Genomic DNA, 121,007 nt, shown 5'->3' with positions numbered 1-121,007 from the left:
ATGAAAATAGACGTTGCTTGCAGCCAGATAAACCAAAATTTGTTTCAGCAGACATTTGGCTTACTCTATTCTGAATTGTTGCTTTCTTACAGTAAATGTTTTTAATAAACACATTTGTAACTGCTGCACTTTTATCACTACTTTTTCTAGCTTGCATTTTTTGTTATTTGTAATGCCGTTAGCCCCCTCATATACTATAAAAAGAGAATACAAAGTATGAATAATTACTTAAAAGATCTGAGAACGTATCTTTTTCAGTTGGATGTACCATTAAACTATCATTCAGAACCAACTGAGAATCTAATATATGTACTACTGTACATATAATGGGAATCCAAGTAAGCTGCTAACACTAGTTCCACTTAGACCAGGGATCAGGCATGCTGCTCTTGGTAGGCTATCTACAAACCCTAGCTGGAACATTTTATTAAACCTTAGGAGACAATCAAGACTCGAAATAAATTCCAGTATACCCTGTGGGTCTTACTTGTAGACATGTATAGGGTTGAACAGTTGTTAGGACTTTTCTGGTTTGAAGAAAGATATAACCAACCCGGCAGTGGTATCCGCCATTTTTTAAAATCAGTTGTTCCATTTCCTTTTTTTAAAGGAAAGATTCATTCAGGTTTCATCAGTGCTATTTCAAGTCAGAAGACCTGAAAACTTAGATGAGGCTACCAGATTTGGGCTGCAAAATTCCAGTTAGTCACTAGATAAAAGTAAAGAACTACTGTTTTCTGTATTACTTTCCTGCCATTTAGTGGTATTGATATTTTTCAGTGAAGATTCATTAACTCTAGACATGCTCTGATACTGCTGTTTCCTCAGGCATATTAAAACAGTTTTGAAATTAAGTGAGAAGGAAGAATTTCCTGAGTGAAAACATTTCAAATATACTTTGTGCCAATTGTCAACAAAGTAATTGCCTGTCTTTGACTGTCTCCCAGCAACCATTCCAAGCATCAACAAAAGCTTCCCAGCTCCTGTGTTTCTAGAAGTATTTACTGTGGGGAAGGTAAAAATCTTCTGGTTTTAGAAAATGACTGGACAAAGAAAAGCTAGAAGGATGGCAAGCCAAGCCATTCTCAGAATTAAAAAAAAAAAGCATGAAAAAATGTTTCTTGATTATTTACAAGCATGGAGAATCTGTAGGTACTACATTTTAAAATAAGCTGCTTTTTACAGATTTAAATATACTTTTCAAGAACTATGTTGTCAGAAATACAGGCCAGATTATGAACCGATTGCTCTTTATAAAAATAAAGCTTGCTTGTTTGTAGTTGATATCTTTTGTTGTTCATACACGTACCCAAGTAGAAGTAATCAGTGGGCAAGCACTTTCTGCAACTGGTTTCAACCATTTTACTAAATATTTTGTAGATTTAGAAGCAGTCTTAGAAATTTTGGGGAAACCAAAAGACAAAGGAAACATTTCTAAAATGTATCTGACCTCACAGTGATATAAACAAGTACTGAGCTCGTCCTGAAATAATTTAATACTTGTCAAAAGTACAGAAGATCCTGATGCCACATGATCCTGTGTTCGTTTTCAGAAGAAGTGAGTTTACTGTAAATTTGTACAGTACACCAAACCAATCTGGAAAAAATCCTGCTGAAGAAACTTGTTCTGTCCTCCATCAAACTAAACCAAACATGATAAAGGACTGCTTTTCAAAATCCATCAATGGGAGTTCAGATAGTACAATATCAGAATATGCCAGTATGATATAGATTCTCGGGAGCATAAAGTATATTTGATCCTAGTTATTTTACATCTAACAATACACTGAATCATATGTATTCAAAAAGTAGTAAAACTAAATTGAAAGACCGCTAAGGTAAGCATTTAATTCTCCATCTTTGGGGATATTAAAACACATCTATCTCATTTCCTTGCAGGGGAATGATCTAGAAATGGAAAATGAAGTACAAATGGTAGCTTATTCCCTCTATTCATACTGACTTTCATAAAGATTAACAGCTCCATAGGATGGACTCTCTCCTCCCAAAGGCTAGATGGCATTTAAGAAGGATGGAATCAATTAAAATGAATTAAAATCAAGTAAGAGAAACCTCGCAGCACTTAAAGTGTTCAACTTGGATTGGAGGGACCTAAGTTCAAGTCCTTACTCAGCCACAGAGGTCGCTGGTTTACTTTCACCCAACATACCCAAGGAGATTGTTATTGGGTAGATAAAACTACTCAATTATCCATGGTATGGATAGTAAATCATTGGAAGCAACTACTTGCATGCCCTTCTATTCCCTGGCTTGTATTTCAGCGGCTTTTACAGTAGCTGACCAGTTGTCATTTGACTTTAAAAAAATTTTTAAATATAGGTGCACAAAAGTTAAGTTCCCTTCCCTCGGGATTTTTGCTTAATGCAAAATGGAACATTAAAAATTCCACTGGAAACCAGAAGATAGGGAGTTAGCCATTCATTAATTGTATGGCTCAGATGACATGCAGAGCCGTGGTTAAATATAATACACAAACCTGGACTGTTATCGTTACACTGATTGGAGTGACTATGTAAGGGAGATGGGAGCCCATGCATTGTTACGTTATCATAAGGAATCATACTGCCATTAGAACTATTTGCTCCTTTCCTAGTTAACTTTCTCAGTATGACCAAAACATACCTCAAATCAGATTATTATATAGAAGTGATACTAGTGTAGCCAACTTTTGTGCTAAAGCCATGGGATGGCTATGTTGATCTAAATTAAACTCTGTACTTTGTAGTTTAAATCAAAATTGATGTATTTCTGATCAATGATTGTAACAAATTCAGGATTCATTATGCTGTAATCCATACTAAACAATTTCCCCTAACCTAATACTTACCAGGTTTAGAGAATTAATAACAATAATTTATTAAACTTGTATGCCACCTGGCTCCCAATGACTCTGGGTGACTTGCAACAATCAAAACAAAGAAATTACAATAGAACTAATGAAAGGGAAAAAAGGATAAAAGGTAAAAGATGGCAAGAACGACAAACCGGATGGAATGAAGCGAAGGTCTCACTCTCCCTCGCTAAAGACCTGGTGAACAGCTAAGTCTTCACAGCTCCACCAAACAGCAGCAGAATGTGGGCCATCTGGATCTCTGGAAGAACCTCATTCCAGAGGGCAGGCGCTGTTATAGAGAAGGCATGCTTCTGGCGCACTGATAGATTATGTTGTTTAATCAAAGGAATTGCACCAACCCTGCAAGTTTGAATTGGTTGGGCAGATACTATGGGAGACAGTAACCAGGTCCTATTTGAGAACACTTCCTCTAATTTAGCTAGTACAACTAGTGACTAGGAATGATGTGACTTATGGTCTAAAACATTTGGAGGGCACCAAGTTTATAAAGGATAGTACAGAATATGCATTTAGAACTTCTGCTGGGGAGGCCATCTTTATGGAGGGTTAGTCGGAATGCAAGAGACAGAGCACTGTCTTAGGACCTTAGAAAGCTAGTTTAGAAGTGCTATTTTTATGTCCACAGCAAAAATTACAAGCTATCACTAGGAACTTAAACTCAGTTTTACAAGTTGTATAGTACACTGTATGTACTATAATTTCTCCAAACATATCTTGGGAAACATTTGATTAAGATGCCAAGAATTCTAACTAAAGTACACAGATAAAGTAGTGTAATCTAGATAGCACACTGCTATTGCTATCACATGAGCACAGTACTGTAAATTGTAGCATATAATTAATTTGATGTTTATGAATAAAATGATTGGATATTATACTGGACTCATTCTATTTCTTTTCCTCTGATACCTTGTCCTTTATTGACTACGTTTGACTGCAGGCTAAAATAAATGGGATCGCTGGAGAATTCTCTGATTAGGATGAACAGCAAATATACCCAAACTGAGTAGCTAATACATTTAAAAAACTGAAAACAATTTTGTACAGTGCAATATTTGAGCACTGAAATTTTATGTGAAGTTTTAACCTAAAGAGTAAGTCTTCCACACTGTGAAGAAAATTAGTAAACTGGATATAAATCATATTTGAAACCTGCACTTTTGCAGAAAAATTGCTGGTATTTTGATGACTAGGATAATAAATGCATTCAAATAAAATCTGTACAATAGTTCTTGTGTTTGGGGGTATTAAAGTCTACTATGCAGTAAGACAATGATAGTTATTATTACCTCTCTAGAATAACTTATTTTCTTCCCAAGAATTAGATTAATTGAATTCTCATAAAAATATCATAAGCCCAGAATCACGTGCAACATTAAAACTGGTATTCCAAAGGGAATCAGTTTTTAAAAAATACCACTAATGCTGTAGTCCTTAATTTTAATTATTTTTTTTATTCAAATGTGTCAGTATGACTGTACTCTTGATAACCACTTTAAATTGGATTTAAACATACCAGCATGGTTCGAGTTAAGAAATTTCAAAATCTCTTTGGAATACTAATTTCATATTTATAGATTACTTAAAAGTATTTTTTCTTGTAAAAAAAACCAACCTATTTCCCTGAATTGTTTCAAGACAGTTGATGATGTAAAGTTTAATATAAAATATTTAGTCACAAAATAGTATTGCTTTTTGTATGCACATTGTGGCAAGATTAATTTGCTCTTTTTCAATAAAAATTATACCATCTCCCATAAAATTCTAAACACATTAAGAAATGTGATGTAGAACAGAATTACACATGTGAAACAGGTACCAGCACAACAGTGAGATTATATTACATCAAAAAATTTTAATGGTCCCAAATATATACTCAACAACCAAGCATACACTCGGGGCAAAATAAAAATAAAATTATGACATAAAAGTGACATCTAGAATTCCATTCAATCTTTTAATTAAGGGATAGATATATCCCTCATCTCCAAACAAAAATCTGCAGTTTAAAGGGCAAAAGGGAACAGATTAAAAAAAGAGGAAACATGTTGAGCCCTCCCCGAAAGAGTTTTGTTTTTTTAAAACCTGTTGTAGTTTGACTAAAAGGTTCAGAATGTGTGGTTTTAAAGGCAGGTCTCTTTATAGAAAGAAACTGCTGGCATTCTTAGCTAATGAAGAATTATGGCAGAAAAGCCTGTTCTTCAAAGTCTTGTACGTGGTCCAAGAAATCATAATCTGATTGTAACAACTGAACAGCCAATCCAGAATTCCACTATCAAAACTCCTGCCCTGTTGGTGTTGTATTTTCCATTTCCTTCCCTGAGAAAAGGGCAATGCGTGGTCCAAGCTGGAGAGGTCAAAGGCATGTTTTTCCATAAAGCGTAGTATTTCCTCTTCTTCTGCTCTGCCAAATTGGCACTGATTAGCAGAAATCTATGTTTTAAAGTTGATCTGTGTTATACACAGTAATTCATTAGAGTTATTATTTTTATAATATGGACTTCCCCTTCTGGAAACCTAGTTTATAACATAATCCACACTGATCTTCATACTTGTCATTATGAAGACTCTAGCTTTGCTTTCTGGGTCAAAGGTAGATTTTCTTCATCCTCCTCCTCATCATCATCAGGATAGTCTACAAGCCCAACTAGTCCTCTCTGAAAAAACAAACAAAAATCATATGTAAACTGAACTGAGTTGCATTCTTCAATTTAATTTATCAATTAAAGTAGGTTTGAGATGGGTGGCTATATAAATTGAATAAATAAATAAATAAACGGTTTCATGTAAAGCTATAGTATTTTGATAAACTTGTAAAACACATTAATGAACAGTTTACAATATTTAAATGAGAAATTATGGATATACTGAATTGCTACTTAGTAATGTTAATACATGAAATATGTAAAAGTATTTTATCATTATTACAACTAAGAAAAGTTTAGGTGATTTGTAAGCAATTAAGATGCATGAAGTTTAAAGATTATGAAGTGCTACCCTACCGCATGCTCTATCTACTCTGAATTGACCCATATCTTAAAATATACAGTGATGTCTCTTTAGCACTCAGGTAAGGCAAACTGGGATTAAATGAATGCTGTTCATGATAAATACAATATGTTGTCCTAAAAAATAGAGTATGACAAATACACATAATTTTCCATATGCGATACAATCCCCTAATAGTATAATTATGCTACTAAGCACTTTAATGAGTTGAAATTCTCTGTAATAAAAACATACCACCTTTAATTTTGAATAGACAAAATTAATATGGGTAAGACCACTAAATCTGATTTATCTGCAAAGGCAATTAGGGTTTCTCCCCATGAACAACATAGTTGCGAAACCTATTCATAGCTTTTTCAAAGACTGGTTTCTTCTGGCGAGATGTAACTCTGATACATTGCAATCTCTTTGTTTATTTTATTCTACTAGAGTCCAACAAATCCTTAGAGATACAAATCATTATTTGGTAGGAAAAAGATCACAAGAAAACTGCTGCAAAAAACATCAATTTGCCTGTTGGTTCAGGAAAGAAAGATTTTTGATAGATGACACTGAACAAAGAATGTATATCTTCATTAGTGTTGAAATGTCTGGGATCATACATTATACATAATCAAGGTTTGCTGAATAAGCCACAATGGATGGATTCACTGAAGACACTAACCCTGACCCTAAACGAATCACATTGTTTAATGCTGACCGAACCATAAAATTTTGGTTCTTCACAACAGCGAACTGCAGAATGAAGGTTCTCATGACAAAAGTTCTAATCTTTTCCTAAATCAGTGGATCGAATACTGCAACCTATAGTTAAAGCTATTTCAAGAAAACTGGCAAAATAGTGCATGATAGATATGGCAAACTGAGAAGGTTTAATCTGTTGCATGTAGTTCCTGTCCAAACAAGCAAAGTAATAATAGTACCTTTCATTTATTTTTTCAAGTTACTCATATTGATTCATTCATCATCAAAAAACAAGAACAAGCAACTGACATCTGCATATTATAGAAGAACATATTGCTTATCTATAACTGTTATTCTTTGTGTGGTCATCTGTGCATTCATGTGGGAGATACACTAATGCAGAGCTCATGCTGGGAACCTTCTAGAGCTGAAGATTTTTGACAGGAGCTGCTCTCCAGTGTGCATGTACAATGTGTCTCCCACTTTCCCTATCTATAAGCACAGGCACCTGCAAAAGGGTAGATGGATGAATTGTATGAATGCACAGATGACTATTTGAACAACCACAATTACAGTTAAGCAATTAATTACTCATTGCGGACTCTGTGCATCACACATATTTGGTAATTGACAACTTGGAGAAGAAACAGCTGCACCATGGGAACAAAAAGAAAAGAAGTATCAGACTTCATATGGACATCTAAACAATAGCGCTGATGAAGGTAGAGATCGGGCCCAAGGGGCTACTTTACTATCTGCAATTTTTCTGGTAGAATATCCTCTGAAGCCTACTGGAGTGAGTTACTATACTATTTTATCAGAAAGCTTCATGGTACCTTTCCTCCATTATGGGGAAAAATTATTTATTTATTATTTAAAAGAATTGTATGACTGCCCATCTTAGAACCACAACTCTGGGCAGCTCACAACAGTTATATAAAACCAAACATCATACAAAAAATAAATAAAAGCATGAAACAATAAAAACAGAAACACAGAAACCTGACATCACTACCAATTTCTCTTGATGCAACCAACAATGCTGTGTTCCAACCCTGACTTCATCCTATCCTATTACTTGAGGAAAGAGTAAGCTCTTTATGACTTTCTAGAGGTTCAAGAGGATACAGGCTTGCTGGATCTCAAGGGGAAGGGTGTTCCAGAGGGGAGGGGCTGCCATGGAAAAGGTGTGCCTCCTAGGTTCCACAAGATGGCAACATTCAAGGGAAGGAACCTGGAATATGTCTACTCTATCCAATTTGGTTGGATGGCAGGTACACTCAGGTGAAATCTTTAGTCTTCAATAACAAATGAATAAATGCCAAAACCAATGGAGATGTACAGTCCAAACTACAAAGTAAGCCAGTGTATAGCAAATGCTGAGAGAATGGAGAGATTGCTCAAGTTCTGTTGAAGGGGATGGGAAAACTACATTGTACAATAGGCTCTAACATGAAAGAGTTTCATAATCTTCAATAGGAAAGCTACACTGCTCTTGTTGAACTACAAATAAGACTGATCCACCCAAAGGGTTAAGAAACCCTTGCTTTTTTCTTAGAGGTGATTGCTGTCAGGAAAGCAAGTTTCCATGAAAGAAGTTGGTATCAAGTGATATCAAGTGTCTGAACTGTTTTGTCAAACACTTGATATGAAAGGCGAATTTGAGTGCCCATGTACAGATGCCAATTTACTATTGCACCTGAGACATTTGTGGACTGGTTTAACATTGGGAAAGCTAATGATTTTCAGACTGATTTCAGGTTCCCCAATAAAAGTTCAAAATTCTTTGCGCGCTTTGTTGCAGATGAGGATATATGAGAAAGCTGAAGCAAAGATGATGCAGTTTACCTCAAGAGAAATATAGAACAGTCTCAATGCCTCTGATAATGTGGAGATCAAAAAAGAACTGAGGGGGAAGACAAACTAGAGGGTAGTTTTCACCTAAAATCCTCAGGTCTATAAGATTCTTAAAATTATGCATTTTAACCATCATGTTAATAAACTCTGAGCCCTGACCCCAATCTCTTTCTCATTACTAGATTAATTTCTATAAAATATTCTTTATATTTCCAACTGTGGATAGTGAAAAGCAATAAAGAAGGGCAACTAGATACAAAATCAATGATAATTATTTTAAATATCCCTTTATTAAACAGGTACATAACTAGAGGGAGAAAACACAAACTCTATTCAAACAAACAGCAAATTTCATTTGCACAATAGTAACTGTGTGGACTGATTGGCTAATACGGAAAATATACATAATACTGTAGCATGATTTGATTAAAGGGAAAAAGTACCTTTGTAGTTATAGCTGCCATCTGAGATGTGCTTTTAGAAACTGATCCAGGAGATCCTGGTGACCCAGGAGATCCTGGTGACCCAGGAGACCCAGGCAAATTACTTGCTGATGACTGGCTGGTGAGGTTAGTCTTTGTACCACTAGAGAAGGAAAGTTTAAAACTTGGACTTTGGCGACCTGAAATGTTCGTTTTCAGAAGGACCTCCTTTTCTTCACTTTCTTTAACTGCAATGTAAAACAAACACTGCTGTAACAAGTTGTACTGTTAAGCAAATAGGATAAAGATACCACTTGATCACACTACTGAAATACCTCTGCTTATTTCAGTGAACTTTTATTCCCGCCTTCCCCCCAAATGGAAAAGACATTAGTTGTTACCTATACCTACTCACAACTGCATAAAGATCTCTTCAAATCTACCAAGTAGGGAATAATATTCGTCAGTGGAAAGGCTTACCTAGCCACTTCTTTATACTATTTTCAGTACTACCAGCAGACTTTTAAAATTTTTCCCAAGCTTTTTAAATCTGTGAATTTTAATCTACTAAATTTTAGCTCTACTGTAAAGTTTTAATTATATCTATTTTTACTGCTTTATGCATTGATGCTGACTACTTTTATGATGTTTTGCATTACTTCCATTTATTACCGATTTATACTGTATTTGTTGTTGAAAGCAACCTACAGAAGAATTGTTGAATAGATACAATATATGCAATACAAACACAGGCAAGTAAATTTAACTCAGACAACTTTTCCTTGCTGACTTGCTTTTATGAGTTAACAGTTTGTTATAACCAGATTTCAAATTAATAAAAAACCCAAGTTGGCATTAGATTACAGCTACATCTTAACAAAAATAGAAGTTGTAATCACAGTAAATGGCAGCAGAGGAAAAGCAGGGAGAGATCTGTGCTAGAAAGATAATCCAGTAGTCCAGGGTTAATCATGATTCTAGTTATTATTAGGGCCATACTAGCCTTTCAAATAAAACCTAGTTGTGCATATTTTGAAAATACATGGATACAGTAAATAGCTTGTTTGTGCTATTTAGGGCAGGAAGTGAATTATGGTATGGATTTACCACTCTTTCTATTCAGGTACTGTTTTAGTCTTTCTGCTACAGAAAATATTTATTTATTTATTCAATCATTTAATACGGGTGCTCAAATTGCAATGTGACCCTGGGCAGGTAATACCAGGTTAAAAGCAACAAACCAACCAAAAATGCATTACGTCCAAGAACACTTACATCTACTTGGTAAATCCCTTAAAGCATGTCTCTTGGGTCCGCTCAGATGATGCTGCTTAATAGAAGGGACCTAGAGCAGTGTTTTTCAAATTTGGCAACTTTAAGATGTGCAGACTTCAACTCCCAGAATTCCCCAACCAGCATGCTGGCTGAGGAATTCTGGGAGTTGAAGTCCACACATCTTAAAGTTGCCAAGTTTGAAAAACACTGACCTAGAGCATGCTTACCCTGCCATATCTTGTGAGATGTGCTGAAATAACAGGAGACAGGTGGTCCTGCAAGTGATCCAAAGGCTTTTCTAACTACTGAAGCTCCTTTGTCTTTGCAGCTTACCTGCTCTTTTCTACCCCATGTTGGCCAGGGGGATTAGTGAACGGGACAAGGCTGGCAACTAGTAACATGTTCCCCTAAGTTACTTACATTTTTTTCTTTCCATAAATTTACTTATAGGATCCATAATATCTTCATCATTTTTACTTTTATCAGAGGGTGGCACCACTACCTCTCCATCTTCCATATCATCTTCATCAGTGTTGAACCACATTTCTTCCTCATCCTCCAAAGTCCTTGCGTCTCTTCTGTATCTATGGTTTCTTAAGATGGATCGCATGCTATAAAAGGATGTTTTTGCAATGAGGCTATAATATATGCACACTGCTAAAATGAGTATCATGCTGAATCCTAATCCTTTAATATTTCTGGAATGCACTTAATCAACTACTTTAACACATGTGTTTTCCTACTAAGCTAACTCCACATGTGCAGTATTAATGAGAGAAAAAGAGAAAGTGCTCATGTGTCAACACGTATTACCATTTCTGACCTAGTTACTTAGCCACTGTGCAAACATAAGGTTATGCAAAAATAAAGCAGTTCAACTGTATTTTGCATGGGTTAATTTGTAATATATATTTAAAATTTTGTAGATCAACCGTGAGGTATTTTCTTATACAACAAAGAGAAGCAAGATTCTCCTAAGTCAATGAGTCTAACTGTGATCAGGTTAACGTAATTCTGGTTTTCAGGCATTACATAAACTTCATTAATAAATACATAAAACAACTGCAGTTTTAAAATATATGCATAAACATATTACTCTCTTAGCTATTTTTTGCAACATTGTATACAGCTTTTGCAAGTGCAAGCACAATCTCTTAGCCAATTTTATCCAGCAAGCAAAATGGTGTCTTCTTCTTAACAACAATAATAAAATTTATATGCCACCTGACTCCCAGCAGTGTTAATGGATGTGTCTCCCTCTTCATAGATCTGGGAATTCAGAAGCATTCTTAAAAATACATTTCTTCATGCAAATTAAGTTAGCTAACAGGGCTGTGCTTAGATTTGGTAAATTTTTCACTTTCTAACAGATCTCTGCACTGCATTATCTCCATTATTTGGATGACTGAGGAGCATCTCCCAGGTGAGTGACATACATACAACTTATTCCTGCAAAGTGCAACTAGTATTATAAAACCATACTGGTAGTGAATTATAGATTTCAGGACCTTCTGTCATTCTTGGCATTGAATAATACAGATTTATGTTGCAACACTAATGTAGAAAATTTATCTTGTTCAATTGTATGATGTGTGTATTTTCTGTACAGTCCTGACATATTTTTTAAATTAAAACATCTCTCCGAAACAGTACATCTATTACATCCTTCCTTAGGCTCGTCATTTAAGAATAAATGATCATTCAACTGTCCACAGAAAAGACATTTCAATAACTGAACTACAAATCTTGTTCTGTTTTTCAGAAAATTTTCAATAGACAAAGATCTAATAATAATTTCAGAGTGCACTAACCTGTCAAGTTTGGGATTATCTTGTCTTTCCCTTTGCTGCTCATAACGTAATTTCAAACCTTTGAAAGTCTGCACGTAATCTACATCTTCTAGCGCCTTCCAATAATTCTCAATTACATGAGCTGTTAAGGATTTTATGTCTTCCTGGAAAACAAAGTTATTTTTCCCCATTTAAAATGTTAAAAATAGCACAGAAAAACTGTACAGTTTTACTCACAAAAGTACAAGACAACAAATCTGATCTATTCAAAAGTCAGGTAGACTTTCATGCATACAACTGATAAGCAACATAAACATGACAATTACTGCAAAAAACAGGTGGTCAACAGTGCTGAAATGGAACAGTTGTAAACTGTTTATTTACCTTGGTATGCTTTTACTATGTCATTTAATCTTAGCAAGTTGCAATGATTTCTTTCAGTGAGAACAGATTAAAAAAAGGAAATTTAAAACAAATTATTTGAAAGAATCCATCATGCTACATTTGGATGTCATGGTAACATAAAAATAAAGTCAAATAAACCAGCACTATTTGTGGAACAGGGAGGAGCCTATGGCCCCATTCATAGTAATAACACAGTGGACTAAAGAATGTCCATCAAAATATCTAGTAAGTGCTGCTCGTTCATTTGATTTTTGCTCAAAACACCTAGGCCTCAGAAGTGTCCCCTTTTAACACAAGTGATAATGGTGTTATTACAGCTATTTGAGTCAATCTTGACTCCTGGTGGCTACATAGACAGGTCTATACAGTTTTCTTGGTAACGTTTTTGAAAGTGATTTGCCAGTATCTTTTTCTGGGATGGTTTTCAACTTTGCAGGCTATGGCTGAGAGAAAATGACTGGTCCAACATCAGTCAACTGGCTTCTGTACTTAATTGAGGACTAGAACTCAGATCTCCCTACTTCTAACCCAGCACCTTCGACCACTACATCAAACTTGCTCTCCAGAATTGGTAAGCAAGTTTTTTTTTTAAAACATATAAGCTTCTACATTAAATAACAAGTTATCTCTTAGTACATGAGTGGTGATCAGAGGAGGGAATATTAGATCAGAGTTAAGTCCATTTCATTTACATTCTGCTTTTAGGGTAATTTCCAATTTGGCAAATTAAAAATTTATGGAACTACATGAAGATTTACCAGATTGGACCACTAGGCACAGAGGAATATGACTGTTTTATGAGCTCTGAGGTAGGCTTGAGATCAATTTGTTAAATACTTTAACATTTAAGTAACTTTGTAAGCTTATAGCACTGTCCTGTGGGCATTCCATAAAGCAATAAAAGAAAATGTATTTTTCAAAGACCTCAGTACCATTAGAATAGTGTAAGATTTAATTTAGAAAATATTTAAAAGGATGTATGGGCCACCATGTAAATAAGTGCAACCCCCTTCTTCTTGGACTTTTTTTTTTTTTTTTTTGTGGAAGGACAGAATATTAGCATTAGTATTAGCAGGAACTACAATTTGTTGTGAGTAGCACCCAACCCAAGTCCCTTGAAAGAGAATGATCCAAATTAATTTTAATCCCTAGCCCAACATACCATCTTTCTCTAGAGATCAGGAATGGTGATTTCCTGGTGTAGAGTCAAGCTAAGTTCTTCATCTTCTTTATTCCTGACCTGATTCCTTAATGTTCATGGGACTCTATTTTGTGGCAACAGACCGATCACAATCTTCCGATCCACCTAAGTTGCAGATTTCCATCTTTTCCATATTTGTGTATTCCTGAGCCACTGTCTTCATAACAATAATTAATGGACACTTTTTCCATAAGTCTTAATTTATATACTACTGAAACCCTTGTGTCTTTTTGATTGTTTGTAACCTTCAACTGGGCGAAACAGTGCATCATAGGGCAACAATTTTTTAAACAAGGTACTTCAAATGGGCAAATTTACAGAATGCATCCAAAATCCAGGACCAATTACTCCCATGGGATTGAAATTTGGAAAAGTTGCCACTTCAGCGCCGCTGCCGCACTCAGCTGCAGTCACGTGATCCTCCTTTCCAATGCTCCCTGACAGCTTCCCACAAGTCAATGGGGAAGTCGGCAGGAAGTCTAAACTTGATCAGGGAGGATGCATGGGTGGGGGAGACTTAGAAGGGAGGGAGGGAGGGAGGGAGGAAGATTTCTGATGCTCCCTGCCAGCTTTCCACAAGAAAAGTCAATGGGAAACCCAGCAGTAAGCCAGAAGTCGCTCCTGCTCCCACTGCTTTTTTGCCCGCCCGTGGTCATTCTGTTTCTCTGTTTAGGTAAGGAAATATCTCTGAAATGATGACCCAATGGGTCACGGGTTGTCTAGTTCTAAATAAAAGTGACTGTGAATGTTTTCCCCAAAGAATCCATATAATGTCTCATAATTCTATCACCACCAATATTATGGGAATATCCATTATTCTTAATCTCCAATGTTTCTGATTGTGTGAACTGCTCCTTCATGTCAACACATGCAAGAAAACTTTGCTTATTCCCAAGTATCAGATATTCATTCCTCTCTAAAAAGAAGTACTCACCACTCTAATAAATTCAAACATCTCTATAATAGCAGAATTCATCAGATTATAGCGGGATCCATTGTTGAGAAATGCTTTGACCACTGGTTCAAACAAAAAACTTTTCATTATATAGCGATTGTAAAATTCATCCTTCAATCCAATTATCTTCCTTTTAAAACGTAGGGCACCTAGTGAAGAAAATACATATTTTCAATAGTGAAAAACAGCTACTTTCACTCATCTTGTGCAAAACAGTCCAAGGATTAAATCAGATATGTAACACTGTATCTACAGACATCTTCCTACATGTTCACAGACATACTCCACTTGAGTTTAATATTTTAAGATTCTTTTAACTAAAAAACTAGCTATCATTTTTATTTACATAAAGGCCTATTTTAGCATTTTTAGAAAATAAGGCATGATTTTCTGCAGTCCAGTGCTTTTTGGAATTCTGTTCCCTATTCCGAATTTTTAAAAAAGGTAAAGAAAGTATACTGGGGATTCAACAGTGGTGATCATACTGGGGATTCAACAGTGGTGATCATGTACAACCTCATTTATTTGTGTTCCAGTAAATGTATGTTTTACAACTGCCCATGCCATTCTAATTTCCAGTTGTACCTACCACACTGACCAATAAAAACTGCCTACTCTTTGGTTAAGAAGTTTGTGATGGTTCTTGGGTTGCACAACTTATTGTCAAAAAGTGATAAATAGACATGTAATATTGCATAAATGGACTTCTAATTGTGCAATCAAAGTTCTCTTCTATCCGTAGCCCCTATGCACTGCCAAATTCTACACTGAAACGTCACCCAACTTTGCAAAGCGGATTTGAAAGGATACATGAAGGGGAAAGGGAATTAAATTTTTTTAAGAAGCCATTCTATCTGTAGATAGAGTTTTGTTTATACTATAGCAAAAAGCAAAGAAGCAAAGTCTGTTGAGACTGGAAATACATCAACAAGAGGAACAACAAAACTACACAGAACAAGGACAAGCTAACTTGGGCTTTCCAGTTATTTTTGCACATTTCCTATCAGTCTGACCACCATGGCCGATAGTAGGAATTTGGAAATTACATCCAAAACATCTCAAAGATATCAGTTTGCCTATCCTTCATATCACTCATAACATGTATTAAGCTGTTGTATAAAAAAAGAAAATATACTTCACCATTCACATTAAGAGCTCTATAGAAGTTCTTTAAGAATATGTAGGATAACAATCTAGGTAAATAACAGATCTGCTCTTTTGGATGTAAGATTCGATATTGTTTGCCTATACATTCCTGGAATTCTTATTGTATTTAAGCTTTTAAATATCAGATATTTTTGCAATATAACACTTTCCAGTGTATTATTTTGAGGTCCACCCATGATGATTTAAGATGTAAGTATTCTCCCTTCTTTGGGTGTTAATAAACCTATATCTAGAAATTGGGGGGGGGGGGATACGGCTATGCAGCATTTTGGAGTCAGTCTCCAAAAAGTACCTAAGATCATGTGGAAGCACTTGTCTACAACATCTGATAGCACCATGCCTGTCCCAGGTTAGAGCAGCAGCTGTAAGGGCAACCACACAGTTCTGAGAAAAGGTATGCCTGCTTCAAGGTATTGCAGACAGATGCTATATTTATGCTCAGGAGTATCTTTTGGAGATCAATTTCAGAATACTGCACAGTGCCATTAAAAAGACAGCTAACACAAATATATTTTCAATATTACTATTTCATGTTTTATGTTTTCATTAAAAATAACAACAGGCAAATGAAAATATCTAAAAAGACTGCTGATACATAAAGGAGGAGGCCTATATTACATCATACTTACATAGTGCCAAGAATGCATGCTTTGAGGCCATTAGAACTAGCACTCTTCGAAGAATATCCTTGTTAATTATGTAGTTCTTTATATGATATGTATGATGTTCTACACAGAAAGTTAGTAACTCTAATATCAAGGCCAATAACTGGGCAGTCTGAAAGTCATCTAAAAGTAAAACAAATAATGCATTTGCTGATATACATTTCCATGCTTTTCAAAAGATGTCCTTTACATAGCTCACATTTTACTACCTGCAAAAGCTAAACATAAAAACATAAACACAAACTAGATTGGACTGCTTAATTTCCCTCTCAATTGTTGTCAGGCATATAAAGCAAATACATTTTGGAATTTAACACCACCAAAAAAACAAAAAAAAGCATAGCAGACTTTCTTTTCCTCTCCAATATTTCTTTAGTTCTTTTAATACAGAATGTTTGCTTCTTTTAAACAGAGTATAAATATGAACAAAGAACAATAAAACTTCACGTATTTATAAGCAGGAAATATGGGCTTAAGTGAAATACATTCACACAAGGTGTAATGTCAAACTACTTTAGATTGGGAACACATTAGGATGAAATTGGACCCCCATGCCTAATAGAAATATAGTAGAATGAAGTACCACAACAATCCTTACAGTACAGTTCTTCCTCATATACAAGCATCACTTGTCAATTTTATGATTGAGAAACAATAGTGCAAGAACCTCCTGAAGGCTCACCTTTGCTAGGCTTTTCCTCTGTAGTATTGGCCAGTAACGGTGCAGTGAGAACATGCATACAGTGTTTATAAAAGAATCCCAAGAATTCTGTCTTTTCTGTTTTCTATGAAATAAAAAGAAACCAATTTCTACTTAATGCATGCTAATCCTAATGCTTTAACAGGAAAAAAAAAAAAGTAAGAATGGATTTTTTTGCTTACATTGGCAGTAGCTAGCATGTTTTCTGGATCTACCAAGGTACGCAATAGGCCCATCAACTGGACTGCTCCTCCAAGTTCTGGATCTGTATCACAAATCATGTGTTCTATGATGAGGTTAATGAGCAAGATATCCTAGTTTAAAAAAAATAAAACACCAGAAACATTAAGCACACAACTAAAAGATGAAATATACCAAAAAGCAATTCTAGTTAGAGGCTTGAACTTATGGATCAGATGGAACTGTGTTTCTGTATCAGCATCCACTTATCCTGTACTTTTTCAAAAAAGTAAATGTGTCCCAAAGTAGTTATATTGATATCAGACAAAGATTTTAAGATAGCATCAAAAAAGAGAGAAGATAAAGATCTCAGTAAGAGTTATAATTCTTTTTCTCCAGTGCTTGTTCTATGAAGGCAGCAAAAAACAAATAGGGACAGACGGTATTTATGTAATGTGACTGCCAATGATCCACAGATACTGAGTCAACTGTAGAACTTGACAAGTACAAAATTAAAAAATATTTATAATAGGAAATATGCAGCAAGGGACTGAAATAAAGACTTGGTATAGACAGCAGTGAACACATCTTTGAGAGAGAAGCATTTATATTTTACCTTGAAAAAAGTGATATTGCCCACCTCCTCAAGCCATCACTTGACCTGGTTATTTTAGACAACTACTGTCTTGTCTGCAAACTTCCCTTTTCAGCAAATATTGTTACAAAGAACTACAGAGAGTCCTGGATAAAACAATTTATCTGGAGTGCTATCAGCCAGGGTTCAGCCAAGGCATGGAACGAAAACCATATGATTGTTCTGCTGGATGATAATTTGTGGGACTGGGATGGGGGAGTACAGCCCTCCTGGTCCTACTGAATCTCTTGGTAGTTTTAGATACCATGGCCGTAATATTTTCTGAACATGATGTGAGGGTTGGGACTAGGGGCATTGTGTTGCAGTTGTTCTCCCTAAGTGGCTGCTTCCTATCAGTGATTGTGGAGGACGGAAGATTGAGCCCAAAGGTCTCTACTGTGTGATGCCACAAGGTTTGGCTTCTTCTCCCTTGCTATTTATCATCTACATGAAGCTGCTGGGTGAGACCACTTATACCATCAATATACAGACAAGAGCGTGGCAAAAAACATATTCAGACTGAAACCTAGCAAGTACAGTGGCTGTGGATTTCAAGGCCAAGTGAACTGGAATATAGTCAGTCCTTAACTCTAGACAAGGTTGCATTCCTCCAGACTGAGCTGATTTATAGTATGAGGGTCCTCCAGACTGAGCTGATTTATAGTATGAGGGTCCTCCTGGACTCTCAGCTCCTGCTCAAACAGTAGGCAGAACCATGGCTAAAAGGGCTTTTGCGCAAACCACAATTGGCTGGGTTCTCACAGTACATTAAGCTAAAACCAAAGAAGTCAAATTATAATTGTAACATATAGACCAGGTTAGTGTGTCTTATTGCTAAAAGTTTACATAAAAATGAGTACTTTGGTGAATGCACATTGTTGACCCAATTATATAGTATGTAGTATCACAGCAACACATCCATGGGAAAATTGCCCCCCCCCCATGCTAATACTAATTGAAATAATCTGAACTACATGTTCTGGAAAAATTGCATTTTATTTACTAAACAACTCACTAAATGCCACTGTGAATTAAAATGTATTTCAGGATCTAACAAATTATGTATTATAACCTCTCAATTCAAGCAGTACCACTTTATATCATCTAAATTGGATCTATAGCATTTAACAGAAATATTTTCTGCCCAACAGAATTCAACATAAATAACAAAACTATGCCATGTGAAGGAACAGTTTTATTAAAATAATATAGTATGTTGTTAGTCAACTGTTTTCAACTGAAAGGCCACTTCATTATAATTGTATATCTGTGCATGGTTACCATAAATAATGAGGATTTATACACATGTGAGAGTACAGATAACTAATGGAGAAGGGGAGGACTGCTCAGTCCCTCCCAGTGGCAGTTCTTTGCATTTTTTACTCTGTGATGTGAGACATTTGGCCTCCACACATCCAGCACAGAAACCAAGGGGAGGGTTTCTGGAGAGAGAAGTAATGGCTCACCTGTAGCCCCCTACTTTTCTGTGTTTGCAAGGAGGAGAGAAACTTTAATAGCCTAATTCTCACTCATAAGAGGATTAAATATGATTACCATTAGGGTTAATAATAAGTAGGATTCTCAAATAATAAGTTAAAGGAATTGATTTGCAAATGCCAGTTATATGAGGAAATCTCATCTGTAACAATAATGGTTAGTGCTGATTAAGTAATACTGAACCATAGTTCTAGGCCTGGGAAAAAACAAATATGTGCTAGGAAAATAAAGGGGGGATGATTGTGTATTCCTCAAGCTAGGCCCTAATCTGTAAACTCACTTGCAGGAAGTCAGTGACAGATTATTTAGATGAGGTTCTTTATCAAGTTTCTTCGAGTTAAATAAATATTACATAATTTATAATCCAACACATCCGAAGAAGTCTGAAGAGGTTTACTGTATGTTATGCAAAATTGAGAGCCACAAATTTATATAACCGTAAGCTATTTGTAAAGTTATACAAAATTAACTCTTTCAACAGTTCTGAAATAAATTTTTATTCATGTTCTTTATTAATGGAAGCATAACCAAAGATCACCTACTTACATCATCATTCTGCTGAGCTTCTTGCATGACAAATTCTCGTACCATAGATGGGTTATATTCAACCAAATATGAGAATATATCAGTAGCCGCACTTCGCACTTGGGCATCATCCATGCCCTGCAAACAAACAAAAACAGTCTGTGTACATACAGTGGAAAGGCACGACGAAAAAATTTATTTTTAATTATTTTAATTCACTTATTTATAATTTTTTAAATTTTATAATTTATAAAATTTATAATTTTATTCTATATTACTGCCCCAATCTTAAAATATTCTCCATTTTTCAGACATAAATGCAGTTCAGGCTTGTTTGTTTGGCTTTGTGTAAGACAAACAAAATGTGTTTTTCCTTGATTAAAAACTTTAGGATTTTTTTAGGCTTTTCCTCTTTTTCTGTTTGCCTGTGTTTTTGTTCTACTCCCTTTTATTTCTTGGCGACACCATGATAGGACAGAATGTAAATCACATATATACTGTAGTTGAATCCAAACATTAAATTGGAAATATTATGGAAATATTATGGAAATATTATGTTACACACATTAAGATACAGAGATTGAAAACTTACTAGTATGACTTCTAGTGCTGGAAGAATGCCCATATTTGACAATGTTTTGAAGAAAGCATCACGGTTTTGAGGTTGTAATGTTTGAGAAAATGCACAAAACTCTTTAAGGAAATTTACCTGAAACACAGAAAAAAGACCATATTTATCAATAAAAAGAAAGCAACAACTGTGTTTTTAAATAATTTTTTAAAATATTCCTACCAATTCTTGTCTTTTCTCTTCATCTGTAGCTTCATCTGTAAGTTGTGCAAATAGGTCTGTCAAAAACTTTTCATCTTCCTATCAAAATAAAACAGGAATCACCCAAATTATATTCAAGAATTTGAATTAATGCTAAATATCTATAATGTATCTTCTATCACCCTCCTCTAGGCGAACAAGCACCCTTTACAAATCTGGTAACTTGAATGGACAACTATGTACATCACTGGTATGTGCTCAATTTAACAATACTGTAGAAAATAAATTTGATTTTGCTCGAAGAACAAATTCACACTAATTTTAGAAGCCAGAGAGATTATCTACAATATCTATAAGTCATACATGCATATGGTACATATGCATTTTCTATATAGAGATCACTGAATATCAGAATTTAAGGCGTTTCAGCAGTCCTAAGATCTATCATTCAAGCACATCTAGATTACCTACTAGAATGTTCTTAAACATTCTTAAGTGACCAGGCTTAACTGCATTTCAAGCACCTAAGGTGTTATATAATATAACAAAGAGTCTTGCAGAGACCTGCATAGAAATCACATCATGCTAACCAATTACTCTTCAGTTTATTTCTTTTACTTTTCCTTGTTCAGTGGATGGCCTAGATACAATTTTCAGCACATAAAGTTGTACAACATATCCAATACGTTTTTTGCAGACAAAATGTTATTTAATTTTCAGTTTAATTGAAATCAAGTACTTATTTTAAAACATCCAAAGATAATGGTATTTGCACACTGGTTTGCACCTGTTCTAACTACTACCTCCCATTCTTAAGACTAAAAATGGATGAGTTTTAAAAAGTAGCAATAAAACTTTGTTTAATATTAAACTAAAACTACTACTATTTCAAAACTTAACACAGGCCATCAAAAGCCAAGCCCCAATAAATAAATGAATAAAGGTTTATTGCTCTAAACAAGGAAGAACAATGATCTTCACTTCTGTTTCATCATATTTCAGAATGTGATCTAACTTTTGTTCTTTGCAGGTGGTTTACTTTTAATAGTTCCTTGAAAGGTACATACAACATTTCTGTTTTCATTATTCCAAATGCATTTTTATTGCATCTAAAGGCATGAATATGAAGTTCCTATTAATACTATAGAAAGTATCTTTAGCCTTTTGATGCCATACCATCATAAACCAAGGTAGATGATATGAGGATTTAAAATAATTAATTAAAGTTGATGCTTAAAATGTAAATAGATTTGTTTAAAATATTTTAATACTTTCTTATACTGTATTATTAAAAAGGAGTCTATCTCAGAGATATCACAAACAGTAATCTTTACTCCAAACTACATTCTACAAACTTGCTTGTAACACCAGGATCTGGAGATAGGAGATAAAAGCGCAGGTGTCCTATTCTACAGGTGGTGTACATAGCTACACATCCAATCAAGCCCTTATCCTTTTCTCTAAAATGCAATGACAGACGTACAAGGAATATATGATTTGGAGCACAGATTAGATAATGAAACAAGTGACAAGAACATGTTCATGCAAGCCCAAGAAAACTTATGCTAAATGTCCACTATTGATCACAAACAGAAATGACTACCATTTTATTTGATTTATACAGCCACCCATCTCATTTTTATGTAACTCTAGGCAACTATACTAACCAATCAGAAAAGAGATCCAACTTGGAATATTTTAATGGAGTTGCTATAACTTAAAACATTTTAATATGAAGACACCTTGAACAGTAATCCTGAAATAATTGTTTCTGAGAAAAAATAGGAATTGGAAAAACTGGGAAACTAATGTTTCTTTTTTAGATTATAAACAATGCAAACATAAAGAAAAAGATAGCTGTATCATATGTGCTGAACTCGCTTTTTAAAAAAATTACATCTACAATAAACAATTCAGAAATACATTTTAATTAAAATTAATTTTTATTAAAACATTATTTTGATTAGTTTTTATTCCACAAACAATATAAACAAGGTTTTTAATACAATGTAAAAGCAGCTTAATAATGATGATAATTCTTCCCTAAGTTTATCATGAAAAAATATCCTCCAAACAGTCATAATTAATTATACTGGGAATGGAACTGGTTTACCTCCTAATGATTTCTCAACTCTGTTTCTGCTTTTGTATTAAATATCATCCAATTATTTTACAGCATTAACATTAATCAGAAAAAAAATTGCTTCATAATAAGTCATACTTAGAAAATAAACACATGCCTATCTTTGAGAAGAAATTAATATATACTAAGATTATGTCAAATAACAAGAATGTACTTCATTTATTGTCTCAATAGCAATTTAAGTAATTAAAACTGGGTTTTAATCTGAATAATTCCAATCTACCAGGTACTGACATATCTATTTAACATATTACCTTACTTTTTAAAATGTTCATTTTGTTTTGTATTATATTACCATTTCACATCCTTTCCTACACATTAATCTTTTTATATTAGACCTTCTTAAATTACAGCTGTATTATTTGATTAAGCCCTTATTCTGACTGTTTACTGTTATTAGAAAAATTTGTAGCATTTTATTTTGGTAAATCTAATCCATTTATCACCTTTAATGTTATTCAAGACAGTAACAAAGAAGGTAAATAAACCAGTTTTGTAAGAATCAGTTTCAAAGGAGATCTAGCATTATCATTTGACGACACTTAGCCTCCCTTAGCCAACATGCTTTTGAAATAATTTTTTGTTTTGAAAATGGATTATATGGCTTCTATTTAAATGATTTAAGAACCTTGGCCTTTTATAAAATTACTTTAAAAACAACAAAACAGCAAATATCTTGAAGTAGCAAATACCTTGAAATAATAAAAAAAAACTACTGTATTTTAATAAAGCCTTATTTATATTCATCTCAAAATAACAAATGCTTTGAAAAGGAATGACAATTTTTCACCATATAGTACAGCAGTCAAATTCATGTTATCTCCATATAAAGCCTCACAGTAGTTGTTAGTTCTAATTCATTTATCAAACTTTTACACTACTGTATTTCATAATAATTTTCCAGTGATTAACAATATAAATATAAAATTAAAGTAAAATAACACAATAAATACCCATAATAATAAATAACCTAATCCAATCCTAGAGTGCCTATGTCCTTTAAACCCTGAAGGTTCTCTGATAACATCCCTAGCACTAATGATGTTACCTAGTTGGGTAATGAAACATCTGCAAACAACCAACCAAGCTCAGAGAGCACCAAGGATTCTAGAGTTAAACCCTGAGCTACATATATTCTCTTCTGTTGGTTCTCTGATACAACTTGTCTTAACTAGCATCAATAAAGCCATCAAGGTTGATGTCTGGCTTCAGGAGACTACTTCTGGGCCTTTGTTTCCCTCACCTCCTGAAAACAAGGGATTCTCAGTAGCTTTGAAAAGTGTACTTTAGGTCAATTCCATTTGAAAAGGTGGTCCTGAAAGTATCTGCAAGCCAAGTTGATGATGAATGCCTTACAATATTCTGCTAACTGTGGTCTCCTCTATTTTTTTTAATGCATTAGAAAGATTTGGGCTATTAGTTAGGGCCACAAGAAACCAATACTAATTTGTTTTTACTCAAAGGCTGGGATTTAAAGTATCCCTGTGCATTACTGCTTCTTTTTATTCATATTAGAGCAACCAAAGGGGAAGCCAAAACATTTTGCTTTAAAATGATCTTGTTGCTCTAATAAATATATAATTTAACACATCTGTCTTAATAGTGTTTATTGCTTTAGAATTGTCTATATGTAAATATAGTGTGTAAGTACATACCTATGCACACAATCACGCTGTGTCAAATATTTTGGTAACACAAATGTATATTGGAATCCAAGACAATTTTTATGTTTTTCCCCCTTTATCTTTATCTATAGAACCAATGGTTTCTGTTACATTCTCCAGGCATTTTACTAGGAATTGCCTAGTAAATTCCTACCAAACAATGAACATGAGGAATGATTCCACATAATGTGGAAATTGGACGGGAGTGGATCCTGAAGGAAAATTCTGTATCATAAAAACTCCAAACAGTACTATTTTATGTGCTGCTTACATGTTTTGTAAATGTATAAAAATATTTTTCTGAATAATTTTGTCTCATCAAAGCTTCAACACTTCCACTGATGCTACAGCTCTTGTGCCACATTAACTAAGATCACACTAGGTATTCTGATAACAGTAACATCTGAAAAATAATATCCACCACTATATTATTTTAACAAACAAGGTTGAAATATTTACAACCTTTTCTAAAAGCTCCTTTTTAGGACTGTTCTTCCCAAAGGGATACACGGTGGGATATGCAAAACACATTAAAAAAGATCACATCTATAGAAAACTCATTCATCAAGTTGCTCTGCTAACATGTTACAGTAACAGATACATTCTGAAAGAGAAACAAGAATGAAAAGTACTGGATTTATTAGAAGGGAATTTAAAACATCTGGGCCATTGACAAGGCGGCCTATTCTTAGTTCATGCCTACTTTATTGATATTAGCAGCAAATGCTAAGGTAAACCCCAAAATAGCATTCGGGCAGAATTGTACAGGTGAAGGCAGTTATTTGGCTAACCTGGACTATGCTATTAAAGTTTTAAAGTATGGCTTTATTCTTTAACAGAATAACATAGCCAAGCAAATGATGTAATATTGGAGTTATGTATTTACATTTTCTGGCCCACACCAGCATTTGCGAGGTTCTACTTTTTATCAACTGAAACTTCCACACATATTCAGAGGCAGCTCTTGATAAAGCACATTACACTTGGAAATAGCTCAGATCCAATCACTCAAGATAGGCCCCGACTGGAATATAACAAGACCATAGAAAGCACTCCTGGTTACTGCTGCCACCTCCCAGACAGCGACAAATGGAAGAGGCCATTGTCTCAAATGGTATTCTTGGGTGTAAAAGAGCAGCAGAGCTATATGTCAACAGACTGATCATCTCAAACTGTCATGGGGTGAATAAGAAAAGATCAGAAGTCTCCCAATTTATCTTCTATAATAGAACATCTAGGAAGAAACACTAGCAATGTGACATTTAAGGTCTACATGCTCTAAGAGGATTCTATGGACAATGTGATCATATGCCACCTAAGATCAAGTAGGACCAAGACATTGGTACTTCCATTGCCATGCAGTCTATGTAAGTCATCTACCACTTTCCATCCAGCACTCAAGATATCTGAAGGGCTGTCACACAGAAGCAAGAATGGACTTATTTTCTATTGCCTCAGAGGAAAGGATCAGAACCAATGGATTAAAACCACAAGAGTTTCAGGCTAAACATCAGATGAAATTTCCTGTCTGTATGAGCTGTCAGGCAGTGGAATAGGCTGCTGCATGAAACTGAATTCTTCTTCAAACAGAGGCTGAATGGTCATGTCAGATAACGGATCCTACACTGAACAGAGTATTGGACTATAAAACATCTAAAGTCCCTTTCAGCTATATGAATCCATTGATTCTCTATCATTTCCAGCCCTGGTTAGCAACCTTCAAAATCTCCTGAAGCTTAAATACACCCCTTCCCACCCAAATCTTATTCAGAAACAGCATGCTAGAATCAGTAGTATTTGCACAAAATGTTTCTTTAACAAGAGCAAAACCCATGCCATTAAAAAACAAAACAAAACACTAGTTTGGATGATTCTACTAATATCTGGTACAACTGTAAGAAGCATTCTCAAAGCACATCTCTAAACCAGCTGCTCAAGGAACCGTATTCTTGAGAAAACTGAGTGTAGCCCCTACATCAATTGAACATGTGTGCCCAGGCACAGATGTTTTCACCAGGACTCCCCTTGCTATGCCAAGTGTAAAAATATCTGTCCTTGCTTTGTTGACAGCTTTTGCATTCTTTATTAAGAAAAGCCCAAAAATGTTATATAGTAAAAATTCTCTATTCATTCTAAGGAATTTTTTTTTTAGCATTTTAAGCCTTATAATTGTAACAACCTCTAATGCTGCATAGGGAGGCATAAACATTTCAAATTCAAACTGTTCTGAGTTCCTGATTCCAATGCAAACTGGGTTGTCTTTATCATTTGGGAAGTGTTTCAAATTAGAAGCCAAGAGTTTCAAGGATGAAACACTTCCAAGATTATTAGAATGTAAAATTGGCCTGTCAAAAAGCAGTTTCACACTCCAAGCAAAACATTTCAAAGTGGTTCAAATTCAAAATACTTTCCTCACCCCATCTCGTACTTACGGCACTTGTTTGTTGTGAAGGATGTATTGTCAACATGAAATGCAGTACTATCTTTAACAGTAAGGCTGTGCAAGATCCAATCTATAGATAGGAAAAAAACCCCAATTTTTTAAAAAAATCCAGACTTACCTGTAACATACCAACTATTTCTACTTTATTAAAAAATATGAATGAATGAAGAGTAGACAACATGTTTTCCTCAAATACCGAAGGAGTAGGTAGAACCATATCTTGAATATACTGTACTCTGTATGTCTGATGTATTTTTTGTTTCAGCTCCGGATCAGATATTGGAATAACTTCTTTAAATTTTGCAGTTTTTGTCAGAAATTCCCTGTGTTTCCGTGACTGTGATAAAGAAGGATCATATTCTAGACATCCAATTACATCCATTATACATTCTTCAGAAAACATGACTTCAAAAAGTGCAGTTCTATTCAAGAGGAAGATTCCCTTAATAATTTCATACAAATGGTGTAGTCCTTCAGTATTTTCCAAGTCCTCACACACATGAAAAATTTCTAAGAGTTTTTTTATGTAGCCCTCATTTTCAAGTGCTAGAGCGAGTTTTTCACGCCGCAGTGGGGAAGGCAGTGAAGATGCCACAAGTTCTGCAATCTCTTCTAATCGATTTAATTCACAGGATGGTAACTCTAGACCTGGAGATGACATATCATCAAAGCGTTCCTCTTCAGATTCATCCACAAGATCCTGAGTAATGTCCACCGAAGGGTCTTTTCCCTGAACCTGTTAAAGTGAAAGAAAACTAGAAGGTACACCATTTCAACTGCTGAATGCCTACAAGTATGTACCGATATTTTACTATAAAGTTATTTTTATAGTAAAATATATATCTGCATCAATTAATGCAAAATGAAAAGCACTAAAAAAATTAAATATGCTACCAAGCATCAGAAATCAAAGTCATGAAGCAAAGAGTTCAATTACATAAAAGGCTATGCTACTAGAGCTAGTATTTCAAATGAAGATGTATATAAATTAAAAATTAAAGGTAGCATTTCTGGTGCAAAATCCTTAAAGCAACTTCTTTGATGCAGCCACTAATACTATGTAATGAGTGCACACTGCTGACAAACATCTGTATGTTTATCACCCTTTCCTAGTGGCATCAGAATATTATGTAGCCATGCACTTTTATATTCTGTTTGACTAGTAATATTTCTAGTTCAACATATTCATTTTATTTTTTGTAAATCATGTTGAATCTATCCACATTCAAGATGGCACGTCAATAATTTATAGTTTTCCAGATGGTGATGAAGCCTATTATAAATTGAACTGTGCCATCTAGATATTCTCCAGTTTCCTGATCTATATATGCAAAGCTAAAAATAATATCACTAGCCTAAATTAGAATATAAATATTTGCTCCTGGTATCTTAGCACTACTTGCTTTGTGAGTTAAGGATCTGCTTACATCCCAATAATATAGAACAATGGAGCCATTTTTTTTTGTACTAGTCCATAATCAATAAGTCTTGCTGTTTTATTTACTAAGGCTGTTTAGTGCTTTGAATTTGTACGGAGAAATGTGTTTCAGAGCAAAAAGGAGTGTAAACCTAACACACGTCTGGAATTTCTTAAAACAGCTGCAAATAATCCCAGGAAAAGACATATTTGGTTTAAGGAGCTGTAGACCTATGCTATTTTCTTCCCCTGGCATTCCCTAAAGCACCTTTTTGCATTCAAATCAGAAGCGTTATACAGCCGTATTATTTAGTCTATTTACAATATACAACTTTAGTCTACTTACAACTCCTTTAGTCTATTTACAACTACAACTCTAAAAACACAGTGTACAAATTTCAACAGCTGAAACTTCTGAGAGAAACGAGAATAACTATTTAGTATTGTTAATAGCATTAATTATGGCAGATAAACATTCAGGGGAGACATCTTACCTGACATATTTTTTCCCATATTTCATCACAACCAGCTTTTTCTTGAAAGCTAAGAGCCAGGTCATAGTTCTCTGCTTCAGACCACACAATCAGCGTGTCCTACAAAATTATAAATACACACACACACACATTTATTTATTTATTTATTTATTTAGTAGAGCTATAGTCAGTCAGGACATGCAACACTTCCAGTCCAAAGCAGAAGAGGTGCTATAGCGGCACTTTGGGCACAAATGCTATACACCTGTTGGCACCTCCTTAAAGAAGTGGTCTCTTTTCCTGGGCTCACATGATACCCATGCAATCCTAGGAACATATGCATTTGAGGTAAGAAGGTCAACAAGGTGCTTCAGAGGAGAGACAGCTACAGAGCAAGCCTCTTCTCACCTCAGTGGTATTTATTGGGACTGTACATCTTCAAATATATCTAAGCATATAAAAGATTATCTAAGTATTACTGTAATTGTTACTTTCCTAACAACACTGCAAAGAAACGCATATATGTAGCACAATGGCAATATCCACACAATATACATTTAGCAAGTGAAATACAGTTGCCTGGCTCATTTATTTAAAATTGATTTTATATCAATATCATAATGTTCTGTGGCAGCTGATTAATTATACAGGATAATTTTATGTTAAAATATGCTTTATCTGATTCTGCACATCCATTCTGAAAAAGGGCCAAGTTTTCACAGTATTTTATTCTCTTTTCCATATCATGAACACATTCTTAACTACTATCACCCTAATTTATCCATTCTTAATTAAATAAGACATCCCTTAATTATTTTAATTGATTTTTTGTACTACTTCACACTCCCTGATTTGGGTGTGTGTTGCATTCAAACTGCACTGTAGTAATTCTACCTATTTTATCAATTAGTCTCCATGTGGCCATAATACTAAAAAATACCTTTGACTTTTAGTTTTGTTTCATTCTGTCCATTCACAATTAATTTATCAATTTGTACCCATTCTTTATTTTTAGTAGAATATCAAATGACTGTAATGTTTGTTACACATTTTTATAAGACTCTTGTTGAAATTTTTTGTTTAGGTATGCATTTATAATATTAGCAGATTGATGTAGTATGATCACCAGAAACTTGGTGAATCTTTTACAAGAAGGTGTACTTGCCTACATGAGAAAATGTAATCACTAATTTGACTGATCAATCATAATTTGTTGGTATTTAAGGTGATATAAAAACTGTTGTTTTAATAAAATTCATGAGATCCCAGACTTGTAAAAATACTGAACAAACTAGTTTAAGGATGACAGAAACTCATTTCAAACCACAGCTGTAGTATGCTCTTTGTCCTGATCTTTACTGAAGCATGGATGGAAAATTTAGAAGTTTTCCCCCAAATCCCTAAGTAAATCTAGTTTAAAAACGGCTGTGCTAATCAGACAGAAAGACTGGATATATAATGGCATATTTCCCTGCACTCCAAGTTAATTAGATAGACAATTTCATTACTCCAAACCTTTTTTAGGGTTCATTTCAGTAGCAGAGTTAATATAAAAGCTAGATTGAGCACAACACCACGATTTGTATAACTAGGATGTGTCTTCATGTGGAAGGGAAGAAGTTGCAAGCTTTCAATCACAGTTTGGAACAAGCTATACTTTTACTTTATGTGTGAATACAAGAAACTATTTTGATCAAGCTATAATCAGATTAATCTTAGATGCAGAAAAATACTACTGTCTGTTTAAACTATAATGGAAAGTTATAAACTATCTCTGCTTGCAAAAGTGAAAAAAAAAAGAGAAAGAGAGAAGGGAAATGCATGGAGCCAGAGCTCATGCCTTCTCATTACAATACATCATTAAGAAGATTTTTTAGGATATATGGGTATGTATGTGTGTGTGTGCACAGAACAAGAATAATCACTAAATATAACAACTTTCCCATTCCTCTGATATAAAGTGGGGGAGGGAAAATTGACTGAATTCCTCCTATAAGTATCTGGTAACACTAACAAATCACATCCATCTAACTTACAAGCCTATATTCCAAAGTTTGAGATAAGAGTTTTAAAAATCTTCATAGAACAAAAGATTCTGCAATTACCAAACCATTAATGAGCAACTGCATTTGCTGTTGCAAATCAAACATAAGGAAATATATTTTTAATATCATAGTAGAAGTTCACAGCATAGGTGAGTACATTTTCATCAATCAACTTGAAGCTTATGAATTTGAAATTAATTTGTAGGACTTTCATATTAACTTTTGTTTAGTATTCTATTTTAACTTTAATAAATTGCTGTAATTTTGTTTTACCAATTCTTTGTCTTTATCATCATGACAGTTCCAAAAGAAGCACGTTTTACTTAATTATAAAGAAATATAACTGACTAATCTGTTACCTGTTGCTTCTGATATGCAGTATTGGGGTTGATTTTGGACTCCAGAAGAAGAGAACCTGAAGAGCAGGGGAAAAAATAGTAATATTTTGAGCTAATAAAATATTTTTTTAAATGTATATACTATACCACATTTTAAAGGTATACTTTAAAATTAAAAGACCTATCTACTAGGTAGATAACACTTGCCTATTTGAAGAGCAATTTATTCACTATTTATCCTGTAGAGAGTTATTCTTGGGTCTGTCAATGATTAAAATCTTATAATATTTAAAAACAAAGCAAGAGTTAGACTGGGCAAGCAACTGTTTTCAAGTTAACATTCTGGACATGTTTTCCCTCTAATAAAATATTCAAGATGAAAAAAACTATGGGAAAAAATCCAGATGGAAGAATCAACAAATCATACCTTTCCTAAGCTTTTGGAAGGGATAAACAGAAAGCCTGTCACTATTTTGTACAATCAGAAATGTAGTACAGAGGCAGTCAATGATACAGAGAGAAGCCAGAAAAGCTACTACAAATTTCATAAAAAGAGCACCACATATGAAACTGTGCTTTTTTAGCCATGTTTAATAGCCCAGTCATGCTATCGAACCTTGAATCATTTAAAATATTAGGTGGCAATATGAACCTTCCAGGCTTGAACTGAAACAAGTCTCTAAAGATTATTTCCCAGATCACTGAAACTACTGATTTGAGCTCACTGTCCCAGTTAGAAAGAAGCAACATGCTGTATGCAAAACAAAAGATTTTCTCCTACCTTCAGCTATAGTTCTGTAATTTATCAAATCAGTGGATCAAAAGAACTAGGCTTTTTTCAACCTGATATCATCCAGATATGTGGACATACAATCATGAAATCTGGGAACTGTAGTCTACAACATCTCCAACCACCAGATTTTATTTATTTATTTATTTGAATTTGTAAGCCACCCAACTCCAATGGACACTGGGCAGCCTACAAAACTAGAAAAAAACATAAAAACAGATAAAACTTATTGATAAGGCTGAATTAGAGCTGAGAAATTAGGGTGGTGGTGGTGGTGAAGAGGTATTTATGTCAAATAGAGAGAATATGTAATTGTTCCTGAAACTGATTCCCAGTGTACATTGTCACACAGAACTATGCTAACACCTCTTTTACAATAAGATTGTGTAAAGCATTCTGAAAATAACTGAAAAATTCTTAAGAAAATAGAAACATCTTTCAGTTAAATCACAGAACAAAGCTGCTCTTAAAGTTATTTCCTCAAAGCTCAGCTAGAAGGAAGTTTTGCACTGCTAAAATGTCACAAAGTTCATGGTTAAATTATTAACACCCTCACTAAAGATGGTGTGTTTAGTTATGATTGTTGCCTTAGAGCATAAAGATAAGCAAAGTTTACTGAAACCGATAAAGGAAATTGAAACATTTTCACAAAATATCAAAAACACACTATTTACATATTTTAATATAAAAGTGGAGCAAATACTTCGAAATTATAAAAGAAGTATGTCCTTTCCCCCAAAATCTGTTTCAAATAATACTGAATAAACCTGAAATAAGACTAGAGTGAAATTTCTTATTACGATGCGTTAAATGTTGTATTGGTTTTATTGCTTTACAACGTGTCACCCTAAGAACCTCAGCCTTAAGAAAATGCACTTTTGACAGCAAGCCTTTATCTACTTTCCTAGGTACAAGCTCCACTGAATTCACAGAGTTCATTCTGGAGTGCAGCTGCATTGGTTTGTACTATAAACAGTTCACTATAGGTGAAGTATCACAGTAAAATCCTCATTTTATTTAAGCTTTGCATCATTATATCAGCACTATATCTGATTTTGGTGAATCCCATGCCACTGAAACATGCTGGACTTTTCTAATCATATGACTGAGGCTATTTGAGTAGGTCTTTGTGGCTTGCCACAAAGATGCTAATTAGATGAAGAGGACACAGAAGATTTTCATCCACATGGCTCATTTGTACCCAACACATTGCTCAATAATGAGGAATGACAACAGTGGTGCATGTTTACATCCATGCAAAAGAGAGAGAGAGAGAGAGTTCTTTAAACATTACAGGACTATCGCAAACTATTTTAAAGGTTTTAATATATCATATCTGTACCTTTTTTTTTTTTTAACAGTAACAGCAATTGATTTCACAACTGTTCGCTCCTTAACGGTAAGGACAAAAAATGACTGCCTAAACTGAATGTGAATGCCTATAGAATAAAAAGCATGAAAATGTGTACAAGCAGAGGTAGTCCCCAGTTTAAGAATGAGTTCCGTTCCCAAGGTCTGTCCTTAAGATGAATTTGTATGTAAGCCGGAACAGTGTTATTGTATAATACTGTATAAGTAGTATTGTGTAGTGAACTTGAACCATTATGTATTTAACTTGAATCACTGTGCATTTAACTCAAATTTTGCTACAATAGGCTTCATTCTTATCTATGGGTCATCTGTAACCCAGGCATTCTTAGCCCAGAGACTAGTGCTCATAATAATAATAAAGCAGACTATATTAATGTCTGTTAAGTATCAATGTTAAAGAATACTTCTATCACACTTTCAACAGAACTGATCTAATTTACAGACCAAAACCACACTATGTGGATTAGAATATAGTTATATTTTAGATTTCTAATTTCTCTCAATTTTTCAATTGTTTTCAACTTAAAACTATGCATCAAAATACATCTATTGGGGCAAGAAGTATACAAGGATTTTCTTGTAGATCTGTTTATAGTTTATAGAATGATGTGGAAGTATGATAGAATGGTCATAGCTGAATGTAAAGAAACATAAACAAACATCCGAACTTGAACAACTCATTTGGAAAGTTGGTCATATTGTCTGATATTACATTTCCTTTGCTTAATCTACAGTAGTTGCCCATAGACCTGTTATAGCACAATAATGTCTAGAGTTCAATTTGTACCTCAACCACCAAACTCATCTCCTGAGGCCCACATACTTCTCAGACTATGACAGTTTCCCTAATACTCCTGTTAGGATGGGAGGGACCATACAACTTAGAGTTGGCTGGGGGAGGATCAAAGGCATCTTCCCATCCAAGATGTCAGATGGTCTATATTCCATTTGATGGGCAATACTGACTTATTTACAATCAATATTTACAATGTCAGGTACTTCACATAAATATTATATTATACTAATACACCCAAATGACCTAATAAAAAAAAATCAGAGGGATTTCACATCTTTTAGTATGACAAACATACGGTACATTTCTGATCATCAGTTGCAAATTTCGGAAATAAAATATATTTACGATGATGTCACAACGTTCTAACTTAAATATATCCCATAGTTAGGGGGGTATCTAACTTAAATATATCCCATAGTTAGGATCAGACTGTAAGGAATCTTATGCACATATTAGAAACAAGTTTCACTGAAGGGAATGTGACTTTCTTTCAAATAACGGCATACTGAAACTGGTGGCAAATGGATTCCACTTTTATTTTTCCCCAATCTATTAGCTTCCATTCATACTTATTTTTAGAAAAAAAACCCTTAAACTTGTTATGAGAAAACTGCAGTTTCACCCATATGATTAAAGACACACGAATGACACTGACAAATAACTGATACTACTAGGAGTACTAGTATACTGAGACAAGATGGGATGAAATTTAATTGGGAATAATTAAAACAAGCCACCAATTTCATTTCTGCTTCACAAAAAGATTTACATGAGAGTAGAGACATACTTCAAAACTGGTAATTTTGGAAACTATGTTCAACATTCTTGTTCAACATGCTTAAATTATGGATTCCACTTATTCTAAGAGAAGATAATGCATAAAAATAGACAGTGTTTATGTTTATTAAAAAGTAAGCAAATTTTGCTATTGTCTTCCACAAGATATGGAAGGCATGACAAATTATTTTAAATGGTCTATAAAGTTTCTAAGCTAACACACAGAAGATCTGGATACCTTGTTAAATATTTATTTGGCCCTGTAACTTGCATTTTAATGGTCTACATGTGAGTTAAAGAAGAATACTATAAGCTTAGTCAATTAGGTCATTTAAGTAAGTTTCATAGGAAAAGTCCTCAATGTCTAGGTGAAAAACATGATTAACACTTTAAATAATTAACTCTATAGTCTGCCACCTAGAAGAGTTTAAAGCTGCATACTGAGATGACTGTTAGGCAATTAACATGAACTCATGTGGAGAATTATCTTTTATGACAGTCATCATATAGAAAATAATCCTTACCTGATTCTCAACCTCTCAAACTATTCAGTACAGAAATTCACTGCCCCACATCGAATTACTGACATGTGCCAAAATTCATGATCACAAGTATTAGTACATTTGATGTATACTTGTTCAGCTATACTTACCATCACTCTCTGCCCTGACAAGCAGGGACATGCCCTTCAGCCTTTCCACATAGCCAGAGGACACATGTCCAGTGCCACGATCATCCCATTGTCTGTCTTCATTTAATGTATAAACCTTCACCCTCCTCCGGGTATCGGTCATTCTGCCTTTTTCCAAACCACAAGGGTCTATGACAGTCTATCAAGCTGAGCTGTGATGGGGGGCTTTGCCCCCCTCAATGAAGGGGAGCAGAAAAGGGAGCAAGAGTCCCACACAATACCCCAAACAGGTCTTTTTATTGGTGCTGTTAAAGTAACTGCCTCATCACCCCAAAAGGGGGACAGCTTAAAACAGCAGTTAACACTACTGTGAGAGCACAGAACTTTTTCAGTGAAACGACAGCTTTGCAGAATAGGAGAAAACAGGAAATAACAGTGCTAAGACTTCAAGGGAAGAAACAGAAGAACACCAGAAAAGAATAAAAAGACGACGATGAAAATGGAAAGTCAGTTGAAGAGGAATCTACATTACATAGGTGATTCAAAGCAAAAACAAATAAGAGAATTCACCACTGCAGACGACTAACGCTAGTTAGGGGGCAGATGAGGTGAACCGAAAAGCAGCAAGTGGAAAACAAACCAGTGACAGGAAAAGTAGGAAGGATTAGCCGGTCATACTAAAAGCCCTCAAAAGGAGAGGTAAAAACGCCAAGGGAACGGGAAGGAAAATCCGTGGACACTGCTGGAGCATCATTAGGAGAAGGGGTGAAGAGGCCAGCGGAAGGGAAAGCGGGAAGCACGGGAAGAGGGGATCGGTTCACCCTCGGCCAGGCCCTATTGTGCAAGGCGCTGCTAGGCCCGAAGCCCCTTTCCTCGCACTCCGTTAGCCAGGCTAAGGGACCGAGACGGAACCGCCCCTTCTTCCCAGGGAAGGCCGCGACCTAAGCTGGGGGCGGGGGACGCCGCGCCTTGCTGGGATGGGGGCGGGGAGAGGAAGCTGGCCGTGTGGGCCGGGCTCGCAGGCGGTGTCGGTGCCCTGTCTCCTCCGGCAGGATCTCCCCTCACGAGCAGCGACGACTGCACTCTCAACGCGATGCCGCCGTCGCCGCCATGTTCTTCCTGCGCCCGCTCCTCCGGATGCTGCTGGCAGTCCCACCAAGCTCCCTCGTCCCTTCTACGCTGCCTGGGCCTTTCCGTGCACCCGGCAAAGAAGCGAATCCCCTCCGCGGGTGGGTAGGATGACTGAAGCGGTGGCCGTTCGTGTCTTTCTGTCTCAGCCTCAGTCACTGTGCAGCCGCCATCTTGGTTTCACCTCTCACTGGAGACACGGGGTCTCCCAGCCAAAGGCGGCACGGGCCGGCCGCGAACATTTAAAGGGCCCGCAGCCTTCTGGAAGCTTGGGACTGTGGCTCTTTTGAAAGGCGCGCTTCGCACCTGACTCCTCGGCCAAGTGGAAAGCATTGAACACTTTCCTGTGAAAAACTGCCACCCCGTGTCTGCAGCAACCTTTGAAGAATTTATGATGTTCGCTCCGATTTTGTTTTGGTTTGGTTTGGTTTTTTTGCTGCAACCAAGACCATTTTCTAAAAGACATTTGTCGCACGGCGGAGTAGCGAAAAAATGCAAACGTGTCTACCTTATTCGCCCAAACGCTGGGGACGGTTCCTCATACGTCCCTAAAACTTATTCCCGGAAAACCCTCCTTCGGGTGGACTATCCAAGCAGGCTGAAGTATGAACAAACCACGTGCTCCTTCAGTAAAGATGACCCTCGCAGGCAGGACTTAGTCACAACAAATAAAAGCGGCAGCAGCTTTGTAGCTTAGAGTGCTTACAACCAGCAACTAACTAACTAACCAACCAACCAACTTCTTCCTTCCTTCCTTCCTTCCTTCCTTCCTTCCTCATGGCCACCCATCTTATGAGCCATAATTGGTCCACTCACTGCATCAGAGATAAAAATATGTTTAAAAAAACAATAAAAACCAACATCCAACCTTGCAACTCCCAGCACCCTAAACCAACATTCCCCAATACATTAAAAAAAACAACCCCACAATCAGTGGGCTCCAATCACCCTATCCCAATGCCTGGGGGGAAAGCCAGCTTTTTATTCATCTCATTTCATTACTTTTGTTTTCTCCCTTTTTTTTTTTTAATTCTTCAGAGGTGATATCAATTAAGATGCTTAAAAAGTTCTTCAAGTTTTGCTGTGATGGAATATTGCAGAAAATATGTTGATGCAATCATAGATAGTTGGACTGGTACCTCTTGGCTAAGTTAAAGATGTGTGCAGTGCCTGTGGAAAGAGATCAAAACAGATGGCCTTGTGTTTTCTGTGCCCATTGCATGACCCAATCTCTTCTGCAGGGCCCTTGTGAAGATCATGCTAGGCATCTGTTAGATAAAATTGCTAGGATTTGCTCAGTTAGACTTTAGCTGTACTGGAGGTACCTATGGAGGTACCTGAGGTGTCTTTCTTGTTTATATGAGAAGAGTTTGAACCTGTTACTCAGGATGAAGTGGACAGACTCCTTGAAGCGGTGAGTCTGTCAATCTGTGCTTTAGATTGATGCCCTCATGGTTGGTTAAGGCCTCCTGGGAAGTGTCATATGGCTGAGTCAGCAGTTAATGCTTCTCTGCAGGGTGCTGCCACCTGTTTTGAAAGACAGTTATATGCTCACACCTCAAGAAACCATCACTGGACCCAGCAGAACAGGACAATTTTCATCCAGGTTTCAACCTACCTTTTTGAAGATAATCAGCTTGAACTTCTAGAGCATCCTGGAGGAAGTGGATTATCTGGAACCTTTTCAATCAGATTTCAGACCTGGTTACAGTACTGAGACAGCACTGATCACACTTGTACATGACTTTGGCAGGAACGAGATAAGGGATAGTGCATCCATCTTGACCTCTCAGTGGCTTTGATACCATCGATTATGGAATCTTTCTGGACCAGCTCTAGTTGGTATTGGTTGGTGAGGAGACATAGAAGCTGAGGACCCTGCTTTGCAGGGTTCCTCAGGACTCTACTTTCTCCCCACTTTTCTTTAACATATATATGAAGCTGCTTGGGGAGGTCATCCATCAACATGAGCCTATGGGGGTCTGGACAGGGAAGAAACTCAACCCTGGTAGGATTGAGCAACTGTAGGTTTTGAGGCCGTCCAGGTCCAGTGACTTTCCATCTTTATCTCTGAATGAGGGAGCACTACTCATAGAACTGGCGGCAGCTGTGTTTAGAAGGGCCTTTGCATAGGTTCCTGTTGTATGTATGTATGTATGTATGTATGCATGCATGCATGTATGTATGTATATTTAAACATTTAAACCTGACCAGTAAAGTCAATTGGATTCTCACTATGTTGGCCTTGAAGCAGGTCCTTGGAGGTGACTGGGGCAAGGTCTGGCTTGGTTATCTGGGAAGATGATCCTTTTGGGACTGAGGAAATGGACAGGGTTCCGATGGTTGTTAGCTCAGCCAGTATTAGTTCCATGTCCCTCCTGATTGGCTAAGGCCTCCCAGGAGGTGATGTGCAGTTGGATCTTGGCAGTGGTTAATTCCTCTTTGAGACAGGGGATAGTTCCGCTGTGTCTTAAGGAAGCAGTGGTACACTTCCTCCACAAGAGGCCATTGCTGGACCCAAAGGTACTGGGCAATTTTCATCCAGTTTCCAACCTTCCCTTTTTGGGGAAGGTTGTGGAGAAGATAATTGTGCAGCGGCTTCAAAGAACTTTGGAAGAAGCAGATTATCTGGACCCCATTCAGTCAGGATTCAGGCCTGGGTATGGGACCAAGATGGCATTGATTGCACTCTTAGGTGATCCCTGGCGAGAGTGAAATGGGATAGTGCATCCATCTTTACTCTTCTTGATCTCTTGGTGGTTTTTGATACCATCAATCATGGTATCCTTTTGGATTGGCTTCAGGGGTTGGGGGTGAGTGGCATGGTATTGTGCTGCTTCTCCTCCTTCCTGCAGGGCTGGTTCCAATCAGTGTTGAAAGGGGAAGAGGGGTTCAACCTGTGGCCCCTGTTATGTGGGTTATGGTAGGGCTTGGTGCTCTCCCCTCTCCTGTTTAACATCTACATGAAGCCGCTGGGTGAGGCTATCTGTTGGTTTGGGGTGAGGTATCATCAGTATGCTGATGATACCCAGCTATATATCTCCACCCCAGGCTGTCCTTATGATGTCATGGAGGTCCTATTCAGTGTCTGGAGGCAGTGAGGGTCTGGATGGGGAACAACAGGCTTTGACTGCACTATAGTAAGACCAAGTGGATTTGGGTTTTAGGACCATCTGGTTCTATGCTATGGATTTTCCACTTCTTGTTCAGGATGGGGTTGCACTACCCCGGACAGAACTTATGTGCAATTTGGAGGTCCTACTGGACTTGCAGCTCTTGCTCAAAGAGCAAGTGGCAGCTGTGACCAGGAGGGCCTTTGCACAGCTTCATGTTGTGCACCAGTTGCACCCATTCCTAGACTGGGAAGCCCTGCCCATAGTCATGCATGCTTTGGTCACCTCCTATTTGGATTACTGCAATGCTCTGCACATGGGGTTGCCTGTGAAGGAATGGTTGAATGAAGGTTGCACTCGAGGAGATAAGCATTCCTTTAGCCCTCAACAGGAGCGTGGGAAGTTTAAGAAGATGAGACTGGCACCACCCTAAGGAATTCACGGTGTTGTGGCTTGCTGGCTTGGGAAGTTAGATTCAGTCTGGAGAGATTGATGTCAGGTTCAGCCCAAACTCCCCGAAACAGCGCAGTTACAGTCTGTTGCGTTTATTAGCTTTCACCTCAAGACAGAATCTCTCCAGACTAATCTAACTTCCCAAGCCAGCAAGCCACAACACCGTGAATTCCTTAGGGTGGTGCCAGTCTCATCTTCTTAAACTTCCCATGCTCCTGTTGAGGGCTAAGGGAATGCTTATCTCCTTGAGTGCAGCCTTCATCCAACCATTCCTTCACATTGCCCTTGAAGAGTATTTAGAAGCTTCAGCCGGTGCAAAATACTTCAGTTAGTCATTCAGCATATGTGACACCTCTGCTCTGTGAGCCACATTGGTTACTGGTGTACTTCCAGATACAATTCAAGGAGCTAGTGGTTACCTTGAAAGCCCTTCACGGCTTGTGGCTTTAGACTGCCTCTCCTCAGTGTTGTCTACCCATTCTGTTAGATCCAGCAGAAGAAGCATGCAGAAGAGGTCCTGTCTGCAAGAGAGTGCCATCTGGTGGGGCCCAGGAAGAGAGTCTTTTTTCCTATAGCATCTGGCCTCTGGAACATCATTCCTTCAGGTGCAAATCAAGGTGCCAGTTATTACCTATAAAGCCCTACATGCCATGGGCCAGGATACTTGTGGAACTACCTGTCTCTGGTCATTTCTGCTCACCCACCAGAACTGGCAGAGTTGGCATGCTCTGGGTCCTCTCCATTAGGAAATGTCATCTTCTGGGACCTAGGGGCTGTGCCTTTTCTGTCACAGTGCCCACTCTATAGAAAAGCACCCTTCCCCCAAGATGAGGATGGCACCAACCATTCTAGCCTTTAGTAAGGCATTAAAGTTCTGGATTATTCCCCAGCCATTGGGGCTTGAAGATTAAACCAGCCCTGTTGGTGGGTTTGTGGTTTGGCCTGTATGGATTAATGTTAGATTTTTAGATCTGGGCATATATTATGGGTGATGATGATTTAAGGTTTCCATTGTATTCTGTGGTTTTTTATCCTCTTTCTGCCACCCAGAATCAATTTTTTGAGATGGTGGCTATATAAATTATCTAAATAAATAAATAAACAGTCTTAGTAAGACTAAAGCAGAGAAAAGAACCTGTTGCCTACATTCGAAAGAGTACTGTCATCCCAACACAGAGAAAGAAAGATGTAAAATGCAAACAAACAAGATGTAGAGGGAGAACTCAGAGAAAAAGCCTCATTTTTTTCAATTGAAAGACAGAATTCATATAGATAATCTTACAGAATAAGAAGTGTGCCTTTAGATAAATGTTTGTCAAATTAACTCTTGGCAATTTGTGCAGCCTTCTTTCAGCAGGCAGAGGGTTAGTAAATCCCTGAGTAAAAGAAAGAGTGTAAATTTAACCACTCAGGATACATGTACTGTATGTCCCCGATTTGGGATCTAGTCTGCTCTCAGGAAGGTATATGGTAGAAAAAGAATGTGAAGTAAGTTTAAAGATAACTATTGCTATATAACTCAAAATGAAGAGTTACTTATAAATAATAACATGGAGTGTTTGAAGAAAATAAAACCAAAGCAGTGAAAGCATGCAGACACAGGAACTGTTTAATCTATTGCACAGAAGGATGGGACGTAGGGATCCAGATGGTTTTACTAATTAGAGATTTTAGCAGAAGGGTTTAGAATGCAGCAGTGCCCCTGCTGTATAAAGGACCAGATCTTCACTTCTAAAGAGAAAATTCAAGGAATGTGTGGCTTGGTAAGGAACAAACCTGAAGAAAGCCCCAAATTCTACAGACAGATAATGGGGCTGAATATGTGGCAGGTACTTGAAAGAAGAACATATAGTACATCAAATCATAGTGGCTTATATCCCAGAACAGTATGGTATAGCAAAGGAAAAAAATGGCTCTGTATCAGAAATAATGAGGTACATGCTGCATAGGAAAAAAAGAAAAAAGGTCATTGGAAGAATATCTGAAGGACAGTGAAGAAGATGCACTCAAGCTAGTACACCATGAAGGCTTACTGAATACCAAAGAGACCAAACTGGCCTATAAGAAAGACCAAATGAAGAATAGAAAAGAGACATGGCAAGGCAAAGTATTACATGGCCAGTCCACAAACAAACTAGCAGGCAAAGCAGATAACAAGAAGTCCTGGCAGAGGCTAAGAGCAGGAAAGATGAAGAAAGAAACAGAGGGGCTAATTCTGGTTGCACAAGACCAAGCCTTAAGAATAAATGCATATAAAGCCAGAACTGAGAAGGAAGCAACAGACAGCAAATGCCGCCTCTGCAAAGAAGCTGAAGAAACAGTGGACCACCTAGTTAGCTGCTGCAAGAAGATCACACAGACTGACTACAAACAACGGCATTGGAATATCTGCAAGAAATACCATTTTCCTGCAGGCAAGAACTGGTGGGACCACAAAACAGACAAAGTAATAGAAAATGAAGGAGCTAAAGTGCGCTAGGACTTTAGAATTCAGACAAGCACCTGCCACACAACACCCCAGTCTTAAGAATTGTTGATAAGAAAGACAAAAAAGTCTGCATAGTGGACATTGCAATACCTGGAGACAGCAGAATAGAAGAGAAAGAACCAGAGAAAACCACAAAATATAAAGACCTGCAAATAGAAGTAGAATGACTATGGCAAAGAAAGCAAAGATAGTACCAATAATTATAGGCCACTTAGGTGCAATCCCAAAACATCTGGAACACCACTTGAAGACCAGCGGCATTGACAAAATCACCATCAGTTAATTGCAAAAAGGCAGCATTACTGGGAACAGCTTATGTTCTGCGATGATACCTTTAACACCATCAAACAACAACACCTGCCTATCCCAGGTCCTTGGGAAGGACTCGATAGGTGGATAAAAATGCCAAATCCAGTCTAAAGCTATATACACCTTCTGCAACTGACATATTAGGGCAATTCTCCTGTTCATAGGAAATGTAGCACCACAAAAATTGTACCAGCAGAATGTTAGTTTTCTCTGCCCATTTGATGAGATGATGACAAATGTATATGAATATTCAGCAAATGGAAGAGGGCTTTCCAGAAATTGGGTGTAAATTTAGAGCTCCAATCTGAGATTACATGATTGGCTAAACTCCAGAACTGAAAAACATAGTCTAGGAAGAATTTTGCAGTCTCTAGAGCAGTTGATACTCTCTTGTATGAAATAAAACGAGCCATCTTGATAAACAGGTCTACTATCACAAAATGGTTGTATAAACTTGCATATCTGAAAAGTCAATAATCCAGGGAAATTGTGTCCCATCATCCTGTGAGAGAGGGGAGTGACTGGAGCAAACCAGCCAGCTTAGCAGTGATGGCCTAGGTCTGGCGATAGACATGACAAGATGATGCATAGTTTTTAGCATCTGCTTTTACTCTTGGCCACCAGAACTCCCTGTTCAAAAAATGTAACATTTTGAACACTTCTCCATATCCTGCAATTTTCTTGTCATGGCAAAGTTGCAATATTTCTTTTTGGAGCAAGAGGAACATATAAACAACCACTGCAAAACAACTGTCCTTCAGTCATAGAAAAAGGAAAATAACGTCTGTGGGTCTTCCTGGAGACCATCCATCTGAATCTTGATATATGGATCCTGTTGTTGTAAACAAATCTGATCCAACAGATCTACTGCCTGGCTTCCCACCCCTAGCTTCTCTGGAGAGTTCTCCTTGTGGGAGAGGCAAAATTGTCAGGTTTCAAGATTGCGTGTAAGGGAGGAAACAGACAGGAAATGTTAAATACAGGCTTGCATGATAGGGAATATTACAGTTTAATCTGTGAGCTACAAACATAGGTGATACATAAATTGAAGCAAGAGAAAAATTGTGCACACTCAATCTAATGTTGAGTGAGGGTTTGGGCTTTCTGTGGGGGCTCCATATTCTTGGGATCTGTCCACACCTGTACTGGATGGGTCAGCCCCTCTAAGAAATGTTTCCATAGTTGGAATGCTGCTTTTCTTGCCAGAAATTCTTTGTTGAAGACATCATAGTTCTGTTCAGGCAGGAGAAGGAGTCTCAGGTAAAAAGCACAAGTCATTTTCCACAAAAAAGGCGAGGCTGCAGCAACTGGGATAAAAAGACAGTTTTCAAATCCTAAAAAGTGGCTTGTTCTTGAGTAGGCCATTTAAATTCACATCCTTTTTTCAGAAGTTAAGTTAATAGCCTTGGGCACTCTGCAAAATCCGTGAAAAATCTTCAGTAAAAGTTGGCAAAGCCTAGAAAATCTTGGAGCTCCTGGTGCCTGCCATAAAAGTATGGACTGAACTTTTGCAGGATGCATCTGCATGCCTTCTCTAGAGATCTGATACCTGAAATAGTCTTTGAGGAAAATCAAACACATTTCCCTAACTTAGTGGAGTAGGTTTTGCATAGGAACTGAAACACATTCCTGACATGAATAGAATGGATGGCTTTTTCTGAAAAAAAAATCAAAATGTAATCCAGATAAACTATTACATATTTGCACAAAATATCTAAAAATATCTCATTCATGCATCTGAAAAATACAGCTGGATAGTTAATTAGACTATAGGGCATTACTGTGTACTGTATTCATATTTGCCATATCAAGTGTTAAAAGTTGTTAAGTACTCATGTCCCTCTTTCATCGAAATCAAACTGTAAGCTCTCCTCAAGCTTATCAAGTTTATTAGAGGCAGTGGGTAGTGATCTGTAATGGCCACATAATTTAGAAGCTTATAATCATGAGCAGGCCTTGAAGAATTATCTTTCTTTTTTATAAAAACAGGCACAGATGTGAGCAGGAAGGGTAGATAAATCCCTTTTTTCAGATTATTGTCCAGAAAGTTTTTTAAATCAGTTAATTCTTGAGTAGACATGGTGTACTGCCAATTAGCTGGGATCTGGGGTCCAGGTTCTAAGTTGATAGCCCAATGTGGAGACAAAGTCATGGTTTCATCTTCCCCCCAAATATGGGAAAATCTGCATCCTTTTCTATCAATGAAGGAGATGCAGGCAGAAGTGAGAAGGAGAGGGTGAAAAAGAGTCCAAATCTGCATTTGGTGGTGTTGACATTGTTGTGAAGAGAAAGAAGTAGTCCCTTGTTCCCAGTGAATATCAGGATTAAGTGTTTCAGTAAGCTGAACTGTGGCACAGTAGCCTCATCTATGAAACTGGTAGTTGCCCTAGAGTCCAAAAGAGCTCTGAGCTGGATTTCTAACCAATGGAGCTGCAAAGGCTGACGGGTTACAAAATGCAATCGCATAATGTCGGATGTTGGACCTAGTGCACCACAGTAAAAACACAATCTAAGGTTTCACTTTTATTATTCCTCTTTTGTGGGGAGTGACCTCTTCCTCACTCCTATTTGCATGGGCTTCATATCATTGGAGTCGGAGCACGCAGCAGGGAAAAGGATTACTAAGATGGCATCATTGGTCTCAATTAGTGGAACTGCCCATATGGCTGCTCCCTTTTTCAGCAGGCTAAGAACAAAGGCAACCTTGGTCTAATGTGTAGGAAATTCCACTGTTGTGCCCACTACAAACAATTTACACTGTGTTGTTAAAGTCAGGAATTGACCTTGAGCCTTCCAGAACGTCTCGGGCAGACTTTCAGAAGAATGGAAGAACATTGGTTGTGCAGCAACTTTGGGGGCTGTTCCCAGCTGAAATAAGCTGTATCCCGAATTCTGTGCTAGCTGTATCATTGCAACATACAGGTTTATTTGGGTATCTACTTGCTGCTGATGTTGCCACAATGCTTCAGCCATTTGTTTTGCAGAGAATGGGGTACCTCAAGGATCTATCCCATGTTCAGATCTAGAAATCAAAGTCCAATGTTTCTCTAATGAGATATTGCCTTTATGCAAAGACTGCATTCCTGCAAGAAGAAATCAACAAAGCCATCTACCTGCAGCAGCCAACCAGTTTGGGGAACCTGGCAAAGAAGATCTGGGGTGCAAGTTCAGAAGAGCATCTACAGCCTGAAGCAAGCTGCTAGAGCCTGGAATGAAAAGCTGAACCATGTACTTGTCAAGAAAGAGTTCATACAAGGTAAAACTGACCCTGTCATCATTCCAACATATGGACAACATATGGAAAAAATGACATATATCCTTAGATATGTGGATTTTTTAGTCATTTGCTACCAAAAAGAAAGTGATAGCCAAGAGATTGCAATAACCTCAACAATGAAATTGATATGAAAGAGCTGGGAAGCAGCTCTTACTACCTTGGCATCCAGACAGAAGAAGAGTAGGATTGAAGTTAACTCTTTAGCCAGAAACAGAAGACAGGATCTTCTTCAGTGTCTGGGGCTGACTGAAGCAAATGAGATCAGTGTACTAATGGAAACTCAATACTTAAAGCAGACTTCAAACAAGGAGCTCCTGCTTGAGACTACAGGATGGCAGTCGGAAAGTGAAAAGACCAGACATTGCCAAAGCAGTCAGTTCCTGTGTAGGAAGGCATTAGCCAAAGAAGACTGGATTCCAGTCAAGAGACTTAAAGGAACTATACTCCTAACTCTCAAACTACCAGCCTGTACAACTAACACTCTGTACTGGTGTTGCAAGCTGGTAAGCTATATGGATGCCAACAGGGCAAAATACAAGACAGATTGAAAATCCTGTATGGGAATGAGCCAATCAGCTGGGCAAGCAAAAAACAGCCAGGTGTTGCTCTATTGTCTACCAAAGCAGAGTCTTATCTGCAGCCCAAGGATGCCAAAGACTGTGTGTCTGCATGAGCAATTAACAGACTTTAGGACACAATATGAGCACAAAACCCAATAGCGTCGTTCAAAGACAAACAGGAATGGGTATCTTTAATAGTTCTCAGTGCTTTCTTTCTTTAGCATGCGGTTTTTGTGTCTTATCATGACATTTATTTTTTTCTGTCTGAAAAGTAATATTCTGTGCCTGCAAGTTTAATTTCAAGTTCTTTTTTTTCCAAGCTGATTTTTAAGCCAAATTTAGATCTAAAGCACACCATTTCTACAAATTGCAGTTTGTATATACACCACTAGATGGTAATGTTTATCTTTATTCTAAACTTTTGAGCATTGTCTTCTGCCCTGTCTGGTTTTATAGGATGAAAAAATTAGAAATCTACTCCATTCTTGGCAATATATTCACCTTACATATTTGTTATTTGGTTTATTTTGTCCAGATGTGTTTGCAGCTTCTGATACTTCACAGAAGTTAGAGGTGTCAGAGAATAATAAGCCAGCAACCTTTTCGTATAGGCACCTGAATAAATTGATATCATTCATGTGACCTTTAGAATAACAAGCTTGAATGATCTTTCTTGGTAAATCAATGTCAGGCTACATTAAACAATGTGAAATTAGTTTCTTATGATCTTAAAATGAGGTAACAACAACATCTTACTGTATCCTAGAGTATGGTCAATAAGGGTTGGGTGTAATCACTTTATTATTGGACATGAAAGACAGAAATTGGATCAGTAACCAATATGGTTAGATTTTATTCTATGATGTTACATTTGGGGCTGACATCAACAGCATTGTTAACATCTGGGTCAATTTCAGTATATCAAAAATACATATGTTCTTTTTGGACTATATCCTCAGATTTGAAATCTACCATCTATCAAAGCAGTGCATTTTTCAGTTATGGGAGATGGCTAAAACAATAATTATACAATACTGGGATGAGAAATCTGCGCCTGATTTTGCAGTGCAGGGTTTTTGATATGTGTTGTAAACATTTGAATTGGTCTTCTTCTAGCAAAGCAGCAAGGAGAACAACCTCTCAGCATTCCATGGTCTATGTTTTTTGGAGCTATATAGCAAACTATAATGTTTCCTTTTCCCAAAGCAGACAAATGACCATGTTCATGATCCATAGATAGTGTGCAAATCACTTTGGGGTGGGGGGAGAGAAAGGGGAAGAGAGGAGAATAGAATATTGTGATTGGATCCTTGAGCAGGAATGTTTCTGTTATACTATATACCACAAAATTTTATTTCAGGTCCTACTTTATATCATGCATTTTTTTTCTCTTAGGCATTCTCATTTTGTATGTCAGTGAACTAGCACTATTGATATGTAGAGACATAATTTTTAAAAAATACTATTTTGAATGTTTGCCTCCTGTTTCAGATTCCTGGATGTATAAAGCACATGTGTAATTGTAGTTGTATTTTTTATTTTATTTTATTTGCTATCTGCACTTTTATGTTCCTTTGAAATTATCTCTGAATAATTTTTTTAAAATCCCAAAATGTTCCTCTTTATTTTATTTAGTTTTTTGAGGGGAGGGGGAGAGTTCTCAGCATAATGTATATTTTAACCTGTAATTTATCAGGCTCACAATCAGGGAATTTCTCCCTATAATAAAATACATAATGTTTGTTTGTAACTTTGTTTAGAGGACTTTCTTTTTTTGCATTAACATAAATGCCAAATGCTTGCAATTATTGCTGCATTTGCTCTACAGAACCTTTAATCAAGAAATAACTGGTACCTAATAAATGCAGAGGTAGAATAGGTGTATATTTAATAATATTTTTTATTTTACATTTTAATTATGTTATTGTATATTGTTGGATGACTTCTTCTGAACATGAGTTCATACTTCTGTAAAAATAAATGCATAGATAACCGACTTCCCCACACAAAAACTAAGAAAATTCATGACAACAGTGACTAGAATAATGTCATGCTAAGAAATAAAGGAACATTCTTTATGTTATCTAACGAGAAAAAAGAACTGTAACAAAAGCCAACAATTCTTGTGGGCCAAATAAGGAAGAAAAAAAAAAAGCCACATATTAGCATGGAAGTGAGAACATTGTTGCAGCAATTGACAATTATGATTCAGTGCTAGTACTAGATGTTTCTGAAGCTGTGGCAGTTGAAGTTTTTGATTCTACTTTGTTTCTCTTTGATTTCCTCTTAAAAAAATTTCCTATCTGGATTTCATAGATATGCAGAAGAAAGGCTACAAAGAGAATGCCTCCTATTAACACAGCCACAATTGTACTGATGAGATGCCGTCCTGGAAAAGCCAGTGGTGAATCATCAACATAAATCTGCAATAAAAAAATATTCTGGTAATTTGAAAAGTCATACTCCTTTAAAAGTTGGTACTTGGGATAGATAACTCATGTTTACGGTAGTAAGTATACCTCTGAAAGCAAGGCTAGCATTGCAAGATTAAATACACATTTGAAACTATCTAATAGCAAAGAAGTAGAAAGAGTTCTTTTAGCTGAGTTTTCATTTCAGGGGTGTTTAAAGATTCAAATACAGAATAAAAATTGAATGAATTCATGAATATTAATCAACCAGTCAATCAATCCCTGCCAAATTCTTATAATGTAATATCTGAGTTCCCTAATAATCTATGGTATATTCGCTTGACTTGCTTAATTTCTAGAAAGGGACAAGCAGGGGCTCAGACTTGTGGGAGAACAAAAGTATCAGTCTTTATTTCTGTGGAAAGAGGCAGGATAGGTTCCACTTGCTAAGAAGAAAGGAATAGAGAGTCCATCTGTGACCAGGGCCTCTTTTATTATGTTGGGGGCTATCAAGACTGGATGCAATGTTTGCATTTTTGCCAATGCTCTGTTTCTAGAAATTTTATCACACTGACTTTCTTGGGGGGGACATTACAGACAATGTCGCTTAAATTTGTGGAACATGGGGTTACTACTCGTTATATCTGTACCAAATACAGCTAATATAAATAATTCTTGCTGAAGTAACTAACTATATCTTTAGGATTGTTTCACATTCTTGTGTTCTATTTTATGGATGATATGTAATACTATATTTTGACACTAATAAAAAATATATATACCTGAAATTCATCAAATAAATTACAAAAGGAGACTCCAGGAATAGTGGATACTCTAAAATGGAAAAGCTCAGATCCCTATTAAAAAGAAACATTATTTTTATTAGTCATAATACTATTTCTTATGCTACAAATACATTTTCTAACATTGCTTAATCTTTTAAAATTGTTATTGATTAAACTGTATGTTTTGAATGACATGAATGGAAATGATTTGTTTTCTCTATTACTATTTTATTTTATTTCCAAATTGGGAATTGCTGCTCTGAATAACTTGATTGGTTTTAGATATGTGTCTTTATTTAGGCAGATGGATAGGGATTTAAGTGTGTGCTACATCTATCATCTATCATCTGTCTGTTGTCTAGGCTAATTCTGCCTCCCCCTAATTTAGAATATTAATGAACATAAATATCGTGGTGCAGTTTGCTTTTTCTTTGTACTGAGAAACTACTAAAAATGGAGAACAATTTATCCTGAATTATTTAATACAATGTGTGAACCACTAGCTAAGTGTAGTTTATTCAGCAAATCATAGATAGCAAAATCACATGATTTAAGCAAATATGATTTAAGATTTAAGATTTTTGACTAAAGTTGTGATACACCTACACAGTTTAAGATGTACCAGTAGGGTGGTGATTAACATTAGGAAAGGAAAACTCTCCCACTGGTGCCAAAACAAAGATTTTCCCTACAGTTAAAATTGCCACTTCTTTGGTTGGTCATTTTGACCGAGATCATGACCAAGGAAAAAAAGTTTAACCTGTCTGTGCCTTGTGATGACAATCACATTCACATTTTCCCCAGACTGTCAGTAGTAAAGAATCTATTCAACCTGCTTGCCTTGTCAGACTTTCTTTGTGTAAGAAGAGTTCTTTTAGTTCCATGGGGGTTGCAAATGTAGTTTCTCTTTGGGCTGCAAAAACCTGGATGATGGCTAGTTGGCACATAACCCTTTTTGCCTTCTAATAGTCATCCAGGTTTTTGCAGCCTAGATATGGTAGCCCTACAACAGGATGAAGTGGGATTCAAAATAAAAATACTTCATTCTTTATTTCTGCACTGGTTTATATTAGCATAATGCATTCCAAAGTAAACAGCTTGGATCTCATCACCCTTGATTAAAGGGGAAGATTGGTGCCATTTGTTTAAAGGCCTAGTCCTGAGGAAGGGGGACATCCTGCTCTGCCCCACCCAGAGTCTAGGTAAATTGGGGGCATCTCTCTCGTCAAGAAAACTTAATTATAGCTTAACTGCCTGCCCCATGAGGAACAGATTTTCCTAGGGGAATAGCTACATCCAGACACCCTGGAACTCAAGTAGTGGGTAGAAAAGTGGAGATCCTACTGTTATGTTTTTGTGCCAGACATTCTACTCAGTGGTATCTGCAGAGGCGTCAAGCTGGTGGCCCTGATTAGGTGATCAAAGCCTTGCCACTTTTTAATATTTTAGCAGTTTTACTGGAAGATATGTCAGATTGTTGCAATCTAGTAGTAGATTTTGGCTTTTTTATTCAAAATACGTATTTGATCAGAAACTTACAGTTATTGATAAAGTTAGCCCATCTGGATTATACAACCTCATTTTGTTGGTTTTTTGGAAGTATATCCTTAATTTTTCCATACTTGATGTTCTGTCGGTACCTGAAAAAAATAGTTAAAATAGTCTCTGAGTGATAGTTCCATGCATTGTCTGGTTACAAGTTTCAGTGGAAAATTAATCCTATATAAAGAAAGATGAATTAGCCAATGCTTTGCAAAAAGGTATCCTTTTGTAAAAACTAAAACTAAAAATGTGGAAGCTACTAAAAATAAAATGGAGAGCTATATGCAATGGGTTTTTTGTTATGATGATAACTTATAATGAAAGGGCAAACTTAAAACTTGGTAAAACAGTATCATCATAACTCTTTATCGTGGTTGCTGTTTGAGTGGAAAGAACTTGGGCGAAACTTTTCAAGAAGAATGAAAGTAAAAATGAAAATGAAAGTAAATAGATCTGGAAAACAATATTTTTCATTTTTAGTTATTATATGGTATGGCAAGGAAGAGGAACATTAAAGAACACAGCAACATAAATATTTTGAATAGAATTTCTCAGAAAGGATCCTTCTGAACCCCAGTATTCTGCTTCTTACCTGAAACTTTCCAGTTCATTCTGTTGTTTATTTCTTCTATGCTGACAAAATAAGGAGCTGTCAGGTTTATAGAATAACCCTCATCCTCCACAACAAAATAGAGAGGAAGCTTTACTACTGGAAATTTCATTCGTAGAGCCTAAAGACAAATGAGCCATAGGGACAGGAGATGTTAAAATCATTACGTTTTTTACCGATGTAACTGCAACTGTGCATGAATTTAAATGGGATAGCACGCAGACAACACAGGGTCCCACAAAAACTTATTTTAAAGTCACCTAATTCTATTACAAGTCAGGGATCAGTGGGTCAATCTGTTTCAGAACATTCTTCCTTTTGAGAGATAGGAGGTTAGAGAAACTGGACTTAAGAAGCGATACTTTATGTACTATTTTCCAGTCTCCCTCTCCCACCCACAAATGTCTTACAGGGAACTTTAGAGGCCAGTAGTCACTCCACAAGCAGATCCTCAGACAGGAATCTCTGCACCCCACTGCCTTCAGATGTATATTTTCAGTTAACCCCAGGAAGAAATTCTGCAATAAAAATAAGTATTTTGGTGTTCTGCCACAAGGCAAAGCCTAGTCTGCTGGGAGTGATCAAGCAGGCTGAAAAACTGGTATAAAATTTGTGAGAAGGCAGGGAGAAGTGAGGGCCTCAAACGAACCATGTTTGCTAGGGGAGAGCGCTGTGCACCATGGGGCAGCCTTGGGGGGGACGGCAGGAGGGAGGATGGGCAGAAGGCACATTCGCACCAGAGTGAAGAGGGATGGCAGGAGGGAGGAAATACTGTAGGCAGAAGGCATGTTCGCACCAGAGTGGAGAGAAACGGCAGGGGGCGGCTGTTGGGTCAAGTGGGTATTGCAATGTGTATTGCGCTGATTGGATTAGGAAGTGGAATGTCTGCGGTTTTGCGGTTAATTAGCGGTGCTCCGGGGCGGTAAAAAAAGGTGAGATTGTGAGCCAAGCCCTCGTAGGAGGGGGAGGACAGATAGGGGGTATAAAAAACCTGTCAGACCTTGTTTCGGGGTTCCTCCATTGCTGCGGGAGGGACCCACCTTTGCAAACGTGCCCAATAAAAACTTCTGTCTACTGGACAACTGAACCCATGTCTGTCGTTTTCTGACAAATTCAATTTGAATATACAGGTGGAAGCTCACAATCACACCCAATCTGTGATTATGGTGAAGAAACAATACTTCCAGCAGAGTTTTCATAGACTATTTCAGCTTGAAAGTGGGTGATCATCAAGAGCTTTGGGACTGTGACATATTAAGTAGGCATTTTGAAGATAAAATGGCTCATTCACAAGCTGTATATTTTATTTTAATTTTATTTATTAGATTTATATGGCCATCCATATAAATTTATGAATGACTTACAATTTGAAGAAAAAAAGAATTAAAAATAAAATAATTAACTATCAGAACATAAAAAGCAACAGAATAATGAAATAACAGAAATAATACTATGACAGAGCAACCAAGGCCAACCAACACATAATTAATAATAATACATTAAATTTATATGCTGCCTGATTTCAAGGATCTTACATTTTACATGGGCTCAACCCATGGGTCTGGCTGAATGTCAGGGGAAGAACCAGGTCTTCTGGGTTTTGTGGAAGGATAAAACCTCAGGGAGAATATTTCATAGAGCAGGCACTGCAAGAGAGAAGGTGTGTCCCCTGGGTCCCACTAGGTGACATTGTTTCATGGAAAGAACCTGAAGCATGTTCACTCTGCTGGATCTCATTGGATGAGTACAGACAGTTGGAGACAGGTAATATACAAGTAACTCAGCCTGGGTCATGAAGGGCTTTATAGGTGATAATCAGCACCTTGAACTGCATCTGGAAATTTATACAGAGCCAATGCAGCTTGTGAAGCTGTGGTGTTATATGGTTACACTGAGGAGATATGTCAATAACACTGAGGAGATATGCTGATAGAGAAATGTACTAAGCTGTTGTAGGCAAATGTTGCAATTGACAACAGCTTAGTCCAATTGTCTTGTTGATAAGAGGCATAGCGCTTTAAATATGTAATATTTGGTTCAACCTCTCAGATTCTCCATTTGATGACGAATGAATGTTAATGTTTAATAATTGGGCCTTCCAAAACTTGGAGGTAAATTGCAATCTGTAATCCAAAATCATGTGATTGACTAGGTCTCCACTGTATATCTAAAAATGTAGTCTAAAAAAGCCATGCTGTTTCCTAAACTGTTGGGAGGCCCTTGCAAGGAATGAAGTGGCCCAGTTCTGTAAAATCCCTGTACAGGGGGAAGAGTAAGTAATAAAATCCAGTGATACCGTGTCCAGGGTTGCAAAGGATTGCAGCAAGCTAGCTGGCTTTCCAGGAACAGATTTTGCTCAGTAGCACCTAAGACAAGATGAAACATAATCCCTGACATCTGCCCTCACTCTTAGCCACCAGAAGTCCCTAAGCTGAGTTTTAAATACCCCTCATGTCCAGCCATCCTATTTTCATGGCACAGTTGGCAAAACAGGCTGGCAGTGCTTTTCATTCTTTAATAGTAATTTTATTAAAAACTACAATTACAAAGATAAAAACTAATACCAACTAAACAAATAAAAGAATAGAAAGAAAAAATAGAAAGAAAAATAGAAGAGAAAGAAAAATAATAAAAATATAGTATAGAAAAAGAAAAGAAATATATAAAGAAATGACGTTCCCCTTGTACAAGTATAAAGAATTTTAGTAACTTATTGCCTTCTCTTAAAATACAACAAATGATCTTTTCTTCCCATATCCCATCTCTTATCTATAAACAAATCCTTAAAGCCTCGTTATTTCAGTCCTGAGCAGCAAAAGTCCATTAAGGTTTACCAGAGATAACATCGTATCTATTTAACTTTGATCAAATAAACCAACTTTAAATTCCTTCCTTTTACTTTTAACAATCTTGATCTTTACTCCCTTCAAATAATGTCCCAGAACTTGATTTCTTTTCATTTTTTCTTTGTCCCTTCTCACAAATTCTTTGAAGCTTTAAAAAGCCTCTTTTGTAAATCCAATATAGGAAAATTATCCAGGTCACTCTTTTGATTTGTTATTTGTACAGTATATTCCTTTTAATTATTAAGACATCAACTGGTTTCTTTTGTATGTCCAGTGTAGCATCTTTTTCCATATCATTCTTATAGCCTGTCATTTTTAAATCCACTTTCAGATCAGTCTCAATCTTGTCCGGTAAAACTTGTTCCTCTTTCATAACATCTTTAAACCCAGGCTATCTATATAGGCAGATGCTCTTAAAATTAACTTCTGGGTCCATTGTTCAAAAATATCCTTCAATAAGTCCAATGTTAAAAAATTTGCTTCATTCTATGAATTTGCTTCTTTCATCTAGTAAATGAAATTGAAATATTCTTCTGCTTTAGTTGTAATCTTTAGTTCCTTCTGGTTCTCTCTAGTGTCTAACATCCTCATCCTATCATGCTTTTTAAAAAGAGAATTCAAAACAAAAGCATTTTACCATGAGAAGGATTCTTATAATTAATTCCAAAATCTTATTTCAAATCCACCTGGACCCTTAGTCCATTTGTAACTTTCCAAAATCAAAGTTCTAATCACCCTTTTGCTGTTTGTTCCAATATATATATATATATATATATATATATATATATATATATTTAAGTCCTTAAACTTGTATTTAAAACTTCTTTTGCTAAGGGTTGAAGAAACTCACCTGGTGTTTTCAGACTTGTCAACCCAAAGGTTCCTAATAGCTGAAAAGCAGTTAACAAGCAATTTCTGAAAGGGATTAGGAAAGGAAGTATGTGAACCCAGTGTCTTTAAAGGCGCCAATCTTGGTTTGAGCCAGATGGCTATTCCCTCATCTCCTACAGCTCTGTCTTATGGTCTCCTCATGAGGAGCAACTATATGGAGCACTTGTGGGTGATCTCAAGTCTCTCCTTGTCCAGAATGGAATTACAAACAGCCTGTCTACTCACCGGCTCTTCATTCCGCTGCAGTTATCAGCTCCGCTTTTAGTGGAGTCATCTTCAGTTCACCATTTCTTCCTCGGAAGTCAGCATTGCTTTTCATTCTGAGCAGTATTTATTCAAGATGTTGGCACAGGGAGGTGAAGCTGGAATAGTCACTGGCTTGCTATAAGAAATTTGGATTGCCCACTGTGATGCAAGTCAAACTACCATGATTCTTATTCAAGTGTTGGGGCAGGTCACAGGGATATCATCTTTATAACTATTTCTTCTGTTATTTTAGATTATTTTCAGCTTGGAGATCTCAAGGATGCAGACATGGCATGTGAAAGAACAAGGGTTACAACCAGCTTGCTCAATCCTGGCCCCTTTTGGCATGAAAGAAACTTAAGAATGATTGGAATGTTTACAATTGTTGATTAATCTTATTTAATCATCTTAATTGGCTATTTTTAGCCATAATAAATATTTTAATATAAAATACAATTATAAATAATGGACAAAAATGCAACATTTTGACAATAAACTAATTGTCATCAGGCAAAAACAAAGAATGGTCAGTTAAATGAAGGTGGGTGTCAGAATCCTCGCAAGATTTAATAGTAGATTGTTATGTTGGCTAGTTTAGCAATTGCTGTTTACATGCTCCGGTTCTGCCATTGTAAAAGGGGTGGGGGAGAAGGAATGGGAAACCGTTAGAAGCAGATGGCTCCTTATCACAGGCTCTGGCATGCTCAAGGTCGTATCAGCAAGGGAATCAGGAGACCAGGAGGTAAGGGGGCTGAAGGAGGGAAAAGTAAGAAAAACAACTTTTGGTGCGCTCAAGCTCAGTCTTAGCAATGCTTTGGAACTGTACACTTGTTCTCAATAAATGAACTTTCTTTTGAATCAATACTGGTTGCAAGGAAAGTTACTGGATTTGGGATCAGCGGGTGGCAGATCGTTACATTTTGCTAAGACTCCCAGTGAAGACTTCCACCGGGGAGATTGTCCTGTGGGGAGTCCGAAGCATCACGTTGACCGGGACCTACCAAGCAATGGGATGGCTGACGATCTCATTGAGGAAGTGGAAGAGAGGCTGCATCCTCCTCCGTTGGAAGTTAAGGTGATAACCCAGGAGGAGCTAGTGGAATCATTGCGCCAAACCCGAGCGGAGGCGAGGGCAACGATAATGAAGGGATGAGGCTCTCCGATGAAAGGTTGCATGGGAAAACTGGAAGGGCAGATGGGGTCCCTATCCGATGATGTGAGAACGTTAAAGACCGCGGTGGATAAACTGCTCATAGGGGGATTTACGCTCCCTACACGAGAGTCAGCAGCTACACCGGGAGGAACAGAGACAGTGGAGCAATCAGCTGAGGGAGAGACCTCCAGCGAGGAGGAGGAGGATCTCCCACCTAGCAGAGCCAAAAAGAGCCCGATGCAGCAGTGGGGCATCTCCATGAAATTCGGGGGAGATGCTGAGCAGCTTGCCTGCTTTATCACCCAGGTTCGGATCTACATGGAGGGCTATGGCAGATTGTTCCACAGCGAGGAGGAGAAGGTCTCCTATGTGTCCAGTTTTTTTGAAGGCGTGGCAGCTGAATGGGTGGTTGGCCTGCACCAGGCGAAGGATCGGGCTTTAAGGAAATTAGAGGATTTCATGGCGGCTCTCTGCATGTACTTTGAAGACCCGTGCATGGTGCTAAAAGCACGACACGTCCTGGAAAGGATTAAGCAAGGGTCCAAGACAGTATCCGAGTTCACTTACGAATTTCAAGGTTTGGCACAGAGGCTGCCTGACGTGCCTGAGGAGCTCCTAATCGAGTTCTTCCAGAGAGGCTTGTAACCCAATTTACTGCAGTGCGTGATGTGCCAGGGTTACCCCAAAACCTTTAATGGATGGGTCGCTATGGCCGGTGAGGTGGAGGAGCAATGGCGCACTGTAGAAGCAAGAACCCAACTTCCGCCTTTACCCAGAACAAAGAAGATGGCGCCCAAGGCGAAGACCAGCACGCCGGAAAGTAGCCAGAGCCATCACATCTGTTTCAACTGCAGGGAGCCGGGGCACTTTGTTGTGGTGTGCCCTAAAGTGAAGCCGGAACCAGGAGGTAAGAAGATGGAGCAGAAGGGGCTGAAGTCTTGCAAGCCCGGCAAGAAAGAGTCGGCGGCTGTCGGCAGCGAGGCAGGCGCTGGAGCAGCCACGCACGGTGGCAGTAAAACCCGGAGGTTGTTAGCTCCACTCTCTGACAGGTGGCCACTCTTCCAGAGAAAGAAAGTAGTTCACGGGAGGACTCGGAGAGTGAAGAAATGGGTGTGAGTCCCATTAAAGTTTGGGTGGAACTAAGAGTGGTGAGGATGAACCAGAGGGTGGAGATACAAGCACTGACAGACTCTGGCTGCTCTTGTAACTTGATTAATCCCGCCCTCGCTTGGGGTTTGAGTCTCTTTAAAGAGACTCAAAACCCCTGTGATTTTTACCCAGCTGGACGGATCTCCAGTGGGGGGAGGTCCGGTGGAATATCATACTGAAGAGCTCAAGCTGATTATGGGAGACCATAGAGAGACTATTAAATTCCTAGTAACTTCCATGGCATCCAACCCAGTGCTTCTGGGCATGAATTGGTTAAAAAGGAAGAACCCAGAAGTAAACTGGGAAGAAAAGATTTTGCATTTCCCGAAGGAGGGAGGAGTGGAAGTTGAAGGAATTAACGAGACGTTGTCAGAGGGGGAGATGGGCGCTGTGAGGGGGGAAAAGGCAGTGGAGGCTGCAACTCAGATTCCCAAGCAGTACCGTGACCTGCAGGAGGTGTTTAGCGAACGGGAGTCAGATCAGCTACCCCCCCATTGCGCCAGTGACTGTGCTATAGCGATTAAACCTGGGGCTAAATTCCCAAGGAAGAAAATGTATGCTATGACACCCAAAGAGTTGGAAGCCTTGCAGGAGTTCATTGATAAGAATCTAAAGAGGGGCTTTATTGTACCTATGCATTCTCAGATTGCTGCACCAGTGCTTTTCAGGGAAAAGAAGGATGGCTCTTTAACAGATTATCGGGGCCTAAATGCCATTTCTATAGACAACCGGTATCCACTACCCCTAATGAAAGACCTGTTAGCCCATTTATCCAAAGGGAAAATTTTCATGAAGCTGGATTTAAGGGATGCTTACTTCAGGGTGCGAATCCGTGAAGGAGATCAATGGAAAACCTGTTATGCAGAGTGCAGCTATAACCACAGTTCATGCCAAAAATACACACCAGCATTAGAGAGATTTAAAGAATGCAATGTCCTTATCTTTTTCTCCAAAGAAATCCAGCCAGAAGTTATAAAACATAACTGGTTGTTTATTGAGAAAAATAAAAACTACATAAAATACAAGTTTCATGCAAAACATAGAAAAAAATCACTTCTTCTCATATATGTGGCATCCAAGACTTATCCAACACACAAGTTTAACAAAGTCTCTAGCCAAAAAACTCTCAGAGAAGAGGTACACTACTTAGTTATTAGTTACTACTACATAACCTATAAAACTGATTACATGATGACTAAAATCCTACTAAGACAGTGAGGCATACAATCACCCACAATTTATTGACACTATGCACCTCCCCTTAGGTAACTAGCATACAGACGCCAATAGGTGGCAGTAAATAGCAGTATACGTGCAAACTAGAAAAATAAATGCAGATGCCCTGACTTTTGTAGTCAAAACAATTGTTTGGAGATAAGCAATTTGCATTTCTTCCCATGAGAATATCCTAATAAAATCGCCTTCAATTTCCCCCTGGGGTGCTTCCGTTATGAAATAATGCCGTTCGGATTAAAAGGAGCAGTGGGGGTGTTTATGCAACTCATAAATGAGGTGTTACAAGAGGATTTGTACCAGGGGGTGTTGGTTTATCTGGATGATATCTTGATTTACACTGAAACCATGGAGCAGCATGTACAATTAGTCAGGAAGGTACTAAAAAAGCTACTGGAGGCGCAATTGTATGCCAAGCTCTCTAAATGTGAATTTCAGCAAATTGACTATTTGGGGTATAGAATTTCGCATCATGGAATTGAAATGGACCCGGTCAAGGTGAGGGACGTCACGGGTTGGTAAGCTCCCCAAACCAGGAGACAGCTTCAAAGTTTCCTGGGCTTTGCTAACTTCTATCGGCAGTTCATACCCAACTTTGCACAAGTAGCACTCCCACTCACAGACTTGTTGAAAACCAAGGGCAAGGACAAGGCAAAGGCCTCAAAATCTGGAGCCCCCTTGGCCTGGACTAAGGAGTGCCAGGAAAAATTTCAAGGTTTAAAGCAACTGGTTATGGCTGAACTGATCTTAAAGCACCCTGATCTAGAACAGCCATTTGTCATCCAGGCAGATGCTTCGGATATGGCAGTGGGAGCTGTGCTGTTGCAGAAAGGAGGGGTGGGGGAGATATTTCCATGTGCGTACATATCCCAGAAATTTTCAGAAACAGAAAGACACTGGTTGGTGTGGGAAAAGGAGGTGTTCGTGGTGCACTGGGCTGGAGACACTTGTTGGAGGGATCACCCCATCCCTTTGAAATTTGGACTGATCACAAAAATCTAGAGGCCTTGACTGCACCGAGGAAACTGTCTCCCAAGCAAATGAGATGGGCACGATATTTTCATCAGTTTAACTTCTCCCTGAAGTACATTCCTGGGGGAAGAAATTTCCTGGTGGATGCCCTGTCTCGACTGCCTCAACACAACAGCAAGTGAGAGGAAGTGGTCGCCCCTGTAATTTCATGTGCCCAAGCAGCTTTAACAGTGGTCACTAGAGCTCAGAGAAAAAGGGGTGAAGAACAACCAGAAGGAGAATTATTGAAAAAATTAAATGCCCAGATTGCCCAGGATGACTGGTTTAAAAACAATAACCAATCCCTGGTAAACAAACAGGGGACATGGTGGCAGCAAGATAAGCTGTATGTCCCTGCAGACGCTAGGAAGTGGGTGTTGCAAAGAGGCCATGATAGCAAAACGGCTGGGCACTTTGGCTTTGTGAAAACTTTACATCTTCTCAGACGTCAATTTTGGTGGCCAACTATGAGAAAAGATGTAGGGGAATATGTGGGTACATGCCCCACGTGTGCAATGGCCAAGAGGAGGGGGGGCAAACCAATGGGGCTTCTACAAACAGTGGCAAACCCAGAGACTCCTTGGAAGCAAATTTCCATGGACTTTATTATAGACTTGCCAGAAAGTAACAAAAAGACAGTCATCTGGGTAGTAACAGACCTTTTTTCCAAACAAGCCCATTTTGTGGCATGCCACTCCCTTCCATCAGCCCCCAAACTGGCTAAGCTATTTATACAACATGTCTACTGAGCTCATGGTGTCCCAGAATGAGTAATTTCGGATCGTGGGGTCCAGTTCACCGCCAAGTTCTGGAGGGCGTTCCTAAAACTACTGGGGGCATCGCAGGGCTTGAGTTTGGGGTACCACCCCCAGACGTCAGGATCCTGTGAACATCTGAACTCAGTACTAGAACAATATTTGAGATGTTTCATTAACTACTAGCAAGACAACTGGGATGAGCTGTTACCTTTTGCTGAAGTAGCCTATAATAATGCAGTGCACCAAAACACTGGCCTCACCCCTTTTAAAATAGCTACAGGACAGGACTTTGTACCCATCCTGGAACTACCTAAAGAGTCCACTCAAGTCACTTCAGTTGATGACTGGGTCCAACAAATGATGCAAGTGTGGCCTCAGATTGCTGCATCATTGAAGGAGGCCAGGGCAACGTACAAAAAATTTGCAGATGCTAAGAGAACCCCAGAGAAAGACTGGAAAGTAGGCGACAAGGTTCTTTTGTCTACCAAGCATCTTAAATCATTACAACCTTCGAAAAAACTTGCTCCAAAATTCGTAGGTCCTTTTGTTATTGATAAAGTGATTAATCCAATCTCAGTACGATTGCAGATGCCTGCTACATTTAAAAGAATCCATCCAGTCTTCCACTGTGATCTACTTAAACCCTACAAAGAGTCGTCTCAATGGCATCCCTCCCCATCGCCACCTAAGCCCATTATGGTTGAAGGAGAACAACATTGTGAAGTTAAAGAAATACTGGACAGTAGAAAACATAGAGGGGGGATTTAGTTTGTAATTCAGTGGAAACATTTTCCTAAATCATTGGCTGAATGGGTTGACAAGAAACATGTAAAGGCTCCAGGTTTAGTTTAAAAATTCTATAATGCTTATCCTACAAAGCCTTAACAGTTGGAATTGTTGTTATGCCATGTTTTTTCTCTCTCTCTCTTTTTACAGAGTGAAGAATATGAGTCATCTGACTGACATCCTCACTTGTGGAGGGGCGGCATGTCAGAATCCTCGCAAGATTTAATAGTAGATTGTTATGTTGGCTAGTTTAGCAATTGCTTTTTACATGCTGTGGTTCTGCCATTGTAAAAGGGGTGGGGTGGGGAGAAGGAATGGCAAACCGTTAGAAGCAGATGGCTCCTTATCACAGGCGTTGGCATGCTCAAGGTCATACCAGCAAGGGAATCAGGAGACCAGGAGGTAAGGGGGGTGAAGGAGGGAAAAGTAAGAAAAACAACTTTTGGCGTGCTCAGGCTCAGTCTTAGCAATGCTTTGGAACTGTACACTTGTTCTCAATAAATGAACTTTCTTTTGAATCAATACTGGTTGCAAGGAAAGTTACTGGATTTGGGATCAGCGGGCGGCAGATCGTTACATGTGATCATATGTCATATGATCATTCCTTCGCTGAGATGTCACATGATTTGTTTTGTGGTTCATCTAAGGAATTCTGCATTCCATGTTCTTCCAAGTTCAATGCTCTTTTCTCCAAAGTTTTTAGGCTTGCTATTTCCATTTTAATTACCTTTTTTGCAGGGTAGCATGGGGAATGAAAAATGGCACCTTGTTGCACTTCTTTCAGTCTTTGGGGTGCTATTTTGTTCTAGCATTTTGTACTGTATCTTGATTCATTGTTACTTTCAGCAAATTCTCCTGATCTTTTTCATTTATATCCCCTTGTATGGTATAATGATTGTTGTAATGTATTCTTGTTTGTTATTTTTTAATTTCAGTGTTTTGATGCCCTGTCAGATTATTTGACAGTTGGTTGGGTCAATGAATCAATCAGGATGAAACTGGCCCCATTATAAAGGATGTTCTAGAGAGTATCTGGAAAGGAGAGATGGCCTGGGTGTAGAAATAATGAAAGTTCTAATGGAGTGATAGAAGTCCTGCAAAACAGTAGGATCTTTTTTCCTATCTATCCTTCCTTGAGTGGGATCTTGCCACTATGACATGACTTTACACTGCATCCTTTGAGAGATAACCCCCCCACATGTTATTCATTTTAATCTCATGAACCGTTTAAACTAGCCTTCCACTCTGCAAAAATTTGTACCAGCAACAAGTCTGAAATTGACCAGCTTGTTCCTTTCAGGTGAGAAACACAGAGCCTTGGCCTTTTGGAACAGGGGTCAGCAGCTACAGCTTCACCTGGGAAAAGCAGGAAAATGTTATCTAGTCTACTGAGACTTGTCTTACTAGGACTGCCAAAGCTTTCATGAAAGCTGTAGGTTGGGGTTTCTCTCTTACAGTCTTTCTAGATTGTATTTGGAAAGATGATGGAAAATGGACAACATTTGAGGCACTGTGATATTTCTTTATGTTTGGCTAGAAAGTAGGTAACAAATGGTTGGTCCTGAAGGATCACCATTGTATGTATGTATGTATGTATGTATGTATGTATGTATGTATGTATGTAATTAATTAATTAATTAATTAATTTAAACCAATTGCTCATTCTTTCAATTTATATCAGTTATGATTCTCAGCCCAGACAGAATCATTATGTAAATATGAATCAGATGTCCCCAATTCTCAAGGGCCAGTAAAAACCACATTGATTCATGGTACATAGTATCATGTACCATGTACAGTATTTGCATTTGATAGAGAGCACTCACTGGAATTCTTTCTTAAGAGCTTCATCAACTTTTCTACAATAAATCTATTTATCGGACCTCTTTGCCCTTGAATGCTTGTAGTCCAGCTTGTCAACAGAAACCTGACACAAGGATTCGGGGTGATATTAATGACATCTAGCTCTATTACTTTCTCAGTGGATGAGGAAGTAGAAGTGCCACAGCAGTGCATGAAATCTGTAATGGGCATGATGAATGAAATACACAGAAACTTATTAGGACACAATCCTATTTTGGATAAAGCTGCAGTTTAGGCCCATTCTAGAGATACCCTTGCTACAAGACACCCAAGCAGTACCCATGCCATGTATGTTACTGCTGTACAAAGATTACTATAGTACCAATATGTTTTCAAGTACAAGGTGAAGTATCAATGTTTTTCTTTAAATTGCAGGACTTGGGTATTTAAAGACATTTCAAGGAAGGTGTGTTTACATACTAACCCTCCTGTGTACTTTGAAGTCTTCTTGATCCATCTGTATCCACCATCTGAAATAAGGTAGGTGGTAAAAAACCTATTGGCTGTGACAGTCCATTTTTAGAATTCTTTTCTTAGAGAACTGTGCCTCTCACACTTTTTAAAAAAATGTATTCTAATTAAATATGATGCAATGTATTATAGTTGGTCCTGAATGTTGCTGTGTCTTTGTAAACCCAGCCCCCATCTTCCAAAAAATTGCCTCTCGAATCTAGCCCTTTTCAATCCCATTAGTCTGATTAGGGGGCCCTGAATTCTTACCTTCTCTTTACAGTCTGAAAAGGCAACTGAAAACGACAGCTTCATATTATCCTCACAGTTACACTCGGCTCGGCTGGGCTTGTTAGCACACTGTTTGAACTTTCCAGTATTCTGTGGAAAAGATATCTGTTGATCTGAGGTTGTGAGATCAAAGAATGAATAAACAGTGATCTGGTTTCTGAGTCAGTGAGACTTTTTGACTGTCATTTGTTCCACACATAAGCTCCTAAATGGTAGAGTAGGGATGAAAAGGGATTTGCAACTGCTTTTCATTGTTACAAGTGGCTTGTAATTTATGAATGCACTTGCATATTGACATAATGATAATGCATAAGAGCAAGGCATATAACATTTGTATATTTTTTTAAAAAATCATGGCATTCAAAGGACTTAAAAAAACAGTAACCAAAGCTTACCTGTGATTCTTTAAAATAATTTCTCATTTTAGATTTGCCTGGGTGTACATTATAAAAATTATCTGTGAGTGGAACAGCGATTCCCATTCTAGATGGTGGTCTATAGTTCACCTGTATTAACAGCAACAAAACTGTTGGAGAATATGGTAAGTGTTTCAGCATCCTTTTCCTAATCCCAAATCTAACTTCCTAATTACTAGTATCATTGATTCCCAGGAAAATACCCTGATTCCACTGAAACTGGTCTTTGAAAATTGTGCTAGAAATTCCAGGTCCTGGATATAATTTACTTAATCAAATATGTATACCCAAGAGATTTTTAAAAAATAAATTAGCAACCTAGTTGATGGGTACATCTGTAATTATGAAGAAGTGTTGTAAGCCCTGGAGAGAAAAACACAAGAATTTAGCAACTTCTTAAAAACCAAACTGGTGAGGTTGACAAACAAACCAACCCCAAATGTACAACAGGCGAACAAAACCTCTAGCTATGTATAAGGGAGAGACAGTCTTGGTGCTGCTGCAAAACCCATAGTTTTCTACTTACCAGACTATTGAGACATTCTATTTCACAGAAGGCAAATGGATTACCCTCAGGAAATACTTACACAAAATATCCACCCAACTCACACACAGAAGAAAGAGAGAACACATGAGCATATACAAGCCAAATAAATTACAGATGAGAGAAAGAACTTCACCCAAAGCTTAAGTATAGCATATCCCTTTGTTCCCAGCCACCTCTGGCCTCTCACTCCATTTCCCCCCAAGGACCCAGGAACTGCTCTTCTGGGATTCCAGGCAGCAGAAGCTGCTTCAGCTTCATGCTGGAGTCCTGAAGCTTAGCTGTGATTCTGTGACCTACAATCAGTGGGATCACTGGGCTTTTCTAGACTCCTGGAGTTTGGAGGAGCATGGGAAATTAGAGGTGCACAGTTGTTTCTGATGGATCCAAAAGCCAGAAACAAAACAAGTCAGGGCTAGACCTAAGTTGTTGTCCTCCAAGAAGGGGATGAAAAGTATGGTTGCGCATGCAGCACTTCCCATTCAGTCTTCAAAAGATGCATCAAAACATGCAGGAGCAAAAATATAACACTGGGAATAGGCACAACTGCTTTAAGGCTTCACAGTTAGGTCCTACATTCATGCTGCTATGTGCCGGAGACTGAATCCAAACACTGCCCAGTCCTAATGTTTTGTGACAAATAGCTTTGACTAAGAACTTTGCAGGACCTGGACCTCTGCTTTCACTATATATTATGATTGTATGGTTAGAGCAACAGAGACATCAGCAGAGATCAGGGCATCTAAAAGTGGTTTGCAAGAAAACACAAAATGGGAGATGTTCAGAATTTCTTTCAATGGTATTTCTGAACATACTTTATCATTGTCAGATGGCCACTGTACTTGTTCTTTTTTTTTTTTTAAGATGTGTCCTGTGCTCTGCATTTTTTTTTGCTGTCTATGCTTCTTGCATTGGTAACATGTCATAGAAGGACTTATCAGCCAATGGTGTCCTCAACATATGGTAAAAAAGTCAAGATGGCAGCTATGACAGTATGATTGAAGCTCTGTCTATTTTTTATGTGCATTGCACATGCAGCACACATAAAAATATGAGCAGAGCTTCAATAACACTGTTGTGGCTGCCATATTCATCTTTTTGATCACACCTTGTGGATATCACTGTAGAGTTTTGCCTGACTTCTAGTTTCTGTATAGAGAGTCAGGAAGACTAGATACTACTGGAGGAGTGATTGTTCAGTGAAGACTGACAAATTCTCTCATGTTATTTACCTCATAATTATACTTGAAGATAGGTTGCTATACAATGCTATCTCACAAATAAGCAAAGTACAATAACTTATATTTTACCCATGACAATTTTGCTATAGTATTCTTGTCCTTTAAAAGTTTTTTTTTTAATAATTCATTTTCTATTTAAAAGAATGGTTAAAATGAAATTCAGTGCCATACTGCCATCCCAGGTAGCATGATTCTATTATCTTATGGGTAGCTCCATCTTTGAAATAGTGTAATCTGTGGCCAGAGAGCATATTGCTACATTTTTGTTTTTCTCCTGTCTAGAGCATTTAGGAAATTCTTTAGGATCCTTACCGGCAGAACTTTCAAATATTTACTAATCAGTGAATTATTGTACTCGAAGCTATTCTCCTTAGACAGCCAGTCTGATGTAGACAGTTTATAAGGCAGAACATAGTGCATTACTTTAAGGTAGGAGCAGGAATTCTTCAAGGTTAATATAATACATACAACATCGCATAAGAGGCTGGCATATGGCATAATCACAGCTATGGTGGTTTTACCCTAGAGACGATAATTTAAAAAACATAATATTAATTTGCCTCCAACATAAAATAAATAATAATTATTATCCCATCATAAGGCCTTCTCTATGAAAGCCCAACCATTAAAATAATGCTTCAATATTTGTGCTGTCTTTAACTGGAATCGTTCAAGAATTTTAATTTGACAAATATGTCTTCAGTGGTTACATTCTTAATTAATCCAGTACATTGAAATACAGCAGACATATCTATTTCAAGTGAATGGTCCCAGTCAGCTAAAATGAGAAACAATAAAAGTTATTCATAAAAGAATTATATTCAGTTGCTTTCAAGAATCTTGCAGTGCAGTCCCAAAAATACTTGAAATTCTAATTGGGCACAAGATAGTAGGTGTCACAACTTTATATACAGTAGTTGGACTGGGGCAGATGCATTCTCATCTTCATACAACCTGCTTCAGGCATTCTCCTGAGGGGCAGTGGCTTATGGTATGGAGCATGGTGGGGTTATGCACACTGGTCATGCATCCTTACATCCCTACCTGTACTTCTTCCTCCTTGACAGAGCAAGAGGAGTTCTACTGGCAGCTTGCTTGGATATGAGTAAAAGTCAGTATTGAATTGTGGATCCTGCTTTATCAGCATATGTAACCTCATGCAAAATTATATCATGTTTAAGTGCATATGAGTACAATTTCCATTTAGGCTGCCTCATTTCCACCTAAGAAAATCTGAAGGGACTGAAGAAAGGGAAAGGCCAGTTTGCACGGTGCTATATTATACATTTTGAGCCTTCATACAATTCTGGTTTGTTTTTCAAAGTTGCCTCAAAGTGCAACTTTGTCAGGACCTGGATAGGAATTGTGTACCTCTCTGGGTCCTCATAGCCTCTCAACCACTTCTGATAGTATTGACCATAGCATCTTCTGGACTGCCTGCAGAGCTTGGGGATTTGGGGCATTGTTTTGCAGAGGTTCTGTTCTTTCCTTTGTGAATGGTTTCACTCTGTTGTGCTGGGGAAGAAGAGGTTGGCCCGTGGCCCCTCATTAAGGAGTACTGTCAGGATCAGTCCTCACCGCCCAGCTTTTTAACATTTATATGAAACCACTGGGGAAGGTCATCCAATAATTCATAACTGTGCTGATGACATCCAACTATACATTACTACCCTGGCCCATGAGGGAGATGCTGTTGTTGTTCTTCTTGGCACTGGAGGCTGACAGGATCTGGACAGGAGAGAACAGGCTCAGACTGAATCTAAGCAAGAAGGAGTTGCTGTTTATACATCATGGTTCTTCTTTAGTATCAGTGTTATCCCTGGACAGACAGACATTACCTGTCCAGGAGAAGGGTCATGATTTGGGGGGTTCTTCTGGACTTGCAAACCACTTCATGGATCACTGCCTTGTCGTGGCGAAGGGGCTTGCGTAACTCAGTGAAGCCATGAGCTATACCATGCAGGGCCACCCAAGACGGACAGGTCATGACAGAGAGTTCTGACAAAACGTAGTCCACTGGAGAAGGAAATGGCAACCCACTCCAGTATCTTGCCAAGAAAACCCCATGGACAATGTTAAAAGGTTAAAAGATATGACACCGGAAGATGAGCCCCTCAGGTCGGAAGGTGTCCAATATGCTACTGGGGAAGAGCGGAGGGCAATTCCAAGTAGCTCCAGAAAGAGTGAAGCGGCTGGGCCAAAGCCGAAAGGACGTTCAGCTGTGGATGTATCTGGAAGCGAAAAGAAGGTCCGATGCTGTAAAGAACAATATTGTATAGGTACCTGGAATGTAAGATCTATGAACCAAGGCAAGCTGGATGTGGTCAAACATGAGATGACAAGATTGAACGTCGACATCTTGGGAATCAGCGAATTGAAATGGACGGGAATGGGTGAATTTAATTCAGGTGACCATTATATCTACTACTGTGGCCAAGAAACCCTTAGAAGAAATGGAGTTGCCTTCATAGTCAATAAGAGAGTGGGAAAGGCAGTAATGGGGTACAACCTCAAAAACGACAGAATGATCTCAGTGCGTATCCAAGGCAAACCATTCGACATCACAGTAATCCAAGTCTATGCCCCAACCACTGATGCCGAAGAAGCTGAAGTTGACCGCTTCTATGAAGACCTACAACACCTTCTAGAACTAGCACCAAAAAAAGATGTCCTTTTCATCATAGGGGATTGGAATGCTAAAGTAGGAAGTCAAGGAGTAATCGGAATAACAGGCAAGTTTGGCCTTGGAGTACAAAATGAAGCAGGGCAAAGGCTAATAGAATTCTGTCAAGAGAACAAGCTAGTCATAGCAAACACTCTTTTCCAACAACACAAGAGACGACTCTACGCATGGACATCACCAGATGGTCAATACCGAAACCAGATTGATTATATACTTTGCAGCAAAAGATGGAGAAGCTCTATACAGACAGCAAAAACAAGACCCGGAGCTGACTGTGGCTCAGATCATGAGCTTCTTACTGCAAAATTTAGGCTTAAATTGAAGAATGTAGGGAAAACCACTAGACCATTCAGGTATGATTTAGATCATATTCCTTGTGAGTACACAGTGAAGGTGATGAATAGATTTAGAGGATTAGGTTTGGTAGACAGAGTGCCTGAAGAACTATGGACGGAGGTCTGTAACATTGTACAAGAGGCAGCAACTAAAGACATCCCAAAGATAAAGAAATGCAAGAAAGCAAAATGGCTGTCTGATGAGGCTTTACAAATAGCTGTGGAAAGAAGGAATGCGAAAAGCAAGGGTGAAAGGGAAAGAGATAAGCAACTGAATGGAGATTTCCAGAGAATAGCAAGGAGAGATAAGAAGGCCTTCTTAAATGAACAATGCAAAGAAATCGAGGAAAACAATAGAATGGGGAAGACTAGAGATCTCTTCAAGAAAATTGGAGATATCAAAGGAACGTTTAGGGCAAAGATGGGCATGATAAAGGACAAAAAAGGCAGGGACCTAACAGAAGCAGAAGAGACTAAGAAGAGGTGGCAAGAATACACAGAAGAAGTCTACAAGAAAGATCTTAATGTCCCTGATGTCCATGCTGGTGTGGTCACTGACCTTGAGCCAGACATCCTAGAGAGTGAAGTCAAGTGGGCCTCAATAGTTTGAGCATTCTTTGGCATTGCCCTTCTTTGGAATTGGAATGTAAACTGACCTTTTCCAATCCCATGGCCACTATTGCATTTTCCAAACTTGCTGGCATATTGAGTGCAGCACTTTAACAGCATCGTCTTTTAGTATTTTAAATAACTCAACTGGAATACTGTCATCTCCACTAGCTTTGGTTAGCACTCCATTGCTAACAACAAAGCTAGTGGAGATGACAGTATTCCAGTTGAGTTATTTAAAATACTAAAAGATGATGCTGTTAAAGTGCTGCACTCAATATGCCAGCAAGTTTGGAAAATGCAATAGTGGCCACGGGATTGGAAAAGGTCAGTTTACGTTCCAATTCCAAAGAAGGGCAATGCCAAAGAATGCTCAAACTATCGCACAATTGCACTCATTTCACATGCTAGCAAGGTTATGCTCAAAATCCTACAAGCTAGGGTTCGGCAATACGTGAATCAAGAACTACCAGATGTATAAGTTGGGTTTCGAAGAGGCAGAGGAACTAGAGATCAAATTGTCAACATTCGCTGGATCATGGAGAAAGCACAAGAATTCCAGAAAAACATCTACTTCTGCTTCATTGACTATGCAAAAGCCTTTGATTGTGTGGATCACAATAAACTGTGGCAAATTCTTAAAGAGATGGGGGTCCCAGACCATCTTACCTGTCTCCTGAGAAATCTGTATGCGGGCCAAGAAGCAACAGTTAGAACCGGTCATGGAACAACCGATTGGTTCAAAATAGGGAAAGGAGTACGACAAGGCTGTATACTGTCACCCTGCTTATTTAACCTATATGCAAAGTACATCATGAGAAATGCCAGGCTGGAAGAATCACAAGCCAGAATTAAGATTGCAGGGAGAAACATCAACAACCTCAGATATGCAGACGATACCACCCTAATGGCAGAAAGTGAAGAAGAACTAAAGAGCCTCTTGATGAGGGCGAAAGAGGAGAGTGCGAAAGCTGTCTTGAAACTCAACATTAAAAAAACTAAGATCATGGCAGCTGGCCCCATCAATTCCTGGCAAATAGAAGGGGTAGAAATGGAAGCAGTAACAGACTTCATTTATTTGGGCTCCAAGATCACTGCAGACGGAGACTGCAGCCATGAAATTAAAAGACACTTGCTCCTTGGGGGGAAATCTATGGCAAACCTAGATAGCATATTAAAAAGCAGAGACGTCACCTTGCCAACAAAGATCCGCATAGTCAAAGCTATGGTTTTTCCAGTAGTAATGTATGGCTGTGAAAGCTGGACCATAAAGAAGGCTGAGCGCCGAAGAATTGATACCTTTGAACTGTGATGCTGGAGAAGACTCTTAAGAGTCCCCTGGACTGCTAAGAGGTCAAATCAGTCAATCTTAAAGGAAATCAACCCTGATTGCTCATTGGAAGGATTGATAATGAAGCTCAAGCTCAGATACTTTGGTCACCTAATGCGAAGAGAGGACTCTTTGGAAAAGACCCTGATGCTGGGAAAGATTGAAGGCAAAAGGAGAAGGGGACGGCAGAGGATGAGATGGTTAGATAGCATCACTGAAGCAATGAGCATGAAACTGAGCAAACTCAGGGAGGCAGTGAAGGACAGGAAGGCCTGGCACAATATGGTTCATGGGGTCACGAAGAGTCGGACATGACTTAACGACTGAACAACAACAACAACTGGACTTGCAAACGGAGGCTGTGGCTAAGTGGGTCTTTGCCCAGCTTCAGCTATTACATCAACTGCATCCTTACCTAGTGCAGGAGGTTTTCTGGCATGGACTATTGATTACTGCAATGTGCTTTACATGGTCTGCCTTTAAAGACTATCCAGAAATTAAAATTAGTCTAGAATGCAGCAACCCTTGTCTTAAGTGGCTCCTGATGTTGGGAACATACTATGCCAATATGGTGGGCCCAGCACTGGTTACTGATTCAGCTCTGAGTACAATTTAAAATGCTGGTGTTAACTTATAAAGTCCTTCATGGCTAGGCATCTGGGTACCTGTGGGACCATATCTTCCACATTTGTTTTGTCCTGCATATTAGTCCATACTGAACGTATCTCTGTTGTATATAGTTAATATTCCTTTAATATTCATTCCCTAGACTTGGAGTTCCTAGAAAAGATTTTTAGTATAAGCAGATCAAAACCAAAACAAATTTATTGTGCAATATGTATTCGATAGAAAGCACTGGCATAAACATTCAATATCTAGATACACAGTAAACCTTATCAAGTATCTTGAGCAAAGCTGTCTGTGTATTACCTGTTCAAAAAATTTACTTTGAACACTGATATTGACTATATAATTTTGATTGTCATCCCAGTAATCTTCTGTCACCACATCCAGTAGGGAAGGCCTTCCAACTATTAGTCTCATCAAATACCTATGAAATATTAGGTAAGCTGTGGGTTGAAACAACCATGAAAATTATATTCATGTTTACTATTTGCTTTCTGCAGAATAATCCCAATAAAAGGAAGAGGAACACTTAGGATATTACAGATCAGTTAGGTAGATTATAAGTTCTAAAAAACAAATAAAGCTGAATAAGGTATTAACTGGAGCTAGTCATTACACATTGTTCCGCATAAAACCAGATTTAGGGTTTTGCATCTTATTGTAAAGAAAGAAACAGGTGTATGATAAATCTTACTACCATTTTCTGGCCCTATGCAGACATTTAGTCTGCACAATCAGTGAGAGATTGGGACCATGGTAGTTTGTCCCATCCAACTTGGTATAAGGTTGAATGAATGAGATTTCACAGTTGCATAAGGGCTATCATGTGAGGAAACCAACACACACAGGTACAATATGAATCGGAAGTGTGAGTTTCCAAATAGTAATACAGCAAAGAAAAAAATTAATTCATTTTTCCCAGGATTTACTACTTGGCATCATATACTGTACCTAATCCCTGAATTCCAGGGTGTGTAAGACCCCTGAGAACCCAGTGAGCTTTCAATGGCCACCCTTGCAGTGCCCTTATGCCAGTTAGAATGTGCCAATGATTACTTTATAAATGACAGGGGCTTGAACTCAGAAGGGAGCCTTGATCCTCCAGACTAGCTTTACCAGTTTGCTTTTCTTGCTTTTAGATGCAGGACCTCTGTGGGTCTTGAACCTTTTGTTTCATGTATCAAACCTTATGTGTTCATATCCAGAATCCTGATCATATTTGGGTAGTTCTGAGCATGCTTCCTACCACCTTGTTTGGTTTTCCTAATCCACCTGTTTTCCCTAATTTCCATTTGCAAAGGCTGTTCCTTCTCCAGTGACATCAGTGCCATACTGTATATCCTATAACTCTCAGGGACCAAAACAATGTTTTATAGTGGGAGGAACTACCCTGCTATACTTGAAACTCCAACCCGCAATCACCTTGTTTATAATTATTTAGTACTGAGTTCCCTGTGAATGTGTGTTGTGCCTTGGGTAAGAGACAGTTAGGTTGGTGGCTATTTTTCAATTGATTGAAATAAGGGAGCAAAACACTTAAAAAAAAAACAAAAACATAGCCCTCACATAGAAAATAAAATTGCCTGTTCCTGTTTCATTTAACTGAAACGATTGGAGAGATGAATTGTGCTTGATAGGGATCTACCATAGCTAGATAGGGGTTTAATGACTTCTGTGGAAGCTACAATGCCAGCCCATCTTTTTCGCTCGTCTCTTTAAATGCTACAGGTAGTCCTCGTTTAGTGACTACCTTGTTTAGCAACTGTTTGCAGTTACGATGGTGATGAAAAAGTAACTTTACGACCAATCCTTGCATTTACAACCTTCACAGGCCTATAAAGCAAAGGAAAGCTGAAGTAAGATCATAAGCACTGTCATTGTTATACTTAGTGACTGCTTTGCTTAACGATCGAGTTGCTGGTCCCAATTGTGGTTGCTAAACAAGGACTACCGGTATTGCCTTACTTAAGTGCTATTGCTTCTAGTCACCTATGCTAATAGCTCTATTCATGATAATCTTTAATTTTATTCTCAATAATCTTGCATTAAAAATGATAAGGGCTTGAAAGGCAATTAATTATTAATTAGGCAAGGATAGGCAATTTTTTTCTAGCATGGAATCAATCATCATCTAAGAAATTTTGCTTTAGAAGCTTAAATTAGTGGTCAAGGCTGAATTTTTTCAGCCTTCTGATTTTTAACCTCTGGGGCACAAATTGAAAGATTCAGATAAATGAGTTGAGCATTTCAGAGACCTGATATTCCTATTCTGAACTTTTTAAAGATAAAAATGGCCAGAGCTGTATATGCCCATGGGCTCAGGTTGCCTACCAATGAATAGCAGTGAATATTTGCACTGAAATTACTGAAAACATACATTTAACTGAAATTAATAGTTTCATACCTTTAAAAACCTATTGTATATACGTTTATAATGCATTAAGAGTTTACAAAAATAGATATATATATATATGATTCCAAAGGTCTTACCAGTATTAACTGGAGTTACTTTGAATGAAAAATGCAGTTTTGATCTAAGATCCAGGTATTTAATGGCATGGAGTGGTAGATCATCAAACTGTCGTATTATGTATCTACACGTGTCAACTACAATTTTCCATTTCCTACCATTCGTTGTGCCAAAGTCATATAAAAACCACTGGTTAGGTGGAAGGGGTTTGTTTAGAAGCACTCTCTCAGGCATAGTGGCAATTCCTAAAGCGTTATGATCATCCAACACCTGAGTAATGAATAAACTGCTGGAGCCTGGAATCACAACTGTCTTCTCAACATCAGATGTCCTGAATACATGAGTACCTAAAAAATCACACACACAAACCTGTCAGGACATTAAAAATGTGTTGACCTGATTATGAATAAGGTTAATTTACTCAAAAGTAACTACATGACCTGATGCCAGATTCACTTAGTATAAGGAATCTTAGATTTCATATCATAGTTAACAATATAGGGCAAATTTTCACCATCATAGTCTACTAGCCATGTATGGTAGCCCACTCAGATTCATTAAGCTTCCCATTCTGCTTTAAAATGAGGAAAACCTATGGGCTTTCTGGGAGCTGAGGATGAAAGCCTTCTGCCTCAGGTGATTCAGAAAATGGTAAATATGTGCACTTATAAAAGAAAGCCTAGGAGAAAACTACCTAGTCCATTTTTAGGAGAAGGGGAAGGAGAAGAATGAGTAGTTTCTAGTTTTAGATATCACAGTAATACACTTAATGCATTAAAAAAAGTATAGCCTTTCAGATTTTAGAAAATGCTGATATTTAAGAGAAATATTCAGGAGTACAGAAACATGGCTCACATAAGGAAATTCATCCAAAAGTTCTTCGTTATCAAATGATTGACATACCTGCAGTAGTAAGTTGAAGGCGATAGAATGTAGTGCCAGGTGAAGGAGGCCGAATGGTTAATGTATTTGCTGTACAAGGGCTGTCAGTTTCAGATTCAACAGGAAAATGATCCAGAACATTTACCATGATAGATGATACAATTCCTGTAGGATTCATCCTTCTGAGCACTTCAGTAATTATCCCTGATCCTCCTGGCCTTTTTTAAAAAAAGTAAATATTTATTATTATCTTGATAGGTTTGTCAAATTGCATTTTATATGCAGCATAATTACAGCTTGTCATATGCCATTCTTCTCTCTCAGAAGCCCTCTAGGTCTGGTTCTGCTTCCTGCTTTGGGGTAGCAACTTAGTAGTTTCTGCTGCTAACATCTGTCTTCTAAGGAGTGTCCCCTGGTTCAAAATAATCCCTCCTTGATTCAGTATGGCTTAAGAGGGGGCAGAGGAAAACGTTGGCAGGCTTTCAAGTTTTGGTCATACCTTCCAATAATAAAGTAGAGTTCCAATTGTTCCTTGAGGGGTCATTTCTTGGCCTGCCTTGAAGGGTTGACAATTGGCCAATATTGAAGTGAATATTCTAGCATCTTCAACAATATATACTGTAGGTCTATAGTTTGAAATCTCTATGTGACCCTTCCCATCTTTTGAGAGGACTCTATTGTAGATTTAAATCAAGTCTGGAATTAAACCCTCTTGTGGGATAGAATTATAAAAGTGGCATAAATATGGCATTGCTCCTTAAATTCCTCATAAAGAACTGGTGAACTTGGAGCTGTATTTACTGAATAAATAAAATAAATAAGCTTTATTTACTTAATAAATAAAATTTTGATAATTTTGATAATAAATTTTATTTACTTAATAAATAAAATAAATTTTGATGAATTTAACTTTAGTTACTTAAAAGGCTTAATTATATCCTTAGATTCCATTGAATACATTGCCTAAATCAGTTGATTCCTAGTTGCTTTGTAATAGGTTGGACTGAGATTTCTTTCAAATAATTATCCATGTCTATTTCTTTATGCTAAGTACTAATACGCAACTGTTGATAGAATCTCTGAAAATGTCTGTACACACCCTAGAGTGGAGGCTCCCGACTTACACCAGCTCCCCTTCCAGGGGTCTCTTAAAATGCCAAGTTTTGTATGGCTCTCCTAAAATTCAGTAGTGTGGGAGCTAGTTTAGGGCTAAAGAGGGTCTACAACTGTAAAGGGTCAAATCCTTGGGACCTACAGGTGACAGTCTCTAAGATAAGTCAATACTTTTATTTATTACTATCATCACCTGTCAGCCTTGTGAGGTAGTCCAGACAAGGAGTACACCCAAAAGTACTAGCTCTACTTTATTGTAAAGTTACATTAACAGCATCTTGCAAGTCTGACAGTACATCTCTCCCCCCTCACCTTTACAGTCCAAGAAACTAGGGAGGGACCCTTCTGAGACACTGCCATGTCCCCATTCCTTCTGCGGGCTCAGCTGCCTCTCATCTGACCATTGCCTATTCTGTGGCTCTTCCTCCTGTCTCCCAAGGTCATTCCCGCATACCATTATATCACCCCTCTAGATTTACCATTGTTTAATGGCATAATATTGGTCAAATTATTTGTTAAAAAACCTACTGTTGTTCTTTAGTTTTGGTGTGTATTTTTTTAAGAAACAAAAGATAGGCTTTATTTTTAAATGTAAGGATCTAATTTAGCTTTTCCATTGAGCTAAAATAATGATGTAAGATTTAAATAATATTTAATGTTCAATATACAGGAATGATAATCTGTTTGTGTATTTTCCAGTTGCTCTTCCCCTTCTTTCAGCCCATGGTATATATCTGCGTCAATTTGTTAGATAGCGTGTTCCCTTTTCAGCTCAATGTTCTGTTAACTGTGTTCAATTTTCTTTCAGTGTAACTGGGATATAATATCTTGAACCCATTACCATGTCCTTTGGGTTGATATCCTGTGGAAACTCACATGTTTGATTGCTTGAAGTCTCCAACTTCTTATTATTAATTTGGCAGTTCTGTTGAAGCCTAAACTTGCTAGGCAATAGGCCAAATTAAATGAGAAATTTTCCCCAGCCAGTTTGAAACTGGCATTTCTTTTTGAGCCATAACATTCAGATTAAAAACTTTTGGACAAGCTCCATGACAAATAAAATCATCCTTTGGTAATTTGGGTTTAGTGGAGTTCAGCATGATGTCAACTTTAAGGGCACCTCCATACTTTTCACTCCTGCTGAACCCTGATAGGATTTCTTTGGGCTTGTTTTCCCTCCTGGATTCTACTGAGCATAAGACAAGAGATAAAGCCTGAGGCAGAGGAAGAGAGGTTTGAAATTATCTGTCACTGACATGTCACAAGGGAATGTTTTATCAGTAAGTTTTAAGAATTGAGGGGGGAGTTGTATCTAAGAATTCTGTGTCTTGGGTATTAGAAGTAGGTAGAACTTCTAGAGAAACTATGTCAGTGTGAAGCTCTAACAGGGCTTGCTTTAAATCTTCCAGTGCCCAAAAAATATCAGCTTGTTCTTCCTCTGGAAATTTTCTGAAAGAGGTTTGAATTAAAGTTTCCTCTAGAAATTCTTCAGATGATGACCTTATTAAGGACTCACTCACATTTGCTTTGCTGTTTATTTGCTTCACAACTTATCAGTAAAGTTTGCAACCACCTCTCTGTGTGTTTGTGCATGTGTGGCCTGAGACAGGACAGTTTGTTGCCAACCCATTAATTCCCAGTTGCCCCAGGGGTAAAATTCTGCTACTGGCCATGCTGCAGCCAGAAGACAAATAAACAAGCATGGATCAACTTGCTGCTGAAAATGCCCAGCTGACTCAGCAGGTTGCATTACTCACAGCTCAGCTGCAAGCACTTCAAGCTCAGCTATTGCAATCTTCCCAGATGAAAATGTCCCATAGCATGCCCAAAAAAGTTTGATGGCACACTGTCTCAATTTCCTACCTTTTGGGCACAATGCAATCTTTATATGAACCTGCATCCTGAAGACTTTCCATCTGACCCATTTTGTATGGGCTTTGTGATTAGTCTATTGTCTGGAGCAGTATTTCTCAATCAAATCCCATGGAGAGAGCAGAATATCAATCATAGTGGTGCCATCTAAGAATGTCTTCAGTTCCCAAAGACCCCCAGGCCTGATGATATAACCAGGACTTGAGGGATTTCCTAAACAATAGCAGAGAAGAAGAAAGCCTAGGGAGGAGGGAGAATGTTCTACAAGGAGGGAGTCATGGCAGAGAAGGCCTGCGTCCTGGCACCCACCAAATGCAAGTCCCTGGCTGATGGAACCTGTAGCATACCTTCCCTGCCGGATCTAATGAGATGGGCTGATGTAATTGGGGAGAGGTGGTCCCTCAGATAACTTGGCCCCATGCCATGAAGGACTTTAAAGGTCAAAACTAGCACCTTGAATTGGACCCGGGACCAAACTGGCAGCCAATGCAGCTCGCAAAGCAGAGGTGTAACATGTGCTCTTCTAGGAGCACACATTACTGCTGCGCTGCTGCATTCTGCACCAATTGAAGCTTCCAGATACTCTTCAAGGGCAGTCCCTTGTAGAGTGTATTATAGTAGTCCAATCTGGAGGTGACTAGGGCATGAGTGACTGAGAGCGGAGCCTCCTGATCCAGGAAAGGGCACAATTGGTGCACAATACGGACTTGTGCAGAGGCCCTCCTAGCCACAACTGCCACCTGCTCTTCAAACAGGAGTTTCGAGTCTAGGAGGACCCCCAAATTATGCACTGGATCTGTCTGGGGCAATGCCACCCCATCCAGCACCAAAATTGGTATAATCCCAGAACTGGCAGGACCCAAAACCCAAAGCCACTCCGTCTTGCCAGGGTTCAGTTGAAGCGTGTTGTTCCCCATCCAGACCCTCCAGGCACTGGGATACAGCATTCACAGCATCACTTAATTTGCCAGGGGCAGAGATATAAAGTTGGGTATCATCAGCATACTGATGATATCTCACCCTGTGGCAACAGATGAGCTCGCCCAGTGACCTCATGTAGATATTAAATAGAAGAGGGGAGAACACCTAGTAGGAGACGAGGGCGGGCCTCTCCTTCCCAACCATCATTGGCTGGAATTGACCCTGGAGAAAGGAGGCAAACCAGCACAGCACTGTGCTGCCCATCCCCAGACCCCTGAGCTGATCCAGAAGGATACCATGGTCGATGGTATTGAAAGCTGCTGAGGTCAAGTAGGGCAAGGATGGATGCACAATCCCTATCCCTCCCACGCCAGAGATCATCCAAAAGTGCGACCAATGCTGTTTTGGTCCCATATCTGGGTCTGAATCCTGACTGAAAAGGGTCGAGAGAATCTGCTTCATCCAAGGCCCTCTGAAGCTGTTGCACAACCACCTTCTCAGTCACTTTTCCCAAAAAAGGGAGGTTAGACACTGGATAAAAGTTGTACAATATGGTGGGATCCAGTGATGGCTTCTTGAGGAGGGGGTGCACCAAGTCTTCTTTAAAAGGTAAAGGAACAACCCCCTCCCTCAAAGAATTAACCGCCACTAGAGCCCACTCACATGACACCCCCTGGGCTGCTTTCACAAGCCAAGAGGGGCATGGATCTAGAGAGCAGGTGGCTGAGCTCACAGTTCGAAGGACCCTGTCCACTTCCTTGGGTTCAACAGGTTCAAACTGTTCCCAGATAACCGGGCAAGACTCCACCCCAGGCATCTCCTCTGGACTTGCAACAAGACCAGTGTCTAACTGTGAGTGAATCCAAGCAATTTTATCTGACAGATGCCGAGCAAATTCCTCCGCATGCCCCTACAAAAGTTCTCTGGGCCCCTTTACCCAAGAGGGCTTGCGTCACCCGAAACAGGGCTGCAGGGTGGCAATCTGCGGATGCAATAAGGCAGAGAAGTACTGTTGCCTCACCACCCTTACCTTACGCCACAAGATAGGCCTTAATAGCAGCTTTAACCCATGTCTGGTTGAGCTCATCCTTGACTGAGCACCAGCAATGCTCTAGACATCTCTTCTCTCGTTTCATCTGTGCCTTAAATTTGTATTTTAAGAATGAGCACTACTTATTTTTCCAAGGAAACAGACAAATGTTTTAAAATTAATAAGACCAGAATAATTAAAAAAAGAAAAAATAATACCTGAATAATTTATTTTTAACAGATGGTTCTTAAAATGTATACTATTGGTATTTACCGATATTCTATGCGTTTTCTTCTTTGTATGCCGGAGAATGTTGGTTTAGTACCTTTTGACCCATGGTGAAAAAACAGCATTTGTTCTTCAGTAATATACTGTGCAGATAAAGGACCATCAAAACCTAAGTCAACCTCCTGAAACAATGTGAGGAAGTAATTATTTAATTTCTCAGTTGTTTTATGTCATAGATGTACAACTTGTTTAACCATCTTAGGAAAAAATCTGAAAGGTTCTCAGCCAACAACATGGTACAGTGTACACACAAAAATGCATGTGCATACATGTCCCCAGTCAGCATACTGACCTCTCAGTCTTGTATTCAATCGATATTCAATCCATATTTATTCATAACCCACTGATCCTTGACCCTGTCTCTTCTTGTTTTGCCATGCACATACTACTTAAGTAATTCATTTCCACTTCATTCAATTTACTTTTATGTATCTCCTGACACATTATTGATAGTATAAAAATATCCATCATCAGAACATGGATAAAAGCAGCAGCAGTTAAGATTGTAGACCAATATCTATTTTAAAAAATGGATGAGATTTGACTACAAGGAAGAGTAAAATACACATTCTGCAAGACAGAGTTCCATAGCGATACAGCCAACTCTGTAAAAGCCATTTTTTTGTACCATCTCTTCGATATATTTAATAGCAGGACAATCTATGCAGCTGATATCAGGGGCCTGACAATCTCATATGAATACGAATGACTGTGGCAAAGTCAACTTTTTAAACATAGGGATCACAGCTTATGAACCAGCTAAAACTGATGGAAAGCATTCCTGCTAAGTGGCCATACTTGTGTCATCATAGGTAGCTCCAAAACCAGAATAACCACAAATGTTCACCTGGTCCTTTAATGGAAGAGTATCCTGGTCTGACACTAGGCATGTGTCTTTACTTGCATGAGCAGGTCTGCCCACCCATGGTACTTCTATAGACTATAATAAAAGGACAAAAGTAGCCTTGGTTCAGAGAAATTCCATCTCTCTTTTGGATAACTGTCCAAAAGAGTGCCAGTGTCATGCTTGCATCTGGTGAAGGAAAAATGGTAGTTAGGTCCCTCTGTGCTAATTATAGTCATTTGTCTTATTTTCCATTTCCCAGTACAGTTCTGGAGCAAGTTGTAACATCTCAAATCCAAGTATTTATATATGATACTGATGTCCCTGATTACTTTCAAATGGCCAATGTAATGGGATGGGATGGGTGGGGTGGGGTACAGAGATACTAGAAATCCACGTCAATAGTGAAAATAGTGAAAATATTATTAAACAGTAAATAATAACTTGGATAAAAGAATTAGGCTGCTGAAAAAGAAGCAACATAGCTTCCATAAAGTTAAACCTTGTTTCACTTGTTTTTTAAATTTTCTTGAGGGAGTCAGCAAGCATGATGGTAGGGGTAGTCCATCAGACATTAATACTTGAACTTTCAAACAGTCTTTGACAAAAATCTCTCCCTAAAGATCCCTGAACAAATTGACAGTTTTTACATTGGAGAAATGTACAAGGGGCAAGTGCTTTCTACTTTGTTAATGCATGACTTAGATTTAGGAGTGAGGACAAGATGGCCAAGTTTTCTGATGGGATCAAACTGTCCAGGGCAATAAAATAAAACATGAATTGCAAAAAGTTCAATGAGGATTTCTCTGACCTGGCTCTGAACTTCAATGTAAACAAATGTAAAGTGATGCATGTTGGTGCAAAACCCTCTGATTTCACATATACAGTAATCCAGAGCTGATAATAAAATCAGGAAATGGATATTAGATCCTTGGTTAATAGTTCAGTGAAAATGTCAAGTTACTGTGCAATGGCAACAGAAAAGCCAAATTCCACACTTGGAATTATTAGAAGATATATATATAAATAAACTGCTAGTACAGTAATTTATAAATCTAGAGTGTGATGGCTTTTGAGATACTGTATACATTTTTAGACACTGCATCTCAAAAAGGATATTGTAGGACTGGAAAAGCTGCATAAAGTGACAATCATAATTATTTCAGGGTAGAGCAATTTTCTATGAAGAAAGGTTACTAGAGTACTGGAGGTATTCTAATTCACAGTAAAGTAGGGATAAATCATGATATAAAATCATACATGGTGTAGAAAATATAGTCAGAAAGACATTTCTCTCTTTGCAATTGGAGCGAAAACTCAGAACCAAATATGCAGTCAAGGTTAGAGCCAAGAAAATAGAACATACAGGGAGAAACAGGAAATGAGGTTGGGCACTCAGAGTTTTGTAGGATGCTACAACAGAGACACCACCAGGTGATACTCAGAACCTCAGATGTTTGTACACCAATGCACAGAGTATAGGAAATAAATAGAGAGAAATAGAGATTCTACCATGGAAGACAAATATGTTGTGGTAAGCATCACTGACATTTGTGGAGATGATTGACCCATAGCATAAAATGGCTAAAAGTTATTAAAAAAAGAACCAACCCAATAGAAATGGTGGGGTGTTGCATTATATGTAAAGGAAAAAAAAATACATACTTGCACAGAAATTCAGGAATCAGAGCATGGAAAGGCTGTTGAAAGTATTTGTTAAGAAAAAAAGAAACCCATTGTGAGACTACCTGGACAGCAGAAAATACAGGTGAATTCTTTTTGTGTCAATTGGCCAGTCTTTCAAAGAGGCGTGCAATAGTAATAAGAGAGATTTGGGGAATCTAACTCTGCCAAGAGTCAGAGGTTCAACAAATTTTTGCCCTCTCTTGATTACAATTTTATTTGCCAAAAGGTAGCAAAAAGAACCTGAGGATCTGCTATCCTGAACTTCATCCTCACCAACAGGGAGCAATTGGTTGAAGAAGTGAAGGTGATTGGCACCTTGGGGAAGACAACTATGTTGCCTTTGAATTTGTAATATCCAGAAGATATAGCTAAGAAGAGGTAGACCTTCATACTGGATTTCAGAAGAGTAGAACTCTGAGGGAAGGTGGATGGATCCAATGGCTTCATATCCTTAGGAAGAAAAAGATCTGGTAAGGATGGGGAATTCTATGAAATTGAAGGCGCAATTGCAAACACATTGCAATTGCACGTTCATTAAAAAAAAAAGGGGGGCATGTATAAGAAAATGGAAGGAAGGGAATTTAACCAAAGTATACCAGGTAGACTCCAGAAATTAGCAATATTGTCAGAAAGTTCAGCATGAGCTGAGATTAATAATAGCAAAAATATATTTTATAAGTAACCTTCATCAGCATATTAAATAAACAATAAATGTCAAACCTTCAATAAAGAGTTTACATCCACCACAGAAACTGACAAACCATCTTCAGATGTTCTATTTAGAGTTATATGACTCAAAATTCCCAGGTGATCAAAGTACATGCTGAAAACACCAAGTGGCATTGTTGTAAGCCGGGCATATTCTGTTGCTCCTACAGAGAAAAAAATATAAACAATGTGTGTGTACCTCATTTTACTATCATAAACTGTATGACTTCACATAGAAATGTTTTCACTTAAAAGAGAACATTTCTTCTAATCAAACTGAGTTTACTCTATGTAATCAGGAAACAAGATTTTTTAATTAGAAAGAAGTGAATATAACTGTTTCACTCCATAGATCCATGTCACTTGAGACAATAGTTTCTAAAACAAATACAGCAGTGAACAAATCTACATGTACAAGGTGCTTTCATGTACAAACAGAGATTGGCAGTCTGGATGGCTTCCTTTTTGGAGTGATTATTTGCATTTTATAGACTGCAGTTTTGAATGGTCCTTTGATTTTTGATAGAAACTGTATAAGAAATTGATGGTTGAAAAACAGTCAAGAGCCCATGGAAGATTGCACTGAGCTTTTTGTTTTCCAGCCAATACAGTAACTTCAATGTGGGAAATCAACAAGTGAGATGAATGCAAAGACACTGTAATTTCCAGGAAAAAAAATGGGTGACAGAGAAAATGTTACTAAATCACAGCTTTTAACATTTGTTGTCCCAGTGCTTGCTTGCTTGCTTTATTTATGTATTTATGTATTTATGTATTTATGTATTTATGTATTTATGTATTTATGTATTTATTTATTACACATGCTTCTATGTCACTTCAGTCATACAACTCTAAACAGCTTACAGCATAGCAGAATATATACAGTAGCTTAAATTTTATCCAGATTATATAACAATCATCTCAACAACATAAATTTAACAACAACAACAACAACAACATACGCGCCTTGGGTGCAATCCCAAAACATCTGGGGCACCACTTGTAGACCATTGGCATTGCCAAAATCACCATCAGTCAATTGCAAAAGGCAGCTTTACTTGGAACAGTTTACATCCTGCAATGATACCTTTAACGCCATCAAACAACATCTGCCTATCCCAAGTCCTTGGGAAGGACTCAATAGGTGAATAAAAATGCCAAATCCAGTCTAAACATTTGGCTGATTGTGCGACCAACAATAACAACATAATCACGCCATATGATAGCACCACCTAGCCAGATTCATCTCAGTTCAGGTAGATCTCTCATCCTTGCCTCAATTCCTGAATGTACATTTAAAAGGTTACATTTTTAAAAGCTTCTAAATACTAAGAGTGAGGATCTGGTTTGAGGACAGGATGTTGGCCTCCAAGGCCCCCCCTTCACGTCTCTGGTGGGGTGGGGATTCTGAGAAAGTGCTGTCCAGAGGCACACCTTGGGTGAGCAGAGTCTATTTGGAGTAGTTTCAAAGATAGCTAGATCCCAAGTCATGAATGACTTTAAAGATGATCACTGGCACCTTGACACATCATCATCTCTGATGTCTCTAGTTTTAATAGTTCTATCTGAAATCTTTAGAGAAGGCTAGGAATCTCTGGTCCAACTTAGCAGATGGCAGATTCCCTAGAAGCAGTAATTAATTTTATGTATTTCTCCATAGTTTATATAAGCCACACACTGGGCTTCTTTCACATTAGTGTAAGTTCTGCATCTCTTTCAGCCCAGCTTTGTTTGCCTCTGAAAAATAAGTTGCATCTGGTACACCTGTTTGATCATCAGAGTCTCATTCTCTATTATGGAAGAACTCTTCCTTCTTGACAGGAGCTTATATGCTATGATTTACAATAGGATTTCTAACTCCCCCAAAGCAATGTGCAAATTTCTGAATTCTTGTGTATTTTGATATTAAGGAGCACGAGCAGAGGTTGTGCAGAGGTCCAGAAGGGCAAATGCGATTTGGAGGGCATGATGATGCCCATGCAACACCATAAACAGCCGCACCTTTTCCCAGGATTGAGCAGCTGCTGCCGCACAGTTGCAAAAAAAGCACATTTGAGAAGTTCCCCAGATAATAACTTGGTTTTTTTCTCTTGTGAGGCAGAAAGAAATTTAAGCATCCTAATTATAAATTAAGCATCCTAATTATAGGAGCAATACATCCTAGAGCAGGAATGCATGTCCCAATGATACCTTTTCATAGCCATGAATTTTCATCAACAAGTATTGAAAAAATCAGAAAAATCACATAACTGTCTTTGCTGGGAATTCTGCTGCTGGTTTGGTTTTTTTCTTTTTTAAAGCATAGATATGGTGCTGCCTAAGGAATGGATTCAAAGTCACTTTGTACAGTATGTCATCACTGGAAAATTACCATAAAATACTTTTTTATTGTTGCTTTTGGATCAGTATTACTGAATTTCTTTGGGAAAAATGTATAGCAACAGCAAAGAGCTTTGAAGAATGTTACAAGTAAATTCATTCATTTTGGGTCAAGATTTCTTAGTCATATTAATAAAGCTTTCCTAAAGATTACCCTCATCTATAGAAATGTAATCATGGGAAGAAATGAAGCATAAATCTTTTCTTTTTGTTTTTGTTTTAGCACTTTTATTTCTCTTTTTAAACAGTACTTTAAGCTATTATCCTAATGTTTTGTTTACCAAAAAGCAATGAAAAGTAATAAGTGATCATGTCTATTTTTATTGGAGTAAAATAATATTTAGTTTAATATAATTTATTTAATAAAGCACCCTGGCATTGCAGCCAGGCTGTTAGTTCTGAAGCTCTGGTATGGATATCTAATATCTTTTGAGATTTTCATTGAAAGGGCCTGGACTTGGGTTTTTCTTTGGTGCTTAATGATTGATGATGTCTTTTATTTTCTTTGCTGCCCAAAGTTTCACTGGATAAATGGGCAGCCATACAAATTTAACAAAAATAAAATAAAATAACTAAAATAAAATAAAATAAAGAGTTTAATTAAAAGCAAAAACTAAGCATGAGGAAGGGAGCAAAGGAGATTTACCATTTTTTTCAACTCTGAGGCTAATGAAAATCAGTAATTCTGACTCTAACTCTGATCCCCTTCCTTGCAAGTTGCTATAAAATTTAGGAAAGGGAAAAAATACTGGGTACCAACTGAATTTCTGTTTCTGGCCTCAGAATGATGTATTCAAATACGGTGAAACAGAGAGATTTTGCATTGGCTAGATACCTAACTTGGTGACAGCATTTAGCCAACCTAGACTGATCTTCAAAAGCTAAGCAGGTTGAGTAGGAGATCACCAGATAACAGCAGGTTTATAAGCTAGACTGTAAGTAAAGAAAAACATCCTGGAGGAAAGCATTGTCAAACCAATTCTATATTGTTGACAAGAATACTGCATGGTTGTGTCCATGAAATCACCAGAGATCAAGCTCAACTTAAAGGAGACCTTACTTACTTTACTCTAATTTTGGTTTGAAAGAGAAAGAAAGAAAAAAATGTTAATACGATATTTTATGTGTCTCTTGCACAGAGAGATTAAGTGTATGGGTCCTGGAGGTACTCAAGCCTAATTACACCTGATTTTCTCCTTAAGATGGTGATCTATGTGCATAAACTTTCCTTAGAAATGTCACATCTTGTGATTTATGGTCTTTTGGCCCCTATCATTTATCCACATTATCACAGCTGCACTATTAACATTGATTATCTATCAAATAACATTTGATGTATCAGTTCAATTGTTCTTTAGAGAGCTTAAGCTCATAATAAACTTCTCAGATTTCAAACTGCCATTAAGTGCTTTATCGCAACAGTTATCCCTTTTTACAATAAATACATTCTAACCCTTTTTTGCTATTCTTGATATTTCAATATTTGATGTTTTATTGTTCTGCATGCTAATGGGGAAAGACAGCAATCTGAATCTTGTCACATTTTAGAAGCTTCACAATTTAAGAGTAATTTTAATTTTAAAAGAATTTCTTACCTGCTTTAATGTAATAAATATTTGCCTTGTCAGTAACAAGTACAATTCCCTGAGTGTAAACACATGTGTCTGTGCTTACAATAGTCTCATTAATTAGTCTAACCAAGGGTATAAATGTATTGCCTCCATCAATAGAAGCCCACATCTAAAAAGAAGACAAAATTGAATATAAGGAAAGCCATCATGATAGCTTAAAACAGTAGCATCACAACACCTTAAACAAACTGACCACTATTTACATATGCCCACCAAAGTATCCACTGAAGTATAGTTATTTTAAAACATTAATGAAATTCTTCCTCAGCCATGGAGTTACTTAAAAAATAGACACAACAGTTATAAAATTCCATCATCACAATAAAACCTGTTGATATGTTCTTCCTTACAGTGGAGCGATAATGAATGTGCAGCAGGATAATGTCTTCCTTCTTATCATTTCTGCTCCTATTCTTGAAACATATCATCAGAAAATTAATAGCTGTCAATGATTCTTAGCCAAATCTTGCAGTGAGTGACCAGTCATATAGATTGTACCAGAAAGGTGTCTGGGTTCCTCGTTTCAAAGCTTTGAGAGATATGAATCTATCAGACTCCACACCACAATTGCTAGTATCATTCCCAAGTAAACCTCAGTTACAACAAAAAAGAAAAAAAAATACACCATACCATGCCCACGATTCTTGGCATAGTCATGGAGTTGGTATTATTATCAGATAGAATTTTACCAGATGAATAATATTGTAGTGTTTAGTAAGTGTATTTATCAAAGGGGATCAAGCATTGCTTTTCAAATAATAAGCTGCAATAGTTCAAATGTAGTTAGATTATATATGTTTGACTACCATTCCTATTACTTAGGGGAGGAACACCTTAGAATGTAAGCTCTTAATGGCCATTTTCCTCAGATTGATTTCTCCACACATCATTCTTCTGCTTTCAGCTCCCAGAGAGATTCAATTTCTAAGTGTCTTTGCTAAAGTTCCCTCCAGGCTGCTTGGAACTTTCTGGTCCTGAGCCCTGATCCTTGCTTAAAATATCACCTCTCTGTGCCATTCTGTTGTCTCTGGTTTTGGTCCTTAGTTCTTTTCCCTATAGGTTCCTCAGATTGATAAGTTTTCTCTTCTTCCAGCTCTGAACCTTGTTCTCTCAACTACAAGTCAACTCATCCAATTCAACTTTCAATGATCATCTGAACAGTCATTTACCCAACTGTCACCTGGTCTTTTTTAGTTGTGCTAAAATATTGGCCAGAACCTTCAGTCAGTCATGCTTCTTTTCAGGCTTCTAATCAACAATCCAACTTTGACTGGCCTCTTAATCAATCCAGAGTTTACTTTATTACCTTGTTGGGGCTCAGAAGGAAAGTATGGTTAGACGTGCTTAGAAATTAGGACCTTTTAGCTAAGCTAAGAAATTAAAAAATGTCCCAGAAGGTGGCAGTGCCAAGCTATTTCCATACTGTTGTGAAGAAAATGGCAAGATTGTGTCCAATTAGTCACCAGGAGTTTGCCTGACTCAAAAGCACTTTTAGATTTATTTTTACCATATTTTATCCAAAAGGAAGATGATCCTGAATTTAAGGTCAAGAAGATTTGTTTCACAATAAAGCTCTAGGATTATGGATGCAGACAAACAAGTTCAAAGTAGGATTATTGAATGTAATTTAGAATGTGACCTAAAGACAAATGTATGGTTATAAAGGGTCCTGCTTGCCTGAGGAAAATAACCAAGCAAATATATTAAAACAGCCACAGCTCATTAGAAGAGCTATAAATTAAGCTCTCAGCTACACGTAGAGTTGGCCTTGCTTTTATCTGTCTCCTCCAGGAGCAGAAGGGAGAGATGACAGACTAATCTTTGTTCTTTGTAAGGCACCAGGCAGGCACTAGTTTAAAGTATTTCTTGAAGCTTAAGCAACATCTTCTTTTAAAAGTGGTATTGGCTATATGACCATGATCTAGTCTCATTAGACCTCCATAATAAGGAAGAAGATCAGGAGAAAGTTTGCCAGGCCTCAGCAAGGAGACAGAGACAGCAACCACTGTGACTCAGAGCTACCTGAGGAGGGAGCAACAGAAAGCAGAACAACTGAGGAATGCTCAGGTACACTGAGGTGCACTAATCTTGGACCCAGCAAGATTAATTTGTGAGAAAAACAGAGCAGGTTGGAGGCTGTTGCTGTTTAGGAAATAGCTCAGCTCAGTAAGGGCCACTGGAACTACAGGGCTGTTGTGGTCTTGCAGCAATTTCTGTGGAGAAATTCCCTTGGGGTAGAGCTGTTATCAGAAATTCTGAGCTGGTTTGTATTTTGCACTGTGCTTTCATTGTTTGCCCTTGAACACTGTCTGTCTAGTAAGAAAACCTTGATCTGTATGAATTTGGAACGCTTTATGACCATTAACCTGATACTTAATTGCTGCTAAAGATAGATAAGCACTGCTGATTGGGCTGCCAGACATAAAGTTTCCTATTTAGAAAGTCTACATTATTCTGTGAAGTTCCTATAAAGCAACAAAATTAACTAAATATTTTCTTGTAAAGTAACAAAACGCAAGGTCTTAGTCAATCATCTGATAATTAATTCAAACTCCTGAGCCCAAGGAATGGATTATTAATCAGAGCTAATGGAAACAGAGAAGATTAAATTATTTTAACACTTTGTGTATGTTTATAAATGATAAGCATACCCAAAAATCTTGTACACTGTCCAGCTTCTCCATCTGGTCAACTAAAATTTCAAACTGTTAAAAATGTAGACAGCTTACACTCATAGCCATTTTATGTGCATTATAACTTATTATAGCATTGAACTATAAGCAGCCATTAGCGATATCCACAGGGAGGGTAAGGGATGTCACACTGACAAAAGTGGTGTTATGCTGTAAGTCCCACCCTTTTTCTACATGCATTTCAATGCCGCATGCACAACAAAAAGGATGGTGTTTGCACTGCAACAGCACAACACTGTTTTTGTCATTCTGATGAAATGACTGAGAGCCTATGGACACCACCGGCAGCCATCTTTGGGTGTGCATGAAGAAAGAATGGAAGCTTTCAAAAATGGCTGAAGCAAATTAGATCTTCTTAGGAACACCTGCACAGCAGATGTGATTAACAAAAATGAAATGAAGCCTACTTAGAAACCAGGTAAATTCCTAGGTTGGAAAAAGAGATGTCCTTATAGATGGAAGTAATACTGAACATATTCACAGCCAAATTGTGGCAAATTAGCACTTCCTGGATGTTGGCATGGTTGTAGTAGTAAGGAAGTTAGCAAGGTTCTCACAACAAGGACACATTTCAGATGATGTAAATTTATGATACACCTATATCCATCTACATCAGCACCAAATTCTTGGAAATTTGCTGACCTACTCAAACCAGCAAAAGGAACTAATTAGAAATTAAAGGGCTGGCAAGATTTTCTTGCCAAGAAGCTGGCATGCAGGCTGGAAGATATAAAAGGGAGGTGAATCAATTAGGGAGGGTGAATCAATACCCCAACTAGTCCTGGCAAGCTGATACCAGTCTTCTTGGAAGAAAGAAATAATGGATGACCTGGATCATTGTTGGCTCAACCCCCAGTCTCTATCCATGCTAGGCTTACAGTAGATGAAGCCTGAAGAGTGCTCAAGCAGAGAATTTTAGATTTTCATTTACAAAGAGACAGAACCAGTCCTTCTAATCTCTGGTACAAGGGCTCACATACTTCCCTTTTACAATTCCCCTATACACTATCTGTATCATTTATTTATTTATTTTTATATTTATTTATAAATAAATAATTTGTCACCACCCATCTCATTAAAAAGTGACTCTGGGTGGTTTATAGAAAATTTTTATGAGTCCCATCACACAGAAGGGCCTTCATATTGACACGACTAGATGCTGTCCCCTCAATGTTACTGTTGGGCAGGTATTCCTTACCTAGAGTGTCTGTGTATCTGCTCAGAGTCTGAAATAGAGTCAGTAGCACATGTGCTTCTGAAATGCCTTATCTTACCACTTTTGGAGGGCAGAGTTAATTTCCCCTCTAATTACAAACTATTCAAGCTGCTCTCATATGGCAATTGTGCACTACCAACTAAACAACCAGGTTTGGGAAGTCTCCAGAATTAAAGCCAATTTTTGTACCATTGCTATGTCAATCAGAAGTTTTTGGACCTGATTGTGTATCTTGTGCAGGCATTTTATACTCTTCAAGTATACCCACTGCCAAAAAAACCAACAAAAGAATAGCTCAAGAAAGATTGAAGGACTTATAGTCCATCCCAAACTAAATGCTCTAAATAATATCATTATGGACTTCTAATTGTCAGTTTTAACATCTCTTCCATTTTACACACCTGGTTTCCATAAACATACAAGAAATGACTGTTTGGATGAAAAAAGAATCCAGATGGCACAAAGTTTGGATCTGGAAACCAGAAGGCAGGAAATTTGGTTTTTTTATTCAATGCACCTGTTGTTAACTTATGCACAGATACAATTTTTTTGTTCTGGGAAGAAAAGGAAAAAAAAATTAACTACAGAATTTTGTACATTTTCAAGGGCACAGAATGAACTAGCAAGTGAATTAGCATATAACTTAGCAAGTGAGTTTGCCAGTGGAACAGGATTCATCTGAGCCTCTGAGACCATGTTGAGAAACTGGGATTTTTCCTAGATACTCAGAAAGCATTTAAGCTGGAAGAATTAGGGTGGGGGCTTGGATGGAGAAAGAGAATAAGCAAAAGTAGTTTTATTAAACAGGAAACTTCTCTTCTACTTCAGCTGTGAAGCCTAAATTGCCACATAGGTACTTCATTGTCTTTTGATGGGCAAAACTTCTTTCCACCTCCAAAAACATCAGAATTCCTCAGAATCATTTCTTCTAGTTCAAGGCACACTCAAATGCAGATAATTATACCTCTATTTTTTTTTAACTCTGCCTCACAGGTTCATAAGGACCTGTGCCATGGCATTTAGTTGCTCAAGGCAAATCTGTTTTGTTATTCCTATGAAGAAACATGCCAGCATCCAAACGATTCCTTGTGAGTCTCCTTCAAAATATTTTTTCAGATACTATAGAAACAGCTGTACCTCTGGGCTTACATAGAATTCGGTTTCCTTTGGATCTAAAGAGTGATCCCATTTTCCAGTGATTCTGAATAAAAAAGGGGAAGTAAGGGCAACTACCTGGAATTTTTTATTCTGTCTTTGTAGAATGGGGAAATTCATTCTACCGAACGATCTGGATATAAAACTACCTTATTGTTATGGACAATGCACTCTTTTTGTTTTTTGTTGTTTTGTTTTGGGTTTTTTTGCTGACAGGACACCTAAGGCAAATCTTTGATCCATATGAGAACATTTTTAATAGGTGCTTATCTTTAAAGATACTATTCCTAGGAGACTTACTATAAAGACCTCTTAATGCACAAGATTATAACGAGAAACTACTAGAGAGTGATAGCAAAACAACTGGGCGGTTAATGATTCATTCTTCAGGAACTGATAAAAGGTGAAATGATGCTAGCCTTCATAGTGGATGCGAGCATGCCCAAGTAGCCATAGGATATCTAAAGATGTAGTGAGTCCCATAGTGGAGAATAAATATTACTCAGGGTTGAATGGTTGGGTTCTTGGTGTTCTCTGAGCTTGCTTTTCTGTAGGAATAAAAACAAGATCAGAGAACACCAAGAACTCAACCATATGGTGATTATTATTCAAGACTAATTAAAGACTATGACAACTTTGAAACCTATAAACTCAGAAGTTGAACTACAAGTTTGCTCCAAACATGAAAACTACCCCAGTGTAACAGGCTATGATGCCAGCTCTAGTTTGAAAGGCTCAGTGAAATGAAATGAATTTGGTTCAGGATGCTGGAAAAAACCTTGTTGATGGATTGTTTCCTTTTTTTTTTAAAATTGTATATTTACTTATTTATTTACAGTCAATGACCAGAAAATTAGCTACAATATATCAAAGCAGGCTCATATACAAAATGACCATATAGATCTGACAATTAAAATTACACATATATAAAATAAACAAAAGAGAATGAAAAAAAATAAAATTTAGATAAAAGAATAAAAGGACTTCATGACATTGTTCCAAGATTAGGACACCTTAAGCTTTCTTATGGCAATAGCTAGCAATAAGAACGTAGCAAAGTTGTTTATAATAGCAGGGTTCTGGTCTGAGAGTAGAATACACATCACCTCTGCCTCATTGAAAGCTTGATCTCTACTAGGAGGTGGTATAGGTATACCAGCATATAAATTCTTGTAGAAGAGACAGTGAAGAAATACATGAACTGAGATCTTCTTGTTGATGGAATTATTCAGGAGAGACCAATGTTCAACAACTCTTTCTAGCATCCTAAGAGCCCAAACAGCAGTGACCAGTGCTTTTCTTTCTCTCAGGGCTTCTCTTTCTCTCTCCTTCCAGAAAAATCTGGAAAGCTTTAGACATCTTATCGAAAAATTAATTTTAAAAAAATCAGAATATGAATAGTTTGGATGAAAAACTTTAGTGTGTACCAGTATCAAAAGGATGAAGTTGGCAAAGAGCATAAGGCTGCCTAGGATGTTTTGAAATAAGATATTTAAACAGCAAGTAAATTCACATAGCTGAACTATGAAAATTAAGCATTGGGGCAAGGAGAAAATTGAGGCAGTTTTATAAAGCAGTGAGGGACATGGGAATTGTAAAGTCCCAGATTGCTTCAGATCTGTTATCCCATTGTTGTTCCCTGTACCGTAGCACAATTAAAATATCCTGATCAAATAATTCTGATATTAAACACAATTTTTAAAACTCCATGATGAAGAGAAGAGAAGAGAAGAGAAGAGAAGAGAAGAGAAGAGAAGAGAAGAGAAGAGAAGAGAAGAGAAGAGAAGAGAAGAGAATTGGTCTCAATAACAACAAAGTATTACATAAATAGGATTAATCATGTAAAACGTATCATTTCTAATATTGTACCTGTTGAGATAATAGAGCTATACCAGTATTATGCTCATAATCAACAACAAAAGAAACTACCCGTCTAGAAACATGCTTTTCAGCTTGTGATCTATATGGTAAGCAGCTGTGCCATTTTGTAAATGAATCATTACTATAGAAGCAGGTGGATTCCTGTAAAAGCATGAGAAAGGAAAATGTAAAACACAAGATATTAAACTGTTAGTATATCTAGGAACATATTGTATTCTTGACTTAAAAGTGTTGCCAAAGAATCAGTTCAGCATATCAAAACAAACCAAAAAGAAAGGGACCAAGGCCCTTTCTGGTCAGGGTTCTAGAAATGGACTGGGATCCTGTATCAATTTTCTGGTTAAAAGTACCATAAAACCTTGGGTACAAAAAACAGCAAGGCTGATGGGATTTCCAGTTGGAAGCTACCCGTACATATAAAGCACGAATAAAATATTGTATAGTTGGCTCTAGAAAGCAGGTGAAGAACCAGCAACAAAATGGTTGAATTCACAAAAGACCAAGTATCCCACTCTTAGAATACATGTATTATATTCAGCTATATTAGGGGTTATCTAGTTGTGTGAACACAGCCCTTGTGATTTGCCAACAGTGTCTATAGGTTAGAATTGTCTGTGAAGACAGCCAGTAATGGGTAATTCAATGAACCCCCAAAATAATTTACCATGATTCTTATTTTTATTCGTAGTTGGAAATACAGTTGATATTTTAAAGCAAGTATAAGCTTTTGAGCATGTCTGCTTTCCTCACTTCACCCCTATCTGTTCCACTGCTCAATGCATTGGACTTATTTGATATTTGATGGGACTTTCATTTTTCCCATCTCTTCTTTTCTGAGCATTCTTTGTTGGCATCTCATAGTTTAGTTTATAGCTTAGCTAATAGCTTAGGCTATTCAATCCAGAAATATGTTGCTGTTCATCTACATGCCGATATCCTTAATTTTTTCCCATTGTCTAGTCATTTCTTTCTTTATCTCCACATAGCATCAGACCTTATCTCAGCAGCGTGTGCATGAAATGAACAGTGGAAATTGAAACTCTCTGTAGCAATGGAAGAAATGCGGCAGATCATACTGACTCTGCATGGTTATCAATTAGTAAAATTGGATTTGATGAACATTTTGCTCAATCCTGTGTACTGAAATTTCTGGATCAGCTACTATACTGAACAAAATGGACCAAGTCATGATTAAAAATGGTCATTATTTGTCTTACCTGGCTCAATGTCTTATCTTTGTTGAATGAGAGACTAACATAATCCACTAGAAGAAAAAGGAATTGTATGTCATTGCTCGCACTTCTAAAGTACAAAGATGTATGCATCCAGTTTCATATGAACAATGGCAAAACCATAGGGTCGTTTTTTTAAATGCAAGTTAGCACAAATTAACAAGTCTTTCTGGGACTTGTTTTTAGAAATCTTTTGATTTGTAATTCATTTTAGAATAGGCCTCTCAGTAGCTTTGTAGCATTTCCATACTCAGATGCAGTCTATCTTTTAAATGCTAGGTAGTGGGGATGAACAAGACAGGACGACAGTCAAAGCGTCTGGCTGGTGATATAAAAAACAAGACACTGAAATGCACATCATGGCCTTGGTTTGATTCAGCTGGGCAATCTGATGCTCTTACCATTTAATTCAAAGTAAAGAAGCCAAGTGACATACCTGTATTTCTTCACTTCTGAACAAACACATGTTTCTGGGAGGCATTAAACTGAAGCCAGTTATCTGTAATGATCTATCTTTTATTACAAAGATGCCTCAGCTAAGTTTAATTATGGCTAGTTTAAAGGGTTTTAAAAAAAATATGTCAAAACCTGACTAAGACAGAATTAGCTAGCACGTTCATGTATAGACTAGGTTCACACTTTACACTAAATCATATTGTGATTTGTCTGGTTTTGTCTTAGTATGATATGTGAATCCAACCATAATATTGGAGTTTATTTAAAGATTAGCTATGATTAAATGTCTGCTAGGCTCTTTTGGTATTTTCTGAGAGACTAAAAAGCCATTGGTCATCTTATAATTGTAGAAACTAATTCTATTAATTAATAGAGGGCTTCAGAATTTTTTAGCATCAAATATTATAAATAATTAGCTTAATGTGTAATAAACAGAAATATTTGACAGAGTAGCTCTCCTAGAGTGTGCTAAACTTTGGATTAGGTTAAAAGGATCGTATGTGCTGCTATCATACACCCTGTTGCATGAAACCTTCTGAAATGGTTTGAAGTTTTATATACTAGATTTATATCCTGCCTTTCAAACAGGAGCTCAAAGGGATCCTGTACATCCCACACTTTCCCTCCACAACAATAATTCTGTAATGTACATTGGAATGGTTGGCCCAAAGTCACCCAGTGAGCTTCCATGACTGAGGGTGACCTTGAATTTGAATCAGTCCAACACTTTAATATTACAGCTAGATATTGTATAGAAAATACTCTATGGACAGAAAGGTTTATATACATTTTAGCTATGATTATTAAACAAGGTAAAGCATTTTTAAACAATTGATGCTTTTTTGGTTTAGGAAACCAAACTTGTGAATAAGAAATTTTCTTTTTTTCTATACTGGGTCAAAATAAATTAAATTGTGGTACTATATTCCAACTATTGTAAGACTTCTGGGCTGGGATGTTATTGGGGTATAAAAAGTGAGGCCAGAGGATTGTACGCAGCCTATCAGCATCTCTTTGGCAGCACTTAGGGCCACTTCCATTTTTTTCAATATCGGGGGCTATTAAGGAGTACAATATTTGTTTTAACCCTGCACAAGCTTAACACCCCAGCATTGCCCTCCTGCAAAATAGTTCCATCCACTTTTGGAGGGAGCTCTCAATATACTATGCAAAGTCTGGTGTATCCTCAAGCTGACGGAGGTCATACACTCCTGCATTACTCTAATCCTTGTTTTTTTTTTCTTTCTAATGATGGATTATTCAACAAGTCATATTGACCTAGTAGATACAAAATGCTAAGTTTACATGGCTACAGTTACAATTCGCAGAAGTGGGGTCATGCATTGTGCTAAGCTAAAACCAAACACAGCACATTTGGGGGGGGGGTTATTTAATGATGGGCCAAAAAGTTCAGCAGGCAAGGAACCGAGTGACCCAATTGCTAAATGAACTGGCCTAGAAAAGCCATTTATATCAGTACCACATATATGCTGGGGACGTGTGTGTCAAAAAGTCACAATGAAACCTTTGACCTTGTAAAGGGTGTTTGTCTGTTTTTGACCAACTGTTGTGGACCTGAATGTTTCAATATGGTTTAAAGATATTGGTCTTAAATAAGATTGTTTAAACTCTTACTGTGATTTTAATTTTTTTTATACTGCTATCTTAGTTAACTGCATATTTGTTGTTTTAACATTTTATCTTGAGATAATATGAATGGAATACTCAAAGCTTGTTTTTTAAAGAGTTATTGAATAGAACTCTTGAAACTAACCTTTAAAGGAGTCAGATCTGATAGCTTTTATACAAATGATCTATGGTGTGGCCTTGGAAATCACCATAAATACTTCTTAGTGGGTTCAGCCTATAATACTTATTAGGGGGCATGATGTCTTTATCAGTAAATCCTTACAAAGTTGCAGTCATATGTCATGAAAATCACTTAAAAGGCACTGATAATGTAATTCTCATTTACTATTTTGGATATTCCCTTTATGCATCATACTTTTTATTGCTGGCAAATCTGATTTTCTTACCTTCATAGTCTTCTCTATTAGCTAAACACTGACGATTATACCAGATTTTTGCTCTGTAATAATCATCCTGTGGAAATCAAAGTGTGAAATAAATGCTTAATAAGTAAATTGGAACATGATGTATATGGTTAATATACATGATTGCATCCACTAGATCTCAGTTCATTTTCCTTCTGCCACACAATGAAGCTAAGGAACAGAGATGTTAGGATTACCAAATGCCAGCAAGGGTAGATGAGAAACCTAGATTTCTAGTTCTAGTTCTGGTGACAATAGCAATTAATAGCTGTGACCATCACCATAGCATTATTACAGAACAAAAGTCCAAGAATTCAAGAATAAAAATGGAACTAACCAGTCATGGTCAATAAAAGGGAACATGTAGGCCACATTATATAAATACATAATTCAGAGGACCTTCTTGATGCAAGTCAGATATTTGACTCTTACTAGGGGTTAAAAGAAAAAAAGTTTATTCTTATGGGTAGTTAGGAACACTACTTGTACATATGCCATAAATCACAAGATAAGATAGGGGTATTAGATCCAGGCTTTAAAAATCCATCCAACTCCTATAAATCTCTGTTTGCTCTTGTCCAGTGGTTACTGCTATAACCTTGGACAGCTCCATGGACGGCAGCTTGGCTAAAACACTTTTTTGCAACCAACAGTAATCTTGGCACCAAATGCCTACAAAGTGCCACCTCATACCCCTCCCAAGTGCTTTTCTTATAAATCACACAACCATCATTTCTCTCAGTAGAAGAGTAACTATAGGAGATACAATGGCATCACAGCAAGGGAGATTGCACTCAGTCTGACAGATGCCAAATCTCAAATGCATTGAAAAAAAAAAACCACATGGATGCCCCCAGATTGGCACAAAGGAAATCCTTAACTATCTACTGACAGCCTACTGTCCCCTTGTGGCCAATACATCTTGAGGTGCTGAGAAGTCACCTCAAGTGCCACTGGATTTGGACCCCCAGCAATAATATTTACTGCAGCACAACTCTGCTGGAGGAAGGGATAAAGCAGGCAAGACCAGAGATATGTCAGGAATAAGGGAGACATTAGCTGGCATCTTAAATTTCCTTAGAACATTGCCTGTTCATTTCTTGTCCCAGTCATTGAGCCATTGTGGAGTATAGGATTGTGATCAACCCTATAGTAAGAATATGTGACACCTGCCCAGCATTTGGCTCCACAAAAATTATTTATCTGCTTGTTTGTTTCTAAATTACATTTATGGACCACCCAACTCACAAATGACTCTACGTGTGTGATGGAATGGAATTAAGACGGCCAGGCTCAGAGAGATAAACATTTTCTTAGCTCCCCAGAACAGCGTGGGAAGAACAAGAGGATGAGACTGGCACCTCCCTGAGGAATTCACACTGTTGTGGCTGGCTGACTTTGGGAGATGGGGTTTCAGTCTGGGAAGATTCTTGCTAGAGGTTGTAGCTAATAAACATAGCTGGACTGAATTTGTATTGTCTCTTGGAGTTCCTTGGGCTAGGCCTGACATCAATCTTCCCAGAGCTGAAGTGGAGGCAGTTTGCACAGGGCAGGAGAACATGACTGTGGGATGTGGTGACAGTTGTAAATGTGGGCCGGTTGCCAAGCGGCCAAATTTTGATCATGTGATTTTATTTATGTATTAAATTTATATGTTGCCCATTTCCCCCAGATTATGTGATCATGGGGCAATGGCCACAACTTTGAGGACTGGTTGTAAGTCCATTTTTTTCAGCACCATCATAATTTTGAAAGGTCGCTGAATGAAAGGACATAACCCGAGGACTACCTGTACTTCCTAACCTAGTGGCTAGGGAAAAACCAGATTTTCAAGACCTGTTTAAAGGACAGCAAGGTTGGGGTAAGTTGAACCTCTGGTGCTGGTGGGGGTGGTCTTCTAGAGGGAAGGCACCACTTGGTTTCCTTCAGATGACACTGTTTTAAAGCTGGGACCTGGAGCATGCCTGCTGTGTCTGATCTTAATAGACAGGCAGAAACAATAGAATAATGCTTGTTTTGCCTCATTTAGAGTAATGTACTTCATGTTTTTTTCACCTCTGGTGCCAGAAATATACACAGAAGCTTGATTACAGTGTGTTGCCTGTCCACTGCATTATAATGTATGCTTCTGGAGACTCTCTCTCTCTCTCTCTCTCTCTCTCTCTCTCTCTCTCTCTCTCTCTCTCCTCCCTCCCTCCCTCCCTCCCTTCCTTCCTTCCTTCCTTCCTTCCTTCCTTCCTTCCTTCCTTCCTTCCTTCCTTCCTTCCTTCTTTTTAAATAAGGATTGATAAAACAAGTGATTAGAGAAGTCAGATGCTTCTAAGGGTTTGGAATTATGTTATGAAATAGCTATAGCTATGTCAAATAACTGAATACTATGACTAACAGTAGCAAAAATAATATTAGCAATTTCTCACCATTTCAAAGCCACATAAACCTGGTTTGCTGAACTGGAAGAAAAAAAAGATAAAATAAAAAAGCAGAAATGTATGTATAAATTAGATCTCACAAAGCAATTTCAGAAATATATTATATATTATGTTGTGTACTCACCTAATACTTAGGCTAAACTTTGATACAGTGCTATGTCTAATTATTATACATTTCTCCTACATTTGTACTAGCACTTAATCTTCAAGTATTTCAGGCATGGAGACTCAGTTTAGTTAAGGAGTTGGGCTGCTGGAATTGCAAAGCAGGAGCAGCTACATCATTATTCTTAGGTTTCTAGTCTCAAATGTTGTGGATTCTTTGTGGGTTGTTTTCTCACAGCCAAACCTGCTTGTTCTATCCAATTAACCTTGTCCAAGTTTAATTTTTTGTAAATCTTTTCTCCTTGCTTAGAAAAAGTGCCACAAATGGCACCCCAACACAGGAATTGCTGGATTCATGAACATTTTTGCTCCCTCTGACCTCTTCTATACTTCTGCCTGCTCCTCATCTCCATAGGATAAGGCAGAAATTCTTCCTAGACCACAAAGGCTTCTACTGAAACACTTCAGGTGGAAGCTGTACTGGAATTATGACACTCTTACCAGAAAAGTTGGTATCTAATTCAAGTGTTTTTATCAGTGCTTCATTTACACTGACCTTTGTTCTAAGTTGCCACCAGGGAAAGGGGTTTGATTCCCTTGAGTTCATGGCAGGCTTTTTAGAACAGTAACAAGAACCGGAGAAAGGATTTAACATCAAAGTTTATATTATTGCTGTCTTGCCATAAGGACAAGTTAATAGCTTTACATTAAATCAGACAATAACATGGATAGAAATGTAGGCTATGTATCTTTAAAATAAATGAATGAAAATAAGGTATTTATTTAGAGTCTTGGCTCTATACATCAAGCCCAAATCTTGAGTTTTAATCTTAATTCAGGATGATTAAATGTACTGCCACCATCAGATTTGCTAATAGTTTCCATTTTTATAGAAGGATCAGAGATAGTAGCTATGAAACCATTTGTGAACACACTGCTATAGAAACAAACTATGTATTAATCCCTAACTCTTTCTGTTCCTGACCTCACAGAGAGTTTTCTAACTTTCTTCCCTGAAAGAAAGTTCTACTTCTTCAGTTCGATCTGGCTTACTTTCACCCCTTCACTTTCCCTCAATGGATTTCTAAATGCCTAGAATGTCACTATCCAAACTTTCTCTGAACATTTTTTTTTTATATGTTCCTTATTAACTTTACTACACCATGTCATAGGGGAAGGGTATATTCAAAACATACTTTCAAATTTTGTCTAGAAGGATACCGCAAATCCTCACTGACAAACAGACCCAGTGTAGTAAGCATTATTAAACGAGTATTTATTAGAATGATATCCACAAGTGCAAGACCAGAGCAATCTGTGGAAAAGAAAAGGATTAATGGGAGAACAGTTACTTTTGTGAATATCTTCCAACATTATTTTCTGCTGACATGGCAAATAATGTACATTTTTCAAATATCCACATTTGAGGATTAAGGTAGTAGTAAGATAGATAGCTAGATAGCTAGATAGATAGATAGATAGATAGATAGATAGATAGATAGATAGATAGATAGATAGATATGGAGTGCTTGTGATGGTGTTAGTGGTATGTTGATTGGAGACATGAAGGTATGTATACTTTAGTATGCAGACAATGTTGTGTTGCTGTCTGAGAACTTGAATGATTTGCAGTGAATTTTAGGTGGATTGTATGATGCAACAAGGAGAATGGACCTTTATGTTAATGTATTAAAGACCGAGGTAGTTGGGTCTGACAGATAAGTGGAATGAACAATAGCAAGTTATACATAAATAACAACAATAACACCAAAAAAACCCCTAAAGCAAATAGATGTGTGTTTTGGCAGAATTTTTATTGAAGATGGAAAACTAGATTTTAAGGTGGCCAGCTCCTAACAGAAAGTTTGTAGATTCTGTGTGGTCTGTTGTGAGGGATGAATGTCAAACCGTCCCTGCCTCAAAAGATTGTCTATAAGGGCATGCTTCTTCCCATTTGTTATATAGAAGTGGGAGCTGTGTATATCATAAAAGGAAGTAGAATGCTATAAGAATGGGGAACTTAAGATATACACATTGTAAAACAAGCTGAGATAGGATGAAAAATGAATGGGTAGACTACTGAATACAAAACTGAATGACCAGTGTGAAAAAAGTGAATGTTTTAGTCATATAGAGAAAATGAATGATTGAATTGCCAAACAAACAAAGGAAGAGTGAATTGGTTGAGAGGAAAAGGAAGTTGTGGTTGGATGGAACAAAAGAGATCCTCAGAAAGAGAGGTGAGAAATTTAAAGAACAAAAAGTGGTGTATAGGATAAGAAGGTATGGCAATCTATAGTTAATTGTGTTGACATAAACTAGATTAAGATTTCCTTTCATGCCCTGTTTTTAATTACTTCTGCTTACTAATGTTTACCCATTTTCTGTCCTTTACATAATACTGCTTATCCTCTTCATCCATATTTTTATTTACAGTTATGTGCTAGGCTAGGGAAATAAGTCACTTTTAACCAAAATACATAATGTTGATATGAGTTTCTACATTCCCTTGAAGGTTGATTATTATTACTAAGTGTTTTGTTTTAGTACTAGCACTAATTTCATACCCTTTAAATACGTTATGCTTTTAAATGAATATCCTGAATAAATAGTATCTCAGCTTACTGCTTTTTTCTTGGTTGTACTTTAGACCATGGTAATCAAAGATATCATTTTACTTTTGTTTATTTTCTTTATTCAATATAATGCTTTACTTGAAAGCTCAATAATAATATACCTCCCAATTCAATGTCCACCTCCCAATTCAATGCATGATTCTAAATGAAAATGTTCAAACACCTAAGCACATCCAGTGAAAAGGAATCTTCCAGATCTTTAGGTAATGGGTTACCCCGCTGAACTTCTCTTATTATAAGGAAGTTTTCCTAAAATTAAATCAGAAACAGTCCTCCTATAATATAAATCCATTGTTTCTGGAATGATGGAGAACAGGACTTGACCTTCTTTTCCGTTGGTTCCTTTCAGATATTTTCAGACTCTTATCATATTTCCCTTCAGTTTTTCTCAGACCAAATACAGTGGTACCTCAGTTCACGAACACTTCTGTTCACGAACAATTCTGTTCACGACCAGCACTGTTCGCAAAATTTTGCTTCTGTTCGCAAACTCTGCATCGGGTGACAAACAGGATCCGCAGCCATTTTCCCTGCTGACACACATGGTCGTGGCTTCTTGTAGGCAAGATCGCGGTCGCAGACAGACACTGGCTGTGAAGCTTTTTGGTGTGCTTTTTAGCATGGCTCCAAAGAAAGTGCAGAGCAAGCATGGTGGTAAAAAGAAAGTGCAGAGCAAGAATGGTAAGAATAAGGTTTTGAAGAAAATAACCATTGAATTGAAGAAGGAAATTGTAGAAAAGCATGAGCGTGGTATTTGTGTGACTGATCTGGGCTCGGAGTACAAGATGGCGAAGTCGACAATCTCAATTATTTTGAAGAATAAAGATGCCATCAAAGGAGCTGATGTGGCAAAAGGAGTAACAACGTTAACCAAGCAGAGGACACAAGTGCTGGAAGAGGTGGAAAAACTTTTGTTAGTGTGGTTGAATGAGAAACAGCTGGCAGGTGATAGCATTAGTGAAGCTATGATCTGTGAAAAAGCCAGGAAATTGCATAGTGATTTACTGCAAAAAAAACCCTCTACAAGCGCAGCAAGTGAAGAATTTAAAGTCAGCAGATGCTGGTTTGGTAAATTCCGCAAGAGAAGTGGCATCCACAGTGTGACAAGACATGGTGAGGCTTCCAGTTCTGACAAGGCTGCTGCAGAAACCTACAAGAAAGAATTCGCGGAATTCATGGAGGCGGAAAGATACATCGCTCAGCAAGTGTTCAACTGCGATGAAACAGGGCTCTTCTGGAGGGTTATGCAGCGCAGGAAAGACAGATTTTTCGCCAGAACTCAGCCTGCAGCTAAGAGACAAAGAAGAGAGGAGATCCCTGAAGGAGATCTCCCCAATGTCCTTTTGGAGGGGGACTCTCCTCCAAATAATAACCGCCTCCCCACCCACCTTCCTGTCCTCCATGCCAGAAGTCGCCTCAAGCAAGGTTAGTGTTCTCTCTCTTCATACTGTACTGTACTGTACTTTGTTTCATATTTTTGTGGTTTAAAAAAAAATACATATGGTTCAGAATGGATTAACTGTATTTACATTGAACCTTATGGGAAAATTTGATTCGGGTCGTGACCAAAATCAGTTGGCGACCAAATTCGTAGGGATCAGAATGGATTAACCGTATTTACATTGAACCTTATGGGAAAATTTGATTCGGGTCACGACCAGAATCGTGGAACGAATTAAGTTCGTGACCCGAGGTACCAGTGTACTTCCATCAGTCTCTCTTAATTGTTTCCAGTCTCCTAAACAACCTTACTGCACTCTCTGAATCTGTTCCAGTTTGTCTGAATCCTTCCTAAACTATGGTCAGAATTGGACATGATACTCAAGTAGGGTGTGACCAACAAATAATAAAATGGAACTATGACATCCCATGATTTGGAAATTGTACTTCTGTTGGTACAACCGGAAAAAATTGCATTGGTTTTTTCTATCTTTTTTGATAGGCATTTATATCCATCTTGTTTTTTCATCAGTTTCTTCTGCCATAGAATCCTGTTTATTATTTCTCTGATATTATTAAAATCTGCTTTTTGAAGTTCCAGCATATATGTTAAATCATATTAATCTTTAGCTTTTCTTAAGAAAAGGAGCTCCAGGATTACTTTATCATTTCCCTCAATGTTCTCCTGTTATTTCCACTTCCTTGACTAAGCCTTGCTTATCATACCAAGGATAGTGATCCCCTTATGCCTTCTTTGACTCTTCAAAGGAGAAAACTGTCATCAAGAAAAGTGAGTAATTTCTGGGAAGGACTATGCTTGGCATAGTTTGTCTCCCAAAAAATGCCAGGGTAATTCAAATCTCTCAGCAGAGCTACTGCTATAGTAAAATGCATATGTAAAAAGAAGACAAAATGAAAATAGCATTAATAAGAGGACAGTACAAAGTAGAGGGAAGGCCATAAAGAAAAGACAAGGAAGGACATCCCCCCTGTCCAGTACATTTGGGCATGTACAGGGATACCGACTCACTCCAGCATGGCCTTGGGAATTAAATAATCAGGACTGAAACATCAGCAGAACAATTCACAGGAGAAACCAGCTGATTAGGAGGCATCAGCTTGAAACCCCTGAACTCCAACTCCTTATCCGACTTCAGAAAGAAAGAAAGGGCACTAGCAATTATCTTTTAGGATTAAAAGGACAGAGACTCTCCTGGGTCAGTGATTAGGAGAGGCTGTAGAGATGACATGATATCATCCTGATCTTCTCTCCAAAACTTAAAATTACCATATACAATTCTAACATGCTTTAAAGAATGGAGCATACAACTTTTTTCAGGCCCTTCCTCCAAAAAGTATCAGACAGTAGCAGGAAAGAAAAACTATCTTTAATCGAGTTTCATTTTTGTTTGGTTACAGTTAAATTAGTATGATCACTTTCCAATCATACTGTTCAATATTTTCTCCCCTCCATCTTATTAAATATGATAATTGAAATATATAGGGGAGGGAGCTCTGAAGGCTGCAACCAAAGTTTTCAGGGCTACATGAGTCTTATGCCTCTGCATAAAGTTTAGGAGCTATATGGAGAAATCTACAAATTAAAAAAAGACAAATACTCTAATTGAAAAGAAGGTATTACCGTATTCCAGGAGAACACAAATGTTATCTGTTATATTACGCCAATTTGTATCTCGATTCATAAATCCATCTTCAGTGATTCCTATAACTATTCCTATAAATCCCCCAGAAAAAGTATACAGACATGAAAATAGAATCATATATAAATCTGGATATTAATATATAATACAATATGTGCTTCCCATTTCCACAAGTGATCTAGAAATTTCAGAGGTGCAACACAGATTTGGGTTCCTGAGGATGAAGAGAAATAAGGTACATATTTTATATTTGGGTTCACTTATAACTATTTAAACGAGGACAGGTGGAGACATAACACTGCAAAAGGAGCAACATTTACTGCTTTCATAGCCCATCTCTAGAAGAAAGCACTCCAGCATCTTCAGGTGCTTACAGAATATAAAAGCTCAACTGAATTCTATTTTCTTGTTCTGACTGAAAACTGAACAAAAACATGATAGGTAGAGGTGAGGTCAGAATTCCCACTAGTAGAAAAACAGACTATAGAGGAATTTTGTGCGTATGCAAGGGATTTTGAATTCATTTCAGCTAAGCCAGAAACAGATCAATTCAGAGTCCACTTGGAAGTGACTTCAGTTAACAGTTTCCCTAACAGAAGAAAGTTATGGAAATTGTTTTAGAACTAGTCACAAGATTCACCATTTTTTAGCATTCCTTGAAATTACCATTATCACCAACCATCTTTTGGAGATCATACCTAACTAGAAAGATAGGAAGGCAAGCGACAATCAACTCAAAAGCTCTTCCCTTCTTCCCCCACATGGCTGTTACTTCTGGAGAAAGAGTGTCCTCATAGAGAAGAAAGAATGCATGCAATTACCACCACAGAATCCTGCCCAGCAGGATACTTTCCTTACTCAGTTTGGTCAGAAACATGAAAACATGGTGATGAAGTAGCAATAAGGAGAATAATTTGGAAGATGCCAATTTTCTTATACTTTTGCTTGTCGCTGGAAATGTGTGTACTTGAAATAAATTTGCTTAATTCTTGAGTATAAACACAAGAATTAAGCAAATTTATTATAAACAGACATCTATAAAGAAGTCTGGCCTCAATAAAATGGTTAAAAGTAGTGTAGTGGTTAAAGAAGTGTTTCTCAACCTTGGCAACTTTAAGATGTGCAGACTTCAACTCCCGGAATTCCCCAGCCAGCCAGGGAATTCTGGGAGGTGAAGTCCGCACATCTTAAAGTTGCCAAGGTTGAGACACACTGGATTTAAAGTATTGGATAAAGCCTGGGGTGATTCATTTTGAAGTTCATCCTCAGGCATTGAAGCTTATTAGGTAGCTTTCAGATAATCACTATCTTATTTTTACTTACTTACTTACTTTTTTACTTACTTTTTTTTAATCCCGCCTTTATTATTTTTATAAATAACTCAAGGTGACAAACATACCTAATACTTCCTCCTATTTTCCCCACAACAACCACCCTGTGCAGTGAATTGGGCTGAGAGAGAGTGATTGGCCCAAAGTCACCCAGCTGGCTTTTGTGCCGAAGGCGGGACTAGAACTCACCGTCTCCTGCTTTCTAGCCTGGTGCCTTAACTGCTAGGCCAAACTCAGCCCAACCTACCTCACAGGGTTGTTTGGGGATAAAATTGGAGGAAGAATGCTGTGTTTACTACCCTGACCTCCTGGAGGAAAAGTAAGATTATTTATCGATCTATTCTGGCTTAGCATTATGGACACATTAGACCACATCCTGGCTCACCACTATATATGAACTCATGCAATGATCCCTGATTATCTGTAAAAATATGTTTATATAGATACTGTCCTGTAACAACCAACTTTTGTATAGCTTGCAATCTTAAGCAAAACATACTGTGCGATCTTTACAGATTTAAAAGTCAAAGTCTTTTATGAACTGAGCTCAACACCTAATGGCTTCACATGTTTATTCAGAAATTAAACCCACTGAGCTCACTGTAAATTATTCTTAAGTAAGTATGAATAGGAACACAGTGGCATTTGGTTCTGAGTACATATACATTAGATTTCCTTGTTAGAAAGCAAATCTATTGTCTTTGGTGGGTACAACTATCTGCACTCATCAAATAATATGCAATTACAAGATGCTGCACTTACCCATATCTTTCTCATTATAAATCACACCAACTACTGCTACGTCACTTGCACAAGGACTCTTTGTTACTGACAAACGTACTATCTCACTCATTGTATTATTAATATCTACAGAAGGACCAAGTTTAAAAACCCACTGAAGAATTGGCTCTGTAGAATAGAAAACAGGGAGATTAATGTAAGAAAGCAAGAATATTTTCTACTTTTACTTAAGAATATGAAAACATGGCTTGCTAATTCTAGTATCTGGATTCTGTGGCCCTAGGTTAGAAAAGTGTTTTTTTAAGTATCAGCGATGGCATAATTACTCTTTCCACCGCAACATCTCCTTAATTATTTACAAGAAGCCAAATAATAAAAATACTAGATACTTTTGTATACAATACAAAAGTATACAAAAGTATCTAGTATTTTTATGTTTTATGTTTATGTTTTATGTTCATGGACATCCCTCAGAGTTCTTCATGGAGGGTCATGTTTAAATTATATTTAAATTATATTTACTTCCACTTCCTGATTCCTAAAATATTCTCTGTGCTGTTTTGTTTTTAACACATGTATATGCAGCAAAATTTGTCAGCAGTATCTTCAAAATATATGAAAAGGCAAAATTTTCTGCTAATCAGAAAATGAAGCAATATGTTCTTCCTTGGTATAGATTTCATGATATTTTACAACACTAAAGTAGTATTTCCAGGTAATTTTTAAAATCTTTTTCTATGTGATAATAATATGGTATTATAAGGTATTTTTTGTAAAGCAATAATTTCTACATATTTATATTTTTAGCTGTTTAATGTGGGTACTTTTAAATTTTTTCTAGGTTTTTCATTTTCTGGTTTCTTCTTTCTTTTATTTTTTGTTCCGTTCTTTTCGGTAGTTTATTAATTGTCTTTAATATTTCATTGTTTCTTTTATTGTTTATCTTCTGCATTTTTCTATTTTGCACATTTTTGTAACCTTGCTCTAAAATAATTAAAATGTATTTTTAAAAAGGATGAAAATATATTTACAGCCCCAATGTTATGAGCCCAATCCTAAATACTATGCATCCAGTATCTACATTCAAACACTTCCTGAAGAACAATGCCATTTTTTAAAAAGCTAAAGCAAGGCTATTTGTTCCTTTTATTTTATTCTGATTCACTTGTCCTAAACTCCAGGGATAAAAGTCACTTGAAAATATATCTCAGCTGCCAACAAACTATCTTGCTTGAATTGTTTACATTCCTGTTAACGTAATGGCAGTGTGGGGATGAGGGTCTTAGATGGCTATTCAGATGGCCGCCATGTAACATCTGAACACTTTCAGAAAGCATTAAACTATATGTAGCTACTACAGGTAATTTCACTGGAAGTTAGCTATAGCTTACCTCGTTTTATATCCAATAATGTTCCTTCAGTAGTGAACATACCTAACCCATGATGCATATTGAATTTTACAAACCATTCCTCTACTGGAGCAATATCTAGTCAAACAGGAAATAGAAAACAGTGAGTATTCCTATGAACCTCCTATGAACAAAAGTGTAACATTAACATCTTTTTAAATAGATGATACACCCTGGCATATTCAATGGACTTTTCAGTAATGAGTATTCTTCTGTATTTTTCTACGTTAAAAGAGTGTTTTCTTACTCTATGTTATCCTTTTATATTTATATTTATCATTTTAAATTGTTTATGTTTAATTTGACTGAAAAAATAAATGCATAGGATCTAGACAAGCTCTTTTCATTAAATGAAGTAATGTACTGATATATTTTAACTTGGAATGGATTGCAGCTAATATTTTAAACAAAAACAGAAAGTCATTTTTAAGCAAGATAAGTATGAAAAGTTAAAGAACATACTGTAAAAACGTAAAACTTAGAAATGCAAAGGATGGCATTATTGGAGCATTGGTGCAAATTAAACTAAGGAAGCATTAGGGATTCTTCTAATAATCCCATTAGAAGAAATAATAGGCTATTATAATAATCTCTCACCTGTATTATATGTAATCCTTTTTCTAGGGATATCAATAGACCATGAATCCACTTCTTCTCCCTTTAAGAAATTACGTTAGAAAAAAACTTTCAGTCTTAAAGCTTAAACAGCCATAGTGATTTTTATGTTCTTGATTATACAGCATGATTTTAATAAATATTTAGATATAAAACTGTATTGTACAGTAGGTTTAGATTCAATTCTCTTCTCAGCCAATGAGCTAGCCAATTTACTAGCTCAGCCTGCATGAGCCAGTCTTTTAACCAAATCTATTGCTTGATGCTTGTGTGGGGATAAACTACTTTTGAACAGGTCCTGCTGAGCTCCTTGGGAAAGATGAAAAACAGTTAGAAATAATGGAGGCTTCATATTTACATTAGGACATCTTGAGGAAGCTATATAAGGTCAGGTTTGGTTAGTATCTAGATGGAAGACTGCAAGGAAACCCCAAGGTTGTAGACTAGATATAGACTTGGTGTAAATATTGGAAGAAGACAATGACAAACCACTTCTGGCTAAGAAAATAAATGAGTATATACTATAGAAATGGCAACCTCAAATAACTTTCTGCTGTTTCAAAAATGAAAAGTTTAATTCAAATTAATACTAGTTGTACCGAAGCAAACCACAATTCTGTCCAATTCAGCAGTCTCCCCCCCCCCCCCCCCGCCAGGAGCTGGTTAGTCCCTTATGGAGGCCCATAAAAAGTCCATAGATAATCATCTCTTGTTATGATTCACAGCAACTGATGATTGAGCTCTGATCCTGAAATTAGCATCAGCCATGATGAGTGCAGCATGTACACATACACACACACATATACAGACATATTGTAGATGTATTTGCTTGAAGTTTTATATTATCAAGCACAGAGGTCAGAATATGCCTTCTCTATTCAACTACACTGCACTTTCAGCATGAGCATTATTTTTCATTGAAAGCTTCTAAGGATTGCCACATAACCCAGGAGCTGGCAGTCCAATTCTTGCAGGAACCATGCCACACATGACCCACTCAGATGGGTCATACTTTCTATAGGAAACCAAAATTAAATTAAAAAGTAAGATAACTTATTTAAAATAAATGGTTGAAATTCCATCATGATTGCCAAATATTATGCAATTTTAGTGGTCTAAAAGGGTCCAAATCTTGTCAGATTTGCATGAGAACTGACCAAATTCAGGCATTTTTTTAAAAAGTTTGTTATTTTGAAAATGTTCTACATTTTTGTAGCACCTGTAGTAATATGTAAAACCAAACAATAATGCCAACCATCTGAAAAGGTTGCTGACTTCTGTTACAGAGTAATAGAAAGACAAGATGCTGCTGTACACCAAATCAGACTATTATAACATTTTGTCTTCTTTTGTCTCATACTACTGGCAGTCTCTCTCAGGGGTCATACCCAGAGCTTTCAGTGAGTCAGGAAAGGAGTCTAGGCTTTTCACCTTGCAAATCCTGTTCTCTCCCATTGAGCAATTGGCCCATAGCCCTCCCCAAATGCTTTACCAGAGTCATTTTGAAGTAGAAGACTTCCGAGTAGGTACTGTTGAAGATCTGTATGCTGGGGGCAAGACCTACTGAAGTATAGAGCAGTAGATTCTTTCTTCTGTTCTCCTTGGTATCCTCTTCGTTATCATTATACAAATGGCAGATGACTTTCTTTGAGGAGATGAGATGCACAACAAAAAAGAAATAAGCCATATTGTCCAATCGTAGCATGGAACACATTTAAAATGTTAAATGATATGCCAATCCACTAACAGTAAAACCGATGATCTAATGAAGTGGTGGATTCCGTCACTGGATTTTTCAAGCAGATAGTAAATAGCCATCTGTCAGAGTGCTTTAATGTGGATTCCTACATTGAGTAGCAATGTCCACTTCCAACTCAGTGCTTCTGTGATGTAGCAAAATAGATTTAGTCTTTATATCTTTATTATAAAAGCAGAGTTTCCTCACCTCTGTGGAACTACAGCTATGGGATCTTGGAACCCAAACATACCGGAAGGAGCCAGATTCAGAAAGCTTCCTTTAAGTGAAGGTAGACCAAACTTCCCCCCTCCCACATACAGACACATTTTCACTGGATTGCTCTCCAGTGTTTAAAGGTGGTACTTAATTGACAGTGTATATGAGGTAACAGTGAGCGTTTTTTCCTTTTTACCGTGGAAATGACTCTTTCTTGGCCAATGGCAGCAGATAAATATCTGGGTTCCCACTGTGTTCTGGCTACTGGAAAAGCACAGATTGGAAAGCTTTGTCGTTGCTACCAGTGGCTATAACAAGGTTGTATTTTTTTTTTTTTTTACAAAAAGGAAACCTCTTTCCAATCTTTAGAGGTATTTTATCCCACACAATTGCAAATAGATGAATTAAGACTGTCATAAATCTTTTCCCTGTTTTTGCTGGCTAGTTCTCTAGATGTGAGTTGAGCAAATATAAAAAAGGTGGGATAAAATGATGATGATGATGATGATGATGATGATGATGATGATGATGATGATGATGATAAGCTTATATCCTGTGACAATACCTTTAACACCATCAAACAACAACACTTGCCTATCCCAGGTCCTTGGGAAGAACTCGATAGGTGGATAAAAATGCCAAATCTAGTCTAAACATCTGGCTGACTGTGCAACCAATCATCATCATCATCATCATCATCTCTCCTCTGCCTTCTCCTCAGAAAGAACAAAACCATTTAACTAAAAAGCAAGAGGAATTGAAACAAAGAATAACCTCATATACACTGTCAGTTAAGTACCACCCTTAAACACTGGAGAGCAATCCCATGAAAATGTCTATGTATGTGGGAGGGGGGAAGTTTGGTCTACCTTCACTTAAAGGAAGCTTTCTGAATCTGGCTTCTTGAGGTATGTTTGGGTTCCAAGATCCCATAGCGGTATGCATCTAGAACAGCACAAAAAGAATAGAATAAGGTTTGCCTGCATTGAAGAAACAGCTAGCACAAGTATTAAAAGATGCCAATGCTGTAATATCAAATATAAGCACCAGCTCACTGCAAGAAACAGACCAACTAATGTACAGCATGGCTGTACCAACTGAATACCTTAGATGGAAAATCAACAAACAAGAAAAAAAGCCAAACAGAGCACCACCAAAATGGAAGATCAGGTTGGAAAATAAGATCAACATGCTAAGATCAGATGCAAGCAAGCTAGAACAGATGAAGGAAAAGAAGCTGAAGAAGAAGAAGATCAAAGAATACCTGATCAAGAAATATCACCTAGAAACAAGGAAGATCAAGGAAGCACTGGAAATAATAAAGCAGCAAATAACAGCCATAGCCAAGAAGATCAGCAGATATGAAGCTTGAATTGCACACTATAGGCAGAATCTCCAATTTCAGTCGAATCAGAAATGTTTCTACCAATCCATCAATGGAGAGACTGCAATGAACCAGTCAACACCTGACAAAGAAGAAACAGTGCAGTTCTGGGCACAGCTATGGGACAACCCAAAGAAATACAACAAAAATGCAGCTTGGATAAAGGAGGGGGATAAGAATAAAAAAGAAGCTGAAATGAAAGAACTTGTAATAACAGCAGAAATGGTGGAGAAAAGGGCAAGGAAGATCAAGAATTGATCAGCACCAGATGAACTGCATGGTTTTTGGTTGAAACATCTGACTGGTCTGCACCTACTCATTGCCAAGCAGTTTAATAACATTCTTCAAGGAGGTGAAATTGAAGATTGGTTAACATCTGGCAAAACCTACCTGATAATGAAAGATCCAACAAAAGGGGCAGCACCAGGCAACTACAGGCCAATTACCTGCTTACCAACAACTTTCAAATTGCCAATTGGCATTGTAGCTGATGCAGTCCAATGGCATCTAGTTGAAAGCAAGCTCTTTCCACCTGAGCAGAAAAAAAACCTGTCCAAACAGCAGAGAAACAAAAGATCAGCTCCTAATTGACAAGATGATTTTGAAAAACTGCAAGAGAAAGAAGACCAACTTGAATGTAGCTTGGATTGTTTACAAGAAGGCATTGCCACATGACTGGATAATCAAGTGCCTAGAAATAACAGGAGTCAGTAGAAACATCAGAAGTGTTGTGCAAAGATCAATGGCACAATGAAAGAGCAGTTGCTGGTCAATGGTGATAGACTGGGAGAGATTAATATCAAGAGAGGAATCTTTTGAAGACCCTCACTATCACCACTACTGTTTGTCATTGCATAGTTTCCTCTGTCAACAATACTGAAGAAGTCAGGCCATGGCTATCAAGCATCAAAAACATCTACCAAGCTATCCCACCTCTTTTACATGGTTGATCTCAAACTGTATGGGAAAACACCATCTGAAATGGAATCGCTGCTCAACACTGTCCACATATACAGCCAAGATATTGGACTGGACACACTTACCATCAACAGGGGAAAAATAGTGAAAACTGAAGGAATCAAAATGCCATATGGAATAACATCAAGAGTCTGGATGAAGAAGATCACTACAAATACCTGGGCATCCTTCAGGCTGACAACATCAAGCACACTGAAGTCAAGAAGAAGGTTAGTAGTGAATATATCATGAGAGTGAAGATCTTAAAGTCCAAACTCAGTGGAGGAAATACCATCAAGGCAATTAACACCTGGGCAATTCCAATCATTAGATAACAACTGGAATAGTGGACTGGACTCAAGCTGAGCTAGAAGCCCTGCATAGGAAGACCAGAAAAATAATGACAATGAGCAATGTTGACAGACTCTATTTACCAAGGAGCATAAGTGGGCATGGAATGTTGCAAGTACACCAGACAACTGAAGAAATAAAAAGGGCATTGGAAGAATATCTGAAGGATAGTGAAGAAGATGCACTGAAGCTAGTATACCATGAATGCCAAAGAGACCAAACTGGCCTACAAGAAAGACCAAATGAAAAATAGAAAAGAGACATGGCAAGGCAAAGTATTACATGGCCAGTACACAAAAAACCTAGCAGGCAAAGCAGATAACAACAAGACCTGGCAATGGCTAAGAGCAGGAAAGTTGAAGAAAGAGACAGAGAGGCTAATTCTGGCTGCACAAGACCAAGCCTTAAGAACAAATGCATATAAAACCAGAATTGAGAAGACAGCAACAGACAGCAAATGCTGCCTCTGCAAAGAAGCTGAAGAAACAGTGGACCACCTAGTTAGCTGCTGCAAGAAGATCACACAAATATCTGCCACATAACACCTCAGACTTAACAATTGTTGATAAGAAGGGCAAAAAAGTCTGGATAGTGGACACTATAATACCTGGAGACAGCAGAATAGAAAATAAAGAACTGGAGAAAGTCACAAAATACAAAAACCTGCAAATAGAAGTAGAACAATTGTGGCAAAAGAAAGCAAAGATAGTACCAATAGTAATAGGTACCTCGGGTGCAATTCCAAAACATTTGGAATACCACTTGAAGACAATTGGCATTGACAAAATCAACATCGGTCAGTTGCATAAGGCAGCTTTACTTGGAACAGCTTACATTCTGCAACAATACCTTTAACTCCATCAAACAACATCTGCCTAACCCAGATCCTTGGGAAGGACTCGATAGGTGATAAAAATGCCAAATCTAGTCTAAACATCTGGCTGACAGTGCGGCCAACAGTAATAGACTTCAACATTCACATTGAGTGTAGTTGCTGATGCCTCTAATTCCTTTTTCAGAAAGTGGAATCTCAGCTGTTCTAAGTCCTTGCCTTGTCAAGAGGAAACATACAAAGAACTGGTTCTCCCCAGGCCTATTGCTATTATTACATATTGTTATATGTTCAGGATTGGCTGTCAACTCTGAATGAAAGCTTACTGCTGCAAGTGCTGCAGATGTTTTTCCTGAATGTTTTTCATCAATATATCAGAAATGACAGTGCACATCTCCACAACTCTGTCTCCTGCATCCTGTTTAAGGTCCCTGTTTTCCTCTTGTTGCCCTAGGCTGGAAGTGAGTGCTGCCCTTAGAAAACACAGGTGTGAAATGGCAGAATTCAACTTCCTCAGTGCTGCGGAAATGGTTCCTGTGACAGAGGAATCAATGGTTCATGTGGAAAGGCTGGATAGTATGACTACTTCTTTTCATCTTTCAGCAGTCAGTCATTTTATAAGACAATTGATTATTGAGAGCCATTTGTTTTATTTACATTTTAATGTATACTTTTATATACTTCCATAGGGAAATCCCTAAGAAGAAACTATTATTTATTTGGGGGGGATCTTTCTTTTCCAAACTACTTGTATATAACCACTCAAGCTGAATTTTGTAGAAATAACAAATTTTCCTTCATACAAACAAGAAAATCTTGATTTAATGGACTAATGGGAGAGAAGGGGTGAATCTGTTACAATCAAATGTAAAATAGTGCATGTGTAGAATGGTGTCATGCTTGAGTAAAATGTCAAATGAGACCTATTTTTAATAAGACACATACTTTTAAAATCGCAAATGAGACACATACATAAAATGGCAACTGGATTTTGCCTGTTGTTTATGAAGTCTGCGAAACAGAGATCTCGTAAATTGATTAACTGTATAGTGACTTTTTAAAAAAAAAATTGTCTCTATGAATTTCCATAATTTAAGTTTCTATATAAATTGTGCTTAGAACCTTAATGGAAAACTTACTAAGCTTTTCTGTGGAAGATACAATTTGATTGCTTTAGTCTTTGCAGTATCATTCATGAAAATGTCTGTGTAGCAGGCAAAACGTGAAGTGGAGTCCTCTGAGAGAAAATACAGATATTACTGTAATATAATCTCTGAACATGTCTATATATACCAAGGATGTACAAACTTTATGGAGCAAAGGCCACACTTGGCCTTTGAGTGACTTGGTGGCTAAAGTATTCCCATAAGTAGAGGGGTAACAGGATAAAAATGTGTATGGAATAAAAACCGGATTTCATTTAGATTGATTTCAATCTAACTAAAATGAAATTAAATGTAATTAATATAATTCAATGACTATAACATTTCCCCTCTTCTGTCATATTACAAATACTAATTTGATTTTGCACAGGTTCTAGGAACAATACTCAAGGTTTGGGGAGGCAGTATGCAGCCCATGAACCTTAGGTTGTATACCCATGATGTTTAGTATAAGTTTGTTAGGGTGGAAAAAAAGATTGAAGAAGAAACAGATTTAAAGTATAGAAAAATGGGGGGGGGGGGCTGTTGGAGAAAAGAAAGAAAGAAAGAAAGAAAGAAAGAAAGAAAGAAAGAAAGAAAGAAAGAAAGAAAGGTTTCTCAGTGCTATCTATTGTTAATATTATCTCTCAGCTTACCGCAAAAATTAATTTATATAAATTGCCTCCTTGTTCCCTCTTTTGGGCCAGATCAAATGCGTAATTGCTTACAGAAGTTTCATACTTCATAGACTTGCATGCAGAGAGGTTGTTTTTTAATTCAAAGAACAAGAACCACCCAAATGAATAATAATAAATTTTGCATTGAACCAGAATTGGATTGTTCATATCCTTCTCTAATGGAATTGTGGTTCAAGACTGATCATTTTGGTCTATATATGAGACCAAGGTCAATTAATATTCATTTGTTTCAACTCCAGAAGCTACAGATTCAACATAATGCATTCACAGAAGAGAAAGATTGGTCTCATAACATTTAATACTGTATGTCTTATTTTGACATTTTCAATAGATATCTGCAAGATGTCAAAACATTTTCAGGATGCATACAGTAGGACTGACAGATCTGGGCTGCAGAAACCTGGAAGATCACTAGATGGCAGCCATGGGTTCTTTGATAGCATCTAGTGGTCATCTGGATTATTGCAGCCCAGATTGCCAGGCCTAGGATATAACACAATTCTATAGAAGTCTGGTCAAGATGACCTTGTAGTGAATGATGCATACCATACCAATTAGTGTTTGTACAGTTAATTGATTTATTCTAATTCCTGGAATCACAGATATACATAGATAATTCTTACTGTAACATTGATTTTCATCTATTGTTTCTAGTACAGCTGAAATTCACTCTAATGTTTTAGAGGATGAATGATGGAAGAGTGAGAACATTTAAAGAAGGATAGTCAAAATCAGAGGTCATAAAGTTGCAAAGAAAGTAACTATGGCAAATGGGGCCAGATGGAAAACAGAACAGAGCATAAGGCTCTAGTCTGCAAGGTCATCTGAAATCTCTGAGAGAATGGCTTAAAGAAGTTGTTGAAAATTACCAAAGGTTTAGGATATAAGCAGCATAGTCAAGCATAGACTGGCCAAGTCCCAGTAAGATGACCAATACCAGGGGAGTTTTGAAGCTACAGATGCACCTCAATTGCTGTGGGCTCTAAAGGCCTCCTCTGCTGTACGAGTGATTACATATGAGTATCCATAGGAAATATTGCTACTTTCTAATCAAATTAAGTCATACTAAACTTAGGTGTTAGTTTTTTGCTTGGGTTTTTCAGTATCCTTCCCAATGATCTTGCAATGCAAGAGTGATTACTTTAGCATCAGGAGGGTAAGATTATTTGAATTGCATCTCAACTTTGTGCATAATAGTTCTGTGTGTAATATTCTGAGGGTAGAAAAGTATAATAACAATAATAATAATACCACTCTTCCTCCCAAAGGTGCTCACAGTAGTAAACAAAACAAAAACATTCAAGAAGAACAATTTGATAAAACCAATAAGAGAACAAAATCTCATAAAATAATAGAACAAGGACATTACAACAACTAAAACAGTTCATTATAAAACATAACAAGCATGACTTCAGCTGTCATTTAAAGCAAAATTTCCTTATTGTGTCAGGAACATTATTGTTGGTCATTGCGGTGCTTGGGACTGCATCATATGCAAAAAACAGCCAGCATAAGCCTTCCTATGGCAAAAACAGGGTTGCAAACCAGGTGAATGAGGAGACAAAGGAGCAAATTCCCCAGACTGAATGTCCATATTCCCCTTTTGAACATTCTTATAATCAGGGCGGGACATTAGAAATGAATGCAATCGAAATCGCAACTTGCCTTTTTTATTGTAGGCAGTGCCTGAAGAAAGTTTCAAAACAGCTCCAAGCAAAATATAAAGCCACAACAGCTCCATCTATGAAATAAGAAAAGGAAGGAAAATAATAATGTGAATATAAAACTGTACTTAAAGCTGTTTCTCCTCCTATTTGATGGTAATTTGCATCACTTCAAGCTCTGCAAAGAAAGGCAAAGAAAGAAATCTGCTTTCCATTTCAGCAGGGAATTACCCAGGATAGAAAGAAACATAGCTCCTGCCCCACCTGAAATGCACTCCTCATTCATTCATTCATTCATTCATTCATTCACTCACTCACTCACTCACTCACTCACTCACTCACTCACTCATTCACTTTATATCCTCTATGAGCATTTCAAATTTATATTCACAATAACAGGGTAGAGTAGGTTGGGCTAAGAGATAATGGCCAGATCTATGCTTTCTGTTCCCTCATCATCAGTATGGGGGACTCACCATTTTTAAGTGCAGGAACAAACATCAACTTC

The 121,007-nt window shown here is 37.6% G+C and overlaps 2 protein-coding genes across 2 annotated transcripts; both read right to left on the bottom strand.

Annotated features, from left to right (window-relative positions):
* Window positions 1–3,604: 3,604 nt before the first annotated feature.
* Window positions 3,605–36,824, bottom strand: PPP4R3A (protein phosphatase 4 regulatory subunit 3A). Its single transcript, XM_007432959.4, has 15 exons — window positions 35,523–36,824; window positions 31,158–31,213; window positions 28,775–28,873; window positions 26,982–27,599; window positions 20,635–20,712; window positions 20,434–20,550; window positions 19,863–19,979; window positions 17,188–17,319; window positions 16,988–17,090; window positions 16,270–16,428; window positions 14,453–14,622; window positions 11,934–12,076; window positions 10,543–10,733; window positions 8,869–9,095; window positions 3,605–5,532 (listed from the first exon to the last, which is right to left on the bottom strand). The coding sequence occupies exons 1-15, from the start codon at window positions 35,662–35,664 to the stop codon at window positions 5,434–5,436; spliced, it is 2,451 nt and encodes an 816-aa protein (XP_007433021.1). The 5' UTR covers window positions 35,665–36,824; the 3' UTR covers window positions 3,605–5,433.
* Window positions 36,825–48,975: 12,151 nt separating this feature from the next.
* Window positions 48,976–120,576, bottom strand: CATSPERB (catsper channel auxiliary subunit beta). Its single transcript, XM_088145072.1, has 26 exons — window positions 120,501–120,576; window positions 118,135–118,232; window positions 113,010–113,162; window positions 111,500–111,560; window positions 110,885–110,980; window positions 109,515–109,661; window positions 107,403–107,495; window positions 102,881–102,999; window positions 101,568–101,600; window positions 99,133–99,199; window positions 96,626–96,672; window positions 95,397–95,549; window positions 92,774–92,926; window positions 88,428–88,572; window positions 84,466–84,617; window positions 81,201–81,337; window positions 76,013–76,209; window positions 75,130–75,456; window positions 72,943–73,082; window positions 67,368–67,577; window positions 65,250–65,360; window positions 64,834–64,944; window positions 52,160–52,298; window positions 51,565–51,665; window positions 50,023–50,097; window positions 48,976–49,252 (listed from the first exon to the last, which is right to left on the bottom strand). The coding sequence occupies exons 1-26, from the start codon at window positions 120,574–120,576 to the stop codon at window positions 49,031–49,033; spliced, it is 3,363 nt and encodes a 1,120-aa protein (XP_088001198.1). The 3' UTR covers window positions 48,976–49,030.
* Window positions 120,577–121,007: the final 431 nt, after the last annotated feature.

This window comes from Python bivittatus, unplaced genomic scaffold (assembly GCF_059951505.1).
Source record: "Python bivittatus isolate LINGU-HERP-01145 unplaced genomic scaffold, Pbiv_v1 ctg000480_np1212, whole genome shotgun sequence".
Taxonomy (NCBI): Eukaryota; Metazoa; Chordata; class Lepidosauria; order Squamata; family Pythonidae; genus Python; species Python bivittatus.
Note: the sequence above shows the minus strand (reverse complement) of the source record. Positions and strands in the feature narration are given on the sequence as shown.

Bases quoted from the DNA above. Each gene is read 5' to 3' on its own strand.
- PPP4R3A (XM_007432959.4), bottom strand. From the start codon at position 35,664: ATGACCGATACCCGGAGGAGGGTGAAGGTTTATACATTAAATGAAGAC. The intron at 17,091-17,187 runs GTAAGCAAAAAA...TTTATTTCATAG, and splicing joins ACATGCTAGCTACTGCCAAT to AAAACAGAAAAGACAGAATT. The intron at 14,623-16,269 runs GTAAGTATGATG...TTTCTTCACTAG, and splicing joins GCATGCATTCTTGGCACTAT to GTGCCCTACGTTTTAAAAGG.
- CATSPERB (XM_088145072.1), bottom strand. From the start codon at position 120,576: ATGGAGCTGTTGTGGCTTTATATTTTGCTTGGAGCTGTTTTGAAACTT. The intron at 113,163-118,134 runs GTAAGTTTTCCA...ATCTCCTCAAAG, and splicing joins ATCTTCCACAGAAAAGCTTA to AAAGTCATCTGCCATTTGTA. The intron at 107,496-109,514 runs GTAAGTGCAGCA...GGGGATTTATAG, and splicing joins TTATAATGAGAAAGATATGG to GAATAGTTATAGGAATCACT.